Genomic DNA, 106037 nt, shown 5'->3' on the forward strand with positions numbered 1-106037 from the left:
GAAGTAAATTTGTGCAAATGTTTTGCGTTAAGTTCAACTTTGGCTGTTCACAATCCGATTCGCATGCTGTCCTGTCAGTGCTGACCTTTGTGGGAATGGAGTGCTTTAGTGCACCGTCCAAAATGGAAGAAGCTATCGCAGCCTTTTAGCTGTGTTGGACCATCCACTTTTATTTAGCCTCTTCTGTCAAAGTATAAACTGCTTCCCAAAAGAGGAATTGTTACAAGACAATAGTCAACGGTAGGAAAATGTCTTGACCCATTAGCAACCAAGCTAACAAGCTTGCTAACTCATATAACTTTTTTCCCTTGTCTTAAACACGTATTGAATTAATAGAGAATGTAATTTCAGATGGGAGTAAACAACACAGTGCAAGTTTTCGGAGCTATCGTTACTTACTTGCACGAGTTTGTGTCTTAGCAGTTAGCTCATGAAAAATATTTTGTCTTTTATTGTCTCTACCAAGTTCCAGTTTGCCTCAGCAAGGAAAGTCAGCACAAGAGTTGTTTATTGGGAACCTCATGACATGGGTTACCACTAGACCATCATGCGCAATGCTAAGTGCAGGTGGGCATGTGTAAAGAACATAGAGTACCACTGGATTGTGGAGCTGAGGAAACATGTTGTCCAGTGACGAATCACACTTCACTATCAGTTAGTCTGATAGACGAATGTAGGTGTGAAGGATGCCTGTCTGAATGCATAGTGCCAACAGCAAAGTTTGGTGGAGGAGGTAATGTAGTTCCAATAAAGGGAAATCTTAATACTAGAGTATATGACCACATGCTAGAGAACAATGTGCTGCCACCCTTGGTGCAACAGTTTCAGGAAGGTCCTCACCAACACAATGCCCCCATGTACAAAGTCAGGTCCATAAAGAAATCAATTTGCTGTGGATAAACAGATCTCTGACCTCAACACCTTTGGGATGAATTTGAGTGCAAGTCAGGCCTTATTGCCCAACATCAGTGTCTGACCTTACCGGTTCTCTTGTGGCTGAATGGCAGCAGATTTCTGCAGCCAGGTTCCAAAATCTTGTGGCAAATTTTCCCAGAAGAGCAGAGGTTGTTGTAGTAGCATATTAATGCCCGTGGTTTCAGATAGATAGATAGATGTTTTCACTTAGACATTTGACCTAAGGATTTATTCAAATATGCCAATATTGGCAGAACTTTGATTTGTTTTTAAGGCCCCATTTTGCTGTTTCCACCCTCAAGATGTTGTTGCCAGTTACATCAACAATAGATTTTGCAGGCAATCAAGCATGCAGACTTCCATATTCACCCAAATTAAAACACCAAGCAGGTCCTCCGGCTTTATACTTGAATGTGAGAGGCATATTTGTTATTAGAATGTATCATCATGGCTGAATTACAGCAAATTATTATTAATAAGCAGATCCTGCACATAGCATCTCTATGAACAGATAAACAGTTTTCACCGCAGTACCGCTCAGTCGATCGGATGAAAAGACTGAAGATGTCTCGCTCTTTCTATATGCGCAGATGGGAACGGAGCAGGAGATTGAATGGGTGAGAGGGAGGGAGGGCAGAGAGGAAGTGGGAGAAAATGGAAGCGGGAGACAGAAAGATGAGAGTGGGCTGGAGAGGAGGAAGGAGGGCGGTGAAGATGAGCAGATGAGGGAGGGCGAGCAGAAAAAGGAGTGGGAAAAGAGCAGAGAGGGAATGATAGCCTTAATGTGTCTGCGTGAGTGACAGCCATGTATGAATATTGCATGTGTGATTAGGGAGCAGAGAAGATGGGGCTTAAATGGCTTGTTAACCAGGCCCCTAAACACTGGCAGTACGATGGAAAGGAACAGGGGAAAGGAAGCAGAGAAGGAGAGGGAGGCGCCAAAATACTGACAGAAGAGAGCTAAGAGGGAAGGAGGGAGGGAGGGAGGGAGAGAGAAAGTTAGAGGATTGGAAAAGAGGTAAGTGAAAGTAAAGGGAAAGAAAAATTACTTGATCTTTTATTAGCTGATACAGCAAGACATGAGGAGAGCAGAAGAGGAGCGGAAGCACAGAGAAAATCAGAAAGAGCAGCTAGGATTGCAGAAAGACATGCAGGTAGGGTAAACCCAGACACTCAACGGGCCTTCAAGGACCATTCAGATTGTTTTGCATGTTTGTATCAACTAAAAATACCTTACTTTACATCACTGTAAAGCCCATCCATCCATCCATCCATCCATCCATCCATCCATCCATCCATCCATCCATCCATCCATTTTCTATACCGCGTATCCCTTTCGGGGTTGCAGGGGTGCTGGAGCCTATCCCAGCCATCCACAGGCGGGAGGCGGGGTACACCCTGGACCGGTCACCAGTCGATCGCAGGGCACAAACAAACAACCATTCACACTCACACTCACACCTAGGGGCAATTTTACAGTCACCAATTAACCTAATGAGATTGTTTTTGGTCTGCGGGAGGAAGCCGAGGTGCCCAGAGAGAACCCACGCATGCACGGGAGGAACATTCAAACTTCACACAGCATGTCCCCAGCAACCTTGTTGCTGTGAGGCACGCGCACTACCTGCTGCGCCACCGTGCAGCCCCCACTGTAAAACCATTTTACAAAATAAATATACATTCTTCTCCTTCCACACAAGGACCTTTGCTGCTGTCATGCAATAGCATGGCTTCCCCTACCACTGCTATGCCGAAAACACCCAGATATTTTTATTCCCTCCTTCTGATGCTCAGGTAAAGGCGCGCATCACTGCTTGTCTGGCAGATACCTCAGAGCAGAATTCAAGGCACCATCTAAAGCTCAGCCTGGACAAGGCTGAGCTTGTGTTGCTTCAGGGAAAAGGATGCCTGTGTTGAGACCTGTTTACCACCATTGACAATACCATGAAGTGACATTGGGTAGTGAGGAACCTGGGTTTAACCCTGGATAATGAATTGTGTCATATTGTCAATTGTCAGTTCTCTTCTGCACTCCTGTAAAATATCAGGGGACCTCCCTTCCTCATCTAGACACTTCATTGTCATCTCCTGCTGAAATACTTGAAGTCCCAGGGCTCCTGCAAGTGCCACCACAACTCTGCAGCTACTACAGCCCACCTGAAGTTTAACCTCCCAGAGTTTTCCCACACCACTCCACTCTCCATTCACTTCACTGGCTCCCTGTTGCAACTCAAATCCAGTCCATGAGTGTGATGACAGCTTACAGTGCAGTTACTTCAGGCTGCCTATCTCCAAGCCACAGTCAAACCCAACACTTGTTCCTGTTCTGGTCCCATGGTGAACAAACTACCCACTGAAGTCAGTCAACCCGTGCTTTCCAGACTGCACCTGAACACACCATGATAGCACTCACTTCCTTCTAATTCCTTTAAAAAAGAATTATGTCTCTGAACACACTTTTAGCTATTTGTTCGGGATGGTGGCACAATTTTTGGTGACTAGAACTTGTTCCTTCTGAGTTTCAATACACTTGGACAAAAGCATCTGCCAATTAAGTGGAATGTCATGTAATGTCGGGTTCCTCTGGTTTCCATTCATTTCAGTACTCAATGAAGTTGAAGTGACTTGAAACCTGATTCAGAGGTATTCATTGCCCCAGTATTCACTGACTCCACCAGAGTCATGCTTGGTCAAAACTGTTTAATAATATATACACTGTAACGGGCTGTGTCCTTCTCGTGGCACGCTGGAATAGTGGTAATACCGTGGCCTCACAGCTAGAAGGTAACGGGTTTGATTCCCGCCTGGGGCGCTGTGGGCGTTGAGGGGCGTGTCCTCCACCATGCCTTCATTGCCTGCTGCCCTTTATCTTGAGGAAAGGGACCTTTGTGGAGTTTGCATGTATCCTCCACAAAAAAATGCACCACCTGACCAAATGGTGACAAAAAGGAAAGGTAAGTCCTTCCACCGCTCCCGGTCTGCCGCGGAGGAAGGACTTACCAGGATGGGTCAAATGCGGAGGAATAATTTCACTGAAGCATGGCATGTGCATGTTGTGTTGTGATTAATAAAGTATGTTTCTTCTTCTTCTTCTCAGTTCTCAGGTCTGAGTTTCAATAATGATTCCAAGAGTTTATGACAACTTAGCCTGTCATTACCTTTCAGCGGACCAAAATTACTGTAGGTGTATATCTTTATGCAACAATACCAAGAAAGAAAAATGTCAACTGATGTAAAAGTAATAAATAATATACAATTTATAGTTAAGTTACTGAAACATGGAAAACCATGAGCATGTTTGTTGGTTTGTAGAGATTTCCTGACAGTTACTCTTCAAATTTCCAATTTATCCAAGAGACTGTGTCATTAGTGTTCACTAATTCTCACTAATTGTTGGCCAACAGTAAACAAACAAACAATAAACAACACTTATGGAGTTTTGTGAGACTGGCATGAGCTGCACCATTCCCAATTATCATTTCTTAATATTGTTTTGATTGTTTGCAGCATTTTGGACAAGTTTTTGGCAGTTATGGATCTTTGTTTGCAGCATATCAAACTTGTTTTTGGCAATGTGCAGTTTCTCTCAGCACTCTCAACCAGTTTCAGGCTGTGGTGTAGCTATGAATGGGCAGTATTGGACCATGCTAATCGAAAGTGGCTGCGTGCCCAATTTGGCACCATGTCACATATCGACAGAGCAGTGGACACTTTCCCAAGTCCAAATTCTTGCTGCAGGACATTTTCTGGCAGAAGGAATTAGCTGTCCAAGCCAGACATACACGCACATGAGCACACAAACAGCACACTGACACACACAGTCGCACAGACACTCATAAGAGCAAAAATGTGTATGCAGAAAGGACAAATGAGACACAGACTTAGTGGGGGTGGGTGGTTTTGGTGTGAACATGTAAATGACAGGCGTACAGACAAGAATATCCAGCCAGCATGTCCCTCTGTTTTCCATCCCTCGCTTCTGTGACTAAAAGATAGACAAGACCACTTGGAGTAATTTGATGACATTATCGTGGGGAAATGATGTGCCTTAGTTTACCTTTGAGTTACCATCTGTTTGCTTGAGTCAGTCTGATCAACACAGCCTCTTATCCATTTCATTCATACTTTTTCATTCTCACCATTTTACAGGACATTTTTCTCGTTTCTCTATGGTTGTTTATGCCATCAATGTTTATGGATGTGGCTCTGTGGACCTTCCTTTCACAATTTCAGTGAGAATATATATTCACTGAAATGGAAGAACCTGTCCACTGTGCTTCCATTCACCAGTGCTCTGTAGTGTCTGCTGTAAGTGTCAAAGCAATGTTTTAGCTGAACTAATAGCAATTAAATCAATGCTTAAAGGAGCCGCATGAAAGAATTTTAGTTTAAAGCATTCAAAAATAAAGTACAATTATCAATAGAATGTGAAGATCTACCATTTTTGACATTATGTCAAAGACCTCAATGTGTTGTGTTGCAAAGATATCTACAGAAGCTAGCATGCTAACCAGCTAGCCACAGCCTGTCCTGCCCCATAATTCCACGTTGTACCTCAGTAGGTCACGGTGAGTCACTGCTGTCTTCAGTCGAATCTGCTTAGACAATGAATGGAACAGGAAATGTAATGATGGCTGAAGCTCTTGGCTAGTGACCATTATCTCCACCACCATACACTCCCAGCATCAAACTACATTTGGCAGCAAAGAAAAGAAGTGATAGAAATAGAAGCAAAGGGAAACTTAACGTTGGCATTCTTTCCACTGCTGGAGGCAGCTCTTGGTGAGTCAAGGAAGGAAGTTTGATGCTGACTTGCAACGTTTCTTCTTGACTGATCAGTAAACAGCGGTTAATGCTAAGGTTGGCTGTCTATCAGTAGTTTATAAAGATAGCTAATTTTATGATGTTACTGACAGTGTCAATATGTTTCCTGAGGGAGCAAAGTAATATGGGTATGGGAAATGACAGATGGCAAATTCTTACGTATAGCACCTTCAAACTACACTGAGTGTCCTTTAATGGTTTTATAGGCTGGAGCTCACTTTAGCTTAACTAAAATCACCCGTATTATTATTCGTTTAGATTACAAAATATCAAAATTTGACATGTCACCAATACCGAAAGTAACTGTTTTTCAAGGTGTCTTCTGACAAACGCTAAAAGAAAATTTGAATGAAATGGAGAAAGACAAGCAAAATGACACTTTTTACAAGCTGCAGTTGGCAAATGATTGATATTTTTTTATTCAAAACCAAAGTAAACTTATCTGTAACTGATACAGTGAATAGGTTAAGTGTTTCCTGTCTTCATATGTGGAGTGATGATTTGCTGATTTAACTGAAAAATTGATGTGTCACCGGTGCTTCCTTCGCCTCTGGCAGTCACTGTGAACATACAGCCTGGAAGCCGTGCCTGGGCACAACAGATGTACGAGCTGCTTCACATGCTGCTTCGTATTACAGTAAAAGCTAAGCGACCACCAGGATCACATTAACCCCCTGAACAAACACACACATTCACATCAAAACTTAAGCCTTCATGACGCAGGCAGCTATGAACTTGCACACAGATGCACACACGCTTCTATATCCACTATAATCAGAGCTCCTTTGTTTACCTTATTTGGCTGAACAACATGAAAAAGTGTGTGATCGCTTGATAATAATAAGACAAAGGGTGGGGAATACATTAAATACATAAAGTGCAGAGACAAGCGTCCAGTTTACTGTTTGCAGTGCGGACAGTCCAGACATCACATTACCTAAACCATGAATTGGCCTTTACAGCGACCCACTAACCATACAACAGTGGCAGTGTCTTGAAGCACTCACTGTCAACACTTGGCTGGTGGGTTCGTTGGCCAACACTAAATTGTTTTTTCTTTCATGTAATAGTTCACATTATTTCCTGTGTTGGCACTGAGAGGTGTCATTTAACATAAGTCACTCATTCACTGTGTGACACGCAAACAGATAGCACACATCATAATATTGGCATACTAACCCCTAACCAAAACCAAGTCTTTACACTAAAAGTTTATGGTTTACCTTGTCTGGCCCTGTTTTTTGTCTCCAAATGGACACAAGTCCTCAAAATGAGACATGGTAAACAAGTTCAAGTGTGGGGAGTAATCTTACGTATAAAACAAATGGTTAACCTTGTGGGGACCAAATTTGTGTCCCAGTATGGGAGTTGTGTTACGGTTCGAGCTAAGGAAGGCCAGGACCCAGTTGCGGAGACGAAGAAAACCAGGATTTATTGATCACAAGTACAAACAAAAAAATCACCTGAACCAGGGAAAAGTGCATATAAGCAAGAAGAACAGAAAATCACCACAACGGGGAAAAGTACCAAAACAAAAACGATCAGAAAAACTAAGAGCAGTTACAAATAGCAAAGTAAACTAAAAATCACCAGACTTCTGGGAAAAAACAGTATACCAAAAATGCAGAACAAAAAGCGACTATGAAAACTCACAGTGAGAAGTACAAATGCTCAAACAAACACTGTAGGCAGGAGGAGCGGGACTAGAGACGAGAGAATTACTTGGTAGTCAACAGTAGTCAACTGAATGCGGCAGAGAAACAAAGCGAATAGTCCGGCACAGGAGATGAGCATGAGGTGCTTTAAGAAGCCGAGCTGATTGACTGATGAGATGCAGGTGGGTCTCATGAAGCTCGCTCCCAGAGCAATTCGGCCCCGCTTCTCTCCCGCTCCAACCTGCTGAGTGAGAGTGAAGGAAAAAAAACACAGCATCAGGGAAACACAATGACCCGAGACCACAGCCACAACAGTTGGTTCCACAAAATGCAAATGTGGAAACAGTCTTTTGTCCGCACAGTGTGATGGACACAGACACACATTTCATCCTCCTGCCAGAAATCACATCTTTCTCACAGACGGCTCTGTTGTGTGATCGCTCTCCCAAACCATTTTTGCATTTTGCTTCATTGAAAACTAATGAAGTGGGGTAAATATGATCCTTCATGCTGAGGTGCGTCTTCTTAGATGCACTGGCCAGACAAAATATGAAGATGATTCCAGATGACAAATACCTTTCACCGTATGCGGCGCGCTGTCAAGGGACATGCGTGCGTCTTTTCTTTTGTGAGACTTCGATCAATGTGCCGTTGTGTGTCTTTCAGGAGAAAATTGGGCATGTAAAGAGAGAGGGGTCGTCTGTGAAGACTCTCTTCATGCAATCAACATGTTTTCTACATGAACAATACTGTGAATGGTTGTACTTTGATGCAAATTGAATTTATTGTGAACAGTCTTAAAATTCCAGTAATTCAGTTCTCACTCTTAATTTAATCAAGCGTTTATTTTGTCAGTGTTGAAACTTTCATGGTGTCTGTGTCGATCTCCACTCAGCAGATGGCAGAAGCTACTGCTCTGGTAACTTTGGGACAGATCTTCATTCTCTGAGAGTTTTATTGCATTTTATGTGTGAAATTAAGCGTCTGGTCAAACAGCATTTCAGTGTTGGGTGGCCTGATGAGCGTTTGAAAAAGAGGCCTCAGGATTGAAAAATGCCTCTGATCAACTGTGGAAAAACTAAATGATAGCAATCATGAGTCACTCATGAAGCTGCCTAATGTGTTTATTGTGTTTGCAAAACATGTTCGTGCCTGACAACTGTTAACCTCAACAGAACTGGAGTTGTGAAGCTTGAAACATTGGAAGATGGTAAACAACAGTGTTTTGTTTTGTTTTTTAAATGCTATAAGATTTAAAAAAAAAAAAAAAAAACTATAACTTTATCATGAATGTAAGAACCTGGATTTCATGAGACAATCAGGACTGGGTCCAGGATTCCAGAAATGAGGTCGCAAGTCAATATTTTTCAGGTTTTATATATTCAACTATTCAATAATTGTTCTCAGAACCTTCTCCACACTGCCAGAACTGAAATCCAATGGAAAAATAGTGTGTCCTTTCTCTATTTATGAATTTTGTTTACTTGAAAAGACATCAAACAGTCACAGTTAGCACTAACCATAGTGACAGACACATCACGTTTCCTGTGGAGCAGGAAACAGTTGAGCACTCTATATGAAGGAAGAAATGTTGAGTTTGCTTTAGCATTAACTTTCTAATCCGAAATCTAAAATTCTGCTTGATTATATGCATTCATTTCCTGTGAATCCCTCATGTTTTGTTCAGCAACCTGAATCCAGCATGGAAATGGCCGACTCTGCCACTACCGATGAAAACAGCTATACTGAGATATCATGTAAATGTAAATATGTACCATAAGTAATATGGTTTGATAGTCTTAAGGATTACAACTTTGAATATATTTGAATAAGATGAAAATAATGAAATCACCCAATCAAATATACACCATGCACACGTTGCAAGGATCCCAAAGGCATAATGTCAGTGTCCTCAATGGCATCTACGACCCTGAGGACAAGACAAAGACTATAATCTGTTTTCAGCGTGATTCAGCAATGTATCACCTGTGCTGGGTCACAAATCAGCGGAGAATGTGAGTGTTCAAATGCAGCTCTCGTCTGACTTTGATGGATAAGCTCAATATGATATGACATTTCCAAGTAAAATCCAAGATGCAAAAAAAAAAAGTTTGGGAGCCCTTTTCCAGGAAGGAAGGAGAGAGCAAGTGACAGTGGAAGAGAGAGATGAAACGAGAGATGACAAAAAGTGTGAGACAGAGAGAGAGATATCGGTGTAGGGAAGAGAAAGACAAACAGTGAGGGAAAAAGGGAAAGTTACATATAAGTGCTCTAAGGAGCTTATCGCTCATATGATAATCATCATTCAATTTGATCAGTTGGCAGATAGAAGGTCAAGAAGGCAGCTAGTCATAATTGTGCCTCCCAGCTCGGCCCGACTGAGTCGTTTCAGGTATTGGGTATCATGTGCATCTATATGTGTGTTTGCGTCTACTTCTACCTCTGTGAGGACCAATTTGAAATGTAGACCTTGGTGCAAGGACTTTTTAAGAAAGTGAGGACATTTTGGATGTTCGTGTGGGAAAGGATTGAGCCTTGGTTTTGGGGTTAAGGTAAAGATTTGGTTTAGGTGAGGTAAGGTGTGGGGTGAGGCAAGGTCTTCACAAGTATGGAAGGGTGTGAGAGAGACAGACAGATACAGAGACGGGTGAAGGTAGAATGATGAGATTATGTCCAAATGTTTTGGAACAGTGTCTTTTCTCATCAATTATACATTTCTGTAACAAAACTACATTTCTGTGTGATCTTTGGAGTCATGCTTCATCTAAATCCAGCCAACTGCTCACACTTTTTCTTTTGCAGTTGATGTCTGTGTCTTTTAAAGACTTTGTGGGCCTGTCAGGATCACTCAATCGGATTTTCCCTGGCAGATTGAAGTTAAGTTATCTCTGGTCTCACCTGATGACAATGCTAATAACATGCTCAAAGCCATGCTGTCACAACTGTCAACTCACAGTACACTTGTTTGTTTTTTTCTGGACTGGAACATGACAACAACATGACATGAACATATTAACACTATTAATAATGTACAGCGACATGATGTAACCACTAATGGTAAAGCAAACATTCATAGGCTAAGCACGAGTAGAAAGGCCACAAAAGCATGTCCAGTAAAGTAAATCCAAAAGGTCGGGTTGAAATCCTGCTGCTTTGATTTTACATTGAAATGATGTCATTCTGTGTGTCATCATCCAAAACAGAGTCTGGTTTCCTCTGTTAATGTTCACGTCCAGATGTAGGAATAAAGTTATTGTCATGTAAAGTGCTACTGAAGGAACTGAACTGATTGTAATTCCTTCAAAAGGACACTGTGTGACAAATGATGAATCGTCTTATATTGCTGCCATTACGCACACTTGAAACATGTCAGTCAGAGACTCTGTAAGATGCTATGCTTTCGACAAGGAACATCCAGATGCATCACTGTGACTTTTTCTTAAAAACTGACTGCTGACTGAAAAGATTGAAAGAAATTGGTTCATCCTTGAAAACAGTTGTTCTAATTGCTTTATTTGCTAAACTGCATGATGAACTGCAGGTAATGACTATTTCTGAGTGTGTGTGTGTGTGTGTGTGTGTGTGTGTGTGTGTGTGTGTGTGTGTGTGTGTGTGTGTGTGTGTGTGTGTGTGTGTGTGTTGGCTGGGAGAGAGAGACGCAGGTGGTGAGTTTCAGGCATGGAAAGCCTTTGGAGACTCTGTTAAAACCACCAGGGACCAAATGAAAAACATTTTTACCTCTTTTCTTTCTGTTTTTCTTCACCACTGTCTCTTTTCCCTCACGCTCTTCTCTTCTTAACTCCATGTTCTTCTTGTTTTTTTTTTCTTTATGTACTCTTTCCTTCTCTGTTTTCCTCCCTATGTGAGTTATGTACATATAGCTCCATCTAGTGGTAATCCCTATAAATGGCAATTTTCAGTCACCTGCCCACAGTGATGTCTGCTAAGGATTATGATCAAAGAACGGTATAATTTGTTTATTTACAAGTAAGTTTTATGAGTCAGAAACCAGTGGAAAGTGGAGAAAGTTATGGAAAATTCAAATACATCATGCTTAGTGGTATCAATCACCTTGTCTAATCCTTGGTAAGAAAACAAATAAGCTTATTTCTTAAAAAGTCTAACCATTGTTTTAATGATTGCTGCATTAGCACAATATTTACAACAAGGCTCTGTGATTGTAGAGGGATTTGCACGCTTGATAGTTTCCCCCTGCTCCTCTGTTTATGCTTTGCTAAGCTAATCGTTTCATGGCTTCAGTTCCACACTATTAATCTTCTCATCGAACTCTCAGCGAAAGAGGGAATGAGCACATTTCCTCAAACGTTAGACAATCAAGTCAAAAGCGTTAGTTCTGATTGTCCAACAACAGATCCATAGGACAAGATACTTTACACACAAGTAAAACCCACAAATAATAAGTGCTTCATCTGAGGAACGATGCAGTTTAAGACAACAAGCCATGATGTCTTTCTGTCAGATAACAACAGTATCAGAACTTTTTCTGCTGCTGTCTCCTCACGTTCTTCTCTCCCTCCTAACTTCCCTTTCTTCCACAGACCCACCCTTGTTTTCCCTTCTGCTCTTTCTCTTGGTTCCTCTGCTTGTTCTTCTTCCCCTATCGCCCTCCCTTGCTTTCGTTTCCTCCCTCTCATGCCTCCCGCTCTCTTGTTTTCTCGTTTTTCTCCCTCCACCTCCTCTCTCTGCCATGGGCGATCCGGCTGTGATGCTGGTTTAGATCCACTGGAGGGATAAGTGTTGGAGCAGAACAGACTCCACTGTTCTTGCATGAGAGAGAGAGAGGTATGTGTGTGTGTGTGTGTGTGTGTGTGTGTGTGTGTGTGTGTGTGTGTGTGTGTGTGTGTGTGTGTGTGTGTGTGTGTGAGAGAGAGAGAGAGAGAGAGAGAGAGAGAGAGAGAGAGAGACATCCTTAATATATTTTCTCAGTGTGTGTGTGTGTGTGTGTGTGTGTGTGTGTGTGTGTGTGTGTGTGACATCAGAGACAAGTGTCACCTGAATGCCCCAGGACTCTTCTAATGCCTTTACCCATAAAAGTGTGTGTGTGTGTGTGTGTGTGTGTGTGTGTGTGTGTGTGTGTGTGTGTGTGTGTGTGTGTGTGTGTGTATGTATCAGGTGTTTGCCCATGGGTTTTACCAAGGGATACAAATATTTGCCTTGCAGCTGGTTGTGATGTATCAAGCTAGCTAACTAGCTATTAAGGAAAACCTTGAATATTAAGGAATCAAAGCAATGCCTAATTGTGGCTCCTTTCCAGCAATGTCAATCAGTCCACCACTTAACTTCAAAAACAGCGAATAAAAATATATCTCAAAAAACAACTATTGGAAAGAAAACATGAAATTCTGTACCAACATTCATGGTCCCCAGAGGTCGAAACTCTGTGACGTTGGCGATCCCCTTAATTTCCCCCTGGTTCGACCAGAAGGTCAAAGTTTTCACTTCTCCAGAGAAATGTCTACAAAATGGATTGGCACAAAGTTTTTATGATTCAATGAATCCTAATGACTTGGGTGATCCTTTGACTTTTCCTCTTGTTCCACCATGAGGTTGACATTTGTGGTTTTGAATACAACGTCTCCACAGCTACTGGATGGATTGGTATTAAATGTCATGCAGACATTCATGTCCCCCTCAGGATAAATTGAAGTAACTGTGGTGACCCACTGACCTTCAGGTTTTCAATTTAGGATCGTTACCTGGTCACAGTACAAATCTGTCCAATAATTTGGATTATGATCAGCTTCAATCTTACTTTCTGTTTAACGCTGATTAACAAAGGCTTGCATGACAACATACAAGTGTTGTATAATAATTGTAAACTAATATGGCAAACATAGAGGAATTGTACCTGCTGAATATTAGCTTGTGTTTACTCCGGCATTCTGAGAATATCAGTATGCTTACTCTAGTTTTAGACACTTGAAAATGCAGATTTTGAAGAAAACAGATATTAGAAAGTCTGAAACAATAAACATCCCATAACCTCTACAATTTCTCCTGCAGCCCCTTGTGAGGGTCTCAAACCCTCAGTTTGCAACCCCTGCTATAGACAATAGTGTGCTCACAGTTTGGGGAGGGTCATTTCCTGTTTCAACAAAACAACGCCCTCGTGTTGAAAATTAGGTCTGCAAAGAAACTGTTTTCCCACTTGGGTGTGGAGAATTTGACTGGCCTGCACAGAGCCCTGACCTCAAATCCATCTGGGCTGAAATGGCATTCTGATTCTGATTCTGATTCTGATTCTGATTCTGATTCTGATTCTGATTCTGATTCTGATTGTATGACAAACCTCACAAATGCTCTTCTGGCTGGATGACAGCAAATCCCTGCAGCCTGGTACCAAAATCTTGTGGAAAGTATTTACTGAAGAGTGGAAGCTAAGCATGTTACTGTAATGCCCATGGTTTTGAAATTAGATGTTTGACAGGATAATGCTCAGGTACACGCATACTTTTGGTCGTGCAGTTTATGTATTCATTAATAGTTCCACACAAAATAAAGGGTCAGTTGTACTAACAGTGCCATAGGAAACACCACAATGACTTTTGACTGGAGCTTTAGAATGCTTTAGTTGCAGACACCAGAGTGAGAAGTAAAAATGAAAGTAACTCAACTCCCCTCATTGACCTCAATTCAAATTGCGATGGGTTCAGAGAATGCTTGGTGTCCTCAATGGTTCTGCCTCTGATTATTCCCTCCACGTGTTTCATGGAGATATGAGTGAGGCCAGCAGCCCAACAATCAGTGAGCCTTTTCTGGGTGGACTTTCACTGAGGTGACAGCAGGTGAGTGGTGACAGCGATGGCTGGAAAAGCACAATGAAGAAGACACCACATGACTCAGCATACTTCCTCCTGAAAGCCTCGTGCTTTTCTCTCTCTGACCCTTACACCACCCACCTACTCAGCTGTTCCTTTTTCCAGAGTAACAAAAATCATATGGCTGACAAATTAACGGAAAATGTATCAATATCATAATCTGCACAACATTAATATTATCATTAAGTTGAATCAATCATGTTCTGCATTACAATTCATATTGAAAGTGTTTATTGTGCTGTCTGTTCCCTCGTGTAACCGTGCTGTAATCTGTGCAGCTAGTGGTTAATTGCAGTTTCGGTGGGCGGGTGGTGGTTTAGATGCTGGTTTGTTGATTGACAAGGCAAGAGACTAATGCTGCTTTCAGGGGCTCCTCGTAGCGTCCAATGCGCAGAATCAAATTTGTATAATAAAATAACAGGCATAAATATAATGAATCAACTCTGTGTGCAAACGCAGGCTACATGTGAGAGCCAGAAAATGTCCTCTGAAGTGGGTTAACAAGCCATGATTATTCACGTTGTTTCTGACCACCTCAAACTAGGGAATTTCTGTGTATACATTCATTGTATAAAATTAAGTTGCTTCCAAGTGGTAGATTTTATGGATTTAAATTCAACACAAATTAGATAAAATCATAACCCAAAATTGCATAATTCCGTGTTGTTTTGTGCTGTTTTACATTTACTTGATCAGATTTATCAAAAGAGACAAAAAGATCACCTCCACCTTGTCTAATCTGTATTACCAGCTGTTAGATATTCAGGTGTTTTGCAAAAGAAATTGTAATGACACACTTGTGAAAGTCCTTTGAGGGATGTACTTTATAGAGTCAGGCTATCCGTGGTGGCTAATAATAGCTTTGAAAGCAGTTCTGATGATGGTCAAGTATTCCCCCCCCCCCCCCCCCCCCCCCCCCGTGGATATTTGGACGTTTGCCCAGTTGCAATTTCGTCTGTTTTGTAATTGTCACATTTCCGACAGCACTAGAAGGCAGCATTAGTGTGGGAGAGGCTGGTTTGTTGACTGACTTCGGGCTTCGGCTGCGTTGTAGCCGCTACTGATAAACTAGCTAGCTCCCCTGTCAGAGTTAAAGCTATTCATTTCACAAGCTGTCAATAATGTAACTCTCCTCGTACAGCTGCTGCCCCAGGTCTAGGCGCAAGAAGATGATTGCCTGTAGATGAATTCTGTGTTATTGGATCATTTTGTAACAGCGTACGACCTGGTTTTAGCGAGCATTAGCATAAGTTACAAGATTGACACGATAGACGGCCGAAGTTCCTCGGGAGTGAGATGGGTAACGCTAGGCTGACCAGAGGTAGCTTATGTAGCAGGTTAGCGAGCTGAGTGCGACATGGAAATAAGAATATCTCCAGGTGGATTTCAACCATAAAAGAAACTGATATTTATTTGGGCAGCTGTTTTATGCTGATCTTTAAGAACTGAAGCCCCTTTGTCGCAGGGTGTAGTTGTCAAACTCTCGCTCGTCCTGGCCGCATCGCTGGCCTAGGAAGCCAGCAGGAAGCTAGCTAGCTGCACGTCTGGCTTCTCCACCAAAGTAAGTGTTCACACTCAGTAATAATTCGCTGACAGTTTTATCGGGTTTATTTTTTCAACGTGCACAAACGTTAACTTCTCAACTTAAGTTGCTGTAGTACATTTGCTTACACTGTGTGGCAGCTATCCTTAACTCAAACGGAGGTGGGTCTGTGCGGCGGCTAGCGTTAAGTTAATCTATTGAAGCTATAGCTAACGGTAGCACGAAAGATCACGGCCTTGGATGAGTTTGTTGTGCAGCTAAGTTTCTGATATTTGACTGGAAATGTCCAGCTTAGCTGTCGTTTTTTGAATTTCCTACTTGACATAAAACTTTAAGGTGAGTAATGAGCCTGTGAACAGCGTCCAGACTCTAACGTTATAGCAGTTTCCCTTGAGTTTTGGCAGTCTTGAATTTGTCCACAGACCAAAGATAAAGAATATAGGTTATGTCAAGATTTTTAATACGTTTGATCATCTGTTTTATGTGCCTGAAATTGGGCAGAATTGGATTATAAGAGCTTCACTGGAAACTGAATGTGTAAAGTCCTGTCTGAAGTGATATGAGGGATATTGCCAGACATCCTTTCTGTTTTGCAGAAATTAAGAGAATAAACTAAATCCACGAATGTCACAGACCCTTTCTCACACTATCTTTGGGAAATGTTATTACAGCAAACTACATGCTGCATGTTCTCAATATTCACATAAGTGCTGAACTCATTAGTCCAATAAAAGGATGAGTTGATTTTACACAAAATTGACTTACAACCAATTCAGTGATGAGTTGACAGTTTTAAGTCACTTGACATTCAATAATGCTGAGCTTTCAGTTCCCCAAATGTAAGGACGTGCTGCTCCTCTCTGTTGATTTTGTTGTGAATTGAATCTTTCTTTTCGGACTGTTGCAATTTCCCTGGGCTCAAGGGAATCTGAGCAGTTGTGATGCCACTATCTGTGATATTTCATAGACTACACCATCAGTGAGTTGATCAAGTGAATAATCAATAAGTAATCATATTCACCCCTGCCATTTCTTCTTCTTCTTCTTCTTCTTCTTCTTCTTCTTGGTATTTACTTTAGATGATGTTTTATTAAGATTAAACCATTAAATGAGTCAATTTTATGAACAGTTTAACAGAAATTAGTAATTTGAATAAATATTAAACAAATCTACAAATTGATCTCAGATTGGTATGAATGTCATCAGTATTTGCCACCCCCTCAAGCCAATATTCAGAGGGGGCACCTTTGGCAGTGATGATAGCCACTGCTTTGCACATCTGCCACTCTGCCATAAAGGTGCAACTGGTGAAGTAGCTGGACAACAGTTTTTGGATGCACAGCGGCTGCCATCTCAGCCATAGAAACCTGTACTCCTGACTTGCATAGATCTGTTGGTGGCGTCCTTCTTGCACAAATACTGTTTTTGAGAATGACCTGCTTAATGCAGATTTTGAAGGACAGTTTGAGTTTGTGGAACAGTAGAAGGTGAACATATTGACCTCAGCTGATCCTTAAAAACAGTAAATGTGTTGTTCTATCATCAGGCTGCTTTGTTAGTGTCTCATCTGTGGTATACAACCAGCTTTAAGTAACAAACTGTTGAGCTGTGCTCTTTAACTTCCAGGCGACGTGTCTGTCCTCTCCGAGCCTGATGCCATATTTTTATTTTGATGTGAGTGAGCTTAAGTGTACATTTAGTGCTTTGTGATTTGTATATTGTTATGTTTGTTTTGATATAAAACATGAAAAAGAGCAACAAATAGTTTTTACATCTGCAGCATGATTAGTGAATTAGTTTGAGTTGTTGGGGTCTCTTCCGTATGATATATCTTTTATCTGCTTAACAGAACTAGTTTCAATGTTGGTACATTTTTAATACTGGAAAGAAATACTGGGAAGTTTTGGTTATTGTTACAAACCAGTCTGATGTTCAGTTGTTCTCAAGGTAAGTGAGGATGCTCTGCGGACTGGCTACACAGAAACAAGAACACCAGCAGTGACGTGTAACCTGTTTGTTGTGGGTTATAATTGTAGAAGAAATACGGCACCTCTGATTCAGCTGTTGATCTGATGCGAGAATGTCCGGGGGAAGGGGTGGGCTGTTAAATGAGAGCAAAATGTTAATTTTACGCAGTAAGAATTACATATAGATTCTTGTCTGTTTAAATCGAAGTAATTCATGAGAAAATGGCACATTTGAAACTTGATAAACCCTAGACCGGCATTTAAAAATGTTGCACGACAAGGCTAAGAATCTCAATAGTCCTTTTACAGTGGAAATCTGACTGTGTTTGATAACTCTCACTGAGAGTAGCCCTATTTTTTTTTAATTAGATTTACTGATTTTATAACCTCTTTCCAGACAGTGGTTCCTCTGCACTGCAGCTTTATGCAATGCTTGAATCTTGATAACCGTTTATCCAACAGTTGAGACCATGTACCCTAGCTAATGATGACATTCAATTCTCCATGCTTCACTGAAGAAAAAAAAAAAAGAAAGAAAATGATTCTGTCTGCTGACATGTTGCCTTTAACTGATTGAAGGTTGCATGCTGTTGACGGCCTCCCTGCCAGCCATGGACACTCTGACTGACACATGCCCCACAGTGCACCAAAATGGGACTGCGCATCATGAATCTCCAGACGCCAGGCCATCCGCGGCTGTTCTGAGACTTCATTACTACCACAGCAGCCTAGCAGCGGCCGACTGCGGCTTCCTCAGCTACCCACCCGGAGACTATGTGGCGGAGGAGCTGTGCATAGATGCAGCCAAAGCGTGCAGTGAGTACACCTGCTGTACAAGGCTGCATAATACACCCCCATTCATGTGTTTTGCTGTAGGGGCATAAGTCCTGAGATAAGGTTATCAAGAGGCCACAGTGAAACCTATCAGCAGAAAAAGCATTGGCTTGTTCAATCATCTCAGCGTTTTGTTTACAGTTTGCCTAACTTTCGTCACTGTGTTTGAGGATAAGCAAAATGTGGTAGCTTTGCTTTGCTGAGTGTTGGTGGTGTTGCTGTTGCAATTTAACAGTCAAAAGTATGATGCCACTAACACAAACTTGATTCCAAAGAAGTCGGCATGCTGTAAAAAACCTAAATAAGTCCATGAGTCCATGCAGTAATCTCCCTTATCCAATCATGTGTTCACAAAGTGGTGAACCTCGCTCCATACTCATTGTGAACGACTGAGTGCCCCTCTCATACCCAGTCATGACACTATCACCTGTTACTAATGAACCTGTTTACCTGTGGGATGATCCAAACAGGTGTTCTTGGAGAATTCCACAACTTTCAGTCTTAGCTGCTCCTGTCCCAACTTGTTGCTGGCATCAAATTCAGAATAATCATATCTCTCTAGACTAGCCTGCATGTTGTTGGAATCGCATGTTATGTGTTTGATGGTAAACCAAACACAACTGACATTTTAGCCAGTCTGTATTGACCTTTTGTTCACCTGTGTTGGCACTACCAGTTTTTGCAGCTGTACTGTAATTTGTTTGTTCGAGTGATTTATGCACACGAACAAGGAAAATTGTTTTGGATCAAGCTAGTAACACATAGCTAACCTGTTCTGTTTTAAGGAATATGTTGCACAATTAAACAGAGGGACACTTCACAGAGGACAGTGTGGGTTCTGTTTCTTTGTCTGCTTTAGGTATATCACCTCTGTACTGCAGCCTTTTTGGTCTCTTTCGAGAGCGAGACCGCTTGTGGTTTTCACCCAACCACATCTTCCAGCTTGACGAATTGGCTTCAGAAGATGTGTTTTTCAGAATAAGGTAGCATCGACTTTTTTTACTTTTTACTTTTCCAAATTGAAATTGAAATGTCATTGTGACTTTCTGCATTTTCTGCATTGCTTTTTAACACAGGTACTACTTCCCTGGCTGGTACAGTGGTGGGGCATCCCGGGCATATCGATATGGGGTCACCAAGGGCTCAGAAAGCCCTGTTCTTGATGACTTTGTAATGTCATACCTTTTCTTTCAGGTGGGTACTTCATCTTACAGCCATTTATTACACCAACTGGTTGGAAATTTATATTTTTTATATGTGAGTCTGTTTGTTCATATCATACATTAGACATCATCAAACAAGTAGCTCATATCCTTGACAAGTGCAGTGATGTCAGTTTGTTAGTTTTTTTTTTTCCAAAAGACTGAGATGTAACAAACTGAAACTGATGCTTCTTTGATTTTCTTTTTTAACCTCATATCTATGGATGTTTTTTATAAGAAGGATTTCTTTAGTCTGAACTATAAACGCATTCACTGAGTGCAGTTATAACCCCCATGTGAGAGGGAGCTCAGTCTTGAAGGCAGTTTTGCTACTTGCATGCAAAGATCCACACCTCAGTGTGCACAAACCCTGAATGAGAACATAAAAGTAATCCCCATTCACTGTCTTTCGTGTGCACTCCGAGGCTTTTTCTGTGCTGCAGGTTTGACAGATCACAGCATGCTCAGAGTCCAAAAATGTAAAGCCACGTTTCAACCACAAATGTAAATTTCTTTGATTTGTTCGGTTACAGTCTGGATGCCAGTAAGGCTGAATTACTCACAGTGCAAAGCAGGAAGCTGCGACAGACACTCAAGACTTTGGTGGTTCCCAGGATTAGTGTGTTGATTGATTCATTGAATTTGACAATACACAGATTTTTAGGAGGAACACACATCATGATTGCACAATATCCATTAAGATGATAAGTTATTTAAAAAAAAAAACCCATCTGTTTCCCAGTACTTCCCCAAATCTTTTAAAACGCGAATATATACTGTAGTTTTTTTTTTTTTTTTCAAAATGACAGAAAATTATTTCATAAAATAGCTGAACACTGTAGTCATTTGTGTTTGTGGGAGCTATTTTCAACTGTGAAAATAGCTGACTATTTACAGCACCAGGACTCATGTGGAATTCACTAAAAATAAAATCTTGACAGTAGTTAAGAAAGATGTGACCCAGTGTAACAGTGGGGGCCATTTATAGGTTTTTATTAGTATCAGTCCATTGTGCATTTTTGCCACAGGGCTACTTGAGGAGTTAGTCTGGCCTCGGATGGCGCACATTGGCTCACAGGACTACTACTTTATTAATGCCTTAGTGGTCACAAAGTCTTGCGAGAGAAAAGTTTCCCTAGTGAGTCCCCTCGGGTTTTGTGTTGTTGTGAATGGAGTACATTTTCAGTTCCGTTGTAGTTGTGTTTTTGGTGAAAGGAAAACAGAGTTGTAATCACAGTAGTGTAGTACAGGAAGAAAAAGCCCAACAGAGACCTCATCAGATGTGTGACCAGAGCCCTGCACGTCCTTAGCCAAGAAATGATTCTTATAAACCATATAAACACTGCAATAGAAAGTAAGTGTGTTTTATAGGTGAATCCAGGTAACTCGAGCCAGTAATATGACTGGAGCTGAACTCAGAGTGAACTGAAGGATTACGTGGAATTATGCCTGTGGAAATCTGTGCTGCTGGCTTGGGAAAAGCCTATAAGGGAGAAGGGAAGCATCGCTGTGTGGGTCATTTGAGGATGCCGAACACTGCATATTTGCAGCCATTAAGCCATTACACATGCTTGCATTCACTCCGGACAGATGTGATGTTTTTTAATGTGAAGGACATGTTGAATTCTTTATGGTCTAAACTCGAGCTGAGCCCCCATGTTTGTGTTAAAGTAAGGCTATTATGACTTGCAAAAGAAAGTGTGTCTCTGCATTCACCAGTTGGAGATGCCGGTGTTCCTTCAACAACAGGAAGTTAGTTATTGTAGTTTAGCCTGTTGATGCAGGAGCAACAGTGTCTGTGACAGACAGCTCATGGAGGCACATAAGGTACTTTAGAAGCCTTAGTGCCCCAATTAGATTGATTGCCACCATTAGCATTAAATATCTTACTCGTTCTCAAGTCAGAACTCAGTCAAATCTGTCTCACACAAAAACATGATGCGCATATTTTTATGTTGAGTGTGACTTGTGACTGGGGACATCATACAAACTTGCCTGAGAATCATCATCATCTTCTCAGTTCTCATCAGTATTAAAGTAATCCAGCGACCGTAGTCCATGAGTTATGTGGATGTATAGCTATTGCTGATTTGGTGTACATGTAATTCTACAAGTTTGCCAAAATATGAGCGAATATAGCCAATGTAGGTTGTCTCAGTTGTCTGTCTGAGGGGGGTCCACAGTGTCAGACTTCATGTTTCAGAGCATATTTCTCCGTTTCTCAGTTGAAGGCTAAGTCACATACAATAAAAGCTAAAGATGTGTTTTCTTAGGACATCGATAGATAATGAAATATGGCAGTCTTTCAGGTTGTGTTCACATGCACACACAATACAGAGTTTGATACGCTTTGCATGAGAGCACAAGGTTGTACACTTCCTCTAAGCAAGTGCACGACTGACTGTGTGGCTCTCATCTCTGTGTGCAGTGGAGGTATGACTTTGTCAACGGCTTGGTGAAGATCCCCAACTCCCATGAGACTCAGGAAGAGTGCCTCGGTATGGCTGTACTCGACATGACAAGGACAGCCAAGGAGAGACAGCTGTCGCCTCTGGACATCTACCACACTATAAGGTACTAGTTGAGAACAGAGGCTGCTTTTGGTCTGAACATCTGCTAAGCACTAATTGATGAACGGGTGTAATTGGTGCCAATGCAAAGCCTGATTTTTTTTTTTTGCATGGATGCACAAAAAAAATGCTTTTTTTAAAACTCTACTTTGAGGAATATTAAGACTTTTTGTTTGGTTGGCTAACAAAAACATCTGTACAAGCATTTTGCCAAAGTAAAAACAGCTGAAATTAGCAAAGTTATCCTTCAAATTAGAGAGAATGAGTAAATTCAGTCACAAATTTCAGAAATTGTTAGTTTTTGATTCTCCTTCATTCCTACCAAGGAATCAATCAATTGCTTTTGCCCTTTCCCAATCAGAGTCTTCCATGTCCTCTTGTATCTCCATGCCTGTAGTCTGTCAGTGGTGGACACCTTATCATGTATCTTTAAAACAGTATAGACCAGAGGAAAGGTTTCCATCATTCATTCGGTATCTAAGTGTGAGATTTGATTCTGTGATTCTGCTATTACATGCTTATATTTTGAAGACCTCAAATGTTTCATTTTAAAAAATGTTTTTTGGCTGATCAAATGTAAGAAGGTTGCTGTTCACATAGAGGTCCTCTATTTTCTGCACACCCTTGTCTGCCCAGATTTTAAAACCACCATCTGCTCTTCCTGCACTAAAATATGCATGACCCCAAAGAAGGGGAGCGCAAACAACAGGAAGAGCATCTTTAACATACTGATGTGCCTCATACCAGATGTCAATAGATTTTTTTGAGGAAAGTGTTCTTTTCAGATTTTTGGGGTCAGCAGAATGTAGATCCAACTTCAATGGGAGGTTTTGCATTGATTCATTTGGATCATGTTTATGTTAGAGTCTGCACTATGGCTGTATTATGAGCCTTCCTATGATAAGACAGCTTTAAAATGATTTTAATGGCATTTCAATGAAAATGTGAATCACTTTCTCCACTAAGAATAGTTGCTTGGTATTGCTTTGAAAATGCATGAGGGACACAGGGTTTTACATGCTGATAATTAAAAAAAATCCCCTTTCCCTTTTGCTTCCTTCTAGCTACAAGTCCTTCTTGCCAAAGGACATGAGAGCTCAGATCCAGGACTGCAACTTTCTGACACGCAAGCGAATCCGCTTTCGTTTCAAACGCTTCATCCAGCAGTTCAGTCAGTGTCGGACCACAGCGCGTGACCTCAAGCTCAAGTACCTCATCAGCATGGAGTCCCTGGAGAAGGCCTTCTACACAGAGACCTTCCAGGTCAGGGAACCATCCAGCGGACAGCTCATCATCCTGGTGGCAGCGGACAGCGGCATCCAGTGGTGTCGAGAGAAGCTTAAAGACTCTGAGCAGGTTGGTATCATAAGTTCTGTCAGTGAGGTTTGCTCCTTTGGTGGCATCACAGATAACATTGTTACAAAAGATGTCTCTTATGCTGTTCGTCCAGGAGCTGCAGACCTTGTGTGACTTCCCCGATGTCACTGACATCAGCATCAAACAGGCCAGTAAGGAGGGTGCTGCAGAGAGTCGGGTGGTCACCATCAACAAACAAGACGGCAAGAATCTGGTAATTTGACTTTTTGGACGTCTGTCTTTTCTCTGTCTTAAGCTGGCAAAGAAACAACTTTTTTAACCACAGTATGCAGCCAGCTTCAGTGACGCTGGTTCACTATCACTTGAGAGGACTGTAAAGGCAGAAAACCTGTGCAGCCGTAGAAGCATTTGTTTTATAACCCTGCCGTCTGTGCAACAAGACAAATATAATGCACAGTTTAATGATGGTTGTTGGTGAATGGTGGAAGTTGACATATCATGTGTAACAGTGGTTTTGGTACGTTTCAGGAGCTGGAGTTCCCCAGCCTGTCTGAAGCCCTGTCCTTTGTGTCCCTCATTGATGGCTACTATCGGCTGACTACAGACGCACATCACTACCTTTGTAAAGAAGTGGCTCCTCCGAGGCTGGTGGAAGCCATCGCCTCCCATTGCCATGGCCCCACCTCGTAAGTGAAGAATAACAAACCTTTACTCATTTTATTTACCAGTGGCAATAGTAATGTTGAAAGTTTGGAAAAAAAAATTGGATTATTTTATGTATTTCCTGAACTGCACCAATGTGGTACATGACTTCTGTATTTCAAAATCGAATGTACAAGCTTTGCTCAGGTGGTTGGTATTTACTGTATGTCCTATCCAAGCAGGTGATACAGGTGAATAACTTACTGCGACTGTACTGTGTGTGTTTTTTATTTTGGGACTTTTTTTTTTGTCGTTGTCACAGAATGGAGTTTGCCATCAACCGGCTCCACAAATGTGGAAATAAGCGAGGATTGTACATTTTGAGATGTAGCCCTAAAGACTTCAACAAGTATTTTCTCACTTTCCCTGTTGATGTAAGTAACACTCAAACTTGTAGTTTGTAGCATCACATCATAGTTTTACAATCCTGCCTATTCGACGCTGCTGTCCCTCTGAACGTAGCTGAAGAATGTTTCAGCACCAAGCTGCTTCTCGTCTATTTGTGTTTTTTTAAGAGCCTCTTGTTTTGTTCTCCAACCCAAGCCTTTTCATTGTATAGTCAAACCACCTGGACTAGTGTCACACTCAGAATCAGATTTGCTGTTGTTGTATTACTGTCAGTTCCATGACTGAAGCTCCGATCGTATGCATTTCCATCATCTGCTTTCCTCTTTGTGTCCGCTAGGTGTATGATGCTGTCGAATACAAACACTGCCAGATAACCAGGTCTGCCAGCGGGGAGTTTAACCTCAGTGGAACCAAAAGAAACTTCAGCAGCTTGCAGGAACTACTCAGCTGCTACCAAAAGGAAACTGTGCGCTCTGACAGCGTCATTTTCCAGTTCAGCAAGTGCTGTCCACCTAAATCCAAAGGTAAAACGAACAGACTCTGGATTTATACAATTTGAGAGATTAGTAAACTTTTGCACACACTGTGTGTGTGTGTGTGTGTGTGTGTGTGGTACTGTGTAATGTGTAACATAAAAAAATCAAACTTTTATATGCTGCTAAATTAATGACAGTAGAATTAAAGTCTGCTAGATGTTTCGAAGTGCATGTGGCTGTGAACAGTATTGGAGGGAGCAAAGACATTTTATGCTGTTACTTGTGAATGGAAAAAGTCCATGGACCCCCAGCTGTAGGCAGCTTTTTTCAGATGCTGCTGAATACGACATTGTGGACTCCTGTTAAGGATCTTTGTCCCCAAATAAGGAATCAACTGGCATGCAAAAGTTAGCTCTGATCTAGTGCACCTTAATGGGATGCTTACTGTTTTCTTTCAGTGAAGTCAGTGTTCTGGCCTGTCATTAATAGAGAGGGAGAACATTGATCTTCTGATTTGGGAGCTGAACAAACAACCAGGTTGACTCAACGGTGCCTCAGTCTTAGTGGTTTTGAAATTTAAGCAGAACTGCTCTATGCTAGGAATTTTCATAACGTGGTGTTTTCCACAGAAACTGACGATGAGCAACTGCAGAGTGTCGACATCACATTGTCATTACTCAGTTTCTCTGTCAGTTGGACTCCTTAAAAACCAGTGTGTGATCTATTGGGAGAAAATGGCAGAAATGGAATATAATATTCATAATTGTGTTTTCAGTACTTCATTTTCTCTCCGCCAACAGAAAAGTCCTGCCTCCTGGTGTGTAGGAGCAACAAGGGATCTGAAGTGCCTCTGTCTCCGTCACTTCATCGGCACAACATCAGTCAAATGGTGTTTCACAAGATCAGGAAAGAAGATCTGGAGTTTGTAAGCTTAGTGTGCATGCTCAGGACTGTCATATGTCTGTAGTTCCAAAAATTCTTCATTATTGCGTTGTAGCACTAAACTACTACACAGATATCCCATTTTGTGCCTTTTGCCAACAAGTCATTCTCTGGTGTCTGTTTTTAGAATTAAAACTACAATCACGTTTCCTTTCAGATGGAGAGCCTAGGTCAAGGGACATTTACCAAGATCTTCAAAGGGGTCCGCAAGGAGCTGGGAGACTATGGACTCGTGCACCAAACAGATGTCGTTATGAAAGTCCTGGACCAGGCCCACAGGAATTACTCTGAGGTCTGTGGCTTTAAAACTGTGCAAACCGTTTGGTTTGCAGGGATACAGCTTGTTTTACAGAAGGTTCAAGCTGCATTGTCTTCATTGAGCTATACAGGCAGGAGTAGCTGCAGCAAATGTACTCAGAATTCATTTAGGATAAGAAATAAGCACCTGCTGATTTATTTCAGGGTGCGGCTGATTCCTGTTTCACTTAGGCAGCTTTCTTGCCCTCGTATAGGTGTTCTTCTTGATTTAGTTGGGGCCTACACTGGTGTAACTTTTTCTCTGTCATGGGCACATGGATAATTTGGTTTTCTGTCTTCTCTGTCTTCTCTCGTCCTACAGTCTTTCTTCGAGGCTGCCAGTATGATGAGCCAGTTGTCCCATAAGCACCTGATCCTTAACTATGGCGTGTGTGTCTGTGGAGAAGAGAGTAAGTCAGCCTTGGAGACACGCTCTCAACTTGTCATGCTGTTAGTTAACTGTGTGTCCTCATTTGTACGTGCCGTGAAGGGAAAAAAAGGGTAAGCTAACTTGCATACTGTACCTGTTCATTTGACAGACATTATGAGCTTATGGTCTTCTGGTCTAATGATGTCAAGAGTCTACCATGATTTGCTATAATCTTGGCCAGACTCCATTAGCCTAAAGCTCAGAGCAGTGATTAAACCATGGACTTGGTGGGCTATTCTTAGGAGGATTACAATACCCTGCTGCAAAAACTCTTCCACTGGCCCCACTCCCTCTTCACCTCACAGGCTGCTACTGTAGGCATCTGTTTATGCTGCCAGGCGCATGTCTGCTCTGCTGTCTGTCTGTTTTTTATCAGTATTGACATTGATCAATTGGAAATGTCAATATGAATTCTAAAGAAAAGCTTCATGAAGTGGTCAGTGACAAAGCACTTTGTATTTGTGGTTCCTTGTTCTTCTTGGGTAGTTTAAGAGAACATTTTACAGCTGAAGAGAAGTCCATGGGGGATTCAGAGGTGCTGCTCTTTGTGCCACAGTGGACAAATTTAGATATAATCAACTGAGCATACGAAGGCATTGTTCTCTCTGTACTCTCTGTCTTCACTGAAAAAATCAAACGCACTTAAAGCAAGTAGAAAACAGTGCTGCCAAAAGTCCCTAAAACAAAATCGCCAACTTAATCCGTGATAGACAAAATAAATTAAGATATACTAAAACCACAGAGTAATGCTTGATATCAGTGGAAAATAATGTAAAAATGAGTTTCTCAAGTGACTTTAAGAGAGGCATTTGATTCCTGCTCTCCTTGCTTCAGTTAGCATTGCAAAGTGGCTCATCAACATAATAACCTTACATAGGATGACAGAAAGCTTGTATGTCTAAGAACTGTGTTGTAGTCACAAAATCCTTAAATGATTTTTAACCTCAGTTAAAAAATGTTTTCCTTCAGATATCATGGTGCAGGAGTATGTGAAGTTTGGTTCACTGGACACCTACTTGAAGAAGAACAAGAACTCGATAAACATCCTGTGGAAGCTGGAGGTGGCGAGGCAGCTGGCCTGGGCCATGAACTTCCTGGTAGGAATCTGTGTATAGTGCACTACATACCGGTTCCATCAGCATTACTGATGTCATGTTCTGCCATGACCTGGATTTTACAATGCTGTCATTGCTATGATGCATTAACATATTAAAAATGTGCTCAAGTGTGTCTGCAGTAACATGCAGGTAGAAGGCTTCACATTTCATTTAGTACACAAATCATCTTAAAGAGACCTCTGAGAAGCAGCTGTAAGAAGAGTGGTTTACTAATTGTTCTGTCTGAGTTGGTAAAACACTGATTCATCGCTCCCTTTCTGAACCTGCAGGAAGAAAAGCAACTTGTCCATGGGAATGTCTGTGCTAAAAACGTTCTTCTAATCAGAGAGGATGACCGGAGGGCTGGGAACCCCCCCTTCATCAAGCTGAGTGACCCTGGCATCAGCATCACTGTCCTGCCCAAAGAAAGTGAGTTTATGTCTGTCCTCAGATAAACTGTAATACACTCTTCAGTCAGCAGGGGGCAGCTATTCAACAAGGGTGTGATAGCGATGAGACAGTGCCTTGGATTACGCTGTTTTGCGTGTCGATTAGCAATCAAAAACACTTGAGAAATGAGTGGTAAGTCACTGCTATTAAGATAAAGAAAAGAGTTATGTTAGACGAGAATGGATTTAGTTTTATTGCTGCAAACCGATGACGTTTATAGAGGAATGCATTCAATTAGTGCAGAAAATCAAACTGAATCAACTGAAATTTTACCTGAAAATTTCAGAGCCTTAATGGAAATTGAAGAATTTACTGAGGGTTGTGGGTTAAATGTTTCTGTTTGTGATTAGTCCTGATTGAGAGGATCCCTTGGGTGCCCCCTGAGTGTATCGAGGACACTGCCAACCTGAGCCTGGCTGCAGACAAGTGGAGCTTCGGCACCACCCTCTGGGAGATCTGCAGTGGTGGGGAGAAACCTTTAGTAACACTGGACAACTCTAAGGTAGGGCTGGGTGGTATGATCTATAATATTTACTGTATCAGGGTATGTATTTAATGCTGGGTGGTATTGAGACTGTGTGGGCCACGGTATATGATTGATTGATTGAGTGATTGATTGATTGATTGATTGATTGATTGATTGATTGATTGATTGATTGATTTATATTTATTTATTTATTTCAATAGAGTCTTTTAAATGCAGTACAGGCTGCAGCATGGCTGGGAATTTCTGGGTCTCTCTTGATTCTGTTAAGTTACAAATAATGGTCAGTGCACCTTCATGTACAACACTCCAAACTGGAGAGAGACCATGCCAGTAATTATGCATGACTTCAAACCTTGACATAATCTAAACCAGCGTGTTGAATAGAAATTGCCCTTTTGCCTTGATGGAAAATCCAAAAAGACAGTTCATACTCCCAGCAGCGTGATTTATGTATTGACTTACTTTGTATATTAAGCTGAATCTGCACTATACTGACCCTTCATTTTGTATCACAGAAAAGCCTCTTCTACGAGGACCACCACCAGCTTCCCGCACCAAAGTGGACCGAACTGGCTAATCTGATCACCAGCTGCATGGACTACGAGCCCACATTCAGGCCCACATTTCGTGCGGTTATCCGTGACCTCCACAGCCTCTTCACACCAGGTTGGTTCAAACCCCTCATCAGCTGGCCAGCCAGACTGCCCCTAACAGGGAATCTAGGTCATACCAGTGTGGAATCTCAAATGTCTTCAGACACACACACCCAGACCACACAGGCATTCATCACGGTGTCTTCAGGAACCTGTCATTGAAAACGGGCTCTCAGCTTCGCCTTCATGGGGTCATCATTCAGCTGCTGTTTGAAATGAGGTCAGGAATGAAGTAGGGCTGGTATTTTGGGAATTATGCAGCATTTTGGGAATTCTTCAGCTGTCTTTTCTTGCTTGAAGTTAGATGAGAAAGACAATATGTGCATGATTAGTGCAGAGATTGGTCCAAGACATGATTAGTCGAGCTTTGGGACCAGAGGAACCATTGCTGGAGAGACTTCAGGGTCCAGTTGAGCTTGTCTAAGTAACTAATTCTCTCAGTAGGTGTTTTATTTCTGATATCTAGTCCACATGTGTTTTTCAAAACATGGCCTTTTCGTTGTGTTTTGGCCTTTCATCCACATACAAACACAGTTGAACATATCGGTGTGCACCATGATCTCCTTTGTTTACATCAATCAGTTTGATGCAACAGCAGGCGTGGCCAAAGAAGTGCAGGTGCTAATCATGCTGACAGGACTTTTTACATACGTCCAGTCGCTGGTGGCGTGTTGGTTTGACACGGCTGCCTTAATCTCTGAATGTGTGTTTTTGTCTTTGTGTCCCCAGACTACGAGTTGATCGTGGACAGTGACATCCTGCCGAACAGGACCGTGGGCTCTGGCTGGTCGACTGGGGGTTTTGAGAGTCAGGAGCCAGCTCAGTTTGAAGAGCGACACCTCATATTCTTACAGCAGCTTGGCAAGGTATGAAGAAGTGTGGAAATTGTGCTTTTAAGAGTAAATGAAGCCATGCTAATAAGCTAACACCCCTTTTCCTCTTGCAATAACTTAATGTTTGGCATATGTTGTCCTGATATTTCAAGCTTTTGAAACATGATTCTGGAAGAACTGAGAATAATGATGTCTCTCTGAAGTTTCTTGAAATTACCTGTCTTGATCTTAACTCTTTTTTCTTACTTAACGTTATTTTTCAACTAGTTATCCAAGCCCATCAAAATTAAAACATGTTGCACTACACCATGCTCCACCAAATGTTCTCTGCTGGTGTAATGGAGAAGAGTTGTGCAATGTGTTTTCACTTTGATGGACTTTCACTGAAGCTCTCACCACTCTCTACCTCACTGTGTGTGCCCTCTTTAAGTACGAAATGGAGTAAAAATAAGAAGTCAGACTATGAGTAAAAAAGAAAAACACCTCACTCAAGTTGGTGTTTTCTTTCAGGGAAACTTTGGCAGTGTGGAGATGTGTCGCTATGACCCACTTCAGGACAACACAGGAGAGGTCGTGGCCGTGAAGAAACTCCAGCACAGCACTGCCGAGCACATACGAGACTTTGAGAGAGAGATTGAGATCTTGAAATCCCTGCAGCACGAGAATATCGTCAAGTACAAAGGCGTCTGTTACAGTGCAGGTACGGCTGACCTGCAGTTCATACCCTCATCTCCAAACGTTAAAACTGGAAATGTTGGTTGATGTTGGAAGACGACATATTTCCAGTCACCTTGTTGCATACATCCTCTACTCTTCCCTCTGCACATTCTACAGTAGAACTACAGAATCCGACCAAACTCTTTGTGCATTTGCCATATGCTCACTATAAAAGCAGCCTCACTGAGCAGTAAACACAGTCTGTTTGCACGAGCCAGTGGATGAGAAGCGAAGTGTTGTCTGTCATATAAAGAGAATTTGTGTATTAAGCACCAGGTATGGCGGTTTAGTGCATTTCTCACCAAATAAATGTAATTTGGTTGGTTTTGCCATTTTGCTCATCCAAAATGTTTTTGCTCATAATGAGTTACATTCTTCTTTTTTTCTTTGGTCTTTGATGGACATCCACAAAGTGTAGCATCATTGTATCCTTCCCGACTTAGTGATAAAAAAGCTGTATCAAACAATTAGAAATTCGCAGTTACTCTGTGTCGGTGTCTTTCAGTGCTTCTTTCTTTGTTTTTGGCTTCTCTCAGGACGGCGAAATCTCCGTCTCATCATGGAATATCTGCCGTTTGGAAGTCTGCGAGATTACCTCATGAAGAACAAGGAGAGGATCGACCACAAGAAGCTCGTGCATTACACTTCTCAGATCTGCAAGGTACTTCCTTTTGTCTAGTTTTGTCACATGCTGACCGCTGGAGCTGCAGATGCAGTAAAGGTTTCTGTCTGTGTGTGTTCACAGGGTATGGAGTACCTGTCAAGTAAACGATATATCCACAGAGACCTGGCAACACGAAATATCCTTGTGGAGAGTGAGCTGAGAGTGAAGATCGGAGATTTCGGCCTCACTAAAGTTCTGCCTCAGGACAAAGAGTACTACATGGTCAAAGAGCCAGGAGAGAGTCCCATATTCTGGTCAGACTTCTGTTTTCTTTTTAGTGCTTTTGTTCTTTTCACTATCCTCATCATGCTGGACAGTGTTTGTGCTACTGTGTGATTTTATTTAAAAATTTTGCGTGTGTGTTTGTTCCATCAATGAATATCAATCCTGTTTATCCCCAGTCAAAGCTGTCCTCCCTGTCTTACTGTTGAAGACTGTTTGTAAGCTTAACTGCCTCCTTAAGTGAAGCAGAACAGACAACAACAGACAGTCAAGTGTCCTGTTTTGTAGGTATGCCCCTGAGTCTTTGACGGAGAGCAAGTTCTCCGTGGCATCAGATGTGTGGAGCTTTGGAGTGGTGCTTTATGAGCTCTTCACCCACAGTGACAAAAACAGCAGCCCTCCTGCAGTAAGTGATGACAGCAAGCATGCACTGACTTTTTCACCACCTGTCCAGCTTTATTTCTGTTCACATGGCAGGAAACTGTAGGAAAATGACACGAGATTACCGTTTGCTCTTATTACTCTGTCTTCATAAGATCCTGTTTTAAGTCAAGAAAGCAGTGTAACTGGTGTGCTACACTGGCTAAGATGCAGGATATAAACAGGTTTGAATCCATCCTGGGATTCTTTGTTCCCACATTTCCTGTCTGCCTCTCAACTTGTGAAAAAAGAATATAGTGTAACACACGGGAATTTTGTCTGGAAAGCTGTGTGTTACTTTTAAAGACACGATAGCATGCAGGAAACCTGCATCGTGAAAAAGTGGCTTGACCTGAATGAACAGCCCTGCCAAACTGCCAGTGACGTACAGACGGTTTAGACATTCGACATCAAAGTACAATGCTTCAATGCTTCGTCTGTATATAGAGTAAACAAACCTGACGCTTTAATACAGACAGCAGTTGGTTAATTGCCTGACTGCTCCAGGGGAAGAGGCTTTTTCCTCCCTCCTCTTCCTGAACTGATCGTACCTCAAGTTGTGTTCTTGAGTGCTTTCAAATGAGGCCACCGCTTCTTTGCTGAATACCTGGTTACGTGTATGAACGAACCACTTTCAGCGTCTTCTCAGCACAACTCACCATAACTGCATTTTGCTGTCACCCTAAATACAGACACTCTGTCAGGCTACACCTGGCAAAATAGAGCCACTGTCCCACTTACTGAGAACATACTCTAGTCGTTGACAATAACATTTCTTTGCTCAGGTTGTCACATGTTTGGCTTGTACTCAGTCGTAACAAATTTCTGGTTTACATGCACATCATTCTTTCCTTCTGTGCACTGCTGCTGCTGCACAGCAATAAAGTTCTCGCTTATCTTTCTATTTGGGTTTGCAGCCATTTTCCTGTCTCTAAGGATGTGTCTTCTTGTTGTTTTCTGTAAATCAAATAGATTTTTAAAGTCACCGCTTTCTCCTCAGGTTTTTATGTCCATGATGGGGAATGACAAGCAGGGACAGTTGATCGTCTATCACCTCATCGAGCTCCTCAAATCAGGCAGCAGGCTGCCTCAGCCTCTCGGGTGTCCCACAGAGGTACAGTTGTGTTGTGTTTTTTTACATACACACGTCACCTGTCGCTACAGCATTGCAGTTGCCAACTAGTCACACAAGTGCAAGCTTGACTCCATGCCAGGGCGCATGACTTGTAATGTTTTTGTTGTTTGCTCATCGCAGGAGTACACCCACAGATAATTCTCTCTCTTGCTGCTTTTTCTCCCAGATACATGAGATCATGGAGGAGTGCTGGGACAACGACCCTTGCTTGCGTCCCTCTTTCAAGGAGCTCGCTCTGCGCATCGACCTGTTCAGGGACAGTAAGGAGTTTTAGACAGAAAAATCACCCTAAGTGCCATGCTCCTCTTCAACTGAGTCGCTCTTAACATTGTTGCCCTGTTTGTGGCCAAAGGACAGAGGGTGATATGAGGTCCTTCTCCTGCTGAGCGACAGCATGTCTCAAAGTAGATTGTAACTGGAAGAGCGGTGGTTCAAAGCTAGGACCAGCTCAAAAACTACTGCCAAGGTGCCTTTAAACAAGGCTCTCAAACCATTTTTTATAGTGGAGCAGCTTAGTGGCCAGCAGCAGGATGGAAATGGAGGCTTGGATTCAAGGAACTGTCGATGGTGATGTTGTTGAGAAAGCGTGAACGTGTTTGGTCAAACATCCTGGATCAAAGCAAGATTTCAAGAATGTGTGCAGACTGTGAGTAGACTATCGCCAGGCCTAAAGCTAGAGATGCTTGTGTCAAACAAGTTCTTCGTGTGTGTGTGTGTGTGTGTGTGTGTGTGTGTGTGTGTGTGTGTGTGTGTGTGTGTGTGTGTGTGTGTGTGTGTGTGTGTGTGTGTGTGTGTGTGTGTGTGTGTGTGTGTGTGTGGGTGTGGGTGTGTGTGAGAGAGAGTGCACATTGTTTGTGCGTGTGTGCGTGCATGTTTGTGTGTGTGAGAGTGTGTTGTGTCCATACGAACAGCTAGCAGGGCTAGCTCTTACCGTCCCCTTCTCCCCTCACCAGAAATAAAATGGACTTGGTGTTTTCTATGTATGTGTGTATATACCTACAGTATACTTGTGTACATATGTCCAGAAAAATTTTCTAATTTTATAAAATGAAAATATAGTAAATACTATATTTGAACTGCCAGCAAGATGTCAAAGTAAATGAAGTACATACAAAGGTGATTTAAAAAATCTGTTGTTTTATGTTTTCATTGTGAGAAATGGTGTGAAAATTAAAGAACAGTCACATCTGTTAAGCAAATTCTCTGTCGCTTTAAAGCTCCTCATTGTTTCCACAGTGTAAATGAGTGTGCTATTGAAACAACACGTGACACCATAACCAGTCAAGAAGCTCAAAATCCAAACACTATTTACAAATATAAACTGAAGAGGAAATGACATGAATCACAACTGAATACACAGAATTTATCATAAATCTCCATACACATTCAAATCTGAAGCATATCGGACTGTTTGATTTTGCTGGAAGCGGGCTGTGAAAATATACAGACAGGATGAATGTAGCATACTACACATGTAAGACCCCTTAAATGTTGACGAATAGCGTGCCTTCTCGATCATGAAAGCTTCATTTCTGAAACTTTGTAAACAATATGGTCCAAATGTGCATCTTGCAGGAAAATTTCATCATAAAGATGACACACATTGAACTAGGTCCAGATTTAAGACCCATACTGTTGCACATACCCCTCCCCACTTAAGTGTCTTTTGGCATCTTCATCAGTTTCAGGAATGTTGTCCAGTAAGTTGAGTCGAGTTTCCTTAGAAGGGTACAAAGAAAAATTCCATGTAGTTGTCAGTGTTTGAGTGATATTTGATTTCTTCCATGTAATTACAGATGCGTGTAGTTTAAGATGTAATCCAAACAGCACTGCAGTGCAGGGAGGAACATTGTAAACCCCTCCTGAAGCTGATGATGAAGTATGTACCAACTAGACCTTGTTATGTAACTGCAGGACCAGAGACCGTGGATTAAAGGGGCACATGGAGGGGTTTTCACCAGATGTCTTACAATCACTTTTTACTGTAGAGCTTAAACAAAAGGGGACAATTTGCGTTGCAGACAGTTAAATAGTCAAATGTCTAATTTAAAGAAAAAAAAAAGCAATAAATATAACTGACTACTTAGAAAATTAAAGCTGTAACTTGTACACGTGGTGGAAAGTATCAAAGTACAGCCAAGTTTGAGTATGAAGTACTCTGAGTCATTTATTTATTGTTACTACTGGTACTCCAAAATCCAGTTTGAAAAACTGCACTTTTATGGAGTTCTACTTCCACCCAACAAAAGAAAAACAAAAGTTTCTTTCAAAGTCAAAAATATATTATTCTGAGATAATTATCATTTTCTAATTAAATCAAAATTATGAGATTTTGTGATGAGGCTTTCTTTCAAATTGAAAGAACAGTAAGTCAAAAATGGTGACATCACATTTTCCATTTTCCGAAGTTTTAACTGAATTAATATAGACTAAGAAGAAGGACTGTCCGATCTCTCACAAGAATTTTGCCTATTCATTACCTATTTTTCCTTTGTGAGGAGCTTAAGCTAGCCAAAAACACTGGCGTTTGTGGGCTGCTGTTAAAATTCAAACGCAATATTTAAAGAAACCACATACACTCAGACACTTTATTTTGAAATCCGGATGTTGTGTACGCTGCCGGTCAGCTGCAGCGTGACGAAAGTCAAAGCTGTTTTACCGGTGACCGTCGGATTCGCTGATGATGGTAATAACTCCCAGCTGTAGCTGGGTAGCGCTGAGCCGCTTGTTTAATAAACGACAAGAAAAGGCGAAATGACACCGGAAACGTCCGTGTGACCTGTCTACTCTTTTGTGCTGTCTCCATGCGATTACCTTAAGCCCCTGACGAAGCAGCGCGCTGGAAATTGACGGCGCAGATGCGACTTCGCCGCAATATTAAAGGAGACGTGAGTTTGTAGCAGAGACGCAGACATGCTGAGGACGCCGGGAGGAGGACGGTAGCGGAAAAAAGGTGAGCTTGAAATAAAAACAAACTCTTTGTTTAGTTTAGTTTTTTGTTGTTTGTTCTTAACTCGGTGAGCAATTTGTAAAAAGCGTTGTGCTTTTTAAAGTCTCGTGCAGTCCAAATGTCTCACCTCTGCTCTGTTTTGCATTTCTGTCAGATCGGACTGGTGATGGTAATAATTTCTCCTTTATTTTGCAGAAAAGAGACAAAACAGGAGAAACTTCCACATAAATAGGAGATGTTACAGAACTGGTGTGTTTTGGTGCATGCTCACTGTGTAAACCCAACCTCATAAAATGCTAGAAATCTCTTTTTAAAGACCTTTTTTTTTTTTTCTTTAAATTGAAAACAAAATGAATCTCTAATCTATTTGACAGACTTCCTTCCAGCTGCTAGCTCTGTATGTATGCGCACTTTGCATGCTCATTTTCATGCCGGGCCTGCCCTCTTCCAGACAGCCGTTCAGCGCAGGCAGGGAAGCAGCCTGCAGAGAAGCTGCTGGCGATGCAGTCCAGGAGAGCCAGACCTCCTGATGGGGGCTACGGCTGGGTGGTGGTCATGTCAGCCTTTTTCATCATGGGCCTCACCACTGCCGTCCTCAAGAACTTCGGCATCTTCTTCCTGGACATCCAGAACCACTATGGAGTCCCCACCAGCACCACCTCATGGGTCACCTCCACCACGATTGCTGTGTTTCACCTTGGAGGTAAATGTCTGGTTTTCAGCTTGAAGTTCTTCCTTGTTTTTAACTCCTAGTTTCATAGTGGTGCTTTAATGTTCTCCTCAGCTCCACTGGCCAGCGTGCTGACCTTACAGTTTTCTCAGAGAGTGGTCATCATATTCGGGGGCCTGCTGGCTGCGTCGGGGATGTTGCTGACATTTCTGGACCTCAGTCTGCCTTGGCTCTACCTCACTTTGGGCGTGCTGCAAGGTACACACTCTCCGCTCTTTTCACTCACTTTCTTTGGTCGGTTTTAGTCTGAGGAATGCCAAATTAAATCTGTCACCTCATGAGACACTTTGGTTGTGGTGTATTAACCCTCGGCTGCAGCGCTTCAGTTTGCAAGCAAATGCTGCCTCATTTAATGGGGTCGCCAGCCAAAAATGTTGGGAACCAATGCTCTTCTGATATGTTATTGCTTTTTGGGGTGAGAAGGGAGCACACTTTCAGGAAGCAGTGTCAAAAAAGAATAAAAGACATTTGACTATTTGGGGGGGTGGGGGGGTGGGGGTACTGTCATGTGCAGGAACCAGATTTAGTCATTTGGGTCTTTTCCTGCTGATTGTCAGGACATTGAACGTAACAGCAGTGATGCAGAGGGAGAACAGATCTCACCAGAGGCAACTATGTACGTTTTACCAGTTTGATGACATCATCTTGGACATTTTTTACAGTTTGTTGACAAAATAGAAATCATATTTTTCTTGCTGTTTTTATACCCAGACACCCCCCAAAAATTCTCTGTAGTTGGGTTGATGGTGATGCCATTTTTTGGTTGATACAAAATGACCTCGATCTTGCCAAAAAAGGCTCCATGGTTAAAGGTTCCCGTCGTCCATTTCCAGGAATGGGCATTTCCTTCTCGTGGATCCCTGCCACCAGCATGGTGAGCCACTACTTTGTACGGTGGCGTCCCATCGCCTACGCAATCGCCAGCTCAGGAGAGTGTGTCTTCGCCATCATGTTCAGCCCACTCTTCCAGTGGCTGATGGAGATGTACAGCTGGCAGGGCGCCTTGCTCATCATCGGAGGCCTTCAGCTCAACCTGTGCGTCTGCGGCGCCCTCATGAGACCCCTGGAGACAGTCCAGAGCCCGCTGCAGGAAACCAAAGGCGATCTAGAAGGCGACGCCGCTCTGCTCCCACAAAAGAGGAAGGTTATCTTCCAGTGCTCCCTGTTGAGAAAACCCGAACTTTGCCTCTACATCCTGTACGGCATCTTTGCGGCAGCAGGGTTTTTCATCCCACCCCTCTTTCTAGTGCCCTTCGCCAGCAGTTTGGGGATGGATCAGTACTGGCCAGCCTCGATCCTGTCTGTCCTGGCGTTAGCAGACCTGGCGGGGAGGCTGATCTGTGGGTGGGTCGCTAACATGAGGCTGCTGAGGAACCTGCAGCTGCTCACCATGGTGGTCACTCTGCTCGGGGTGGTGCTCCTGCTGCTGCCCATCAGCCACAACTACTGGGTCATCCTGGTCTTCACTTCGCTCTACGGCTTCCTGTTCGGCTGCCTGATCGCCATTCACATCACCTCCATCGTGGACATCGTGACCCTGGAGGGGTTCGACAGTGCGCTGGGCCTCTTCATGCTGTTCAGGAGCATCGGTGGCTTCATCGCCCCACCTGTTGCAGGTGAGCTGTCTATTTTTATGTCGTCGGGTACAGAAACAACAGACTGAAACAGAAATGCAAATTGAAAGCTAAACGTCAGCATGTTGACATCATTGTGATCATGCTGCCATTAGCAGTCAAAAATTTGCTCAGTCAGCACTTATCAAGGTGACTATTCTTATTCTTAAGACAAAGGAATAACCTATATTTGGATGATCAGTTCTGTTGTGAATATGATAATTTAATAATAATTTCCTCAGAATAGATGTAGCACATTTAAGAATGATATAGTGTGTTCATACGGGTAACGGCGCCATGGCACACACTCCTCGCTGCAGGTCTACTTGCTCCTGAAGGAACGGACGCTTCTGTTCATTTATTCATCAGCGCTGGCACGCTGCGATCTGTCTCCTGTTCCTCTGTGTTTCTGGCGCAGGCTGGCTGGTGGACGAGACCAATGACTACAGCGCCGCCTTCTACCTCTCAGGCCTCTGCCTCATTTTGTCAGCGGTGTTTGTCGTCCTGGTCGACTGGCTCGTTCAGAGGAGAAAAGCCGCGGAGGATGAAGGCCATCAGGTGATCAACCACGAGGACTGGGAGGCAGGAAAAGTCAAGTGAGACTGTTACATAAGGATTTTTAGGTGCCAGAAGGACCGCATGTTGCCTTGTTCAGTGTTTGATCACATGTCAGCTGCTGGGTGGTCAGGCCCAGCAGAAACCGGGGGCCCGTCCGCTGTTTAAGTGAGGAGGTATCATAATGCCCGATGTATTTTAGGAGTATTTTGAAGTTGGAGGACTCCGGTATGTCATCAAGAGTGTAAACCACATGTGGGAAAGTCCACAGTGGGGAGCGGTGCTGTTTAAGGCAACTTTTCAGCCATAAATAACTCTGGTGTCGGTGATAACTGCAGTGTTGGCTGGTGCGTCGGCCTGCTCTGACAGCGGATTTTGTCGTCACAATCACGTTTTAGCTGTTAGGATTTTTAATTGAATGGTGCTCTTGTTCAGTCAAATCAGTTCTTCCTATGCAATAGAGACTGAAGATGAAGTCTCAAAAGGAAACAAGGTTTAGTAGCATCTTAATGATTTTTAAGAGGCAACTTAAAACTCAGATAACTAACTAAGCTGTCAAACCAGTTCTCATGTGCACAATTGCACCTTTTTCCTCCTTGAAAATGTGACTTTTCAAAGTCGTTTCACAGAGGAGCTCATTTGAAAAGATTCTTTCTGGTTTCAGGTTACTTGTGTACCTTTTCCATGTTTTAACCGACTTTGTCTTTTTATGTTTTTAAAGTTTTGTTTCTATCTTGAATGTTTTTCACATCACCAGTTAAAAATGCAACTTTTTGCAGGAATAAATTCCAGCACTGATGGTTTTAAATGCACGACTTTCATGTCCTCTGTATCAGTGGTTCTCAACTGGTCTGGCTTTTGGACCCACCATCACCCCTTAATGACAAGCCAGGGCACCCTGCTGCATAAAAAATCCCTTCAAAATAAAAGCACATGATTTTTTTTTCTTTCTTTCTTTCTTTCTTATTTTGCCCAGGCAAAGGTCCACAACCCACCAGTTGAGAATCACTGCTCTACATTATTTGTCTTTTCTGCCTTTTAACTGACCTGAACCTAATGGCAGATCCAGAACAGCCTGCTCAGGCTCTCAGGAGCTGCCCACCATCACATGAAACTGATACCAGGATGAGGATATTTGTAGTGTGTAGGAATGTGGTATGCATTCTACAAATTGCTCCAGAGTTTAAGTACAGTTACGCAACCCAATTATCAAATTAGTTTCAGTTTCCCACACAGAGCTTGTTCATGATGGCTAACCACTACTTAAATGAGTTTGTAAGTGTTTTATTAATGGTTTAAGTCTCTCTGCTAAGAGTACACAGCCTCTCAAACGTGAAAATTTGTTAATAGAACAAAAGGAGGTATTTAAATATATCAGTTTGGCCTTTTGGAAGTTGTGCTGGGCATTTTTTTTTTTTTTTTTTTTTTAAGAATTTTATTGACCAAAATGAAAATGAGTAATGAATAATGAAAGTACTCATTCATTGCAGCCCTGCTTAGTACCAATACTAAGCTGCAACTAGCAGTCATTTCATCAATAAATCTGTTCAACTGTTTGGTCTACGATATATCAGAAAATACTGCTCATCACAATTTCCGAAGCTCATGTTTGTCATAAAATTGCTTGGTTTTTCTTGAAAGTGCAAAACTGTACTGCAAATCCTCCCACTCCCCTGTGGGGGCAGGGGGGTTGTTGGGCATTTTTGGGGAAATATATATTATTTATATCCATATAGAATGTGTGAATAAATCGGTCCAAAAGGTGCAGTTAAATTTGTGAATGAAAAAAAAAAAAACCTGATGAGGAAACACTTGTTATGTTCCACCAGTCACCACTGGGTGGCAGTGTCGCCTAAAATGAGAATTTAAGCCCCTCTTCACACAAAACATAAACACAGACAAAAATGTTTAATACAGATATCTTTTTCTACAGACAATACAGTTTAGATTACAAAATAATTAATCTAAATTTAAGATTATCCTCATCCACTATCAACACATGTCCTAACACACATTAAGACATTTTCATACAACAGATGCATATTAACAAAAAGCCTACAATAAAGTACCTATGTTTTGTGTCAGGTATTCAGGGGGAAAAAAAATAGGGAAAGTCAAGACAGCTATTTTACATAACAGAAACTGAGGCACCAAGGGCATTTTTATAAATGCTGGGAGTCTAGAAATAAACCGTACTCAACTTGTGGTACAGGTTTTCAGAGGTGTGTTACGGAGCGGCCTCGGAGTCGAAGGGTGCACTTATTTCACGAACTGGAAAAGCAAAAGTTGCACCTTTGGTCCACTGGAAGAGTTCGAGCAGGGGAAAACCCCATGACACCATTCAAAAGGGTGCAATGAAAAGAAGTCCAGTCCCAATGTCCACCTCACAGACTTTAACCTTTTTTACTCTAATAAGCCAGCTGGGGCTCAGTTCCATTGTGAAATCTTTGAGGGCAGGCTTTTCGAGCCCCTTCGTAATACAATTTTGCACTGCTTCAGGCTCTGCTTGAGGGAACTGACCACTATTTGTAGGGCGTTAATGTTAACAGGGAAAGTCTGAAATCATAAACTAACTGACAGAGCTGGAAGAAAACAGCAGTGGGAGGAATTTCTATTTTTTCATTCCACAAAGAGCCTGACAGTATTGATTTAGTTTTACCAAATTTGATCCATCATACTATAATATAGAGTCGATTATTCTGTTGAGTAAAAGGTTGTTCAGTTTTATTAAACCATATCTGAAGCAGAAGCCTCACATTTTAGTGGCAGAAATGCCTCTGCCCCAGTTCATGCCGTGTTTACCCTCCTGATCTCACATTTTCACTGAGCAAACAGGTGTAAAGTCTGCAAGCTTTTTGAGCTCAGGTCTGATGTTGGGACTGGACCACAGGGAGCATCTATGAGGAGGCTCTCTTCTCCTCGTATGGAGACTCGTAGGACTCCATTGGTGGGCAGGTGCACACAAGGTGCTGGTCACCGTAGATGTCATCAATTCTGGAGATGCTTGGCCAGAATTTGGTCTCGGGCTTAATGAAGGGCTGGAACGTAAGAGAGAGGATAAATGTGAGAAATGAGTAATTTAGTGGGGCCTAATGACACTCAAAACCAGTCCTGTAAGCGAGCTGTGAAATGAGTAAAAATTCAAACATCTGTCTTTTTTAGCTATATTACAAAATAAAAGCTTAGTTTTAAAATGGGCTGCGACTAATGAATCATACTGATTAATTTGCCAACTGTTTAGTCTATGAAATGTTTGGAAACTGTCTCTCAGAGCCTTTTTCTGTTTGGTCAACAGTCCAGAAACCACAGAGTAAAGCAACAAATCCTCACATTTAAGTAGGTGGAGTCGGCTAATTCTTGGCATTTCCGCTTGAAAACTTAATCAAATGATTCATGGATTATCCAAATAGTTGCTGATTGATTTTTCTGTTGATTGACTGGTTGGAATTTCTGTTCAAGATTTTCTATCAACAGAAATTTTAACTCCTTTTGATAATTAGCTGTTCAAGTTATTTTGCAAAATTCCAACGTGTCCCATGTGAGGGTTTGTTGCTTTTCCACATCGTATGTGACAGTTAATATGTTTGGTTTTTAAACTGTTGGTCTATTTTTTTTTTTTTTGGTAGATACCGATATGGGAGTTAAAGCAAAGACAGCTTTGGACAGCACAACAGCTTTTTCTTTGGCAAAAAGCACTGTAGTTCCACGGAGTGATGTGCATCATCCAGAGAATCTGAGATGATCGCGTCTCTCAGAAACATGTTGCGGGTGAATTTTTTGAAACTTATTATTTCAGTGTGTTCTGAGAAGCTGGTTTTCTGATTAAAACCAGGAACCCCCCATTGTCTATTTATAGATGTCTGTTCTCATAGATGAACCACGAAACCTGTGAATCAGCCTTACCTGAAGATCACATAAGACAGACATATTGATCTTTGGATCATATTTAATTATCAGCTCATAAAAGATAAAAGTATTTCTCTAAACCAAGCTGATCACTGAAGGTATTTCTTCACACTTTTGAAAGAATTTTGAAAGAATAGAAAGCATTCCATTTTGCAGGTCTTACTTCTCGCCACTAGAGGGCAACACAGACAGTGAATTTATTCCCATAAGTGCCACAGATCGTGTGTGATGAAATAAGAGAGATGAGGACTCTCACCAAGGGGAAAGCGGCGTGCTCCCTGGAGTAGGGTCTGTCCCAGTTGGAGGATGAGATGCAGGCCAGAGAGTGAGGAGCCATCTGCAGACAAACACACACGAGGACCTCAGAGGTCAGGCTGGATGTCACGGCTTCATACATCAGCTGCTGTCATGCATCTTTTCATGTCATATGAAAGACAGCTGAAGCCATGGCGTACCTTGAGCGGGTTGATGCGGGAGTCCATCCTTCCCTCCTCGATGTCTCCGATCTCCTGTCGGATACCAATCAGGGCGTCACAGAAGCGGTCAACCTCAGCCTTATCCTCCGACTCTGTGGGCTCGATCATTAGGGTCCCAGCCACCGGCCAAGACATGGTTGGTGCATGGAAACCTGGACACCAGCACAGCAAAACCCCGGAAATCAATCTACTGTTATTGGTTTTAAGAGCTTAGGGATAAAAATAACTATATGCAACGTTTAGCACGAGATACCACCAAATACTGTTGTATAATATTAGTTTTCGATTCAGCCTACCGTAATCTTGCAGCCTCTTGGCGACATCGACAGCCTCAATGTTAGCCGTCTTCTTGAATGGCCTCACATCCAGAATGAACTCATGGGCTACAAAACCTGTTTGCACCAACACAAGAACATTTTACATTTTGACACAATCTGACTATGTTGCTCAGAAGCATAAATTGATTGCAGACATGCTGGAAAGTGTAGAGTACATCAGCATACACTGACAGATGAATGCTCTCACAGCCGTACCTTTCCTGCCTCTGTAGAGGACCTTATAGTGACCTTCTAGCCTCTTGGCCATGTAGTTGGCGTTGAGGATGGCCACCTCTGTCGCGTGCAGCAGTCCTTTGGATCCCATCATCTAAACACAGAACACAGCAGGGTCTTTTCATCTGTTTTTTACATGGAAACGCTTCAAAATCCTGGTTTTCATGACGGCACGAGGACAGCGTGGTCCGTCCTTGAACAAAATGTTCCTTCAAAGTTGATACACTAACTTTCTCAGTCAGCCAGGTACGAAAAATATCAAAAAGGAACACATCGTCCTGATGAGCACCAGATGAAATGTCTCTAGCAGTGACTCTTTTCCCATCATTTTCTTGCTTTCAAATATTTTTCCACCCTCCTCATCCTCCTCTCAGTGCTGTTTCCTCTGACTTTTACTAAATACCCTCATTTGTCTTGTGTCTTTTATGCTCTGGTCTGATGATCTATGCTTACCTTGATGTAAGCCCAGGAGATTGGCAGGATGGCGCTGGAGCCCCAGGGGGCGGCGCTGATGGTGCCCAGCGAGCTGCCGCTGTTGACCAACTGCATGGGGACCACCGGGTGGCTCGGCAGGAAGGGGGCCAGGTGGGCCTTCCTGTTGAAAAGCAGGTGAGTGTCATGAGAACGTAGAGCCAGTGTCAAAGTCGAAATGTGATGGATTGATTGTGTTGTTTATACAGAACGAACATGCAGGTGTGCATATGTTCTTAAATTACTTCAAGTTCCCACAAAACAAGCATAAAACACTCAAACCAAGTGCAGAACGAGTCATAACTATTCTCTAAAACACCATTAAGAAAATTACAAAACGACTCTTGTCATTGCTGGGCCTGATATTGGGGTTCAGATGTGATAAAAACACTTCATCAATTTTAATTTCATGGAAACTTAAAATAGATTAAAGTACATTTAAGGACCTTAGCATGAAAACAAGATGCTTGCACAAATCAACTGAATATTCATCATCCTCATCCAGTCAGTTGGGAATTCGCTGACTCACACTCCAATCGGCCCCATGCCAGGTCCTCCTCCACCGTGAGGAATGCAGAAGGTCTTGTGCAGGTTGAGATGAGACACGTCAGAGCCGTAATCTCCAGGACGACACAGACCGACCTGGAAAAGAGGAAACTCAGCAGTCTGCTGACCACAGTGGGTGGAAAATTCACCCGTCATGGTTTGACTTTTAAAACAGATTACTGAATAGTATTAAGTGTCCATGAGCCTTTAACGATCACGCCCAACTACAGTTTTTCTTTGTTCTTGGTCCTTGACAAGTAACACATGCATAAATCTGACCATCGTTGTCATTAAGCATATTGAAAATCACGTGAATATATAAAGTAATGTCAGATTTCTCCTTAATTTGATCTGCCCCATTATTTAAGACTAAAAGAGGAGGAGGTTTACATCTAAAAGTCAGAGGGAGCAGGGTCCATAGGCCTGTCAGGGATTGGTGGAAGTTGTGTGCTGGTGTAAAACTCATCATCTGCATATTACAGAGGCCAAAGGTTATCTCTTTACAGCATGATAACACACATCTATAAACCTTTATCCCATTAGTCTTCAGTTTGCACAAGCAGTATTTTACTTTCCATGACCAGCATTCAAATCTCTGCGTTTTCCCATCACAGGACAAACACATCTCGCTGCTTCGTTACGCTGCCGTTTCTTCTCTCACCTGGGCGTTCATGTTGGCGCCATCCAGGTACACTTGGCCTCCGTTCTCGTGAATAAGATCACACACGTCCCTGATATGCTCCTCAAACACGCCAAAGGTGGAGGGGTAGGTGATCATCATGGCTGCAAGACTCGCCTTGTGTTTATCCACCTGGAAGAGAAAGGCAGGATTCTTTTAAATAACGGGCAAACTCTAAGGAGCAGCGGCTGCCTTATCCTGAATTTTATCCACCAGTATGTTTCTAACAGTCCTGCTCTCACCAGGCTCCTGAGGTGTGCCAGGTCAATGTTGCCATCCTTGTCCACCTCCACCACCTGCACCTTCATGCCAGCCATCTGAGCGCTCGCTGGGTTGGTGCCGTGGGCCGACTTGGGGATCAGACAGACCTGAAGTGAAAGGATAAATAACTAATGTCCTCCTCACTGTATTCCAGTATCCATTCAGACTGCAGGATATCCTCTCATTATGCATTAACAGCACGACACAACATCCTCATATTAAGACAGGATGTTGATATATTAGAGTCAAAGGATTTGTGGGGAGTGCAGACCAACATGCTTTCAGCCACAAGAGCTGAATATTATTCCTCTCCTTCAGCGACTGAGCGAAATCTGACAATGCTGCTCTGTACAGAAAGGAGAGCTAAAGAAAGTCAGGGATGGACATTTTAAAGCCGAAATATATCAAGTTCAGTATCACAAACAGCAGACAAAGGGTGTCTTTGCCTCTCTCCTGATAAAAAAAAAATACAGCTGTTGTTATATTGTAGAATAAATTACAAAACCATAATAATTTATACAAAAAGATCAGGACTTTAAGGGTTTAGTCTGAGGGGGGAAAGGCTGGGAGCAACACCCACCAGTGGCACTAATGTGTAACCTGACACTAATTGATTTTATTCCTTATTAGGGTGACACTTCTGTCATTTTGCAACTTAGTCACATAAGGAAACTGGCGCACTTAGACCTGTGGGTTGGGTAACATTGACGAATGAATGACTGGGAAAACACAGCCAAGCCTGTCACAGCAGTGACTTGCAGTTCTCAAAGTCTTAAAACCTCCAAATATGGAATCTTGAAAGCAGGTAGCCTGTAGAGGGATCGCTTTCAGCCCCTTTGTTTGCACAAATGGTTGTTAGTTTGGACCTTGACTGTTTCAAGGGATCAGGCTGCTATCTAAGAAGGACTAATGAGGGAGCCATTAAAAAACAGGCAAAAATACTTCAGTCAGCCAGTCTTTAATCTGAGGGGATGCTTTATCTCGCCGTGTCCTCGAGCTAATGCTAATCAGCATGTCAGGATACTGAAGGGGTCTCCAAGCGGAATGTCTGAAACACTTCAAACACGCCAAAGTGAACTGTAGTAGCTTGTGAACAATAAACCTGACTGTCAAGAATTCAGACTGATAGGGCTCATGTACTTCTGCTGTTTATCAACCTGTCAGCAGGCGTTCAGTCAGCATAATCAATGAAACTACTGGTAATGAATCATTACTAGATATCAGCACTGCTTAGAATAGCAATGAGAGGGTCGCTTTATTGCCTCTAGAAGCACTTTAATTTTTGGGTTTGTGCACCAGCTGAGGCTTCATATATTTTCCTTTCTCCTGAGCTTCAAGATCTTTTCAGGTTTAAATGCTTCCTTTCTTTAGGTAAATTGCAATGAAAACGATGGGGAAGTTAAAATGATACTTTGACATTTGGTAAATACACTTACTCGCTTTGTTACCAGGAGAGGCTCAGCTTAACTTAGCATAAAGACAGGCGACTCTGCTCTGTAAAAAAAATAAATCCACCTGCCAGCTCTACTAAAGCTCACACATTAACAAGCTTTTTCTTGTTTATTTTCTATGTACTAAAAAACAAAGTTGGTTGTGGTTTGCATGCTCAGTCATATGCGAGACCATTTCTTGGATGGGAGCAGAGACTTTCTGGAGTTCTGCTGTCACCACGATGTTAACAGGCAAACCAGCAGAGACTCCAGGGAATAGTGTCACACATAACCTGCTATTTTTACACTTCAGTTTGGTACGATTTTCTAGTCCTTATGCTGAACTAAGCTAAGCTAAGCTAAGCAGCCGCTGGCTGTAACTTTATATTTGATGTAGGGACATAAACGTGGCATCGCTGTTATCAACCCTCATGAACAAAGCAAATATGTGTACTTTCCAAAAATTCTAACTATTCTTTGAGGTGCATTTATCTCTCTAAACAGCTGTGGGACACTGACTGATCATTCTCATTCCTTAGTATTGTTTGCTGGTACTGTGGATAATCTGGAGACTGACTGGCTTGGTGTTATTAAATCTAATTAATTTGACATAACAGTAATTCATAGTGATTTCTGGTATGACTGCAGTCCAACTGAGCTTTTTTCTTCTCTCAACAACAGCAGCAGCAGCAGCACACTTACACTTCGTGCGCTCTCTCCCTTTGAGTTCAAGTAGGCTTTTATGGCAGCCAGGCCAGCGTATTCTCCCTGAGCGCCACTGGAAGACAAGACAAACACACATGGTCATGTACTATACACCTCCACACACTCTAACCTCAGCACAGTTCAAAGAGCAGTCTGCACACATTACCAAAAGGGGAGATGCTGAGATGCAGCATGATAACTTTGCAGGCCAATGTAGCACGGTGCACTATTCATAAACCCTCTGCAGCTGATAAGCGGTGATAGACAGCAGAGGTGGGTGTGTGCTTTTTTTTGCTTTTTTTTTTAGCTGAAACCTGAATTATGAAGCATGTAGTTTTAACACTTGACTATTGGTTATTGACTCTACAAGCAAGCACACATACAGACTGTAAAATCATTATTTTATTTATTTTATATTTGTTTTATGAGTAAATGGTGACAAATCTGTAAATCATGGAGCATTATAATCAAATATACTGCAGGTTATAAGGCCAGAACTGTTGATGGTCTACATACTTGACCCATTTGAGAAAAGTTTTTAGTCTCATATGACTTCAGTTCAAAATTGTTCACTTTCACTTGATGAGTGATCCATGATGCATGGCGGCATTCAAGTGGAGGTCTGGACACGAGGGTATGTAAATTTGTGCTGCATCAAAGGTGCGTCTTACCTGTTCGGCTGGAAGGAGATGTTGTCATAGCCAGTCACCTCACAGAGGTCTCTCTCCAGCTGTCTGAAGAGCTTCTGGTAGCCATCTGCCTGATCCAGAGGCACGAAGGGGTGGATGTTGGCAAACTCCCTCCACGTGATTGGCTAAAGAAGGGGAGGCAACACGAGATGCAACTTCCTAAAACTGCTTCATCTCCACTGCGGAAAAAGTTGCTCGCTTGTCATGGAGATGGTTTACGTACTTAGGTCAGATGATACAAATAAAGCATCTCTATTATAACCAAATTACTCACCATGAGCTCTGAAGAGCTGTTAAGCTTCATGGTACAGGAGCCCTGAAGAAGAATAAAGCAACACTTTACCACCACGGAACTCTCACATTTATGTGGCATGAGATGAATTTCACTTCTGATTGATCTCGTTTGCCTTCAGGTAGCACTGACCAGTGGTATCATGCTGTGCACCAGGGAGATGTCCTTGTTCTCCAGACGCTTCATGTACCGCACAATGTTGGTCTCAGAGTGGTAACTGGAGACATACCAGAGAGACAGATGCAGGCATACCTCAGGACATATTGTTCTCTGTTCCAATATTTGCTGGTGCTACATTAATGCAAGATTAACACCTGCAACCTGCTCACTAAATGCATTATTTGAAGTTTGACAAGGAGCACGTCAAGACATTGGAAGCCCGACTATTTTGATAATCGATTAAGTGCTTCAGTCATTTTTCCAGCAAAAATGTCAAACATTTGCTGGTTCCAACTTCTTAAATGTAAGGATTCGCTGTTCTTCCTTTGTCATTTATGATAGTTAAATGTCTTTGGGTTTTGGGCTGTTGATTAGACAAACGAAACAACCTGAAAACATCACTTTGAGCAATTTTTCATCATTTTTAATAAATCGTGAAAATAATTGGGCTGATTAAGTGACAATTAAAGTTGCAGCTCTATTTCTATAGCAGGAATAATTGTTACAGTGCTTAAAAACACACTAAATTCTTGCTCTCTCAGGAACAGCACATGCCCTGTTTTAAATGATAAATGACGCCAGATCTTGGAGGATTGCCAGTGGGCGCTACGGCTAACAGCAGCTACATGTTTATTAAGGGCCGCAGGGGTTAATTACATGACAGTTGGTTGAAAATTAAGTTGTTTTTAGGCTGTTACATCATATAATGATTTCAATATGCAGCCACAACAGGAATAAACTGAGGTTTTAAATGCTCTGAAGCAAATCAATCTGTTTTTCATGCCAGCAACAAAACAAATTTAACACCAGTAGCAAGTGCAGCACATCTTCCTAATTAGTACTGAAAAGTTTTAAAGTCAGTGGTCGCTACCAGACAATCAATATATATATTCTGATATTTACAGCCAAACGCGCTGCACTGTGTGCCAGCACCAACCTGTTGAAGACCTGGTGTGTGAGGTACTTGCTCGTCCTCTTGAAAGGACCTCCCATGATGCCCTTCACCCGCTCCCCCATCTTCTCAGCGATCAGCTCCTGAAAATTCAGCAGTTTGAATGAACGCAGGTGGCATTTTACTTTAAAGATACTTCAATAAATGACAATCACTACGCAAGCCTGAGGCAAAGACACGGGAAACGCTGACTAAATTTTATGGATAAAATATAAACGACGGGGACGTACAGCTGAGGATTCACAGCCAAAGACCCAGAGCAGGTCATCCAAGTCCCGCTCCGACACCGTCTCATCCAGGGAGACACCTAACTGTTGAGAGAGGAGAGATGAAAACAATTAAAAAATATATGTTTTTAACTACAGAATGCCTCCGATAATCAAGCCTGCCTTCAATTGTAAATTTATCTGCAATTATAAATCATGTCAGATTGATTTCTGCTGAGACGTCTTACAACCCAAGAGGAGCCAATACTTAATGTTAATTAAGTATAGGCATGATTTTAGAGAGTATTTGAAACACTTCATCCTCTGTAAAAATTCAAGGCGTTTGATGCAGCTCTCAACAGCCTCACCACGTGAAAGCATCTCCTCCCATGTTAGTTTGACCACAGAAGCCAAAAGCATTGTGGTTGAATGTCACAGATGGCTGGTTTTACCTGCCAAGCAATAACAGCTTCTCGTGATGAATAGTTTGAGATGCTGTGATGCTTTTATTTGTTTAACAGTTGTAAAACCAGTACAACACAGTGCTTCATAGGAACATGATTCATTCTTACCACTCCCTCAGTGTAGACTCTCAGATTTATCTGCCTCTGAGCGGCCCTCTCAAAGATGTCTTTGGCTGCCACGCTACAGTTGATCTTGAGAGTGTCGAAGAACATCTCACTGTGCAGCCGGTGTCCTGCTCTCTTCAGGCCTGAAGCAAGGTGACACACAGTTACAACACATTCTTCAGATGGATAAATTACTGAATAAATCTGTGGTTATCTGTTCATACAGGGTGGAACCGGATAGGAAAATTGGAAGAATTGATTTATTCTGGTATAATCAGTGATTAGAGGTGTCTTCTCACTCGCTCTCTAAAGTTAAACATGCGGTCATGAATGCATTCTGACAAAAGTTGAGATGATAAAAATGAAGAATCTCACTACAAATTAATGGCACTGTCAAAATACACAGTTTACAACTAGGAGATCCTTTTATTAATGAATCCATTTCTTTTTTCTATTCCTTCACAGGTAATTTTGGCTTGATGGGATGTTGACAAAATTTTTGTTGCAAAGAAATTTCACAAATTGGCAGACATGAAAATGATCCTGGTGGTGCAGCAATAAAAGCTTGATTTCTCGTCAAAAGCAAACAATAAATTCACCTTCAGCAAGGATCAGAGCAGCGTTGTGTGTCCTCTCAGCGATGTGTTTGAGTCCCTGAGGACCGTGGTACAATGCGTACATAGCAGCCATATTGGCTAGCAGAGCCTGAGGGTCAGAGGTTCAATGTTTGTTCCAAAGTCTTTCACTTGTTACCTCACTTTGTTTATTATACATACTATATTATTATATGTGGAAATGAAAAAAACTCGCTGTGAGTCTTTTCATACCTGCGCAGTGCAGATGTTGCTGGTTGCTTTGTCTCTGCGAATGTGCTGCTCTCTGGTCTGCAAAGCAAGCCGATACACCTCCTTACCAGCTGCATCCCTGAAATGTAAATATATCTTTGTTAAACAGTCCCCAAAGGCTGCTTTTGAGTTTCCTCCATTGGTTTTAATATGAAGTATTAATTTCTTTCATTTTCTAAAGTGAACTTCCCTATCAGGAAATAAAATCTGTTCCAATTATTGAGTGTTAGGATTTGTCTCACCTGGTGACTCCCACCATTCTGCCAGGCATCATCCGGACCAGGTTGTCTTTAACAGCAAAGAAGGCAGCATGAGGACCACCATAGCAGAGAGGAACCCCAAACCTCTGGGAGCTGCCCAGTGCAATATCAACACCAAACTCCCCAGGGGGACGCAGTATACAGAGGGCCAACAGATCTGTGGCACAGCAAGCCAGCGCCTGAGCAAGGAAAGAACAAGTGTCAGTGGACATGAAAGAACAACTAGTCCATTTAATGTAGCAGCTGGTTTGCAGCCCATATACGTCAGCGATGAGCACTTCCTGTACAACAATGGCCCAACCCCAACCAAATCTTGACAATGGCTTATGCACAAAGCCAATTCTTCTATGTAAATATAGTACAGTGTCATCAACATAACACTTTAAGTGGCACTGCCATGAAAGTGGGCATGCAATTACCTCCTTGAGACACCTTGAGAATTCATTCTAGATATGGACACTCTTTTGATAGAAAGAAATCACCAACCACTAACAGCCAGTTTAGCAAGCAAAATGCTGTTTCTAGTCTATTATCATCACATTATGTCATTTCTTGGCATTCAAGGTTAAAATTAGTCAAATCTCAAATTGTTACTTCTGCTTGTCATAAGCTTGCACAGTAACCTGAAAGCATTCTTGATGCTTTCACTTGCTTCTTGTGGTTAAAGCTCTCTTACCCCTCCCTTGTGTGCCCGGTCCACAAGACCTGTGAAGTCCTCCACCTTGCCATCAGTGTCTGGATACTGGAAGAGCACACCGCTCACATCCTTCCCACTGAAGTCCATCTCGTGAGGCAGCTTCAGTACGGTTTTCACCCCGATGTAGCTGCAAGGTAACAGTGAAAGCTTATTGAGTAGTCTGCTTTAAAAAGAGACACATGACATTGATTTCTGTATGAGAAACATGGGACTATAATGATATATGGGTAGAATAAACACTAAGTCCCTCAAGAAGAAAAGCTGTCTGTGGTGGTTTTCATACCATAAAAATGTTTCAGTAGCTCAGCGGTAATGTAATAAAAGATGTTTTGTTTTTCTTCATTTCTTGATATGCATAACTCACAGGAGACCTTGTACGCTGATTGGGTGTAATACATACTTGGCTCTAGTCTGCACCACAGCGATGGTCTGGGGATGGCAGCGAGGGTCAATGTAGAAGGTTCTTCTTTTGTTCTGTCTGCGAGGAGTAAACACAAACAACTGGTCACTCAGTGACCAGTGACCAGCTGGCTAAAAAGTTGGCTCGGGAGCAACCCGAGGTTCAGTGTCTTGCCCAAGGACACTTCACCATGTGGACAGGAGGAGGTGGGGATCAATCGGCAAAGACCCACTCTACCTCCTGTGATTTAGGGTTACAAACACAGCTGGGCCATACAAAATACTTCTTGTGGCTAAGATGTGACTTATTCCCAACATGTCACAGTAATTATCTTTACTTCATATGCTTAGATTCCATTTCACAACACAATGTGAGCTGCATAGACTCTCCCCATCACTGCTGTGATCTACAGCAGACCTGCTTATGAATACCTGTGGCAGAGCTGCATGGCCTCAGCAGCAGCTGTTCCTTCGTCGAGTAGGGAGGCGTTGGCTACAGGCATGCCTGTGATGTCACAGATCATGGTCTGATAGTTGAGGAGTGACTCCAGGCGACCCTGAGAGACCTCAGGCTGGTAGGGCGTGTACTGAGTCACCCTGAGAACAAGGCAGACACATTGAATTGACAGAGCAAGTTTGGACACAAGGACAATAGCACAAAGTTGGTGGTATTCAAGGAAGCGAGACGGGACTGTGGAATGCATTGTATGACACCCCCGACTCTGAGATTTTGGAAAAAAACGTAGGCAGGGATGGTTGATTTGGATCTGGGTGAAAGAAAATCTTGTTCAGCAGAAAGCCTCATCAGCTCTCACATGAGTGAAGTCTGACTGACATCAAGTCACAAGAGTTCCTATTCAGGGCACATTACTGTGCAGCATCATTACATTACAAACATCATTAGTTATCTGTGATGGTCAGACAGGGAAAAAGCTTAGTCGCTTTTTTTTTTTTTACTGTTTGAGGGCAAATCATCTGAGGCCACTCACCAGCCTGAATTCTCCAGGAGATTTCGCTGGATGGGTGGTGGTACTGAGCAGCTGTAGTAGCCCATGCCGATGTAGGACCTCCATACTTTGTTCTTCGATGCAATCTTCTGTAAAGAGTCCAAAATCTCATTCTCACCTGTAAAATATTAAATTTATGGTTATGATTTGGTCTTTGGAGACTGTACTTTACCAGGAATAACATTACAGCTGCCGGATGTACAAATTTATTGTGAAAAACAGAGATTTTTCTACACTTTAATACCTAATGTTCATCAGATATTAATATTAGTATATAGCAATATTGAATCCAAAGGTTTCAAAGGTTGAATGAATGAATGAATGAATGAATGAATGAATGAATGAATGAATGAATGAATGAATGAATGAATGAGTAAAAGTCTGGATTCTGCCCAACACAACGCAATAAAATAAAAAATAGCAACTTGTCAAACAAGATATGCCAAAGATTTGACGAAGAGCGTGGTGTCTCTCATGTGAGGAATTAGCTGTACAACTAATGAGATAAAAACGATCCGTGTGGCATGTGATCAGTTCGAGCTGCCACACACTCCTACCCATAAAATGATTAAAATTAAAAAAAGTAAAGTTGAGCATATGCTGACAATGTACATATAAGACATTTCTGTCCATCTTACAAACAAACATCAAGAGATGAACTACACCCGTGGTTTCTTTCCTGATGGCCAGTTATTTAGCCTCATTTCTCCGGTGCTGTAACGAAGCTCTGCCAATGCACAACCAGCCTCTGAGATTCCTCTGGCCCTCCTAGCTGCCTAGCAACTCCAAGGAATGGACAATACCGCCCGTCTCAGCCGAGAGCCCTAACTACTCCTGTTTTCGGAAAAGAAAGACACCTTTAAGTCCTCGGTGGTGAGACGGATTGTAGCCAGTATGCAAGTGGATATTTACAACTTCTTCCAAAGGCTAAATATTCAACATTGGAAAAGCATTTTGAGGGGCTGAATCGGACAATTCAGCACAGAAAATATAAAACAGTGATTAAGGGTTATCAGCGGGTTCAGGGTGAGCCATTAGCGTGTATTTTTGTGTGTGTATGAGTTTATTTCAGTGGGGAGGACTGCTTTCCCATGGTCCCGGACTTCTACAGGGCAGCAAAAAAGCCTGATTCAGAACCATCCAGGAGGTCTATTGTTGAAGAGAGAATCCCTCGCTGGCTTTGCAAACCGAAGCCCTCCAAAGCTGAACAAGCAGAAAACCAGCACGGCCTCCAGTTTATTCCTTCAGCATGGCTTGTTGCATTATGAAACCTGACAGAGTCAGAGGAGGGATCAACAGCAGGGCGGATCAGAGTGACTAGGTAGCACGGAAAAGCCACAGCACCTTGTGCATTAAGGGTAATCTTTTACACCAGTGAATCTCTGGTGTAAAAGTTGACTGTCTCAGTGACAAATCAGTGACTTGAGTTTATGGTTACAGAGTTATCCAATAGAGTCGTGTCAGCATTTATTTATCATGCACAATCACACACACAAGGCATCTCAGCACACCTGAAGTCTGACAGAATATCTAAGAAAGTTTATGGTAGGGCGGGGTTGTAATCAATATAGCAGTTCATCAACTTTCACTCTTATCGCATTGTCACAAGATTATATTTAGAGCTGAAACGTCCATGAATCAACCAATAGAAACTGTATTTTTGATAGTTGGTTAATCGTTTAAGTTCTTTTTTCTGGCTAAAAAGGCCAAACATTCCCATCTTCAGCTGCTCCGTTGGGACATGTACTGCTTTTCTTTGTTTTACTGTATGCAACAGTAAATTGAACACTTCTGCATTTTGGGCTATTAGTCAGACAAAACAAGCTATTTGTAATCACCTCTTTGGGCTTTAGGAAATCATGACAGGCATGTTTTGATGTTTTTGATGTTTATAGTCCCAAACAGTTAATAATTACCTGAGAAACTACTTTTTGGATCATAACAGTTAATTGCAGTACTGATTATTTCATTGTTTCACAAAGTTCTGTTAATTTCAAGCCAACTGTGATTTTTTTTTTTTAAATGAATAAACTTAGTTAATGAATACTTTGTTTTGTCTGATGTCATTGGCAGCAGAAGAAATTCCACTGCAGCGAACATCAGCTTGCCTGTGATATCACACTCATCTGAGACATCATGACATGCGCTGATACCAAAGAAGATGCTCTTCTTATTGCAGAGATGCTGATTTCAACCCTGCTGCATTCTTTTCATTTCTGCACATTCAAAATAGTGACAGCATGATAATTGCCCCAGTTCAACAAATGAACACAAGCCTCACTCCCAGCAGAAATCTATCTGCATTTAGAAACACGTGTTATTTATGCAGCCAGTCAACATTTCATCAGCTTTGACCAGAGCTTGCATCACAAGGGGGTTATATCTGCTACTGTGGCTCATTCACTTAATTCACTGCCTGATCTCTTTCATTATTGGCTGGAAATCGCTTCTGACAAATCCCACTCTTTCCTCCATCTATGCTTTAAATAACAAACTGGTCTAACGGTGGATCTGGCGCTGATATGTGCGCACTGAACAAAAGGGGGAAAAAATGGCCAAGGCAAATCATACCCAAGTCACCTTATTAGGAACCCCCTCGGCTGTGATGTAATGTGAACGCTGTAACCAGATTGAACTGGACTTGGGACCGGAGCTCAAGGCTAAACTTTACACTCCAGTTGCCATCCTATGAGCATCGGCTTCCCAACAGGAGATTGGTGCCGCTCGCCGAGTTTCGCAAAAACAACTCCAAATATGTTCAAAGGAAGACTTAACAGGGGAGAGCGCTCCACGGCACACAATAGAGGTGCAACCTACATTTCAGCCACTCACTTGGCTCCATTCAACGCCCGCTTCATGTGGGGAAACCTCACCATGCAAAATAGCTGGAGAGACTGGGAGAAATAGTGTTTTCACATGCGTTTTGATGACAATGACATGTACCATTTTAAATCGGGCACTATTGCATCGAGGTTTATCACGCACGTCTTCAGCACCGGTATGTGAATGTCTCATCATGAGGTGGTTAAATCAATATGAAATATATCTTAAATGAAGGTAAACTTACAGACTGGATCATCCATTTTCATACTCCGCTGCATGCGGATGGAGCCTGGAACTGTGTTTTCGATCAACTGGTCGATCGACTGCCAAATAAAAGAGACATATTTTAATCAATGGGAGCGCGCAAAACATGGCCAGAAATAGCAAAATGTCAAGATGCTGTTCAGAGCAAGTGTTCCATGCTGAAGTTAAGGTTTAATAAAGAGGAGACTTTATTTTGGGGGATGAGCAGAAGGCTAAATCTCACCTCGAGTCCCAGAGCATCCAGCATTTCTCTTTTCTCCCTCTCACCTGGACCGATGTGCCTCTCTGCGAAATCATCGTGCCTGGGCAATATTCTCTCTATCTGTCTGGAGGAGACGGCTGCAGACGTCATCAGACCCCGGGCTGCCGGAGGTCGGGATGCGCCGCTGTTTCGGATCCTGCACTGAAGTTTCCAAACCACGCGGCTCTTGTCACTCAGATGCCTGCACGGTGCGCTGGGCTTCACCGACTTGGCCAAGAAGATCCCCCAGGACTTGGCGCAGCTCTGCATCTCTAAATCACTTTGCAAGACAAGTCTGCAAAAACTGGTGGCGCCTTGTCCTTCCCCTCGCTCGGCAGAGCTTTCCCCCCACTGAGACTGATGCGATCCCCGCAAGAGACTCTGCCAACTCCTTCAAACTGCAGAGTTTATACAACTGCACAGTTGCACAAGAGCGGGCCAATCAGAGCGGAGATGCTGCGTGACGCTGCGAGGAGCCCCGGTCAAACAGCTGCTAAACTTTCTCACGTGCCCACCGACGAAGAGGAGGAAACGGCAGCAGGAGGATCACTACAGAGATATGTCAGGAGGCTCGAAGTCCACCCTGAGCGCTGAGCCCTCACACACTCTCATACGGTGTGCTCAGGGAGAGGTGGTGAAGCAGGGCAGGACATCACGACACCCAGACCTTCCAGGCATTGACCCAAGGGTCATTAACGGGACATGGGTGGCTGCTCAGTCCTAGTTACAAACAGAAGAGAAATGCACGGCATTAAAACACTCTTTCAGTGCGTCAACAAGCCTACACAGAGTAATCTCTGAGTCATTTACCTCTTCTTAGCATCCTGTATGAATCACAGTTTATTGCTTCAGAAGTCTTTATTAAAGGATTGGAAAGCCCTCAAGCAGCTTTCAGTGGGGATCAACTCCCTGTGGGCCCGCACACATCAATCTCTGAAAGTCTGTGAGAAGAGGTTGGACCTATGATTGCACCTTCGAGGGTTCTTTATTCACAAAAACCACATAGGCCTTGTTCACATTCAGCACTTCAAATGCGTCATGGGTGATGCAACTGGAAGCAGGAAGCTCTGAATGCAGGTTTAACGGCCCAACCTGCATTTAGGACAAACACATTGTGATCCAATCAGCCACCTCCACATTCGCAGCTCAGGGAGACGTGTCCAAACATCGAGGAGCAATGTTTTTCTTACATTTCTCAAAATCTGTTAAACTTTAAACTTCCTTTCATTTAATTAATCCTTCACAAGTGCTTCTCTTTATTTGCTGTGGTCTCAGAGATGGGTCATAACAAGAGGGACAGAAAATGCATCAATAAGTGCACTGGAGGACTAACAAGTTTTTTTATTCAATCAAACTGATCTCATGCTGTAAAATCTGCTCCAAGTCTGAGGTTATTTTGGCCACAGTGGATTAAATTAGATGAAACAAACTACCTTTTGAGGGGCAATTGCTTTACCACAGCAGTGCAGATCATAATAGAGATAAGAACATAAATCCTGAGTGATCGTAAAACAGACTCATGTAGACTAAACTCGTTGAAAACTATACAGCACATGAATGAACAGCGGCAATGACATGCGATCCTCCTTAAGACATGGATGTGCTTTGATGACTCTGAATTTTCCTCTAGCGCCACCATGAGGTTCGCATTTGTGGATTTGAGTGAAATAGCAGTAACTTTGATTGGATTGCTGTGCAATTTGGCACGCACGTTTAATCACCTTGCTGATCCCCTGACCTTTCATCCAGCGTCATCATCATCATGGTTGCTGCAGTTGCTGAAATATGGACTAACAGAAAACCTCAGTATCCCACACTACAGACAATGTTAAACAAAGGGAATAATTATTATCAGCATTATCAGTGATGACGGTACAAAAGGAACAGCTTTAATGCAAGCTACAGGTGGAATGACACAGACCGTGTCAGCCCAGTTAAAACAAATATTTCACCTTTTTTAAAGGACAATCAGCTCCACACGCCTGCGACCGGTGGCTTTGTTCTCCTGGCTGTGATATTCACCCAGGCGCTCAGATATGGCTTTAATGAACTGGTTGTGGGAACAGCATCAGTTTTTAATGCACCAGTGTCTTTCACTCCCATTTGCATTTTTGTTTTATTTTCTGGCTAAACAGGGATATCTGTTCTTGACGTACAGGTATGTGATTACAAACTGATTCTATGACATACTGAAATACATTTTTCTAAAGCCATGTGTCAAGTAATTTGTTAATGCACTACACGGCAATGTTTCTCCAGGAGCCTTAATTGTCTAAAGTGAGTCACATTTTTTAGGGAACCAAATTTTAATATCAATTTTTATTTAATTGAGGTAGGTTAATGAAGTTTGATTTGTACATGTGTCATATGAAATAATCAGTCCAACTGGAACCTAAGGCAATAAGAGGACCACAGGGGACACAGGGGACACTATCCTGCAGCCAGTCTTTTACATTTACACTTATTTTTATTTCATTTTCATTTTTTGAACTTTATTGATCTGATTTTATTTTGAACATCCCCATAAAAGCAATTTGGTAAATATTATTAGTTTCTAGATGTGTTCTTTAAATAAAATGACTTAACAAATCAGTTCACAGCAAGTTGTAAACTGGAGCACAACTAACCATTATTTTCATTTTCCATTAGTCTGCAGACAAATTTCCCGATTGGTCATTTTATTTATAAAACATCAGAAAAGTTATTGTTGATGTCATCAAATGTCTTATTTTTGGAAAAGATGTTCAGCTTACAATGATAGAAAAAAGATATAAAAAGCAGACATTGGAGAAGCTGCAACCAGGGAAATTTGGCTGTTTTTTCTTAAAAACTGACCTAATCAATTATCAAACTAGTTGCTGATTATTTTTCTCTCAATCAAATAGCTGCAGCTCTAGTTATCAACATGACTTTCTGTCCACAGGTACCTGTTTGTTTGTGTTGGAGGGTGTGTCCTGGCGGTCGTCACCATGGGCATCTACAGCTTGCTTCTGTTCACCTCCACCTTTGTCTTTATTCTGCTCGTGTGCTCTGTGGACCCCAGCTGTATCCACCTCTGGACGTTTGCCTTCCAGATGTCATGGCAAACCTTCTGGCACCTGCTTATACAGTACAGGGAATACTACCTGCATGAGCCTGTCTGCACCAGGTACTAATCTCATACTGTATGAGGTCATCAGCTGACACCTTCATCATTTGCCAGAGCATCCAATATAAATTATGAACGTTTAGTTGTCTGGTAAATAATTAATGTATTTAATAAGTCTGCTGATATTCTATATTTTTAGAACTTTTCAAGACAATCTCACCATAAGGTCCATTTAGTAGCTGGAGCTTTTGACCACATCTCTCTCAGCAGAGTGAGAGTGAGAACTGTTCAAGCTTTTCTCTAGAACTCCTCAGTGCTGAAACTGTCAGCTGCTGTTTCCAAGAATCCACTTGTGGTACAATCAAAAGCTCCAGAACAACTACGAAATGGATCCGTTTTTGTTTTGTCAAGTGCTGTGTCCACCATTAAGGATGAACTTTGAACCTAAGTTGTTGGATGTTATTGTGCTCTATGCTCTGGGGGTGGGGGGTGGGGGGGACATGAAAGGCACACAGATATTTGAAACGTTTATTCCTCTGTGACTCCTCTTTGTGTTGTAATAAAATGAACTCTTGCTCCTTCAGATTGTTCCTGGCAGTGTCCTCTTTGATGCTGCTCACTCAGAGAATCACCTCAGTGTCCATGGACCTCCAAGAGAAACGAGTAATGCTAACAGTAAACGCTTCATCCAAAAGGAAGGCTTGTGTGATGCTTCTCCCTCTCATCAGCTACATCCTCAGTTTCACCACACTGCTCGGTGGTCCTTTGTGCTCCTACAGCCGATTCGTTTCCCAGATGGCAGACATGAGGCTCGGCCCTCCTCCTAATCCACTGGGTGTGGTCTTCCTTAAATCGATGCAGGTGTTACTGCTGGAGTGCTTCAGGTATTGCCTTGTCTATTTTCTGAAGCGTAACACCTGCGATCTCTCCAACTCCATCATTCTCTACAGAGCTCTGTGGGTTTGGGGTCTGGCGATGGTTTTGAGGATCCAGTATTATTCTCACTGGAGAATGAGTGAATGCCTCAATAACGCAGCTGGGTTTGGCTTTTGGGAAAATTCACCAGGAGACTCCCCAGGCTGGAGCGGACTATCCGACGGAGATTTCTGGACCATCGAGGCGTCGACCCGCATGTCAGAGTTTGCCCGCAGATGGAACGCCACAACAGCTTCATGGCTGCGCAGACTGGTTTATACGAGGTGCAAGCACTTCCCGTTGTTCATGACTTTTAGTTTTTCACTGTGGTGGCACGGTGTGCATGACAGTCAATTTGTGGGATTTTTGACCTTGGCAGCAACGGTGAAAGCAGATTATCATATCCACAGACGCCTGCGCCCCAAACTTTCATCAACATGGAGGAAAACATACATTTGTTTAAGCTGGATAAACACTCAAATGATTGTGGCTTGTATTATTATAACAGTAGAACTAAGAAACATGTCTAGTTTGAGACTTTTGTCTATGACATACATAGGTCTGGTCCCACTTTTTAATATAATTCTGCTCTTTATCTTATTAAAACTCAACACAGACACTGATGTAGTCATGTAACACACTCCCATTCATACGAATATGTGATATGAAGGGTCCACTCCGATACGACATGCTTGTTGTGTCATTAAAAGGTATGAATGGACTTCACATCACTCAACATGGGGAGGCTACAATTATTTAAGTGTATGTTATTTCTATATTTCTTTTATTTGTTGTTGCTTGGACTGATACATTGTTCCACTGAGAAAAATGAATTGAAGTGAAAAGTGAATTGAAAGCTGAATTATTTACTGCATAGCAATGGATAATTTGAGTCGTCCTGGAAAAGTTGGAGCAGGGCTGCTGTCTGCTAGGATAAACAAAAGATTTTATCATTTAAACCATCATTTTTGCTAATGACATTATAACATAAATGACACCACATCATGAGACAGCAGCTAATCGCAGCAAACTCAGAAACGGCACCAAACTCTGCAGGTCTTTTGATTGTGCAACTTGCACATATGCTGGATTGCTGAGCATGACTACTCTTTCCAAATACCCATATAAAAGAATTAGTAACAGTTTCCTGTAGACAAGCTCAGACAGGCCGAGTGTAAGATGCCGGCCTGAGAACTGAAGCAAACCAGTGACTCATGAAGTTGACCCCACATGATTAATTCTCAACAAGATCAGTAAGCACCTTCCCACATGGCTATTGTTTGGGAACCTTTCTGCTCCCTAGTGGCAAAAATGGCTTAATGCAGCTCTGAGGTGTATTTAACAACAATAACAGAAACAGATTTTTTTTTGCAATTAAGCATGTTTATTATGATTAAGTGTTTCTGATTATGTGTGTGTGTGTGTGTGTGTGTGTGTGTGTGTGTGTGTGTGTGTGTGTGTGTGTGTGTGTGTGTGTGTGTGTGTGTGTGTGTGTGTGCGCGCAACCATGAGAGGTCCACTCAGCTGTGCTAGAACAAGTGAATGATATTTGCATGCACTAGGATGTATTTTATTTAGCAAATGATTATCCAGCTGAAAGTGAATTTTTAAATCAACAACTGCAAACAAAGTTTTATGAGCAAAGAAAATGTGTCTACTAACTTTAGGATGAGGGTTAAAATCACACAGCTTCAAATCTCCAAATCTGAATCTTTTGTAGCTTTGTTTAAAATGAAAATCTCAAAGGGCACTGCACAGCATTCTAGTATGCGATGCACCGTAAATGTAATAAAATGTGTACTAATTATCTCACTTGTCCGAGTTCTTCCTCATTTTGCAGCAAAGTCTCTCTTCTCTCTTTCCATAAATTGCCAGCAACAATCCCCAAAAATAACAACAATCCAAGGTTTCTGTTTGAGACAAACTTCTTCCAGCAGTCCTCTGGTTTGTTAATGTCCACTGTGTAAATCTAAAAGAGCGGAGAGTAAATACCATGGTTTAATGGAAAACCCACATTTGAGAGCCGCTAACTACGAAGGCCCGTAACTGGTGGTATTCTTTTACACGATGACATGATAAATTCACTCAGATGGATATAATCTCACTACGGAATGAAATTGCACTGTAAGAATTAACCCCTTGGCAGCAGGCATTCAGACGTCACTGTAGACCATCATGTTCCTCACCTGATGCGTGAGGTGAATGGCCACTATTGACAGCACAGCATAGTAAGGCAGAGTCTGTTCAGCATTAACCCCGGCTGCCACCAGTCCCGACATCATGGCCACTGTGAAGCCACTCAGCCAAGGTTTGGTTTGCTCCTGGAACCTCAGTGCAGTAGATTTGACTCCCGCCACGACATCATCCTCCTTATCCTAGTTGTCAGAGAAAGCACAGGGGTGTCAGTCAGTATTATCCTCCTTTAAAATGTGAGGCATTAAAGTTTATGTGCTAGTCCAGAGTTCCTGAAAGTGTGAGCAACAAAAAGAGCAGTAGTTTGCATTTTGAATGCTATACCTGATTTAGTAAACCTCATTTAGTACAGAGCGATCTTTTAGCCTCATCGCTGCGATCCTTTGCTTCGTAAATCTAGCTCAAGTGTTCCACCTACAGTCCACAGAAATTAATGGGCAGCAGCTCCACACTGAACCTACAGTTCAGCCACAGTTTACATGATGCTGTAGGAGTGCTGTGGGATACAGGCAACACACTGTCATGACCACATATGTATATTTTTTCATTTCCAGTGTATAACTGCATACAATGTGCATTAGATGGCATTTACACATTATGATTTTTTTGAACAAAAATGTAGGAAATATTAATACATTTGATGTAATTGTTGTCTGTCATTTAGTCTGCGTATCTAATTCGGGAGAGACAACGGTGTTGAATTTGGCTGATGGTCTGTTCGCAACCTTTTATTTACATTTGCGTCATGGATGTGCAATGAAGTCTTAAATAACTTTTACTCTTCAGCTGTTATGCTGGGATTTTTATTCAAATTACATCTTTAGTTCCTCATCATCACAAATTGACAAATAACATATAGTAGTCAAACAGTTCATCTGCAGATTGTAAAACTGCTTCACTGTACAATACATATGCAATGTATTAGCATCTGTCTGTTGGATATCCAAATTCACATATTCTACCTTATCATGATAATAAGATTGACTGTATGTAATGTAATATATGTAACATTTCAAATAATCACTGCATTTGGCTAAAAAAGTGCTTTATAACACTGACTGAGGACTGTACGATTGATTGAGATTGTCATCAATCACTGCAGTGAACATAAGACTGAATGCTGGAGCTGTGTGTTAAGTATAAACAAAAAAAGGATGACTGCATAACTTTGTGAAAATAAAAGATTGACCACTGACTAAACTATTTGTTACTTTAACCGCATCTGTGTTAAAATGTTAAAATGTGGAACCCTCTACTTTACCTGATGTGCATATATAGTGTCATATATCAGTGTCCACATCACTCCTGAGAAATACAGCGGGAGGCACACGGACCAATCACAGGAGCCCTTGACAGCAGCCCAACCAAGCAGTGCTCCCCAGTTGAACGTGAGGCCTAAACAGAAGAAACAGAAGACCAGCTTTAGCTTTGCTGATGGGATGGAGATTGAACTTTAGATGCAGAACACCACAAGATAATCTTAATCACTACATACCCAATACAACCTGTGGCCAGTAAGTGATCCTCTTCATCAGCGGGTAGGTGATGACAAGAGATAATGAAGCTGCACCCAAAGCTATGCTGTGAAGAGCATTGTGAAAACTCTGAGCCAAACAGTGTCGAGCTATTAAATAAATGAACAACTTTGAATTGGGTAGCCCCCCATGATTGGATGGATGGATGGATGGATGGATGGATGGATGGATGGATGGATGGATGGATGGATGGATGGATGGATGGATGGATATCTGATGCTTATATGAGGCCCCATCATTCAGAGAGCCAAATCAAGTGAGCATCCTCCAAAGTTACAGTCTTTTTAGTACAAAATTCCCTCTTTGTGTTTGTCTGGGCAGTGTTTCCACATTGAGCTGCAGTGGTTTGACAGTAATAAAGAGAAAATATTTGCAAAAAATGAGTAGCTGATTGTTGTATTAAGACAGACTTGAAAAACTGTAAACCTATCCTTAAAGTACCATTATAGCATTTATTTTTTCCATGGGTGGGCCCAGGGGCTATGAAACACTACAACATGATCACATTACCCATGCTTCAACTATGGGACAGCACAATAAATGAAGTCCAAAGACAGTGTATTTCCTCTCACCTACACTCATGGTTACCTCCCCCATCTTAGGTCTAATGAAAACATTGAGATGACTGACTACCTGTAATAGTTGAGACACAAGAGAACCCCAAGTGCCAGAGAGAGCTGTCCCCCAAGAAAGACGAGTGCATGCATCTGAGGAATCTCGCCTGATGCGATGGGTCGTGTGGCCGTCCTGGACACCTGCATGAAAACATCATTATATTAGGAGTGCATACTTATTGTTGTAATAAAGTAGTACAGAGGTTGTCATTGACTGTGATCATGTGAGTGATGGTGACACAGGTAACTAGAAACACATGAATATAGAATCCAGGGAAAAGACAAGATTAAGGAATTGGATGGGTTCTGGTTTCTTTTTCTAGTCCCAGTAGCATTGACCAGTCATGTTTGACTGGGCTTTGGTTGCACGCAGGTCTGGTTGATAAAAAAACGGAGATGACAGGACAAAGCATAAAACAAGAGCTGAGCACTTATATTCATCATAGTAAGTGTAACCAAACTATTCGCATGACAAAACCCACCTGTTACTTTCAGCTGATGAGTGAATGGCTATTTATCAGTTTCATATACCTTTCTGTCAAAGTCTTTATCCCACATGTCATTGATGGTGCAGCCTGCTCCTCTCATTAGCAGAGAACCTGTACCAAACAGGGTGAGCATGCCCAGATGTGGGAGACATCCAGGGTCAGAAGCCAGAGCAATGCTCCATGTACACGGGAGATACAGCAGCCATGTCCCTACAACACATACACATCAGAACTCAAGCGAACAAAACAAGAGATTAGCACCCAAACAAAGCTATGAAGAAATGAAGGTCAAGCTGAGTCTTTCATAGTTTAGTGAGTGGTCTGCCACGGAACACAAGGTGGCTCACTTCCAGCAACTTGCATGGTGCTGCCAAAATAGACAGCATCACATGTACATTTTTGCTTTTTAGGTTGCCCAAACCTTTTCGTTTAACCCCAGGCTGCAGACTTAGAGAGGTAGATCTAATGCTAAATTTGGTTAACTTGATCTACACAGAAACGCACAGAACTAAACTCTAAGTTTAGCCAAAATTAGAAGAGGAGTGATGCGTCAAAATGGTCTTTTGATGCGCATACAATTATCTTTGATAGCAAACACGTTTCACATGCAGTTTTTGTAAAGTCCTTTCTCTATAAAATAATGTTGTACACAGAGACATAGAAAGATGTGATTTGCATTGCAAATGAATGTACGAACCAATAGGTTTGTCCAGCCTCATCAATCGGAGGTATGGCTGGACAGGTGCTGGTGCGGAGTTCACAATTGTCGCAGCTGTCAAACTGAATGATCTTCTCCCACAGTGATGTGTCTCACGTAGTCTGAGCGATGGCCGGATTGCACTCTGACTGTATAACACTCTTTTAAACACACTGGACTCTGAGTGGACACCATCTCTAGTCCTTCTTCCTTCTGTATACAAGAAGCAGCTTGACAGGGAGTAAGGACAGGGATGACACTTTGCATGGTGAATCCTCCTCAGGACACTCATCGTTAACCGGTTGGTCAGCTTGGCTGGGAACATGGTGTTTGTCTGAGGTCAGCTTGTCATGATCTTTATTCCCTTGAAAACGTCAACCCTGAACGCACAACATACACACACACACACACACACACACACACACACACACACACACACACACACACACACACACACACACACACACACACACACACACACACACACACACACACTATGGTTTTCAATGGGTTTTTCATAGAGGAGGCCCGATTTGCTGCCACAGGTGTTCCTTTCATGCTAGCATGACTCAGCTGCACAAAGGCTGAAATGTTCATGTGTCAGAGAGCTGTCTCCTTTTTAGCCGTGTGTGCAAGTATTATTATGATATTATTATTAACACTAAGAATCACAACACTGAGTATTTGCTGTTGTTGATAATATTAAGTTACCGTAAGGGTAGATAAAGTTCTGCTGAATAGGCCAGTGTTTATTGACATTCGCTGACGCTGAGGGTATAGTCAACATTAGCCACAAACTAACTCAAGCTAAGCTATTTGAAAATATTGTATCAGCGTTAACTTATCTTGAACAGAATACAGGAACAGTAACACTTACACTGTAGATTTCAGGAGAGAAAATTGAAACCGGCCACTATGTAGGCGGCACTACACAGCACGATTTAGTGCTTTCCTGTTGTGGTACGCAGGATATATTGTTCGAGGGGAACGATGTCTGTGCTCGGAACCAATGACAGCCAGGCAAGGAGAGCCCTGCATCCACGGGTATGACTCGTATAAGACAATTTTCTCTTTATTTCAGTAATAGTCGAAAAATGTTATTTAAAATGAAAATGTTAGAAACACAACCTACTTGGACTTGTAAATACTGACAATGGTTTTCCAATTATGCTACTTAACTCTTCAAAATCTTTGCCCACATTGAATGCCAGTCTTTTCCCCTTGAATGGCAACGTCATAACCTACTCTACTCTGCTTCTGATTGGCTAGTTCTCGTTACCTCCATTGGTTGGGGTGGGTAGGTTAACCATGGCGAGTGAGATTGGATAGGAAGAATATCAAGGTAAGCCAATAAGAGGGAGAGTAGGGTGGGTAATGCCTTCGCCATCCTAGGAAAAAAATTATCCTCTGTTGTTAACTTGAGGGGCAAAAAAAAGTACATTTTTAACATTTACCTCTCATTCGACAAAGGATTGCGTCTTCAATCGTATTATCGTAATTTAATAGAGGTCTACTCTCCACCGAGAAAGATACTTTTTTTCCAGGGGCGAATTCAAAGTTTAAGGGGCGGTCTGAGAATAATATATATCAGTACCAAGTGCTAACCACCAGATGGAGACAAAGAGCAGTATTTGGTGTCTGCATCGTGTTAAATATCTAAATTTGATGACACTAAATGACTATATTTAATTTGCTGGCAAACTAATTGGCTTTGAGGCCCAGCCACAAAGCGAAACCTAGTACTTCCGGTCAAGTCAGTGTCTGATTTCACAATTAAAGCACGAGTCTGTTCCTCGAAAACCTGTCTTATTAGCTATTACCTATCTGAATAATTTAACGTTTCATCAGTGATAGTCTCCTCTAGTTCATTAAGTGAAAATGTGTATGCCTTTTTTGGGCGCAGCGTTATGAGTTCATGGAATGAAGTTTATTTTGAAGGTTAAGTGACTTTCGACGGAAGTGAAATTGTAGTCTTTGTTGGAGCGGAAACACAAGCCACGGCGAGTTGTACTCGCGGGAAAAATGGCGGAAACGTGTAGTGCCTTTACATTATCAACATCAGCGAATCACACCATAACCTATTAAGTATCGTCCTGTGTTTGCTGGAATGCGTGAGTACATCAATCCCCTGAGCATTTTAGCAAGTTGAATTTTTCTACTTTTTCTTGCGATCATACTGTTGAGAGAGTTCGTGTCAGTTGAGTTAGTAAACGGCCTGAACTCGTTTTAAGACTCCGTCCTGTTGAACGCATATCACTTATAGTACCACCGAGGCCCCAAGTTGTTTCTGACATACTGCCATTGTTGCACCGATGATTAAATGGATTTTCCTGTGGAACCTGAGGACAGCAGTACATCTGCTACTAGTGTTATTAATGCATTGCTCTGTTGAAACCCTCAGTAGTGCACTTCACTTAACCAGTGGTAACAAAGTATTAACCTACTACAAGGCGCTGGGTTTGTACCTTGCACAATGCAATAATGTATGCTTTCAATCCTCCAGGTGTCTCACAGATGTGTCTCTATTTATAAAACACTGGGTTTACGGAGGAAAGCAAGATGCATGAAGGTATTTATTACAGTGAATTTTCTCATAATATTCAGCGTTCTTTCAATGTACTGCATCAGATTGAATATTCAGTGTTATTTCTTATTTACTCCCTCAGATTCAATGCACTTTTCCACCTCTGGCCACAGGACACAGAATCAAGCTGTCACTCAAGAACCCACAGTTGAGTCTTTCGAGTGTAATGACTGTACACTCCTCTTCAAATCCAAGGTCTGCCTTTTGGAACACCTCAACAAATCGCATGGATTAGATGCAGATGTTGCTCATGCTGGTTTAAAAAACCCTGAAACTAGCAAAGTCAGCACTGACAACAATAGCAGCAGTTCAGGAAGTAATTTTGAAGAACAACACTGTGATTTCAAAGCTGATGTTCAGGATGTTTTCAATGAACATGAGAAACATTGTCAAAATAAATCAGAGAATGAGAACATGGTAGGAAATCTAAGTGGTTCTGAAAACCCGGAGACCAAAATTCATTCAACAAACCAACACAAAGAAGCTGCAGCAACAACAGAGATGTCCTCCGATTCTTCAGTTGTGCCTACCTCAAAGACTAAATGCATGCTCAACTCATCAAAGGATCTGAAAACATACAAGAGGCCAACCATGCAAACCATCACCAATTACTTTGCAATGTCCTCTGGATCAAATGGGAAACCCCCAGTGAAGTTAGCTGATAGCCCAGTGCTTCTGGATAGCACCAAAGAAACCCTGATTTTGAAAGAATCACCATCAAACTCCAGTGGTGTGTTTAAAGTCACCGCAAAACCCACGATTGATATCTCCAAACAGGCTTCTTGCCGTTTTTTGTTAAATGACCACCTTCAAATTACTGACCTGAAATCACCAAAGCCTGAGGAACAATTCAGAGAAACATTTCTTAACAACGTTGGCAAGAGGACCAATAATGAACACTCAAAAAGTCCTCCTGCTAAAATAGCAAAGACAGACAAACAGAAAGCACATACACAGAAGCAACAACTGTCAAGCAACACAGGCTTTTCATTTGAATTAAGTGAAGACGAAGAAGAAAAGAAGGTGAGACTTGGTATCAGAGATATGGAAGTTTATTTTTGCAAGCACTGTGACTACAATGATGTGAGCATCAAATGTGTGTCTACCCACTATCAGAATAACCACCCTTACGTAAGATATAACACTGCCTACATTGAGGATCGGAGTGATCGGAGCGCTACCTTTCGTTGCCTGGAGTGTCCAGTTGAGTTTTTCAGTGTGGCTGACCTCAAGAGACACTACATGGAAAATCATCCTGAGGCCCCAAATGTATTCACAATGCAATCACGTGAAAGCAGTTTGGTTTTCAAATGTTTTGTGTGTCTGTTTACCACCAGTGCATTGAAGGTCCTGAAAGAACACTACAAGGAAGAGCACCCGACACACAAAGTGGATAATTCCTTGATGTTTTGCAAATATTCAGCCAATAGATGCCAAGAGGGACCACTGCAGTTGAATACATGTGAAACTGCAATCAGTCCACAAAAACCACAAGGGGTTCTTCATGAGGGTGCCCATACACCATGTAAGGAAGTCAAAAGTGAACCCTCACCGCAACATCCCATCTCTAAAGGAGCAGACGTGGCATTGTATCATTGCAACAACTGCAAGTTTAGTCATAAGTCAGTTGTTGTCATGCATGTCCACTACCAGAGAAGCCACCCAGATGAAGAAGTCACAATTGACAGAATCAAACAATCAGCTGATGTCACGTCACATGCAGGTTTGCTGAAGACGCCAGAGAAGTGTCCGAACTCCGTAGGAATAATAGAAAAATTGACAGCTCAAAAAAACACCTCAGATTCTTCTAAGGAAGCAAGAAACAATGCTGAAATTGCATGGCAGAAGAAGATTTCATTGTCTTTGATAAATCCTAAGCACGCACCAGAAGCTTCTCAGACTCAGTCAGAGTCTGCACAAACTAAGAAAGTGAAATCTGCTGAGGGCACAAGTAGAGGAAAGGGGTTGCCTTCCAAACATTGCAGGGAAGAGTCTGCTGGAATAGACAGTTTATCCTTAAGATCACCAGATGCATTGTTTTACTGCAGGTTTTGCAGTTTTTCAAGTGCAAACATGAGGAGTATTGTGGGTCATCATAACGCAAAACATGCTGCGCTGGCATCAACAGTTACTGGAGACATCTTATCTTATAGTGCTGAGGTGTGGAAGAAGAAACTTCAAAGTGAAACTGAGGCCTCAGCCGGAACTACATCTTCTGATTCTGAAAGGAGTAAACAAGTCGAGGTATGTACAGAAAAAGAACGTCAACATGAAGAGGACAAGGCAACAGGAGCATCTGTGATGGAATTTAATCCTTATGCATGTGCAGAAGACTTGTTTTACTGTCAAAAGTGCAACTATGGAAATATGTCTGTAAAAGGAGTATTGAACCATCAAGCCAAAGTTCACCAAACCGTTAGTTTCAGCAGGCAGTCTATTCTTGAATATACAACTTTGATATGTGCTGAAATTGAAAAATCTAAATCTCAAGCAAAGGAGTTACCCTTTTTGACTGATCTACCTCTTCCCCTGATGAATGAGGGTGATGACAATATGTTTTTCTGCCACTTTTGCAACTTTAGACATAGAACTGTGGAACAGGTGTTGCGGCATTACTTCAGACGACATCATGGATTTGTGGCTAAACGCGAACAGATCCATCTATATACTTCTATGGTTCTGAAACAGACACAGACATCACTCCAAAGAGCAAGTGCAAGCCAAGAAGTCAGTCATGCATCCCTTGGGGAAAAAAGAGATAAAAAGACAAAGCTTGATAAAGTTTCGGCCTCCCCTTCTGTGACAGCCCTGCAAACAAAAAGGACCCTTCAGTGCCACAGATGCTCATACAGCACGCAATATTTGCATCATTTGAAGAGGCATATTTGCAAAATCCACAAGTCCAGGTGCACACTCATGGATGTTTTAAGATTGTGCTTTGAACATGGAACTTTACAGTCAGGGTATCACTGTGAGTTGTGTGTTTTCTCTCACAAAAATGCAGCAGCTGTCTATGAACACTACCAGGAGAAACACCCAGGACATAAAATAAGCCACAAGTATGTGTCTACTCAGTTGTATGTTGGTCCCGAAACAAGCATTCCCACAATCAAGAAACCTCAAATGCAGCACACTGTGGGAATTGGTGATGGTGATGACACTAATGGCAGCTTACTATCTCAGAGAACTGGACAAAATGAAACCAAGACGTATTCTTGCAGAGCATGTTCATTTAAAGGTAGCTCAGTGTCAAGGATCACAGACCACTACCGTGCTGTTCATCCTTGGTCTGTGAAAGAAGACGGCTCAGTCCTGGACATCATCAGCAGGAAGAAGCTGAGTGCAAACAAGCAGGTTGAGGAGCACAATGAAACGCTGGTGTCATCTGACACCTACCTTACAGCTCTTGAACTTCACCACTTGCCTGGTTCATCTGAGGAAGCAGGATCTTCTGCAAATGTCAAGTGCCCTCACTGCCCTGCAAGGTTTCCTACCCAGCGCGGTCTCAACACTCATTGTGGAATGAAACACAGAGAAGCTGAAACTGAAAATTTAGATGAACACCAAGAAGAGCAAGTACAGATCCAAACACGTGTGCATGTCTTTAAGTGTCCACATTGCACCTACGTGAATACAAATTATCAAGGAGTTCTCACTCACTGCCAGATGAGGCACCCTGCCCTTCTTTCCAGGGCAGACAGTCTATATGTGGACGAAACACACTTGTACAACTGGGAGGAGTGTTTGAAAAGAAAAGGCCCTGATTTGAAACTTTGTGGATACAAGTGTGAAACCTGCCCACAAATCTTTGCAACACAGGAGAAGCTGAACAAGCACTGCGAGAAGGGCCACAATGAGACTGTGGAGGAAACCGTGCCAGCTCCTCAACCATCAGCTGTGAGTAAAAGAAAACAATACAAGACCCACAGTAAACCGGGATCAGTATCGAAAGCTTCCTTTCTAAGTAAGAAAATATATGCAGCTATTAGATGCCAGTACTGCACTTACAGTTGCAGCACAAAACTTGCTCTTGATCGACACTTGCGTGTTCGTCACAACAATGAAACTGTTTCAAAGGCTCAAGGTTGTTTATATAAGTGTGCCCTGTGCTCCAGTTTCTTTTTAAAGAAAAGGCGTCTTGCAAGCCATTATGCTAAGAAACATGGAAAGGAAGCCTTCTTGAAATACTGCGCACCGCTTTTCATACAGGTCCCCAAGAAGCCAGTGCCAGCACTTCCTGACCGCCCTTTAACTGAGCAACCAGAAAACACTTCTGAGGCATATCAATCTAGCGCGATAGCAGAGGAAAACAAAATATTAGTCTACAAATGTCCAGTTTGTCCCTATGTGAATGCCAGCCACCATGGCACTCTCACTCACTGCCAAATGAAGCACCCAGACCTCACAGCCAGGGCGGATGACCTTCAAACAGATGAAATACTTGTAACCAACATGGTCAGTTGTACAGTGGGAAAAGGGTCTAATGAAAGAGGGTACATGTGTAAAAAATGTCCACAAATTCATGTATCGTTGAAGAAACTAAGAATCCACTGTCAAAGGGAGCACGGTCAGGCAACAGCCTCTGAACATTCACTTGAGATGGAAACTGAAAAACAACGTGAGCACAGCTCTCAGGGGTCAGTGTTGGAGGCTGTCACCTCAAAAAATGAAACATCACCAGTCAGCACCACAGAAATTGGCCTCAGTCAACAGTTGGGCACTGCTGAGTCAAACACGTCAGTGCAGAGCAAGGAATCACAGTACAGGTGCAATCTTTGTAGCTATATGGGATCGTGTCGAAAATACCTGTATTGTCACTACAAAAAGACTCACAAATTGGATCCACTGACCACATGCAAGCTGCTAGAGAAGTATAGCCGACATAAACACAACAAGCCCAGAAACCTGCCTGAAGCCGACTCTGAGGGATGCGCATCTGTCGAATGTAAGATGTGTCCAGACTTAAAGTTCGACTCATCTCAGCTGCTTATCGCCCACTACCGTACTTTCCATCGCTCAGATGGCATATTGGACTTCATTGTCTTATCAAAAGCATCAAAGAAAACCACAGGACTTTACAAATGTACCCTCTGCAACAAACAAATGAATGGAATTAGGAAGTTGTGTCATCATCTGGATCACCACAGAGTGAGGGCGAAAATGATGGCTGAGGCTGCAAAGAGGAAGGCATCACTCGTCATTACGACAACACCAGAGGCCAAATCCATGGAAGTAAGTCAACTTTGCCAATATGGTTATTTACACGTTTGTTCCTTTGCATGCACTTGTAAGTTTCAAATTTGTTGACTATTGCTGTCTTTAATTTTCAGATCTGCAGGGAGGATGAACTACCTGTGGCAGAAGCTGAGGAGGCACAGGCCCAGTGGAATGTGACACCAGTACAGACCTTCACTTCTCCACCACGTCCTCTGCCGTCCCCTTCAAAGCCCACTGACCTGGAGCTGCCAGAGCTGGAATCAAGACAAGACAAACACAGTTGCAAACAGTGTCAGCGGAGATTCATCTCACTGAAAGGTTTGCGTTTGCATGAGCGCAGCCATGCAGCCCTGGCAGCCATCAAGAATAAACTGCGCCGTCTGTCTACCTCAGCACTGAAACACAAGTAAGAAGAAGCCTTGGTGATTTTCAGTTAGGAAGTCTAGGAGCAAAGTGACCAGAGAGTCAGTCAGCACTTATCTTTGTCTAACACTGTCCTTCGCAGTTCAGGCTGGCACACATTCAGAAAGCTTTACAAAGCGAATGAATACTCTCATAGTATCATTAATGTAGCATTATTAGTACAAATCTGATGTCCATCATGTTCAGAACTCTGACTGAATGTAATTTATTTATGGTTTGTTTTTTTTCCATTAACAGCATTAACAAATATGTCCTCTACAAAGAGGGGACTATGAGGCCTTTCCTCTGTAGCTACTGTTCGTATCGGACGACTGTCATGGGCCTGTGGAAGACTCATTTTCTTAAAGCACATCAAGGTGAGTAACCTATATGTAACATGCCATTACCTAACATTCAACACATTGGTAACAGCATCATATACTCTTTCATCTGAGAACAAATTGAATTATCAGAGAATTTGTAGGTTTTCTCCAGCAATATGTGGTACATTCAGGGACATCAAGGCAAACGTGTTTTTGCGGGTTTTTAAAAGTTACTGTTACTAGTATATACTCAGCTACCAGTTTATTAAGTACACCTAGCTGAGATCAACTCACTCACTTTTAATTGCCATTTATTGCCTTCCTCTGAACATTATAACTCTGAATGTTTGATGTCCAGATGTTGTTATGCATGCTGCTGGGACTGACAACCAAAATGAAGAGAGCGCTCACTGGGCTGGCATGGAGCCCCCTAGTTCATCAGAGGAGCTGAACAGATTGCCTGAACTTAAAGAACCGGAAATAACTCAAAGCAAGTCAATCCTATTATGTTTAGAAATCCTCACATATATAAACGTCAAAATGTATATTAAATACACCTGCATTAGCATCTATTGAGAGACTGCTTTATTGTACTTCGACAGAATCGCTGTACTTGGAGCACCCAGATGTGCAGCGGCAGTTGAACCACTTTAGCTTGGTGGCGCAGGCTGCTGCTCCATCTAAAGCGACTGTGCAAGAAACCAAGCTGCTTCACTGTGACGTCTGCAATTTCAGCACTGAACACCTGTCTAGTATGCGACGGCACTACATAAATCGCCACGGAAAGAAGATCCTCAGGTGTAAAGACTGCAGCTTTTTCACTGGTTCACGGTAAGTTACAACCGTCATGAGTATTATTCTTTATGTGAAATGTTTGACGGAATGTTTTTGGAATGTGAAAACTTTATTTTTTTAATGCGCTGACAAGGATTCAGTCACTTTTGGAGTTGAAGTCAGTAGCATTTACGTAACATACGTAACTTTTACAAAACAAAAATGAGCTCTTATTACCGTTTTGCCTCAACATTAAATTAGATTTAGCAGACAGGGCATGGCCAAAAGTGGCTTCCTGGGAGAATAAACAACACAAAAATTGCCACTCGGGAAGTTTAGCTGTATCCGATAGTGATGAAGAGCATATGCACATGAAGTACTGTATGTAACTTCTTCACATTTTGGCGTCTGCATCATATTCATTTGATCAGTGTATGCCAGTAAGAGGCTAAAAATGATCATCAGTCTTTTTATGCCTTCATGTGAGAGTAGAGCTAAACTTGGATTATTCATCTCTCTAGTTAAACATGCAGCCCCAAGTCATTTATTTTCATCTTCAAAACTGTGTGATTAGTTTATTAGAATATGGAACTTTAGTTTGTTGTAGTGATGTCTTATGTCGTTAACCTTTCATTTGGGATAATTGTGACCGCAAACTTCCCTCACATTCTGTGACTGACATGTATTCTCATTACTCATTTCTCCTGCTGCTATTAGGAAAACCCTGGAGATGCACATGAAGAAGGGTCACTCTGCCTCCCAGTCAGAACCCACTCATCAGAAAGACCTCCGCTGCCCTTTCTGCCTCTACCAGACCAAGAACAAGAATAACATGATTGATCACATCGTCTTGCATCGAGGTAGGCTAGATGCAATATTTAGTGCTCCCACCCGCCGATACCCTTATCTGCCACGTTGTGTTTCGTTTGTTTTCAGAGGAGCGTGTTGTGCCAATAGAGGTGCGTCGCCCAAAGCTGTCTCGTTACCTCCAAGGCATCGTCTTCCGTTGCCACAAATGCACTTTCACAAGCGGCAGTGCCGAAAACCTGCGTCTGCACATGATGAGGCACGATGACATCAAACCCTACAGGTGTCGGCTGTGCTACTTCGACTGCGCTCTGCTGAGCGATTTGGAGGCACACCTGAGTGATAAGCATCAGGTGAGGATTTGTAGCTACGTCGCTCTGTGCATCACTGAATTCCTTTGCGTCTTAGTAAGAAATTAGCCTCTTTGAATGTGCTGGAATTTCATGGCTGGTGTGACACAGTCAGCCCTCTTTGACCAAAGAGCTCCTTGAACTGTGGAGCCTCAGGAACTAAACTAGCAACTAAAAGTCTCTTCTGCAAAGTCCTGTCAATTATCATGGTAGCATTTGGGATGCAGTTCTCTCACTTTTGTGCTCAGTCCATTCACAGTACTCCCTCCATACCCTTACACTTCCTGCAAATGTGCAACTCTGCAGACTTTGCATGAGGAAGTAATCCTTCAGTGAAATAAACGAAATATGGAAACTTTCAGTGAGATAATACCCTTTAAATTTCAAGCACACATCTTGTTTACCAGCACTGTGTATGTGTAAGGTTTTTGTTGTCTCATGAAGGCATGATTGATATTTCTTCAACAGAACTGTCTTATAAACAAGATGTGCATAACAATCACTCCATTCAATTATTCATTTATTCTTTTGTGCAGGTTGTGAGGAACCATGAGCTTGTGGGTCAGGTCAGCCTTGATCAGCTAGAGGCAAGGGTTGGCCGGATGCCAGAAGAGGACGAGGAATCTTTGTCTAACTTGGAGCACCACGAAAGTGAGGATGTAAAAACAGAAGATTTTGATACAGACTGTAATGAAGCTCCACACGAGACACAAGCTAAGAACCTTACAGAAATTAAAATCATGGAGATTGTGACCCTACAGACCGAGGGAGCCCATCAGAAGCAAGAGCAGGATGACAAGAATGGAGATGAAGAAAGCGCCACCAAGAGCTCTGTATTAGACCCTCAGTGTGAGAATATGAACACCGCTGTCCAGGAGAAGCACGAGCTGGACCCACAAGAACGAGCAGAGGTCTCACTCTTGCCAGACATTGAAGGTGGACAGAAGATAGCAGATACAGCAGGGCAAGAAGTTGGTGAAGGGAACAATGCAGACATCCAATATGACGATTGCGTTTGTCTAGAGAAAGAGACAAATGAGAACCAAGCCCAACCCAAGCTCAGAGATAGTGAGGACAGCAGTGTAACAGTGACACAACAAAAAGAGGAAGCAGCAGGGGGGAGCTCGGCGACACACGGTAAATTAGCTGAAAAAGCACAGGCCCACAAGCGACACATTAAGGCGCTAAAGCATAGGACGCTGAACATCGAAGCGAGGGTGGAAGATGATATACTGCGTCACATCCTGCTGCTGGATGAAGATGGCAGCATCCGCAAGAGAGACAAGAAGGCAGCTCAGGAGAGAACGATAAAGACAGAGCAGAACTCTGAGCCTGAGGTTAATGTTCTGAGTGAGAATCTGCTGCTGGGTGAAGAAGGCGGCATCACTTTGGCTCTCAGCCAGAAAAATCACACACACACGGAGACAGTTTCAGCCTTTGCAAGGAAAAGTTGCGGGCAGGCAAATGGCATCAGGGCTCAAGAGCGTCTTCCAGTTGAAAGACACCTGCTAACCCTTACACCCAACTGTGGACAACTTAAGATAAACCATAAGGAGATCTTAGGCGTCTCATTTAGAAGCTGCAAAGAGGAAAATCTGACCAGTAGTGAGGAGGTAAGAGACCCTTATGGGGAAATGCCAGTACTTGAGAATGAGTATCTCAGGGAGGAAATGGGTCCTCTTGGTAGTTCCAAGGAGGAAGATCAGAATGATCCTCTTGAGCAAAAGCAGGACAAAGAAGACGAACTGATCAGTGATGATGAGAAACGAAGCTCAAATCAGGGACACCGGGAGGGTGACGGGACAATGGAAGCTGACAGTCCACATGGGCCCAAAGGTGAGAGTAAACCGATGAACTGATGAACAATGAAACCGCATGTAACAACCGTCTAAGATCATTTCTCTTGCTCTTCAGGTGCACTGACCATCCCGGATGGAGCCGCTGGAGTCCTGATTCCAGCAGCTACAGAGGAAAAAGTGTTTACCTGTGACTTCTGTGGACGAAACCTCACGAACAGCTCTGAACTGGAGCGTCACATCATGCGACATGGAAAATAATGGTTTTCCTTAGGTTTCGAAAGGGTTTCCATTCTTCATTTTTGTGTTTCTTTTCATGAATCACCCTCTGCTTTCAAACTGTACTGTGTATGTTTGAACAGCCTGGTTCCAGTTTATTAAGATTTTGTGGATTTTAAACATTTTCTTAATATTTTTATGGTACAGCTGTTAATGGGTAGAAATTAATTTGTGTGATCCAGTGGCGAAAATTTCAGAACCAATTTGGAGACTGTAAAAAGCGTGACACCTAGTCATTCGGCTTTTATTGACAGCTGTTTTGTTTAAAGATGCTGAAGGATAACCATGAATAACAAACATGCGAATATCCTTTTTTTTTTTGTCTTTCTAAAAATATTCCCATTCTTTATGGCTAGGGAGATATTAATCTGAGTTTATTACTGTAAAACATGCAAAAATCTTGACACTGTGAACTACTGTTACCTATAAGCTGGTATTGAAAAGGACGTTCAATGCCGGGACCTGAACCGACCTCATTATCACTGACTGTGGAACTACTTGTGCTGCCTTAAGGTTCTGTTACATATTTAGGTTGTTGTTTACCTTGCCAACAAGCAAGTAAATGGGCTATGTTCACAAAACTAACAGTATGTAGTTTAACGTTTTAAGATATTCTTGTTCTTTCTGTGTCAATGGTCTGTGTTACATATGCTTGCTTTTAAGCCTTTTTGGTTGTATGTCATTTACTTTTGTAAATAAACAAAGTGTTGTTACACAAATGTGTCTTTTCCTGATGTCCTTCTGCTGTTGAGTGGATTATAGGGTGACTGTGTGCTTCAGACTCTCATACTGGAACCCATAAAGTAGAGACACACTGGATCTGTTCAGGGATGTCAAGTCCACGGACAGCAGGAGATCCATTTCCAGATCCAGATCATGACAAATATGGCTCCGGGAGTTGATAGGCAATCGGTGTATCTGGTTCTCCATAATGGTGACTTGCCCTCAACTGTATGCATTTGAGTCTGACTGCTGCTATGAACCAGGCGTGTGAAAATTGGATCAAACTGTCAAAGCAGGCAAAGTTGATCAAATGTATAAAAAAAATGATATTAAATAAGATTCTCTTAATGCGTTGCCTGTATATATATTTTTTTTTGTTTACAGAAAGATATTTTAGTGCACTTTATCTGCTCTAACATAAAGTTTGTGACCCCTGTTGGAAAACGGATGAGCCGAAAACCAAGCACCGCCCAGCTGGCTCCACGTCATCCTCCAGGCGGACCGTTCAGGAGTCCGGTGCGTTCAGACGGGTCCCCACCAGACTCAGTTTGTCTGGACCTTTAAGTGTACCGCAAGTACATGCGCGTGCACACGTACGCGCTTGTGCGCGCGCCTGAAGCGTTTACCTGTCGTCAGGATGCGGTCTGTCATGTCAGGGCTTAAAACACCTGCAGAGCGCACCTTACGGCACCGTGAATGCAGCATTTTCGATGCAAGGAAGCAGCAGCTAAACCTCCTGGAGCTTTTTAGAAAACACCAGCTCTCTGTTCAGCATGGCAGCCAACTCTTAACATTTGACTTAATCACGTTAACGAAAATTCAGTGTTGAATTCACACTGCACTGTTTATGTTTTTACATGGATTACAACACTTAAATTATTAAATGTGATTAAACTAAATCTAATTTCCAGACTTTTATAATATTACATTATGTTTGGTGAAGAAAAAACTTAAAAAACTTAGATAACCTAATGTAAAAACATCAAACAGTATTTCACATGTGTATTGAACGTTTTATTTGTATTGAACCATGTTTTGTGTGTCGGCAACTGAAGCAACATACAAAAGTCTCACCATGCTTGCTATTATTAAAGTGTGATATTTCTGGATCCTATGTGACGTATACGTCATAGGATCATCGTATTATTCTGTATTGTATTAACAAAAGGGGAAAAAAATAGAAATGAGGCAGCAGTGTTAGTCTGTCTCGCCCACAGTTTGATCCCGTCCTGCAATGACATTCTTAGTTACCTCACAGAAAATAGCTCCTCTGTTTCTCCTCACATAACCCCCCCACTCACCCTTCAAGGTTTGCACAGCGTCCTCCGAGGAGCTGGTAGGGGCCAACAAATCCTGAACGAGGGTAGAAGGCGGAAATACGAGCTTATGAGAAACACCTGAAGGCAGCATTTTCGTCTGCATGCGTTGGTTACGACACATTCTTGTCATCCAAATGTAAGCGGACACCGCTTCCTGGTGTGGACTAATAATGGACCGATGAAAGCGAGAGAGAAGGTGTATCTGCTCGAATCGTTGTGATCTGTTCTGCTTTACGAGTCTGCGGAAACATTGTGAGTATAGAAGCTGTCAGAAGGTTTCTGAGGTATTGTTCGCTTGGTTTAATACATTAGTTAATGTCCGGGAAGAGGTGATGCTCATAAATCTTTATCAGACTCACTGGATCGATACCGTGCTCCACAAGCTATTTGTTGGAAATGTGTTCATTATTAATGCGAAACTAACAGTTTCAGAACTAACTCCAGTTAGAAGATGTTTGCATGTCAGTGCATTCGCTGAGGACGTCATGCAGGCTGGGATCCACTTTGAGCTGACCTTTTGCAGTAGTTGTTTCCTCCTTCCTTGAGCTCCACCTTTTGTTTGTCTTCCTCATGACTTACTGTAAGAAGACTGGAGACAGGTTGGATGTGGGATATGTTTATGGCTTTCCAGTAATTTACATATTTTTAGCATGAGTGACTACTGTGGGAATAAAAGTCCAACAGACTGACAAACAAATGTTTGTGCTGAGATCTACCCACTAACATGCACATTACTAACTTACTGTCTGTATTAATGCTTTATTTTTACAGTTCCCAGGGTGATTTTCTCAAAAGAAACTGACTGAATAGACTGAATAAAGATTCCAATAATAGATTAAAAATGAATATAATATTTAGTGGGGGTTTGAACAGAACAGGTCTTTCAAAGGAAATGTATAAAGGAAATTTATAAATGCAAACCAAATTTTAATCTGAATTTCATCCTTAAGTGCCTGTAATTAGGTTCTAATAGCATTGTCAATTATTAGGAAATTGCAGACCCGGAAAATGAAGGTGTTTGTAATAATTGTGGTACCGTGGTGTTAGTTATTTTGACGTCAGCGCTGCTCTTCTTTGACTTACGAACAGGAGCAGAAGAGACAGCATTCAGTTGGAGGAATGTCAGCCATAAACAAATCTGCAGAGGATGGAGGCTCCTTCTCATCAAAGGTCATCAACATCGTTTTCCTCATCCTGCTGCTGGACCTGCTGGGATTTACTCTGATTCTACCTCTGCTGCCTTCCATTTTGGACCATTATGCACAAACAGGGGTTAGTTTTAATTCTAGAAAAAGAAAAAAAAAACCATCAGGGTGCTTTCTGTGACAGCAGTGTGATGTCTTAAAATGCACATTTCAAAAACACAAGGCTTATTTGAGTTGCGTTAAAAAAAAGGACTTCGAATGGGGTGTATTTGACACACACTGTGCAGAATTTTATGCACATTGTCTCTCACATCTCCTGAACAAAGGGGGCTTCGTGTGAAGAATCTGTTCCGTAAAAATCATAACCAGCTCATGAGTGATTAGATCAGTAGTCACGGACTGTGTCTGAGTGTCTGAATGCTGACTCATGCTAAGCTGACCTCTTAAGTCGTGTTTGTGTTGTCCCTCTGTGATGTATCTTTCTCGTTGGACAGGATGCCATTTATCAGTCTCTGCAGAGTGTTGTGGACTGGTTCAGGGAGGTTGTGGGAATTCCTCTGGAAAAGAAATACAACACTGTCCTGTTTGGAGGTATATTGGATCGATTTCACATACGATGCGGCTTATGCAGAGCTCTACTTTTTGTGCCAATATGATCAATTGAAACATAGAATTTTCATGATGCAAAGAAACCGCATCATTTGCGTGTTCCTTAATTTGCCTTTCAGGTCTGATCGGGTCGCTGTTTTCTCTGCTGCAGTTCCTGTTGTCGCCTATAACTGGGGCTCTGTCAGACCAACATGGCAGACGGCCATTGCTCATTCTTACCACAGTGAGTAAAATGCCACTTTACAACACTTTTTGTGACTTTATAATATAAGTCTTATTCTTCTCACATGAAAGCCTTATAGAAAAGAGCAACAGTGTAATAATATCATTATTGCTTGTTAGACACAGAGTCAGTCACTTGGCTCTGTTCAAACCTTGCAGCCTTGCCGTCAGCGCTGATTCATTTGGGTCTAATTGGGTGCCTTATGTTCCAGTTAGGGCTGATGTCCTCTTATGCTGTCTGGGCCGTTTCCCGGAGTTTCAGCATGTTCCTTTTGTTTCGAGTAATTGGGGGCATTTGTAAGGGCAACGTCAGCCTCTGCACCGCCATTGTGGCCGACTTGCCTTGCCCGAAAGCACGGAACCGAGGAATGGTAGGCACGGACTTTGTTTGGCCACAGAGATTCATGTGTGAAAACAGGCTCTGCTGGTTTTCTGTCCCTTCTTTTCTTCAGGTGTAGCATTAGGGTCGCAGTGATATGCAGCAGAATCTTTAATTATGGCTCTCACCCTCACATTTCTTTCTTGTACATAGTTTGGCTGATTAGACAGTCAATGCCCTTGTAATTGTAAGTCAGACTTGATAATGCCTTCAGATATATGTCCCATGTTAAAAAAAACAAAATTAAACTTTTATTTTATCACCACCAGGCCATGATTGGCATCGCCTTCTCCTTGGGCTTCACTGTGGGACCTCTGATGGGCGCCTACTTCGCCGTCAGCTCCAGAACAACAGGAAGTGTCTTCTACCAAACGCCGGCTCTGCTCGCTCTGGCCTTCAGTGTTGCTGATCTGCTGTTCATCTGGCTGATGCTGCCAGAGACGCTCACAAAGGATGTCAAGGTTGGCTAGTTAGGCCACGTTTAACGCTTAGGGAAAACGCATGTGCTTTCACGCGGTTTGGCCTCGTTCACACGCGAACAGAGTTTTTTTCACGGAAAACGATCATTTTTAAAAAGTGGAGATTTCTGAAAACGCCGGTTATGTGTTGGCATGTAAACAGGGTTAAATGGTGTTTTAGGTTCTGAAACATCACAACATGCGACTGAAAATACTTAACGTTATGTGAGTGACATGTTTACACTCGTGCCCATAGGTTTGGCATAGCTATGATGGTGCTCAACGGCGTATTTATCCGAGTTCATGTAAACAACAGCATTTTTGAAAACAATGTTGTGTGCACGATTTTATTTTTGAAATCGGGGGGGCTAAAATATCTGTTTTCCAAAATACCCTGCTACGTGTAAACGTAGCCTTAAACTGAAGGGGCAGCTATGCTGGGAATAGCTTTATGAGTTAATAGCAATGATACGCTGTCATTCCCTAACAAGTACTGTAAAGTGTTGGAGCTGCACATGCCCACACAGAACAGGTCTAATCAGGCAACATGAGTGAAAACACCCGTGTGGCTTTAAAACACATCATATACATATGTCAAAATGCTAAAATCTGACACTGTCTACATCTAATTTTTCCTCTTTCATTCTAGCCTTCATCCTCAGGGTTTGGGGACTCCAGTGACCTTATGAACCCATTATCTTTATTCCATTTTTCAGCCCTTACCAGGGCAACAGATCCACCTTCAAAAGAAAGTGAGTCCTGGATTCCACCGTGAGGCAGAAGCTTACAGCCATTTGACCCATTTATAAAGCGTGATTGAACCTTGGGACACAGATTCAAGCTGGAAATGTCTTTGCAGGCATGCAGAAACTTCAAGTGTTGGGGCTGGTTTATTTCTTATACCTCTTCCTGTTCTCTGGTCTGGAGTTCACGCTGAGTTTTCTGACTCATCAGCGCTTCCACTTTACAAGGTATGAACTCAAAGTTAAAGCTGTGTACTCTGTGAGTTACAGTAAACCCACCTGAACAGCAACCTTGTGATTTTTACAACTCTTTATCTCTCATTAGTATGCAACAGGGAAAGATGTTCTTCTTCATTGGTGTCATCATGGCTTTGATCCAAGGGGGTTATGCTCGCAGAATCAAACCTGGGCACCATATCAAGGCTGTTCGTATGGTAGGAGTACCTTCTGTTGACATGACAAATAGCTTTACAGTGATTGACTCTTTATTCAGCTGAAAACACGTGATGCACAACTGCATACTTGTCTTCTTTAATGAACCGTGTTTCTCCTTTTTAGGCAATAATAACATTAATCCCAGCATTTATTCTCATCGGGCTCTCATGGAATATAACCATGCTTTACGCTGGTTTGGCACTATACTCATTTGGTGAGCTCATTTTACACTATATGTCATGTTAAGATGAATTAAAGCCTTTAATGCACATCATTGCAGCTATAATGTATCTCAAGAGGTTAAAGGTTAAATAGAAACACACTATCCACAGATAATGAATATTATTAATGGTATGAAAATGTCCCTTATGTCTTTCCTTACAGCGGCTGCGATAGTAGTCCCGTGTCTGTCAACGCTTGTGTCTGACCATGGTGAACCTCTTATTCATTCTTATTTATTGAAACTCACAAACCATTTTGATTTTATCTACGATGTGCACACTGGCACTGATTATCCACTGTGGGTTTTCCTCCAGGATCAGCCAATCAGAAGGGCACAGTGATGGGGATTCTGCGTAGTTTGGGTGCTCTGGCTAGAGCTCTGGGACCAGTTGTGTCATCCTCCAGTAAGGAAGACAGATGGCAGTAATGGCTGCTGAAATCTGAAATTTCAAAAACGGGGTATAGAGACATATTTTATTTTGCTTGGTAAAAAATGTAACATTTTATCCACTGTGTTTTATTCACAGTTTACTGGATAGCTGGAGCTCAGACCTGTTTTCTTCTCACATCAGCCTCTTTCATTATCCCTCTGGCTCTCCTGAGAACTGCAGGGAGGCTAAAGGAGGAGTGAGAGACACAAAGACTTGAGAGAGAACTTGTCATGTGTTGGAGTTTCATTGAATGTTATAATGTTTACATCTGCTGGGAAAACAAGCACTGACTTATTACTTTGAGATGTACACTTTATGCACTGTTCTCCAAGAATCGTCGCATGAACCAAAATAATGCAAGAGGACAATGCACATGCCAAAACGGAGGGAAGGTATTGTTCAAATGTGGAATGAGTGGAGCCTTTTAACATGCACATGTTGACCTGTGCAGACTGTGAAATCCATGGGTTAGGATGGGTTACAAATATGTTAATATGTTCATTTATGCTTGTGAAACATAGATATCATTTTATACTGCAATATTTAATCACTCAGATTTTGTTTTACAAAATAGCATTTTATTTTAGTGTGTCCGCAAATGTGGAGATTATATTTTCTTGTAATTAAAAAAGGATATAACAAAGTCTGTATATGCAAATGTGTTAATATTTTGCTTAAAGATTGTACAAAAATGTTTTCAATGAACTTCATTTCCGTGGTGAAGTAACGAAGTACATTTACTCTACTCAAGTAAATCTTTGAGGTACTTTCCATTTTATGCTACTAGTACATACATTTCACCCCATAATATCCATCTGAAGTTTTGCAGATTGCGATGTCACATGAAAATATGTGATCCAACCATGAAATAAGGTGCATTTCTCTAGATAATTTACCAAAAGTATATAAATGAGTGAAAATGAACTCTGCCTAAACCAGCTAGAACATTAAAGAACTGCTTGCATGTTAATGAATGGATAAGAAGAATCCAAATGCAAATACTCAACATAAAGGGTGCTTCTTTTTTTTTTTTTTCTTTTGATACTTTGAATAGAATTTGCTGATAATAGTTTTAGTTTGAGTAAAAATTTTAATGCAGGATTTTTACATGTAACAGTATTTCAAAATTCATGGCTGGGTTTGTTTAGAAGGACGCATAAAACAAACGAAGTGCAGAAGTAAAGGTGTTAAAACCTCTCCACAAGACAGGGCCATCACATCATGATACTGTACGTCAATGTTGCAAATTTATAATTACACTTATTACCAGAGAGGTGAGCGCGTGTACCGAGGTTTTGGCTCTAGGTCTGACATTTGAGGGTTTTTTTTCTAGGATGGTTAAATAGTAACATGACGCCATAGCATTAATGAAAATACTAAACGCTGCTATTGTTTGTAGCTTCTGTAAAGCTGATTTGTCACGCTGCACGCCAGAAGATGTCGCTGTAAGCTCTCCTCGTTGCACACACTGTAAACATCAGCTGTTTCAATCAGGCTCAACTAGCTAGCCTGCCGCTATGCTATCAAACAGGTTGCTTAGCCCGGATAGCTAACGCTCTGTCGCTGCTGATAAATGCAGCACTGTTACAACAGGGACTTTGACAACACATGGACGATCGAGTGAGCATGCGGACATGTGACTGCATATAGGAAAACCCCAAGATGGACAAGGTAGTGAACGAAAAGTGACGTTTTTGTTTTGTTTTCTAGATAGACAGCAAGCTAGCCAGTAATGCTAACATACGCTGATGCATGTTGCTGAACGCGAGCTAACTTTTAGCAAACTTTAGCTGCTGTTAACATGTAGACGATACTTATACGTCAACAGTTGGTATGAGCATACCAATTATCTGATGGTATTATGTTTTGCAAAACATTAACTTTTGACGGGTTACTCAAAAGTTAAGACTACGTAACGCTAACTATGCTAGCTGTTAATTTGAGCTAACAGCTACAAAACTTGGTCGTTAACTGAGCTGGAATCGAGAGCTGAGCTAAATAAGCTACGTCTGAGTGAACACGGGCAAAGTGATAAGATGGTGTTGAATCAACATGGCTTCACTTGAACTGCAGCCAGTCATTGTCAAAGGTCATGTTACAGCAGACTGTTGATTACAGACAATCTTTACCAGGAGAGCAAACTGTCATCTGCTGTCAAGTCTTTTGAGCCTAAACAACAGAGGAGACCGAGGAAGGAGCCTGTTGAGACACACACCGCCTCATCACCACCTCTAATATTACCAAATCCTTATGTGTCCGACCAGAGTGTAAGAGGGTAATCACAGACTTGGAATTTTATCTATCTATAGTAATCAACCATTCACCCAATGGCTTGAGGCACCAGTGTCAAGCCCTTTACATGTGAACTTTGTTTAGGAACCGGTCAGGTGTGAGCTCAAAGCAGAATCCATCAAATGTGGATGGAGTGCCTGCAGGAAAAGGAGATGTGTCAAGGAGTCATGGCTACAGCAGCAGCCGTCATGTTAAAGAGACCAGTGATGATTTCCTGAAGAGAGACAGGTCCATGTGGGATCCACACGCAAAGGTTGGTTTCCTTTTGAGTACCAGAAAATTTCAGTGAAGCCAACTTTATTCATGAAATGAATTTCACTAGCTTTCGTCCAACTCCACAGACATCAAAAGGCAACAATGACTCTCTGGCTCAAGGCAGAGTTATGGGCAAGAACTCACTGGATGCACAGAAAAAAGGTAGATATCACACGTGGCATTGTGAATGTTTTCCTGAATCATCCTGGGCACCTCAGCTTGTGCATCATTTTCCTGAACAGCAGTTTCAGCTCACTTTTAATCACCTTTAATCAACTTTTGCTTGTAACTGAACCACAGGTTTTAGAGGTGCCCGATCTGCCCCAAACTCTGCAGGGAAGTCAAAGCCAGCACAGACAGATTTTGAGGTGAAGATGACTGATTTTCCAGAGTTAGCGGGCCCTCTTCCTGCTCAGAGAGAGTGCTGGGGTCCACCTCCTTCATCCAAGAGCTCTCTAGTGCAAACATCTGCATTTTCCTGGAAGGTGAATGTACTGAAATAGCAGATGTGTTGTGTAGTTTGTGTTGAATGCTTCATTAACATGGAGATATACTCATGAATCTAGTGCTGCTGTAATTTTCTATTCAATAGTCTGGAAGGAGAGGATCCCCAACACGGTCTGACGCACAACAAATTGCCACTAATTCTAAGCCAGATTCGTCTGTTGCTTTACCAGGTAAGTGAAAGCTCCTGTACTCAGCCTGTCAATGACTGTAAGGCAATGTCAGTAGTATTTCAGGACTTAATCATCTGATTGATTACTAGTTAATATATTTTTGTGAACAGGTCAGACAGTGGTGACTTCCTGGGCTAATGTTGCATCTCAACCTCCAAAGAAACCCGTCCCTAAAGAGAAGACAATCCACAGCAACCATAAGCAGGTCAGACAACATGTTTGATTTACATATCTCTTACAAAAATAAAAGTGAGACTGGTGTGACAGGATTGCTCACACAGGAGGCTTTATAATCCTTTTTGTGGCGTTTCAGTCAGATCAGACCTACAGCAAACAGTGTCTAGCTACAGCAGCGAGGATGGTTATCAACTCTGAATGGCTGAGTGTCCATTTTAACTAAAACTTAAATGAACTTCACTGAATGAATTATTTTTTAATTGTTGAATCCATTCACCCATTTTCTGCCATTTATCTGGATCCAGGACTTTTTTTCAGACATTATTTAACTATGAATTATTGTTATATACAGTTGGATAGCACTGACATGGCCATCAAACAAATGCTGATACATTAAATGTGACATTAAGGTTTTGGTTAACCTCAGGGTTTGCCTGCATTGCCATGTTTTCAAGTGGTGTTTTTGGTCCATTCATTTTGCTTTTTCGTCAGATGGAGGAAATTGCTTCACAGCAGGAAGAGGGAGCCCCGGGGAAGAAGAAACGGAAGAAAAAGAAGAAGAAGGCTAAAGGTGCTGGTGAAGACACAGAGGCTGAGTCAGAAGAACCAGTAAATTATCAGGAGCCTCCAAAATTTGAGGTAAATAGAAAATGTTTATTTTCATTCATTTCAAAAACAAAACCCACTTTATTAAGTATTTTCAACATTTTGAAAATCAGTGTTGGTTTTTGTTGGATGAAAAATTATGTTATTTTCTTGTTTGTGAGGATGAAGAGGAGTTTCCAGGCTTGACTGGAACTAAAAGATTAATCAGCAGCAACGCAGCAAAACTATGCAATGAGGTACATATCATCATTTCTTTCCCCTCCCACATGTTTTCACATAATAATTATAATACCGCATCTTTAATTTGTTACAATGGGTATTTTTTCAGGAAAACCAAAGAGAAGTTCAGCATCCGTCTGCTCAGCCCACAGAGACGACTAAAAAAGGACAGGTTTGTGCTGTTCTATTATATTTAAATAGATAATGTTATCCTGGAGAAAGCCGTATAGATGTATAAGCCTGGTTTGTACCTCTGGTCGTGGTCTCCTGATTTCTAGAAAGCTGAAAAGGTGTCTGGGAAGAAGAGCAAAGTTCCTGTTCAGCTGGACATTGGAAACATGTTGGCCGCCCTGGAAAAGAAGCAGCAATCCCAAAAAGCCAAGCAGGATGCCAAGCCAGTCATTCTTTCAGGTGGGGAATGGTCAACATCTTAGCCTCTGCTGCAGCGAGTTCCTCTTCTCTTTCTCTCCCTTATTTTTCCATATTTTGGCTGATTACACTTGCTTTAAAAAATGTTGGTGCAGGGTATTAAAGCCCAGCCCAGAATAAATAAGTCTCTTTTAACATTATTTCTTTGTAGTTAGTGGAGGACTGCCTGTTGTCCAGAAACAGCCATTAGTCCAGAAGAAGCTGCCCTGGCAGCAGGATAAAATTGCCCACAATCCCCTGGACTCCACCAGCCCCTTGGTGAAAAAGGGCAAGCAGAGAGAGGTGCCCAAAGCCAAGAAACCCACCCCTCTCAAAAAAGTAAGTCCACTCACTTGTTCTGGAACAAATATAGATGCACTGCATTTTAGAGGAATGTGTTTCAGCAGTACAGCCTCGTTAGATGTTTCTCTGTCTGATCCTCAGGTCATTTTGAAAGAAAGGGAGGAGAGGAAGCAAAGACGATTGCTGGAGGAGAGAGGGCTGCTGCCCGAAAATGAGTTCCAACCTGCTGATGAAGCAATTGAAGAGGAGCAGTGTGAAACAAACGTCACAGGTGAGAGCAAGCATGCGAAACAGTAGACTTTAATAGATGCCTTCAGTTAAGTAATCACAGCTGAAGGCAGATGAAGGAAATCTTTGATTCGAGGTAGTATTTGATCTGTGTTTTGTGCTTTTGGATGCTCAGATGAGGTTGGGAGTCCTACAGAGGAACTTGATGATGAGTCACAGTTAAATGGCACAAACCAGGTGGCGAAAGAGGACGATGAAGAGACCGACAAAGATGAGACAGTTGAGCAACCGACCACCTCACCTGTAACCTGCCCGGCTGGTCGACCCAAAATCCACAGCAGAAAGTTCAGAGAGTAAGATTGTGAAAGCATCATCATTAAGTTGAAACCTTTGTTGGTTGTCTGAGAAGAAATAACAAAACATTTAGTTTAAGCACAGTTTTTCTCACGTTTTTGTTCATTTGAAATGTGTATTGTCATACCTGTCAGCTATTGCAGCCAGATGCTGAGCAAAGATGTGGACGAGTGTGTGACGGTTCTGCTAAAGGAGCTGGTTCGCTTCCAGGACCGCCTGTACCAGAAGGACCCCATGAAGGCCCGCATGAAGAGACGGATTGTGATGGGGCTCAGAGAGGTCCTGAAGCATCTCAAACTCAGGAAGGTCAAGTGTGTCGTCATCTCGCCCAACTGTGAACGCATCCAGTCCAAAGGTAGAGAGCTTCACTGTGTATGACGGGAAGTTTTCATGAACTTACCTTATGAGGAGTTAAAGTTGTCAGCATTTTCTCATAATTGTGCCAATCTGTACATTAAAGGTCCAGTGTGTAAGATTAACAAGGATCTATTGGCAGAATGTGTCAGAAATGGCATAAAACATTTCTAATTCATTAGTGTATAATCTCCTGAAAATGAGATTTGTTTTGTTTTCATTACCTTAGAAGGAGCTCTTTATATCTACAGACAGAGCAGCTCATGGAGTCCACTGTGTTGTGCCACCATGTAGATACAGTTGAGTTTAATTAGGGAAAACATTGGTGTTAGTGGGTTTTTTCCCTGTAAAATCAAGTTTTGAGGCTTTTTCCAAGACTAATCATCATATGCAAATGTTCATTAGTCAGATCAGCAACTGGTCATACTGAGATGAATCCATAATAAAAGAGGTAGACATTTCAGAATTTTAAGCAGTCCATAATGCAGCTTTTGTGCATGAGTTGTCATCATACTCGTTTACTAATTTAAACTCGGGAGAAACAACGCTCAGACATGCAACAGCTAAAAACACAGAGTGTTTGAAACCGTGATCCTGGCATTCATAGAAAACTGTCACTTTTTGCAGGAGGTCTGGATGAGGCTCTTTACACCATTATCGACACTTGTCGTGAGCAGGGGGTGCCATACGTGTTTGCCCTCTCCAGGAAAGCTTTGGGTCGCTGCGTCAACAAGGCAGTGCCTGTCAGCCTGGTGGGCATTTTCAACTATGATGGTGCACAGGTCAGATTTATGTTCCGCAACAATACATAATAACAAAACAGCTCTTAAAATGGGTTTCAATGTTATTATGATGAGTGAATCAATAAATGATTTAGACCATCAAAGATAACTATTTTAAACCAGCTGCAAGTGTTGGCTTTCTTACCCACAGGACTTCTATCATAAGATGATCGAGTTGTCATCTGAGGCCAGGAGAGCCTATGAGGTGATGGTGTTGAGCCTGGAGCAGACAGGCCAGGCAGAGGTGGAGCAGGTGGTGAAGACAGAGGACGGGCTGCAGATCAGCGGCCTGACTGAGCAGGCTGAGCCCAGTCCTGAGGCCACACAGCCAGAGGAACCAGAATACAGTATGTTACGTCCTCACCCCAATATTTATGATGTCTGCTCTTTAAAACTGTAATTTAATTTTGTGACTTGTACAATTAAATCCACTCTTTTTGCATTGCTTCTCCTAGTCAAAATTTGGAAGAAAATGTTGGAGAAGGACTGCAACCACAAATTCCTAAAATTTGAGGAGCAGCTGAGCTCCATGCACTTGGAAAATGAATGTACTGAAAACACTGATGAAGATGAGAAGAGTTGACAGTGGCAAAGCCTTCTGTGCCTAAAATACCAGCTGATCACCAGCTTAGAAGAAACTAGGATGGACTGAATCCCCGCATACAGGAAATGCAAGGTGCTCCGCTGCTGTGGTTCTCAACCTGACATGAATCATGTTGCTACTATTTGCGATGAATCATGAATTCCTTTCCGTTGTTTTTGAAAAGCAAGTCACATTTTTGTGTTGGAGTTGAAGATAATTGGGCAAAGCTGTGTATTTTAAGTGTGTGGGTTAGAAATTGGAGAGGTTAACCACGTACTGGGACCAAACCAGACACTTGAAGAGCTCCCACAATATGAATTTTCAACCATGTTGTCTGTGAACATGGCTCGAGGGTGTGCAGGTGTAAGTATTGACTGTGTGTTGAATCAATCAACCAGTTCTACAGCACTGATAAATTATCAGTGATGTTTTGACACTGTGTTTTGACTTGGAGTGACTACGGTGCATTTTGTTTTTCTCCACAGTTTTGTTCAGTTTATTGTATTTTTCTAGCGTTTTTGCCTTTTGACAGTGACATTGGAGAGATAACTGTAAATGAAGGGAGAGAAAGGATTGGAGGATGTGCAGCAAAGGCCCACAGCCAAAATCAAGCCACGGACATTGCAATTGCAAGGGTCAGTGTCTTACATGGGCTCAAATAAAGGCCGGTAAGATTTTAAGCTTGTGCAATAATGGTTGTATATCATCCTTTCTAAATCTGTGGGGGGAAATAATTGCAAGAAATTGATGTTTGGGATTGTCTAAAAACTCTTAAGATCACACTGTGTATGACTCTGATAGTTCCACATCCACAGAGATTTGGATTTGTAGCTTCGGTGTTACACACGGTGTGGATTGATCTTTCCTAAAATCTTTCCTATGCATGAAAGTGTGTTCACAGGTTTACAAAGGATGACACACGAGAGGAACTATTACTGAACATAATTTTACAAGCTCAGAATCTTATTGACCCTTATTTTATCCCCCAGTCTTAAACTCCGAGGCCACCGTGACACACCTAGGTTCAGTTTAGAGTGAAAACATAAGATATGCTCTTTCTTTCTTCCATTCTTTTTTTTTTTTTATCTTAATTGCACTACATCTAGATTCTGTGTATTTATTTGTTAGAGACTACCAAAGTACCACACCCTGTGTGTAGTACTGCCTGTGATTAGGTGTAAATGGTGGCATTTGATTTTTCTAAAGGAAAAACAGATAAATAACATTGTTAGACGTTACCTGTTAGTTTAAAAAGTTGTTTTAAGTGAATTTACAGTTTACCTACATATTGACGAAAAAGAAACTATGAAATGTCATAAAGGTAAAACGGGACAAATTACACTAATCTGAACTGACGCAACAAATGACAAAATTTGAAACAGGCTAAATTAATGAACAGAATTATGATTTCAGAGGACTGAGATGAGTATTGTAAAGGAGAGAAGATTTAGGATTAAGACCTATGAAGATGTAAAAACAAAAATGCTTATATTATTTTGAAGTAGAAATTGCTAATATAAAGGTTTCAGGTGTGGAAAGGTGGTGTAATGTCAGATATGGAAAAACAAATGTTGTTACAGGTCTTAGGTTAAAAAGGTTCTCAGTGAATCTTATTGTCATTGGAAGTTGGTGTGCGACTGTGTCGACACAACTTGTTAGCATGCTGATGTCTTGCTGAATTATGTCTTGGTATATTTGTACAGGGAGGAGGGTTGTCAGGAAGTTGATGATAGGAAGTTTCATGGCATTTTGACATGTTCAAACAGGAAAAGCACAGGTATAACTAACAGTATTAATTACGGCTGCTCTCCATTTTGTCATATCTAGATCATTAAAGCTATTGGTATTGCTTTTCCTTCTCAGTCAAAATATTATCTGTGGAAAAAAGCCTGTACTCGGTCTCAAGCTGCATATTTTACAGCAAAAGTCCAGTATTTTGGGAAATGTGCTCGTTGCTCTCTGGTGGCGAGTTAGATGAGAAGATGGCACCACTCTCATATCACTCTGTTAAATATAAGGCTACAGCCAACAGCTGCTTTCCAGTCTAGTCCAGTTTGTGCTAAGCTAAGCTAACCAGCAATTTGTTGTAATTCTCCACCAGAGAGTGAATAAGAATATTTCCCCAAAATATCAAACTAATCCTTTAAATGTTCTACTAAACAGTGGTTCAGCAAATTCTGTGGTAGTGAGAGACCAAACTGTGAAACCATAGGAATTTAGAAATGGATGAAACGCCTAATGTTGTTGTAAAGATATATTTTTTTTGATTCAGCTTTTATAAATCATTGAATATCAACTCTGTATGTAAGATGGAGTATAGACAAAATTCCTAGGAGAATGGAGGTAAAAACAATAAATTATTTTTTTAATACATTAATAATGTTTCAGTTGTTCCATGTTAAATAGGAAATTAGAATCAGCAGAGAGTTTGTTGTGGATTTATTTTCTTTGTCAAGCAAAGTATCAAGTGTTATTTTGCACGAAGAGGACAAGCTGTAGTGGTCTTAAGTACGCCTCCCTGAGGCATCCCAAAATCACAGACGTCTTCAAAACTACAAACCTAAAATCTACCCACGTGGGATCTGTTGAGATAAATGTAAAAAGGGAAAATTGAATAAGAATTTGATATTTTTAGTAATTAAAATTTGTCATTGGATATTTGATCTGAAGAAAGAATCTTAGAATTTTTTAGTGATACCTGAAACTTTTAGTTTACTCATTTTGTTTCTTTGTTTCAAAGAAAAGTAGAAACAGATTCCATGAAATAACTTAACACCATCTACAAATAAATAAACCAAAGACCAAAAAAATGCATATTTACTTTCCGAGCTTCTGTCCTGGAGCTGATGCAGCAACAATAATCAGTTTAAACTATAAGTACCATTCAAGACCAGAAACAGTGCTTAAAATGCACAACAAACATTGTAGAAACGCTGTCTGCTTTCTTTGTTTCTATGAAACAAAAACGAAAATACTAAATCATTAGATGTCACCTGTGTTTACACATTTGAATTCTGCTCTCCATGAGCAGATGATGATTTCTTTTCAAATCCCTTGTATGATGTGATATAAAGTCGCCTCTGTAGACTCTACATGTGAAGTGTCTAATTCCTCTAAGTAAATATGTTTTTGTCTGTTTAGTTTCAAGTAGATGAAAACACAATCTTATGAGAAGATTTGCTTGCATTAGAAAATGTCACCTCATTTAAAGTTTGGCTGTCGTGCATATTCTGTTATAGTGTGACAACTTTGGAAGAAGCAAAGTGGAGCAGTCTCTTGTGTACATGTTTTTTTAAAGTTTGCCTTTGCCTGAGGCAAAAACAATAGACTGCAAAACCATTATGTGACCATTTCATTACCAGCTACTCTTTAAAGGATAAGTCTGGTGATATTTGTCCTAATCTCAACAAGCAGCATATTCCTCTGTGCCATAGAGCTCCATTGTTGTACAACAAGACATTGTCTCTGTGAGGCAGTACTGAGGCACACTGTGCTTTGAGCTAAATATGTGACAGTTGATGTTTAGCAGGTTAAATGTTCACCATATTCACAATCTAAGTTCAGCCTGTTGGCATGCAAACATTACTGAACATGAAGTTTAGATGAGGTCGATGAGAATGTCATCAGTTTTGCAGGTATTTGGTCATAAACCAGCACTGGACAAATTGAAATGTGAAAGTTAATTCTCTAGGGACCTAGAATATAAGCAGCAAATGTCAGCCTCATGGTGATGCTAGAGTAACATTCAGGGGATCACCAACATCAGGGGGATTCATTGTCTTGTGATCTTGAATGTGTATGCCAAGATTATCCATCCATCCTTTGTTTAAGTCTGAACAGTAAATCACTGGGAATGTCTGTATTTGGACATTGCATGTAGAGCTGCAACAATTAATTGACTAGTTCCAGCTGAAATGTGAATATTTTCTGGCTTCCTCACTCCTCTAGGACAGTAAACTGAATATCTTGGGCTTGAAGATGAAACAAGACATATGAGGACGTCATCTTGGTCGACATTTTTCTGACATTTTATAGACCAAACAGCTAATCGATTAATCGCGAAAACTAACAATGAAAATTAGCGTTGGTTGCAGCCCAAACTGCATATAAAACAAAGCTTTACATTAAAGATGGTGCAGGGATAGTGTCCACATATCCGCTATCAATGAGTTCTGTGCACACTCCCACTTTCTGGGGCCCAGGCGCACGAGGATTGCTTGGCTTCTGAAGGGGACAGTCTGTGTAGTGGTTACCCTTCTCTCTGCAGGAAGTGTCGACTGACACGTTTTGTTTCTGCAGGAAGATCACAGAGTCCACCTCTTTCACCCTGCTGTAGTCCTCTGATCCGCTCTCCTCTTGTCTCTGAACATCCATGTAGCCAGAGCTGTTCATTGGGAGATGTTCTTTCTCTAGGATGATAGTATTGTTTCCGTTCACCTCTTTCACTCTGCTGTAGTCCACCTGTTTTACATCCACTTCCTGAATGCTTCCCACATGTCTCTGAATATCCACATAACCGCTGTTTGTGAAAGGTTTGCCGGAGTTCTCATGATTCGATGGACTCTGTTCGGTTGCTTCTGTGTTTATAAAGTGTAAACTTGGGCACTGTCGTTTCTGAGCAGGCTCCCCCAAGAGAGACTTCTTGCTCTTTACAAAGTTATCCATTTCATGTTTTGTTACCCCAACCTTCTCCCGGCCTTTTTGTCTGGGCATTGACTCCTTACATTGGATTTCTGAGTCTAAGCAGAAGCCAGCAGGAATAATCAAGCTTTTCTTCCTTTTTTGCTCATTGTCATGCTCAGTCACGATGAGGTACTCCTCCATTTGGTCCTTCCAGGCCACCATCAGAGGAAAGTTCTGGTTGACAATCAGGGCATTAATGACATCTTCAGATTGTCCACTCTGGAACGGTTAGTCAGGGTTAATTCAGTAAATTATGATCTCACCATTGTTTTTGGATATGTTAAAAATGCAATGCAGATGCAGTCTTACCTTGAGCAGTTGAAAATCGACTCCTCCTATTTTTGGACCAGGAACGGGAGGCAGAACACACTGCTTCACACTGGGGAACAAAATAAAGTGAGGCATGACTCAAATTATCCTCACCATCCTGACTTTATATAAAAAGTTTGGTATCTTTTTTGCAGGAGGTACATACTATTTTCTCTTAATGACCAAGATGCACATCGCTGCTATGAATGGAATTGCAGAGACGGCAGAAACCAATATCCAAAACGGCCTGTCATTCTGATGATCTAAATTAAAACAAAAAAGCACTTTCTCAGTTATTATTAGTACTCATAACAGTTGCCACCTTGCCATAAAGCCAAAGATGGAGAAAAGAGCTTCTGAGACTTACAGTTAGGCACCTTCACACAGGTCGTGTTGCTCCACTCGCTCCAGGAGCCGTGGTCTAGTCTACAGCGCACCTGAACCACGTACACCGACCCCGGACTGACGCTGTACAGGCTGAAATGGGCTTGTGTACCTGACATGAACTCCTAGAGAAACAAAATCAAATGTTCACCTCATAACCAGGTTTTGACTACTGTTTGGGTCAAACAGATTTGTTGTACCTGAAATATTGTATCATGTGTTTGACAAAATGACAGTTGTGGCACCCCCTGCCATGGAAGCAGCCCCTTCATTGCCCTCTACTGGCTGACTATGTAACAACTTGGATCTTGACCTGAACTTAAGTGAAGTTGTAGGTAGTTTAATTCTTGCCTGTTTGGAGAGATATCTAGTGTTCAAACTACCAGGGGTAGCAACAGACTGGGGAAGTTGTGGAATGCTCCAAAAACACCTGTTTGGAACATTCCACAGGTAAACAGCCTCATCGGCAGCAGGTGATTGTGTCATGTTTGGGTCATGTCTTCCAGTCTAAAGAAAAAATGGGCCATCCAGATTTCCAACTTTGTGCTGGAAAGTTCAAAAGCCAGCATCTGTGATGGTACGCCGGTGTGTTAATGCCCATGGCATGGGTAACTTCCACCCCTGTGAAGGCACCTTTAATACTGAAAGCTAAATACAGGTTGTGAAGCAACATATGCTGCCATCCAGACAACACAATGCCAAGCCACATTCTGCAGCGTGGCTTCATAGTCAAAGAGTGCAGGTATTAAACTGGTCACACTGAAAATGTGTTGCACATTACAAAGAACAAAATATGACAATGGAGAGTACGGACTGTTGAGCGACTGAAGCTGTACAGTAAGCAAGAATGGGAAAGAAGTTCACTCTCAAAACTTCATCAGTCAGTGTCCTCAGTTTCCAAACGCTGACTGAGGGCTGTCAAGAAATGGTGGTGTAACACAGGGGTAAACATGACCATGTCCCAACTTTTTTCGGAACATGTTGCAGGCATCAAATTCAGAATGAGTGTTCATTTACAAAAATCAATAAAGTTTATCAGTTTTAACATTAAATATAGTTGTAGTACATTTAACTGCAGGTTGGGGTTGATTAATCTATTTTAAAATGTTAAGTTACCTTCAGAGAAAAACTAGGGTTGACCCTGAACTTCTGAACTTTTAACACATTACGGACCAGATGGCAGCCTCAAATCCTCTAGCAGGGCTGATCTGCACAACAAACACAACATGCAGTAGTCATCGAATGAGAAAAACTAAAAACAAGTCTTAATACTGGCTGACCCCATAGTGGAAGATAATTTTTATGTGCAAGTTATTTCAGAACTCACCTTCCACTTGTTGTTTTCTTGTTTGACTCTTATTTCATATTTAATGGTGACCCAGCCGGATTTGGTGTCTGTGTTATAGGGACGCTCCCATCTGATATGGAGACATGGACTGTCCTCTCTCTCCTCCACCAGCAGCGTTACATTTTCAGGGGCATGAGGCTTCACTGTCGAGCACAGGCAGAACAAGACTCAGAATCAACAGCCACACTGGTGCATTATTTTCCTGGTGTCTGGTCATAAATTGAAGTATTAGACACACTGAAATTTGGACCCAATGATGGGTCTCAACAAAAAGTCAAGGAATCACCACTTGTCATTATGCTACTTATGGATGGAACTATAACTTATGGACTCTTGGGTTCCTAACTTTAGATCACTGGGACAAAATCTAATGCAGAGGAGTTATTATTTCTTCCATGTGACCAGACTCTTTTGCAAATGCATTGTACGCATAGTGCATGGAGATCACGTACGAAACTGCCTGCCAAACAAAAGGTATGAAATTTGATCCAAAGCTGTTTCACACCGACTGCAAACCAGTTCTGCCTCATTCTGCTCAGGTTTTCATTCGTGCCTCGTGTCTGTCACTCTGTACTTTTCCATTCCTTACTAAGCCCAAGAACGCTGCACAGCAAATACAGACATGCCAATCATTAGCTGGATCAATACAGATAATGTCTGCGGTGTTATCTTCTATTCTAATGAATGCACACATCTAGTGGCTGTCAATAGTGTACCACTTCTACTCTGTCACAAAAACACTGTTGAGCTAAGCAGATGAAGATACTCTTAATTATAATTCTTAATAATTTGTAGTGACTGGTTTCCACTTTGAATTAAACATTTGGAGTCACATTTGATCAGTACTGAATAGTTCACATGACACCCACTCCGGTTGAAAGTTGTAAAACATTAATTCATAAAGTCCAAGGAGGTCACTACTTTTTATAGATGTTGGACAGTAAGTAGCACAGTGCAGCGTCAAACCCAGAGGGACACATTCATCATGACCCAGAAAAAAACCTTCAAGCAGTTTAGAGGATATTTTCAATATACAGACGTTTGCTTTACTGAGGTTCTCAATATTTCAATGTACCCAATATCTCTCTCCCGAGGTTTGAGTTATTCATCTCATCTAGGTCCTCTTTCTTTGAGGATTAGCAATTTACCGATTTCCATCACGTCAATCTTAAAGGGGTCTGAAGTAGCATTCCCGAGGGCATTGGAGGCCACAACCGTCAGGTAGTAGTCAACCCAGATGGAGGTGTGGTTCTTGTCAAAGAAACAGGAGTTCCTCCCTGCTGAATGATAGTCCGGACACTCGTACACTCCCTCCAATCTGTACATAGACAAAAACAGACCTTTACTAGCCAGGATATGAGTGAACGCTGCCTGTGAAACTGTACAGTAAAAGCGTGTTTGCCCTCAATAAACAAGTCCAGGGCTTGAGTGACAATCAGATATGAGTCAGGTGTGATGTCCAAATAGTTTTCTGACTGGCCACTGCAATATGATCCCAAATGCCATCTTCTTGTGGCTCGTGAGACTTACTGTAAATGCTAACATTAGCTGCTAACATGCTCACAATTACAATGCAAACATTCCAATGTTTAGCATGTATAATGCTAACCATAATCACCATCTTAGTTTGGCATGTTAGCTTGCTAATAATTGACAATTAGCACAAAGTACAGCTGAGACTGATGGGAATGCCATTTTTTCAGGTGTTCAACTTCAATGGTCAAATCACATGGTTAAATACTTTAATATGTTAGGGGATCACCAGCCTCAAAAGGATTTATCCTCTGGGAACCTTTACTGCCTGTGAAATGTTATGGCAATCCATCTGTTAGTCATCAAGATATTTCAGTCTGGACCAAAGTAAGGGATGAACCACATGACATGGCCATCCCTGAAAAGTGTTAAATTATGAAGACTGGTATTTTGCCCTCAGGTTGGGGTGAGTGAGGGTCACACAGGTAAAGCACTTGAGGTCTGCAGGTTTACTTTCACAGTAACAAAAATGTGTTTTCTGTGCAGAAGTGTGTACAGAAGCGGCTGGTAGCTTTCCACTCGTCTGTATACAACAATACACTGCCAACTCAACAACAGCTTTACTATCACTTTGGGTGATTGAAACCCTGGTTTGAGACCAACAGGGGACCCTCCCTTTCCTTTCCTGTATCTCTACTGTGACCTGTTGTATAAAGAAAACAAATCAGAAAATTCCTACAAAAAAAACAAAAATGTTGTGATTGGACTGACCTTTCTCTCTCGTAATAGAGGTGGTGTCTGGTCGGCAGCCCTCCGTCAGAGCCCGGCTCCCACCAGCAGGTAAATGTCTCCTTCTCGGGGGACCTGCAGCCAAGCATGACTGGTTTTCCCGGTGGAGACATGTCTGACAAGACATGTGACAAACAAGCTCCAAATTTAGCACTAATATATCTAAAAATGAAAACTTTACCATATGAAAACACTGATTTAAATGACACGTTAAAGGGCTGGTTCACCCAAATAAAAAAAAAGTTCTCACGTTCCACTAACGGTGTCTAGCCATACAAGTAGTGTTGGTTTTATTCACCCATGTTTTCAGATATGTGTCTCTAGAATGTCTAATTCAGTCACACCTGAGCTTTTAAAGTGTTGTGGAAATGTTATAAGGCCTAACCCAGTTAACCCCTGTGACTTTTATGTCAGGTGGCTTGGTCACTCATTTGTACAAGAGACCAATATGTCTTTTTTTTTTTTTGCATTTGAGTGAATCAACCCTTTAAATATGTTATTACCAGCCAAAGAAAATGTTCCAAATGATCCAAGCCTTTCAACTTACTGTCGGTCTGTACAGCCGCTAAATGCAGCAAGAGCAGGGCCAACCCAAGATCTCTCCTCATCCTGGCGCAAATTGTCACGCTGTGTGTCCTGAAAAAGGAAGCAACATCAGCAGCTTGTGGCTAACGAGGTAATATAAACCCGTGGTTTGGCTGTGTGTCTTATTTTCACCTAAAACAAGCAGATATGAAGGGAAAACAGCGAGCACAACCAATAACTGTTTGTACACGTTTTCGCCAGCACATTCAGGTCACCTGCAGCCTTCACATGCTGCTGAAACATAAACATGCAAGATATGATTTAACTGACAGCAACATGCAACCTTTTCATCGGTTTTCATCAGATAAGAGATCTGCAACATTGCTCAGAAATGAAGTGGGGGTTATAAGTCAAGGTGAGCAATAGTACTGGAGCAGCTGGTTTCAAAAAGAAACTGGATTTACCAGAATTAGCCAGACAACTGTGAAAAGGATTACGCCACATGTTGATGGTATTGTTAAATCTGCACTAACATCTGTTCTAAAACGCTGGCATACATGTTGGCAACTCTAAAATGTACATCAGAGTTTTAGGCAACACAGTGTTAACACACTGTTTTTAGACTCATCTGGAATTTACAGGACATTGATTGATTGACTCTGAGTGACTACTCAGCAGATTTATGCTCCCTGGTTCAGACTCCAGACTCCAATAGCTTTTTCTGGTCTTTGCTATGCAACAATGGTGAAATGTTTTGTGCAGGTCACCTGACGAGGTGTGGGAAAGCCTCCTTCAGGGGCTGACAGTCTGTAATTTACAAGATGCCACAAAGAGGTTATACCTTTTCACTGATTTTTGTCTTGCTTTGTGCACTAACCACAATGACAATGAGCTCGGTTTCATGCTGCGACACCTGCTCCAACAAGTTTTTACATGATTGTTTGAGCAGGGTGGGATACGGCTTATTTCTCATTTCTACACTAGCTGTCAAAAATACAACCTAATGCTAAATATTGAGGTAACACAACAATATTATTTAACACTCTTTGCAGATCATTTTTTTAATGAACTAAATTACATTTCTAACTGGCTGAGGGTAAATAAACTTTAAATCTAATGCTGACAAAAAGCATAACAGAAAGAAAAAGTAGCACTGATCACACAAATATTGTGCTTTTAGAGTGAGCTACTACAATACATCATCATTACCACTACTGCATGCATATGATTTGTACCAAAATAAAAAAAGAAATAAAATAAAAAGGCAAGATACATGCTGAAATTCTGTAGTTATGTTAATATTATTCCATGTGCAATTCAATGTTACTGCAGTACAGCTTTGGTTATATAAGCTACACAGTACACTGTTGAGACTATGAAGGCTTATAACACTCACTGTCACCCATCTCTATAAACTGGGTGCAAATGATTAACTCTTAATTGCTTGATCAATCAGCAGAAAAGCAAATGATGCTTATAATAACCTCGATTCATAGTTTAAGTCGTTCAACAAATCAAACATTCTGTCTCCAGTTTTTTGTCCCCCTGTTAGGTTTTTGATGTCGTGGTGGACAAAATAATTGAAACACGTTACACTGCAATCCAATTTTTCATCATATCGCCACACAAAATCCGGTTACAGTGCGACTACAAAGCAATTTTAATAGAACCGGAGTTACTCGAGGTTCGTATGTCTGCACGCATGGAGAGTAACGCGGTTCCGACGTGCACTCACCTCACTCACCACTTTAAGACAGCCGTCGACGTACACTTCTTTGAAAATTAGCCACATTTATCTGATGTTAAAAGTAGCCTTCTTCAGTCATGACATTGCCACAGACGACCTTCTCCCACCTGAATAACGGTGGGTCTCTCCTCTCAGGTGGGACATGTAATGAGGAAGAGAGGTGTCCACTCTGACACGCGACGGGGAGGCGTTAGTGTCGTCACAACTCACCTGAACCGGAGAGCGCAGCCGGAGTGAGGTGTCTCACTCCTACCTGATTTTTATTAACTAACAGCCGACATTGAAACAGGCAGGGAGGAGGTACGCCGCTATTGATTCAGTGATAGCGCTTCATGGCTTCGTGCTGTTTTCCTGACATATTTTAAATGTAAGGTAACTACGACGATTAAAAAAAAAAAAACAAGACTTGATGCGCATAAAGAAGCTACGCTCGGTAAAATGCAAATCTTCGTTCAAACGGGTGCTATGCTAGCCATGCCAAGCTAACACTTAGTTCCGCAAGGGGAAATTCCACTTAGCAAGACGCCTACATCCCCGCTAACTTAGCTACAATGAACTATTCGCCAGTGTCAATTTGCTTGTAAGAAGTTATTTTCAAGTAAGTCTTGGTACCCTAAGTGGGATAATGCCATTAGTTCAGCAGCGTCTTACCACAAAAAATCTGCCACTGAAACAACAATGACATAGATCAGGTCAGCTATTTGAGCAGTGATTACTGATGGGAGGTAAAAGGTTAATTGAACAATCTATCTGAAACTAGCCCCGATTCTTTTGGTGGAAGCCCAAGAGCAGTCCAGAGAAATCTTCAGTTCACAGCCGAAGTATTTCGTGAGGGCTGCCAGTCGACCGGCGCCCGGGGACCAGTTCTTTTTGTCATCATCGGTCAGGTGGTGAACTTCTTGCATGTTTTTAGTGGGGGTATTTTATTGGGGATACCCCAGGTGAGCACGACTAGAACATGCAAACTCCACACAGAAA

The 106037-nt window shown here is 41.9% G+C and overlaps 9 protein-coding genes across 11 annotated transcripts; 6 read left to right on the forward strand and 3 right to left on the reverse strand.

The window, feature by feature from the left end:
- The first annotated feature begins 15221 nt into the window (after positions 1-15221).
- jak2b (Janus kinase 2b) lies at positions 15222-34735 on the forward strand. The gene is made up of 24 exons (XM_070964357.1): positions 15222-15794; positions 18323-18559; positions 19437-19560; positions 19654-19771; positions 22208-22353; positions 23414-23705; positions 23800-23919; positions 24195-24352; positions 24631-24742; positions 25054-25240; positions 25993-26117; positions 26292-26426; positions 26754-26841; positions 27831-27958; positions 28249-28387; positions 28759-28910; positions 29411-29561; positions 30278-30414; positions 30892-31081; positions 31635-31759; positions 31844-32016; positions 32273-32390; positions 33405-33518; positions 33706-34735. The coding sequence occupies exons 2-24, from the start codon at positions 18328-18330 to the stop codon at positions 33811-33813; spliced, it is 3372 nt and encodes a 1123-aa protein (XP_070820458.1). The 5' UTR covers positions 15222-15794; positions 18323-18327; the 3' UTR covers positions 33814-34735.
- A 1713-nt stretch (positions 34736-36448) lies between these two features.
- On the forward strand, positions 36449-43532 carry LOC139332813 (monocarboxylate transporter 13). 2 transcript variants are annotated; one of them, XM_070964922.1, is made up of 5 exons: positions 36991-37192; positions 37274-37417; positions 38053-38835; positions 39251-39428; positions 43450-43532. In XM_070964922.1, exons 1-5 carry the CDS (start codon positions 36991-36993, stop codon positions 43520-43522), a joined length of 1380 nt encoding a protein of 459 aa, XP_070821023.1. In that variant the 3' UTR covers positions 43523-43532. The 2 variants fall into 2 exon arrangements, with proteins under 2 accessions (XP_070821024.1, XP_070821023.1); XM_070964923.1 differs by lacking the exon at positions 43450-43532 and having other exon boundaries at positions 36449-37192; positions 39251-40192.
- Positions 41267-58193, reverse strand: gldc (glycine dehydrogenase (decarboxylating)). Its single transcript, XM_070964921.1, has 25 exons — positions 57798-58193; positions 57555-57633; positions 54470-54605; positions 53913-54077; positions 53482-53559; positions 53061-53208; positions 52367-52563; positions 52107-52203; positions 51879-51984; positions 51283-51422; positions 50735-50815; positions 50490-50587; positions 49526-49610; positions 49376-49417; positions 49084-49226; positions 48410-48485; positions 46259-46384; positions 45999-46148; positions 45321-45433; positions 44774-44915; positions 44303-44414; positions 44066-44161; positions 43749-43921; positions 43550-43630; positions 41267-42425 (listed from the first exon to the last, which is right to left on the reverse strand). The coding sequence occupies exons 1-25, from the start codon at positions 58083-58085 to the stop codon at positions 42285-42287; spliced, it is 3093 nt and encodes a 1030-aa protein (XP_070821022.1). The 5' UTR covers positions 58086-58193; the 3' UTR covers positions 41267-42284.
- A 1700-nt stretch (positions 58194-59893) lies between these two features.
- mboat4 (membrane bound O-acyltransferase domain containing 4) lies at positions 59894-62454 on the forward strand. Its single transcript, XM_070963913.1, has 3 exons — positions 59894-59973; positions 60739-60963; positions 61488-62454. Exons 1-3 carry the CDS (start codon positions 59894-59896, stop codon positions 62452-62454), a joined length of 1272 nt encoding a protein of 423 aa, XP_070820014.1.
- Positions 62455-63372: 918 nt separating this feature from the next.
- On the reverse strand, positions 63373-68309 carry coq2 (coenzyme Q2 4-hydroxybenzoate polyprenyltransferase). The gene is made up of 8 exons (XM_070964733.1): positions 68223-68309; positions 67346-67725; positions 66692-66858; positions 66180-66301; positions 65507-65592; positions 65273-65406; positions 64005-64193; positions 63373-63787 (listed from the first exon to the last, which is right to left on the reverse strand). Exons 2-8 carry the CDS (start codon positions 67668-67670, stop codon positions 63623-63625), a joined length of 1188 nt encoding a protein of 395 aa, XP_070820834.1. The 5' UTR covers positions 67671-67725; positions 68223-68309; the 3' UTR covers positions 63373-63622.
- Positions 68310-69335: 1026 nt separating this feature from the next.
- Positions 69336-80594, forward strand: LOC139332858 (zinc finger protein 462-like). Its single transcript, XM_070964992.1, has 11 exons — positions 69336-69456; positions 69849-69914; positions 70012-75161; positions 75260-75552; positions 75807-75925; positions 76230-76361; positions 76474-76702; positions 77363-77505; positions 77582-77805; positions 78339-79638; positions 79717-80594. The coding sequence occupies exons 2-11, from the start codon at positions 69905-69907 to the stop codon at positions 79857-79859; spliced, it is 7743 nt and encodes a 2580-aa protein (XP_070821093.1). The 5' UTR covers positions 69336-69456; positions 69849-69904; the 3' UTR covers positions 79860-80594.
- Positions 80595-82036: 1442 nt separating this feature from the next.
- mfsd10 (major facilitator superfamily domain containing 10) lies at positions 82037-87283 on the forward strand. Its single transcript, XM_070964687.1, has 13 exons — positions 82037-82171; positions 83009-83191; positions 83559-83655; positions 83793-83896; positions 84108-84266; positions 84544-84735; positions 85382-85484; positions 85592-85703; positions 85801-85909; positions 86034-86124; positions 86295-86342; positions 86447-86536; positions 86660-87283. Exons 2-13 carry the CDS (start codon positions 83039-83041, stop codon positions 86761-86763), a joined length of 1362 nt encoding a protein of 453 aa, XP_070820788.1. The 5' UTR covers positions 82037-82171; positions 83009-83038; the 3' UTR covers positions 86764-87283.
- A 781-nt stretch (positions 87284-88064) lies between these two features.
- On the forward strand, positions 88065-96892 carry secisbp2 (SECIS binding protein 2). The gene is made up of 18 exons (XM_070965353.1): positions 88065-88234; positions 88696-88838; positions 88940-89108; positions 89197-89272; positions 89411-89595; positions 89703-89787; positions 89898-89992; positions 90457-90603; positions 90732-90806; positions 90899-90961; positions 91068-91200; positions 91370-91536; positions 91642-91771; positions 91904-92081; positions 92217-92437; positions 93064-93218; positions 93370-93565; positions 93674-96892. The coding sequence occupies exons 1-18, from the start codon at positions 88226-88228 to the stop codon at positions 93799-93801; spliced, it is 2355 nt and encodes a 784-aa protein (XP_070821454.1). The 5' UTR covers positions 88065-88225; the 3' UTR covers positions 93802-96892.
- Positions 96893-97627: 735 nt separating this feature from the next.
- prlrb (prolactin receptor b) lies at positions 97628-105157 on the reverse strand. 2 transcript variants are annotated; one of them, XM_070964738.1, is made up of 9 exons: positions 105057-105157; positions 103335-103423; positions 102770-102902; positions 101674-101843; positions 100505-100668; positions 99161-99302; positions 98960-99056; positions 98794-98863; positions 97628-98703 (listed from the first exon to the last, which is right to left on the reverse strand). In XM_070964738.1, exons 2-9 carry the CDS (start codon positions 103393-103395, stop codon positions 97921-97923), a joined length of 1620 nt encoding a protein of 539 aa, XP_070820839.1. In that variant the 5' UTR covers positions 103396-103423; positions 105057-105157; the 3' UTR covers positions 97628-97920. The 2 variants fall into 2 exon arrangements, with proteins under 2 accessions (XP_070820839.1, XP_070820838.1); XM_070964737.1 differs by lacking the exon at positions 105057-105157 and having other exon boundaries at positions 103335-103707.
- Positions 105158-106037: the final 880 nt, after the last annotated feature.

Source organism: Chaetodon trifascialis, chromosome 6, assembly GCF_039877785.1.
Source record: "Chaetodon trifascialis isolate fChaTrf1 chromosome 6, fChaTrf1.hap1, whole genome shotgun sequence".
In the NCBI taxonomy this organism is placed as follows: domain Eukaryota; kingdom Metazoa; phylum Chordata; class Actinopteri; order Chaetodontiformes; family Chaetodontidae; genus Chaetodon; species Chaetodon trifascialis.

What these genes read in the sequence shown, in the direction of transcription:
- jak2b (XM_070964357.1), top strand. Translation starts at nt 18,328, where the DNA reads ATGCTGTTGACGGCCTCCCTGCCAGCCATGGACACTCTGACTGACACA. An exon ending in TTCTCACTTTCCCTGTTGAT is followed by an intron (nt 24,743 to 25,053) that starts GTAAGTAACACT and finishes TGTGTCCGCTAG; the next exon opens with GTGTATGATGCTGTCGAATA. An exon ending in CCACAGCCTCTTCACACCAG is followed by an intron (nt 29,562 to 30,277) that starts GTTGGTTCAAAC and finishes TTGTGTCCCCAG; the next exon opens with ACTACGAGTTGATCGTGGAC.
- LOC139332858 (XM_070964992.1), top strand. An exon ending in AGAACCGGAAATAACTCAAA is followed by an intron (nt 76,362 to 76,473) that starts GCAAGTCAATCC and finishes GTACTTCGACAG; the next exon opens with AATCGCTGTACTTGGAGCAC. An exon ending in ACCTGAGTGATAAGCATCAG is followed by an intron (nt 77,806 to 78,338) that starts GTGAGGATTTGT and finishes TCTTTTGTGCAG; the next exon opens with GTTGTGAGGAACCATGAGCT.
- gldc (XM_070964921.1), bottom strand. Translation starts at nt 58,085, where the DNA reads ATGCAGAGCTGCGCCAAGTCCTGGGGGATCTTCTTGGCCAAGTCGGTG. An exon ending in GAAAATGGATGATCCAGTCT is followed by an intron (nt 54,606 to 57,554) that starts GTAAGTTTACCT and finishes AATATTTTACAG; the next exon opens with GTGAGAATGAGATTTTGGAC. An exon ending in CAAGAGGCTGCAAGATTACG is followed by an intron (nt 43,922 to 44,065) that starts GTAGGCTGAATC and finishes GCTGGTGTCCAG; the next exon opens with GTTTCCATGCACCAACCATG.
- prlrb (XM_070964738.1), bottom strand. Translation starts at nt 103,395, where the DNA reads ATGAGGAGAGATCTTGGGTTGGCCCTGCTCTTGCTGCATTTAGCGGCT. An exon ending in CTCTATTACGAGAGAGAAAG is followed by an intron (nt 101,844 to 102,769) that starts GTCAGTCCAATC and finishes GTCTATGTACAG; the next exon opens with ATTGGAGGGAGTGTACGAGT. An exon ending in CTGTGTGAAGGTGCCTAACT is followed by an intron (nt 99,057 to 99,160) that starts GTAAGTCTCAGA and finishes GTTTTAATTTAG; the next exon opens with ATCATCAGAATGACAGGCCG.
- secisbp2 (XM_070965353.1), top strand. An exon ending in TGTGGGATCCACACGCAAAG is followed by an intron (nt 89,109 to 89,196) that starts GTTGGTTTCCTT and finishes CCAACTCCACAG; the next exon opens with ACATCAAAAGGCAACAATGA. An exon ending in TGAACGCATCCAGTCCAAAG is followed by an intron (nt 92,438 to 93,063) that starts GTAGAGAGCTTC and finishes CACTTTTTGCAG; the next exon opens with GAGGTCTGGATGAGGCTCTT.
- mboat4 (XM_070963913.1), top strand. Translation starts at nt 59,894, where the DNA reads ATGCACCAGTGTCTTTCACTCCCATTTGCATTTTTGTTTTATTTTCTG. An exon ending in TATCTGTTCTTGACGTACAG is followed by an intron (nt 59,974 to 60,738) that starts GTATGTGATTAC and finishes TTCTGTCCACAG; the next exon opens with GTACCTGTTTGTTTGTGTTG. An exon ending in CATGAGCCTGTCTGCACCAG is followed by an intron (nt 60,964 to 61,487) that starts GTACTAATCTCA and finishes TTGCTCCTTCAG; the next exon opens with ATTGTTCCTGGCAGTGTCCT.
- coq2 (XM_070964733.1), bottom strand. Translation starts at nt 67,670, where the DNA reads ATGTTCCCAGCCAAGCTGACCAACCGGTTAACGATGAGTGTCCTGAGG. An exon ending in ATAAAGACTTTGACAGAAAG is followed by an intron (nt 66,302 to 66,691) that starts GTATATGAAACT and finishes GTTTTCATGCAG; the next exon opens with GTGTCCAGGACGGCCACACG. An exon ending in CTGGCCACAGGTTGTATTGG is followed by an intron (nt 65,407 to 65,506) that starts GTATGTAGTGAT and finishes TCTTCTGTTTAG; the next exon opens with GCCTCACGTTCAACTGGGGA.
- LOC139332813 (XM_070964923.1), top strand. Translation starts at nt 36,889, where the DNA reads ATGTATGCGCACTTTGCATGCTCATTTTCATGCCGGGCCTGCCCTCTT. An exon ending in TGCTGTGTTTCACCTTGGAG is followed by an intron (nt 37,193 to 37,273) that starts GTAAATGTCTGG and finishes TGTTCTCCTCAG; the next exon opens with CTCCACTGGCCAGCGTGCTG. An exon ending in CATCGCCCCACCTGTTGCAG is followed by an intron (nt 38,836 to 39,250) that starts GTGAGCTGTCTA and finishes TTTCTGGCGCAG; the next exon opens with GCTGGCTGGTGGACGAGACC.
- mfsd10 (XM_070964687.1), top strand. Translation starts at nt 83,039, where the DNA reads ATGTCAGCCATAAACAAATCTGCAGAGGATGGAGGCTCCTTCTCATCA. An exon ending in ACCATTATGCACAAACAGGG is followed by an intron (nt 83,192 to 83,558) that starts GTTAGTTTTAAT and finishes CTCGTTGGACAG; the next exon opens with GATGCCATTTATCAGTCTCT. An exon ending in CATTGCTCATTCTTACCACA is followed by an intron (nt 83,897 to 84,107) that starts GTGAGTAAAATG and finishes CTTATGTTCCAG; the next exon opens with TTAGGGCTGATGTCCTCTTA.